The sequence below is a fragment of the Perognathus longimembris genome, chromosome 1 (genome assembly GCF_023159225.1).
Source record: "Perognathus longimembris pacificus isolate PPM17 chromosome 1, ASM2315922v1, whole genome shotgun sequence".
Lineage (NCBI taxonomy): Eukaryota > Metazoa > Chordata > Mammalia > Rodentia > Heteromyidae > Perognathus > Perognathus longimembris.
The window spans coordinates 7,149,644-7,290,718 of NC_063161.1; the positions used below are offsets into that span (position 1 = coordinate 7,149,644).

The 141,075-nt window shown below is 49.6% G+C and overlaps 4 protein-coding genes across 5 annotated transcripts; 3 read left to right on the forward strand and 1 right to left on the reverse strand.

Annotated features, from left to right (window-relative positions):
• Positions 1-6,151: 6,151 nt before the first annotated feature.
• Dmc1 (DNA meiotic recombinase 1) lies at positions 6,152-46,042 on the forward strand. Of its 2 annotated transcripts, XM_048355445.1 has the most exons (13): positions 6,152-6,258; positions 7,255-7,299; positions 9,732-9,878; positions 15,136-15,218; positions 19,182-19,234; positions 28,073-28,114; positions 29,768-29,840; positions 34,097-34,188; positions 34,649-34,722; positions 34,850-34,964; positions 35,666-35,726; positions 43,053-43,169; positions 45,691-46,042. In XM_048355445.1, the coding sequence occupies exons 1-13, from the start codon at positions 6,208-6,210 to the stop codon at positions 45,758-45,760; spliced, it is 1,023 nt and encodes a 340-aa protein (XP_048211402.1). In that variant the 5' UTR covers positions 6,152-6,207; the 3' UTR covers positions 45,761-46,042. The 2 variants fall into 2 exon arrangements, with proteins under 2 accessions (XP_048211402.1, XP_048211406.1); XM_048355449.1 differs by lacking the exons at positions 29,768-29,840; positions 34,097-34,188 and having other exon boundaries at positions 45,691-45,760.
• Positions 46,043-57,945: 11,903 nt separating this feature from the next.
• Positions 57,946-78,778, forward strand: Ddx17 (DEAD-box helicase 17). The gene is made up of 13 exons (XM_048355432.1): positions 57,946-58,496; positions 64,037-64,187; positions 64,925-65,024; positions 65,481-65,614; positions 65,851-65,916; positions 67,573-67,714; positions 67,974-68,134; positions 68,224-68,396; positions 69,824-69,934; positions 70,368-70,429; positions 71,013-71,072; positions 74,982-75,218; positions 76,004-78,778. Exons 1-13 carry the CDS (start codon positions 58,447-58,449, stop codon positions 76,507-76,509), a joined length of 1,953 nt encoding a protein of 650 aa, XP_048211389.1. The 5' UTR covers positions 57,946-58,446; the 3' UTR covers positions 76,510-78,778.
• A 3-nt stretch (positions 78,779-78,781) lies between these two features.
• Kdelr3 (KDEL endoplasmic reticulum protein retention receptor 3) lies at positions 78,782-86,992 on the reverse strand. Its single transcript, XM_048355455.1, has 5 exons — positions 86,831-86,992; positions 82,502-82,602; positions 80,817-80,975; positions 79,686-79,938; positions 78,782-79,340 (listed from the first exon to the last, which is right to left on the reverse strand). Exons 1-5 carry the CDS (start codon positions 86,919-86,921, stop codon positions 79,300-79,302), a joined length of 645 nt encoding a protein of 214 aa, XP_048211412.1. The 5' UTR covers positions 86,922-86,992; the 3' UTR covers positions 78,782-79,299.
• A 27,979-nt stretch (positions 86,993-114,971) lies between these two features.
• Kcnj4 (potassium inwardly rectifying channel subfamily J member 4) lies at positions 114,972-116,306 on the forward strand. The gene has a single exon (XM_048349362.1). The coding sequence runs from the start codon at positions 114,972-114,974 to the stop codon at positions 116,304-116,306; it is 1,335 nt and encodes a 444-aa protein (XP_048205319.1).
• The last annotated feature ends 24,769 nt before the right edge of the window (positions 116,307-141,075 follow it).

The following is a 141,075-nucleotide window of genomic DNA, read 5'->3' on the forward strand; positions in this document are numbered from 1 at the left end:
ACTTTAGATATTTTTGGTTGGGAGGGTTTTGTTGTTGTTGTTCTTGTCAGTCTTGTGGCTTGAACGCAGAGCCTGGGCATTGACCCTGAGCTCTTTTTTTTTGGCCAGCCCTGGGCCTTGGACTCAGGGCCTGAGCACTGTCCCTGGCTTCTTTTTGCTCAAGGCTAGCACTCTGCCACTTGAGCCACAGCGTCCCTTCTGGCCAGTTTCTGTATATGTGGTGCTGGGGTATCGAACCCAGGGCCTCATGTATACAAGGCAAGCTCTCTTGCCACTAGGCCATATCCCCAGCCCCGACCCTGAGCTCTTTTGCTGGTTCTTTTGCTGAAGGCTAGTGCTCTACCACTTTGAGCCAAAGCTCCACTTCCAGTTTTCAGGTAGTTAATTGGAGAGAAGAGTCCCATGGACTTTTCTGCCAGGGCTAGCTTTGAACTGCAATCCTCAGCTCTCAGTCTCCTGAATAGCTAGGATTTACAGATGTGAGCCACCAGCGCCTGGCAGAAAAAATTTTAAATGCTATTAGTTTAGTAAGTTGAACATGAATTTTTTTTTGCCAGTCCTGGGCCTTGGACTCAGGCCTTGAGCACTGTCCCTGGCTTCTTTTTGCTCAAGGCTAGCACTCTGCCACTTGAGTCACAGCGCCACTTCTGGCCGTTTTCTATATATGTGGGGCTGGGGAATCGAACCCAGGGCTTCATGTATACGAGGCAAGTGCTCTTGCCACAGGCTATATCCCCAGCCCCTGAACATGAATTTTTAAAAACCATTTGGCTCACAGTTTTCCTGTATATACTGCTGTGTGAATAGAATTTGCTGTACCTTTCAGCTTTGAGTGACAGATGGAGAGTAAAGAGATGGTAGAAAGAAGGGGTGGGAACCGCAGTCTGTTCTTGCCAATCTCTGTGGAAAGGAGCAGCGTAACCCTTGGAGGGAACCGTCCACGAGCACCAGGCAGCAGCAGAATGACCCATGACCCGTGTCATTATGGTTATGAAGAAGCTTCTTCCTGCAACTTAACTTATAATCTTTAAGCAGTTCTATGAAGGAGTTGCCATTCAACAAAACAAGTTATGACTACAATGTCCAGGGACACTTTTAGGAAGAATGTAAAATACAGTTTCCACTTTCTAAAACCGACTTGTAAAAGTTGTTTTTTTGTTCTCTCTCTCTCTCCCCTCCCTCTCCCTGTGTGTGGTGTGCTCATTCTAGGATTTGCACTCAAGAGCTGGGGCTCTGTCCCTTTTTTTTTTTTTTTTTTTTTGCCAGTGCTGGGCTTGGACTCAGGGCCTGAGCACTGTCCCTGGCTTCTTCCCGCTCAAGGCTAGCACTCTATCACTTGAGCCACAGTGCCCCTTCTGGCTTTTTCTATATATGTGGTGCTGAGGAATCGAACCCAGGGCTTCATGTATACAAGGCAAGCACTCTACCACTAGGCCATATTCCCAGCCACCTGTCCCTTATCTTTTTCACTCAAGGCTGGCACTCTACCCCTTGAGCCTTAGTTCCACTTCTGGCTTTTTGTGGTTAACTGGAGGTAAGAGTCTCCAGGGTGGCTTTAAATCTGCATTTTAAAATCTCAGCCTCCATGAGTAGCTGGCGTTACAGGTGTGAGCCACCGGCTCCCAGTGAAATTATGATGAGTCTTTCTTCGTTTCTCTAGCAAAATATCTCTCAAGTATAAGCTCCTGACCCCCCAAGAATGTACATATCCCCAGGATTTTGAGGAAGACCACTAGCCTTCTGTCACTATATGCCTCTATTTGGCTATAAGCGGGTTGTCCACAGAGTGGCAGTAAAGTGTAATGGTTTAAAATTCTGCTAGATCTTAATGGTGATCTCACAGCCTGGTTTATTTCTTAGGATGTACAAATTTCCAATTTTTATGGGGAAATTATGGAATTCCTGAAGGATTTTCTCAGTTGAGCAGGTTATATTATCTAGTTACTAGCTGACATGAGAACTATGGCTTTCCGTGCTCTGTATCTTGGGTAGGAGAGTAGCATTTTGTTATGCGGGATTTAAAAAAATTGAAGTCTCATATGGTGTCCCAAGTTTTAAGTTGTACTTAATAATTTTTTCTGGGCTCGAAGTCTGGCTCAGTGTTTGAGGGCCTAATAAGTGTGAGACCAAGAGTTCAAACCCCGTACCCCCCCCCCCATACAAACACAGAAGATTTTCTTACAAAATGATAAATTGCTCCATATTTTCTATGAGGACTTTTGTTATTATTTGGATTTTTTGATCCATCTGGAGCATATTTTGGTATAAGGTGTGAAGTATTGTTCCAATTTTACTTTCCTTCCAGATGGCGCCACTGTCATTGCAGCACCACTCACTGAACTCATCGTTTTCTCACCAGTTTGAAATGCTACCTTTGCCATATTCCGATTTTTTTTGTAGGATATGAAAGACTTAATATATATTTTTGCCCTGATTTGACTGGAAAGGTCTTCAAGTGCAAAGTGTTAATTAAATCTTTCAGGGTTGTTAGTTGCTTAAAATAGTTTTAAGCCAGGCGCTGGTGGCTCACGCTTGTAATCCTAGCTACTCACTCAGGAGGCTGAGATTTGATCCCGGTTTGAAGCCATCCTGGGGCAGGAAAGTCTGTGAGACTTTTATTTCTGATTAACCACCAGAAAACCCAAAGTGATGCTAGCAAAAGAGCTCAGGGACAGCACCCAGTCCCCGAGTTCAAGTCCCACCACCGACAAAATTTTAAGGTTCAGCAGGGCATTGATGGCTCATACTGTTGCTGTGATCCTAGCTACTCAGGAGACCAAGATCCTGGTTCAAAGCCAGCCTGAACAAAAAGTCCATGAGACTCTTATCTCCAGTTAAAAAGTGGATCTGGGGCTCAAGTGGTAGAGTGCCAAGCCTTGAGAAAAAAAGGGATAGCACCCAGGCCCCAAGTACAAGACCCAGTACCAGCATACACACACACACACACACATACACACACACACACGCACACTGACAAATACATTGTATATAACCATCAATATACCCCAGCAAAATTTTTATCCTCACTTCATGAATTTGTCATTAACAATCTCATTGCAGTTTCTTTTTCTAAGTGTATTGCACACAACTCTCAAATATTATGAACATTTCTCTCTCCCAGCTGTCACTACAGCAAACTACATATGTTTCATTTCCCTAAATGGGCTTGTTGTACTCTTTGCAGTTCTTCATCTAACAAGTCGTTCAAGTTACTATAATTATTTTAGGTGAGGACTCCTGCTCAAAATGGGCATTAATTTCCATTTAACAAAGCGGACAGGCTATGTTTCTGGAAAATAATTTTGAAGAGTGATGGCGCTTATTTGTGGTCTCTTTAAAAAAAAAAACCCCTTGAGAGGAGAGAATCCTACAAAACACCAGCTGCTCAATTGTACGTTTTTTTTAAATTCCAGCAAAATGATCCAGAAAGGGGGTGGGGGGGAGGACTGCTTTGTACTTTGAACCCAGAGAACTGTTTGCACAGATATATTCATCCAAGATATATGGCAGTCTCCACACTCGACAGATGTTCTTTCAAAGGTTTCCTGACTGTCTTCAACAGTGTGTTTCCATTTCAGGGGACAAGGGTGAAGCTGAAAGAGATGGCCTTGCTAGCACGACCAGCCCACCAAATTCTATTTAAAACGGCACCAAAATATGTTTAGCTGTTGTAGTCTATTTAAAACTACTCGTTAGGAAGAGGGAAAAATGACTCTCCATCATGAATGGCCCTTGGGTAATTCAGTCACAGAAAGCAGACAGGCAAAACGGAGAGAGTCGGAAGGAAATTAGAAACTGTGAGGTATGAAAATCTGTTAGGGATAACTTGGGCAGGGGGAAAAAGGACCCCATATTTGACCTCTTCACCGGGGGTTCTGCTTAGGTCAAGCCATCTATACGACATCTCTCTGGCCAAGGTCAGGAACCTCTGCTCGGCATCCCTCCCTGGGACCCTGGGACCCTGGGACCACCTCAGTGCCCTGCTTTAGGGGCCTCCTTGGCGTGAGCACCCGTGCCCCTCCCTCTCTTCTAGCCTCCACCAATGAGGACCGTCCCTCATTCCAGGGTCCCTCCCAGCAGGATTCTTTTCGACTTTTCTTTTTTGGTACCGGGGATCGAAAGCAGGATGTGGCTCTTGCTAGGCAAGCGTGTCCACTGAGCTTCGTCCATCCTAGGCACCTCGTCCCGGCTCCTCAGGCTCCGCCCCGCCCCGGAGCCCCGCCCCTTCGTCGCCCCGCCCCCGGCGCTCCCCCTCTCGCCCCGCGCACGGCTCTGGCCCCGCCCCCGCCCCTCTTAGCCCCGCCCCTCCTGCGTACGCCTCTAGCCCCGCCCACAGCGTGCTCTAGCGCTCCGCACTCGCCGGTTTGGCGCCAAAACGTTAGGTCTTCGACGCGCGAGTCTCCCGGCGCCGCGTTCTGGGTCGGAGTGGGGAGACACCGGGCCGGCGGAATTCCGAGCGCGGTTGTAAGAGTTTCGCCATCAAGACCCCGACGGGGAGGCCGGGCGCGAGGGCCTTGGGAGAGGCGGAAGGGAAATCAAGGATTGTGTGAGGACCCCAGAGAAGCTCCGGAGCGCCCTCCTGGGCCCTCTGGTGATTGGGGCCCGGCCGCGGCCGTCCCCGCCATGCGCCGGGGGCGGGGGGGGGGAGGGGCCCAGGGAGGGTCCCAGCCTCGTTCAAATGAGTGGGACTCGAGGGCCCCGGCGGCCACGTCAGGAAAACGCCGGGGCAGCGCCCGGGCAGCGCCGGAGCCCCCAGGCCTCTTGACAGGGTCCCTGGGCAGAAGGCTCTTGGGGAAAATGGAGAGCGGTCCTTGTTTTTAATCACGGGAAGGAGAAGCGGATGACGTTCCCCGAGGACAGCCCGTGGAACTGAGGGCGGTCTTAGCTGAGGGACGATGTTCTAGAAGATTCCATTCAAACGGTGCTTCTGTGGTGCCTCCACCCCCCATCCCCCACCCCCACCCCCTTTAGCGATTTTTCCCTTGGAACAGACTGCCAACTTGGGACTTTCATTTTAAATGAGGAAATAGAATAAACCAAGAAAATGAGTTACTTTTTATTAAGTCACCGTATTAAATGAGCGCGATTCATGCCTTCGAGCTTGATTTAAAACAAAAGCGAAATTCCAAACATCCTGTTAGAGCCTATCATTCCCAACCTTTTAATAGGGAGTTTCCACCATATTTTTACAAAATCATAGTAGTATTAAACACTGCATAACAAAATACTCTGTGTGTGTGTGTGTCTCCTGGGGCTTGAACTCAGAGCCTGGGCACTATCCCTGAGCTTTTGTGTACAAGGCCAGCGTTGTACTACTTGAGCCACATCTCCTCTTCGGGCTTTTTGGTAGGTAATTGTCGATATGAGCTTCACATATTTTCCTGCCCAGCTTGAAAGTGTGATCCTCAGAGCTCAGCCCCTTCAGTAGCTAGGATTACAGGTGTGAGCCGCTGGTGCCCAGCTTACCAATATTTTTAAGAAGCGAGTTATCAGAGCCCCCATTCACAGCAAGAAGAAATATATTAGTTGTGAATAAGAAAAATCATATTTTTATTGAGGTCAGACTTAAGTTTGAGGTACCAGGAAAAGGATACAAGGAAGAATGACACAATATCAGTGTTTTAGGGTGTTGTTAAATATGATCTTAAGGGCTGGAAATATGGCCTGGTGGTAGAGTGCTTGCCTCATATACAAGAATCCCTGAGTTCGATTCCGCAGCAGCACATACATAGAAAAAGCCAGAAGTGGCGCTGTGGCCCAAGTGGTAGAGTGCTAGCAAAAGGAAGCCAGGGACAGTGCTCAGGCCCTGAGTCCAAGCCTCAGTACTGGCAAAAAAAAAAAAAAAATATCTTGAAAGGTTAGCTCCCAGGAAACAATAAAATTATTTCCATAGTTATGATTAAGTGTGCAAAAGGAAATCGTGATATAAAAGGTCATCAATATTGAGGTAAGAAAAGAAATTTAAATTGCCCCCATCCTGGTCCCTCCACCAACATATATGAGAAGCATGCCACAAGTTTAACCAAAAAGATAGACCAGGCCAGTGCTTCCAAAAGAAGTAATGTCCTTCCTTCCTGATTGTTGGTGACTTTGAAGTGAAATCAGAGCATCTCAGCAAAGGTTATTTTCCTATATGAAGTACAATTACTTCTTAAATATTTCTTATTTTCCCAGAATTGGTTGTTTTTCTGCTGCTCCCCTTTCAACATGAAGGAGGATCAAGTTGTACAGGAAGAACCGGGATTCCAGGATGAAGAGGTATGACTACAAAGTCTGAGAGAGAGCCATTTAGTCATTCCACAAAAATCAAATTCCTTTATCTGTTATATTTAGAAACTGAAGGTAAAAATCAGACATAGTTATATATTATAAATATGTAACAACTTGTTTTGCAAGGGATGCTAAGATTAGCTACTTAGCAAATGATTTAAATTAATTTTTGTTACTGTTTGTTTTTGTGAAGCAAGGCTAGAACCTGTGGACTGATTCATCTTAGGCAAATGCTCTTTCACAGAGCTACATCCCAGCCTGTATAAATGTATTTTAACAAATTAGTTAGTATGGCTGTACTGGTATCTCTGCAACCTGGTACATAGCAGCAGTCTGGGCCTTAGAAAAAGAAGACCAGGGGCTGGGAATGTGGCCTAGTGGCAAGAGAGCTTGCCTCATCTACATGAAGCCCTGGGTTTGATTCCCCAGCATCACAAAGAAAAAAAAAATATCAAGAACTAGAGAGGAATAAGGTTGAGAAAACATTTAAAATAGGTCAGATGGTGTTCCACTGCTTTGGGTAAAGTTTTTAAAATTTTAGGAAGCTCTGGCAAAAAGAATTGGCCAACCAAACTTAAAATGTTTGTGTTTCTTTTTTTCTTTTTGCCAGTCCTGGGCCTTGAACTCAGGGCCTGAGCACTCTCCCTGGCTTCTTTTTGCTCAAGGCTAGCACTCTGCCAATTGAATCACAGCACCACTTCTGGCCTTTTCTATATATGTGGTGCTGGGGAAACGAACCCAGAGCTTCATGTATATGAGGCAAGCACTCTTGCCACCAGGCCTTATTCTCAGCCCCAATGTCGGTGTTTCTTAAATATGTAGCAATGTATTTGAAAAAAAAAAAGTGCTCCCACCTCAGTTTGCCTACACAAGTAGAATTAGAGGTATTTTGAAGTGACTCAGTACTGAATTAATTCTTTAAAAATGTGAAACATTTGGATATGAGTTAAAAACTCCATTTTTATTCTGTTGTATTTCATTTAGGAATCTTTGTTTCAAGACATTGACCTATTACAGAAACATGGAATTGTAAGTAGTTATTCACCTTAAATTATTCAACTCAGTTTCTCAGCATTAGCCTTTGACATTTAGAACTGGGTAAATCTTTCAGTCCTCCTATGTATACTTCCCACATAGTGGGGCACATGCCACCAGCACAGCTTTGTCTTGATTGAGATGGATCATGCAAACTTTTTGCCTAGGCTGGCCTCAAATCTTGATCCCTCCAATTTCTGCCTCCTGAATAGCTAGTATTACAGGCATGAGAAACTTCTTGGCTTAGAGCCAGTCATGAACAGAGCATAATTTATTAAGAAGATTTACAAGTGTCATTTTTTTTTTGCCAGTCACGGGGCTTGAACTCAGGGCCTGAGCACTGTCCCTGGCTTCTTTTGCTCAAGGCTAGCACTCTGCCACTTGAGCCACAGCACCACTTCTGGCCTTTTCTGTATATGTGGTGCTGAGGAATTGAACCCAGGACTTCATGTATAGGAGGCAAGCACTCTTGCCACTAGGCCACATTCCCAGCCCTGTTAAGAAGATTTAATGACAAAAATGTGGCTCAGTGCAGCAGCATTACTAAGATTTTTTGAGTCACAGTATTGATTAGGACAGGTGTTTTTAATCAACTCAGAATGTATTTGTTTCCCTTAAGCTAATATCAGAGGCATAGGCATATTCCAGGGTCTATTCATAAAGCTCCACATAACATTCTTTTTTTTTTTTCTCAAATTTTTATTATCAAACTGATGTGCAGAGAGGTTACAGTATCTCCACATAACATTCTTAACTATTTGAGCTGGGGATATAGCCTAGTGGCAAGAGTGCCTGCCTCGGATACACGAGGCCCTAGGTTCGATTCCCCAGCACCACATATACAGAAAACGGCCAGAAGCGGCGCTGTGGCTCAAGTGGCAGAGTGCTAGCTAGCCTTGAGCGGGAAGAAGCCAGGGACAGTGCTCAGGCCCGGAGTCCAAGGCCCAGGACTGGCCAAAAAAAAAACAAACAAACAAAAAAACATTCTTAACTATTTGATCTTTATACTGTACTGGGACGCTATCTGGAAAAACAACTAGTGCCACTCTGGGGCAGTCATGGCACTTACAACTCAAGATGGCTGCCATCATGTCAAACTGAGTCCACATTCCTGCCTCTACTCACTTACTATGTAACAATAGCTCACTTCTAGTATAACAACCAAAACTGTCTCTGAAAACTGTCAAGAGCCTCAGGTTCAAAATAGTCCCTGATAGAGAATGACTGATTAAACTGGAAGTTCAGGGGCTGGGGATATGGCCTAGTGACAAGAGTGCTTGCCTCTTATACATGAGGCCCTGGGTTTGATTCCCCAGCACCACATATACAGAAAACGGCCAGAAGTGGCGCTGTGGCTCAAGTGGCAGAGTGCTAGCCTTGAGCAAAAGGAAGCCAGGGACAGTGCTCAGGCCCTGAGTCCAAGGCCCAGGACTGGCCAAAAATGAATAAATAAATAAATAAACTGGAAGTTCAGAATTCTCCGTAGAGCTAATTGCTAGTGTTTTATCTATCAAATCTAACATTATTAGACAGATAAGGCTTCCATTAACAGAAAACTTAGTTTTGCTTGTCAGGTTCTAGAAGCAAATGACGGCAGAAACACCCATTTTGAAAAACAGAGAAGATGGATTTCAATGGCTATCACCTATATTAAAACTCCACTTTTTTTTTTTTTTTTTTTTTTTTGCTGGTTCTAGGACTTGAACTCTGTGCCTGAATGCTGTCCCTGAGCTTCTTTTGTTCAAGGCACTCCGTATCACTGGAGCCACAGTGCCTCTTCTGGCTTTTTTATTTTTCAGTAGTTTATTGGAGATAAGAGTCTCATGGAGTTTCCTTCCCAGCCTGGCTTTGAATCACAATCCTCAGATCTCAGCCTCCTGAGTAGCTAGGATTACAGGTGTGAGCCACCACTTGGCCTGGCCTATGTTATCTTTTGAAGTTCATATTTAATCTCTTTTCATTGGTTTTAAAAAACAGAAGCAAGAGAAACTCCCAGTTTTTTGCTGGTGAAGTTATTTGCATTCTCCAGAATTTGCAGGAGGGGAAAAAAAAAACCCTTCAAAAAATAGAGAGGAACATATTGGTAATGAAGTTTTATAGAAGGAAGGAGCTCAACTGAGGGGGATGAATGTGTGCTAAATTTGTTAGTTTTTCCACCAACAGACTTTTCTTTTGAGTTCCTTGTTACATTGCCATGGTCTCACTAACATTCTTAGGAAATCAGGGCATAGCCAGAACATTTGGCAGCCTGCTGGTTATATTCTACTCAGATATTTCCAGAACATTTGTCTATGTGGTAGGTGGGTCCCACCTGGTTGCCTGTATAAAATTGGCATCATGATGGAAGGATGGACAACAAAGCACATGACATAGTATGAGAGCCTTTCAGACTGGCCTTTAATCAGTCTATGTCCTTTTATTTACAGAATGTAGCTGACATTAAGAAACTAAAGTCAGTAGGAATCTGTACTGTCAAAGGGATACAAATGACAACAAGAAGAGCCCTCTGCAACATCAAAGGGCTCTCAGAAGCCAAAGTGGACAAGATTAAAGAGGCAGCCAACAAACTTATTGTGAGCAAGACACGTTCTTAACTATTCTATTTCAAAAGTGCCTAGTGAGTCTTTGTTTTCTTTCACATTATGAATGTTATCCTTCTATTGTAGGAACTCAGAGTCCCTGTAGATCACAACATAATTCTGTCCATATTAACATTTGATCACTTCATTTCCAAAGGAACAATTGTTTATGAAACTTTGAGGGTTTTATAAAAGAAAGGGATTTAAACACCTAGAATACTAATTAAGGTAATTCTTTTTCCAAAACTTCCTTTGTCTCTATACTTTTTTTTTTTTTTTTTTGGTCAGTTGTGGGGCTTGATCTCTGGGCCTGGGCCCTGTCCCTGAGTTCTTCAGCTCAAGGCTAGTGCTCTACATTTGAGCCACAGTGCCACTTCCTGTTTTCTGGTGGTTAATTGGATATAAAAGTCTCTTGGACTTTTCTGCCCAGGCTGGCTTTGAACCACAATCCTCAGAACTCAACCTCCTGAGTAGCTAGGATTACTGGCATGAGCCACCCGTGACAGGTGTCTTTATACTTTGGCTTTCTGTTCTTCCTTCTCCTCCTCCTCTTTCTTCTTTTCCTCTTCCTCCTCCTTCTTGGTCCTGAGGCTCAATCTCAAGACCTGTCCCTGAGCTTTTTTTGTTCAAGGCTAGTACTCTACCACTTGAGCTACAGCTCCACTTCTGGCTTTTTGATGGTTAATTGGAGATAAGAATTCCATAGACTTTTCTTCCTAGGCTGGCTTCGAACTGAGAGATCCTCATATCTCAGCCTCCTGAGTAGCTAAGATTACAGGCATGAGCCACTGGCACCTGGCTGTCTTCTTTTTACTGAATTTTTCCCTGCCTCTTCCTTAGTTCTGCCTTGTCTTCTCAACCATATCTATGGCTGTGATGAAACACTAGGTATCAAAGAAGTTGGACTCACCTACACTAGAACTTATAGACACAGGTAGGAACTTCCTGAACATAGTCCCAGGGGCACAACAGATAGGGGAGAGACTGGACAAATGGGACTACTACAAAATTAAAGGTTTCTGCACATCTAAAGACATAGCCACTAAACTGGAAAGACAGCCAACCGTATGGGAAAGGATCTTCACCAGCACAGCCATAGACAAAGGCCTAATATCCGTCATCCTCAGAGAACTCAAAAAACTAACTCCCTCCAAACCCAGCAAACCAATTATTAAATGGGCAAAGGAGCTAAAGAGAGACTTCACAGGAGAAGTAATAAAAATGGCAAAGAAACATATGAGGAAATGTTCAACATCCCTGGCAGTAAAGGAAATGCAAATAAAAACAGCCCTGAGATACCACCTCACCCCAGTTAGAATGGCCTATACTCTGAACTCAGGCAACAACAAATGCTGGAGGGGATACAGGGAAAGAGGAACCCTTCTCCACTGTTGGTGGCAGTGCAAATTAGTACAGCCACTTTGGAGAACAGTATGGAGGTTCCTCAAAAAGCTCAGCATAGACCTACCCTATGACCCAGCCATACATACCACTCCTAGGCATCTATCCTGAACAACAGGTCTCAGGATATCAAAAATACATTTGCACATCCATGTTTATTGCTGCACAATTCACAATAGCCAAAATACGGAAACAACCCAGGTGCCCCACTACAGATGAATGGATTAAAAACATGTGGTACCTGTACACAATGGAATACTACATAGTGATTAGAAATGATAAAATATTGTTATTCGCAGGGGAATGGTCAGAACTTGAACAAATAATGTTGAGCGAGACAAGCCTAGAACACAGAGAACAAAGGGGCATGGTTTCCTTGATATATGACTGTTAGGGAGGGAGGAGGACAGTAGAGACCAGGTCTGCAAAACAACCAACTTCTTTTCAAATGGTATTTCCACATGTTTGTGTCAGCGACTTTACATAATGTATCTAAAACCAAACAACTACTAAACATAAAAGAGCTCAACAGCTATGTACACATGACCATATAAGATGAGGATAAGCAAAAACAACTCCAAGAGAAGGACACAGGAGGATTCTACTGTTAACATTATCTTTAAAGTTCTAGGTGAATTTCCTGTGGTGTACCCTACATGATTACTGTATACGATTTTGGTACACAGGATATTGTATAGATGCCTACCTGAACTAGGGAAGGGAAAGAAAAATGAGGGTGTAAGATATCACAAGAAATGTATTCACTGCCTTATGTAACTGTACCCCCTTTGCACAACACCTTGTCAATAAAATTTAATTACAAAAACAACTTCTGGGCTGGGGATATGGCCTAGTGGCAAGAGTGCTTGCTTCGTATACATGAAGCCCTGGGTTCAATTCCCCAGCACCACACATATAGAAAACGGCCAGAAGGGGCGCTGTAGCTCAAGTGGCAGAGTGCTGGCCTTGAGCAAAAAAGAAGCCAGGGACAGTGCTCAGGCCCCGAGTCCAAGGCAAAAACAAAAAACTTCTAGTAAGAAAAAAAAGTTGCACTTTCCTAGTATAGGCCAATTGATAAGAGAGTACTGGATTAGCAAAAGACTAGCATGCTTCTACATGGTATAGTTTGAATAAATATGACCATGAATATGCTCACTGAGGCAGACAAGCTAAAGGGATTCATTCATACCTTCCAGTTGGGGCACTGTGAGCAGCCCATGTAGCTGCTAGCTAAAAGCTGTGGTTGCTTTGAGGGTCCCTAAAGATACCAGTTTTGTAAATAGTAACATGCAAACAAGTAGACACCAAGTCTCCCTTTTTGTAGATCAACCTCCTTTACATTTCTCCATTTCTGGGTTCATAACAGTCAGGCTGGTCCAGCTCTCTTCATGAACAGCCATTTGGCTTTCTTCTTCAGAAGCAGTAGAGCAGGAAGGTATTGCAAGTGGCATTGTGGGCCTGAATTTGGAGAGGACCCTGCTGAGCATCTGAGAACTCAGCCTTGGTGCTCTAGTTTCTGGACCCACTCAGGCACTGACTGCCAGTGGCCATTTCCTCAACTGCTGAAGTGTTGAAGCCCTATAGCAGTACCCAGGGGTTGAGAAATTGCTACTTTATGGCTCATAGACATTAATCTTCATGTTCTTGGAAATGAAATTTCACTATCAAGGAAAAGAAACTCTCTTTCATTCAAATCTTTTTCTGCACCCAGTGTCTGATCTCTTAGCTGAACATGGTCCTGGGTTTGCTCCTCCCTCCCCCAAGTTGAGAACCACTGTAGTAGCCCGAAACAACAAAGCAGGCACACATTTGACTACATGGGAGCCCATTTTCTTTCCTTCTTTTTTTGTTTTGCCAGTCCTGGGCCTTGGACTCAGGGCCTGAGCACTGTCCTTGGCTTCTTTTTGCTCAAGGCTAGCACTCTGCCACATGAGCCACAGCGCCACTTCTGGCTGTTTGCTATATATGTGGTGCTGGGGAATTGAACCCAGCTTGCCACTAGGCCATATTCCTAGCCCCGAGCCCATTTTCATTAATTTCACCATTGTATCAGCTGTAACTCATTTAGTGAATGAGTCGTACATCTACTATGTGAAAAAAAAATTTATGTAACAGTGAAATGAAAATTTCTGTGCTTTTTTAGTTTTTAGATTTTTTTTTTTTTTTTTTTTTTGCCAGTCCTGGGCTTGGACTCAGGGCCTGAGCACTGTCCCTGCTCAAGGCTAGCACTCTGCCACTTGAGCCACAGCGCCACTTCTGGCCATTTTCTATATATGTGGTGCTGGGAAATCGAACTCAGGGCTTCATGTATGCGAGGCAAGCACTCTTGCCACTAGGCCATCTTCCCAGCCCAGTTTTTAGAATTTTTATTAAGAATTTGTACAAAGGGGTTACAATTTAGTAAGTCGGGTTATTAATATACTTCTTCTTGGTCAGTGTCACTTCTTCCTTCATTCTCCCCCATTTCCCCCCTTCTCATCTCTACCCTCAAGTTACACAGTTCATTTTTACGTAATATATATTGAATATAATGACTACATTTGATCACCTTTTCTCCCTCCATTCCTGTGCCCACCTCTTTGCCCACCCCCGCCAAATGTTCTTGCTTTCTGGTATTCACTTTGACAAATAGTACTTTAGTTGTTCAGAATCATGCCTTTGGATTCATCCCTAAGTATACCCCCCTTTAGTTTGTCTGTGAATGCATTGAACCCTGTAGTTTATCAGGCATAGTTGTACTTTTTAGATCTAGCTTCTACATATAAGAGAAAGCATGTACCATTTGTCTGACATACTTCACTTAACATGATTTGTTTTAGATACATCCATTTCTCTGAAACTGACATCTATTATTCTTTCTAATGGATGAGTAAAATTCCATTTTGTGTATGTTCTTCCATTGTAGGGCATATAGGCTCTTTCTATAACGTGGCTATTGAAATAGTGCAGCAGTGAACATGGACATGCAAGTGTCTTTACCATATCTTCACTTGTAATGCTCTGGGTAGATGCCTATTTATTGATTGGATTATTAGTTTGGAGGGAGTAACTTATTGAGCCCTTGTATATTTTGGCCTTTATCTAGTATTTAACTAGTAAAGATCTCCTGGTCTGTTGGCTATCCTTTTAGTTTAGTAACTATGTTATATGTTTTGTAGAAACTTTTTTGCTTGATATAATCCCTTTTGTCAAGTCTCTCTCCTATTTGCTGGGCCACCGGTACTCTTTTCAAAAAGTTCCTGCCTAAGCCTATAAAGTTTCTCCTACTTGGTCTTGTAGTAGTATCAAAGTTTCAAGTCTGACCTTGAAGTCTTTGATACATTTTGAGTTAATATTTGTGCAGTACAACAGACAAGGATCCAATTTTAGTCTTCAATATATGGATGTCCAGCTTTCCCAACATCAATAATTTCTGTGCTTTTTGAAACTTCTGGAGCTGGAAAAAATAATTCTGCTGAATAAAATCAACTGACTCCTTCAATACTGCTTTGTGCCATAAATATGTCTCATTTACTTTTCACAGGTACCCTATAAATAGACATATTGCTATACTTATGCCTAAAATAGAAAACTGAAGTATAGCAAGATTAAGTAGTTTATCCCTTATCGTACAACTAACTATGTAAGTATATACTGCACATTATAATGAGTAGTAAGTATTAGAGCTATAATTTGAACCTACATGGGAAAGATCTGTTAAATGTGTTTTTAGCCATGATCTGGTATTGCCTTTGAAGACAAAGGCACCAAGAGATGATCTTGATCACTGAGCATGTCATTTTTGGCAGCATTTGAAATTGCAACCATCACTTTATGCTCATTTTTAACCTGTCCTATTATCTTTCTGTAGGAACCAGGATTCTTAACTGCATTTGAGTATAGTGAAAAGAGGAAGATGGTTTTCCATATCACCACTGGGAGCCAGGAATTCGAGTGTGTAATTCACATTTTCTTAAACCACTAAGCACACTCTTTGAATACCATGTATCTTTTCCTCTGTATTTGTTTTGTCCAATTATGTCCACTATAATTGCCAGAAGTAGATACCTCTTTTGAGGTAGTTTGTAAGTTTGTTTTTCTGCTTAAAGACAAAGTTCAAATTCTGGACTGCTTTTAAGAAAAGCATTCAATTTCTCCCAAGACATTCAGACCCAAAACATAGATAGTTTCTGGATTAGCTGTATTAATCTACAAACATTTTTTTTTTTTTTACTAGTCCTGGGGCTTGAACTTGGGCTGGGCGTTGTCACTGAGCTTTTGCGTTCTAGGCTAGTGCTCTACCACTTGTGCCACAGTGTCGATTCTGGATTTTTTTTGGTAGTTTATTGGAGATAAGAGTCCTATGAACTTTCCTGCCTGGGCTGGCTTCAAACAATGGTCCTCAGATTTCAGCCTCCTGAGTAGCTAGGATTTCAAGTAGGAGCCACTGGCACCCAGCAACAAATCATTTTTTTTTTAACCACTTTTCATTTCTTTCTCCACTGATGAAGACTTGATTTTATTATGTTGTCTAAGTGTCTTAGTGTTTGAGTTACAGTGGTGATCAAAAACAATTAGAAAAAAAGGAATAGTTCCTCAAAGTATTCATGAAAATTCTGGCTTCATGACATACTACAAGAAAAGGAATTTCAGAGTCAAATCTTGCTCTGTTTGGCTAATTGGGAGCTGAGACTTCACAAGTCTAAAAACCACGCTTCAGATCTCTACCCCAAATCTACTTCTTATGTAGATCCCTCATGTCAGATCTTTTCTTTTTTTTTTTTTTTTTTTGGCCAGTCCTGGGCCTTGGACTCAGGGCCTAAGCACTGTCCCTGGCTTCTTCCCGCTCAAGGCTAGCACTCTGCCACTTGAGCCACAGCGCCGCTTCTGGCCGTTTTCTGTATATGTGGTGCTGGGGAATCGAACCTAGGGCCTCGTGTATCCGAGGCAGGCACTCTTGCCACTAGGCTATATCCCCAGCCCAGATCTTTTCTTTTTGGAGGGGGAAGAGGAGTGTCAGTGCTGTAGTCTGAACTCAGTGCCTTACACTTTCCAGGCAGGAGCTCTTAATATTTGAGACATACTCCTGGCTCCTTTTTCTTGTTTCCTCCTTACCCCTCTCTATACTGGGTATGAACTCAGGGCCTGAGATTTTTTTGCTCAAGGCTGGTACCCTACTACTTGAGCCATAACTCCACCTCCAGCTTTTTGGTTGCTAACTGGAGAAAAGTCACGTGGACTCTTCTGCCCAGGCTGGCCTTGAACCTTGATCATCATATCTTCTGTTCAGATACCTGAATAGCTAGGACTCCAGGCATGAATCATTGCTATTGAATGTATCTGGAAGTATAAAAGTAGTGAAGTTCAGGGTATACAAGCTATGGCAGACCATAGCCAAAGGGTTGGAGGGGGTTCTTTTAAATATGAACAGAAGTCTACATAGGCGGCAGAGGTGGTGGCTCCTTGAATCCTAGCTACTAAGGAGGCTAAAAATGTAAGGTTTGCCATTTGAAGCCAGCCTGGTCAGGAAAGTCCATGAGATTCTTATCTCCAATTAACCACCAAAAAGCTGGAAATGGAGCTGTAGCTCAAGTGGTAGAGTGCTAGTCTTGAGCAAAAACCCAGGGCAGTGAGCAGGCCCTGAGTTCAAGCCACAAAAAGAGAGAAGTCTATGTAAACTTTTCAAACCAAATGTTGAGGCTGGGAATGTGGCTTAGTGGTAGAGTGCTTGCCTAGCATGCATGAAGCCCTGGGTTCAATTCCTCAGTACCACATAAACAGAAAAAGCCAGAAGTGGTGCTGTGGCTTAAAGTGGTAAAGTGCTAGCCTTGAGCCAAAGAAGCTCAGGGACAGTGCCTAGGCCTTGAGTTCAAGCCCCAGGAATGGCAAAACAAAATAAATAAAACCAAATGTTTCAGGAGTATCTTAAGGGAGTTGATGTTAGCTTAGTGGCTAAGACAGCAATTACTAGGCATGTCTCCTGTACAATCACTTTATCTGCACTCCCGTATTCTTTTTTTTTTTTTTTTTTTTTTTTTGCCAGTCCTGGGGCTTGGACTCAGGGCCTGGTCACTGTAGGGCCCAGTCACTGTCCTGAGTTTTTTCTCAAGTGGCAGAGTGCTAGCCTTAAGCAAAAAGAAGCCAGGGACAGTACTCAGGTCCTGAGTTCAAGCCCCAGGACTGGCAACAAAAACAAAAAGAAAGGGAGGTACGGCTCAAGTGATAGAGCACCAACTGACCACTGAGTTCAAACTCCAACACCATAAAATCTCTGAAATCTGTACTCCAAATGGGTTGAACTCTCAAACCATGTCCTTTAGATTCAAATTATGCAGGTCAGTGTCTAGACTTTTCTTAATTGCAATATGCAGCCCATACTAAATTTGTAACTTCCAAAATTGCTTTAATTTACATTTCAATTACTCTTAAATTAGGTAAATATAAATTTGTTCTCTTAAGGTTTTGTCTGATTTGTTATTACATTCCAAAAGACATGCAAATTGAAACTGCAAAGGGTTTTAAAGTACTCCTACCAGGTCTTAGCAGAATTAACACAATGTTTATTACATTTAATGGATGGATGAGTGAAATTATGACTTAAATTTAATTATTTTTATATCAAGAATATTCATTGCACTAAAGGGTTACAGGTGTGGCTCATATAGTAAAGTGTCTGTCTAGCCAGTGCAAGACCCTGAAATCAAATCCTGTACCAGAAAAAAATTAAAATTATTGCACCAGAACATGGGTTATCAATACAATACATACCATCAAACCCTGCCAGTTATTCTTCTGTTAGCATTTTCTTTTCCTTTTTTGTCAGTCATAGGGCTAGAACTCAGGGCCTGGGGCACTGTCCATGAGCTCTTCTGCTCAAGGCTAGTGCTCTAACACTTTGAACCACAGTGCCACTTTAGGTATTTTGAGTGGTTAATTGGAAGCTTCATGCATGCTAGGCAAGCACTCTACTACTAAGCCACATTCCCACCCCTTGGAAATAAGAATCTTACGGGATTTTTCTGCCCTGGCTAGCTTCAAACTATGATCCTCAAATCTCAGCCTCCTGAGTAGTTAGAATTATAGGTGTGAGCCATCAGGTGCAGCTAACACAATCTTATTCTTTCTAATGGATTAGTATAATCCCATTGTATATATGTAGCACAATTTATTAATATACTCATCTGTTGTAGAGCATGTGGGATGTTTACATAACTTAGTAATTGTGACTAGTACAGCAATGAACATGGATATACACGTGTCTTTACCATATACTGGCTTTTAATGCTCTAGGTAGATGCCCTAGAGTGGTATGGCTGGGTCATAAGGAAGTTCTATGTTTAGTTTTTTGAGGAACTTCCAAACCACCTTTCAAAGTGGTTATACTAGTTTACATTCCCACCCCCAGTGCAATAGGATTCCTTTTTCCCCACATCTCAGCCAGAATCTAGTATTTGCTTTTCATATGCTCCTCAGCATTTTAAAAGAAAGAAAAAAGATAAAAAAAGATTGTCTTTGCACAATTTGAAAACCTAATTAATAACTAAGACAACTGAAATGGGGATGTAGCTCAGTGGTAGAGTGCTTTCTTACCATGCACATGGCCCTAGGTTCAATCCCAAATACCACAACAACAACAACAACAAAAATCTCAAGATCATATATTCTGACTCAATTCAAAGCATAGTGGACATAAGGCCTTACTGATTTATTACTAGTATCTGGAAAAAGAACAGAGCATATAAGTTGCTTTGTTGACCTAACTGCCCATACAGAGTAGAGCCTGTGATTTGAACAAGTGTTATTTGTCCATGTAAGAATTCCTGTTTGTATTGTATAGATTGATGCTAGGTTACTAATCATAGAGGTTCTTTCTTCGTATGGCTATCTCTGTTGCTAATGCTTTATATTTATTTCCAGTAAGTTGCTTGGAGGAGGCATTGAAAGCATGGCAATTACAGAAGCCTTTGGAGGTAGGTAGAACCTAAATTCTTTCCTAGGAAGTTATGCACTTATAATTAAACAAGAAGTAATAAACAAGTTGCTATTTTGGAACTCAGGATGAAACCTGTTATTAGAATACAGGATTATTCTGAACTTCAATGAGAATATACACTAACATTAACCAGTAGTTCTTATTGATACTTTTCATCCTCTTATCTCTGACTGGTACAGAAGGGAATAAAAATAGTACTCTTATTCCTTCAGAAGGTAATAATGAGGTTGTTCTTATGTCTAGGCAATGTAATGGAGTCATTAGCATAGAGATTAGATTTTCTCTTCCCTGATTATGTCATATGTATAGTTTAATTTCTGCATAGTTAGATTAGACATTGCATTTGATAGTTCAGTATTTGTTGGGTTTGGGGTGGGTTTTTTTTGGAGGGGTGTTGTTTTTTGCTGGCCCCAGAACTCTTGGCCTGGGAGCTGTCACTGAGCATCTTTGTGCTCAAGACTGGAGCTCGAGAAGCAGTGGAGATATGCAGGAAAACACAAAGGAGTAAAAAAGAAGAGCCGAAAACCTACCCTGGCCCGAACAGGGCCAGGCTGGGAAAGGGGAACCCGGCGATCGGCAGACAGGCTGCCGGGAGCACAGAGTCCAGACAGCGGGATCCCACGGACACTAGGGAGAGTGCGGACCAAGACATACGGCGGCAATGGCGGCGACGAGAAGTTCGGGTCCACACCGGGATCGGACGGACGGCGGCTGGGGAATCCAGCGCGGCAGAAGGGGGGAGCCGGGGATGCCACCACGACACTTCGCCACCCCCTGAAGGACCAACGGCTGCGCGGGACACACACACAATCCAGGACCAGTGAATCCCCCATTACCCCCCTCCCACAACAGGAGACCAGCTATCAGAGACCCAAACCCTACAAAGAAGCTAGATCTCCCTCCCTCCCCCTCCCCACCCTGAGGGAACAAAGAACCCCCAAATCAGGCGGGAAGCTCCCATCAGGCGCTGGGAAGTCTTTAGCAGGGGAAGGGCGGAGCAGCCCCAAGGCCGCACAGGATCCTGAACTGGCCGAATCGGCCCTGCCCCCTTCCCAATAGGAGCCGGGGACGGCTGGCAGTGCAAGCCCCGCCCGAGGCACCTGGACCTCGCGGACTCTTACAACTAAAATCACAGGCGCTGGTGGGCAATACCAGCACAGCAGGGACACCTGGGCCTGATCACGCCCCGCCCCCTTGCAGCGGAGGTGCAGTCTGAGGGCGCTAACCCGCACCTGGACAGTTGATCTCACTGGGCCCCACACATACGGCCCCTCACAATGGACTCTCAGGGGGGCGCAAACACAACCCAACAACCCAGGGCTCACTCTGGGAGGCGTACCCCGCTAAAGTGGACGGGGCCACAGCGCCTGTTGTAGCGGGCACACAGTGCACAGGTGGGCGAGGCCCCCGGCGATAGCGCCCACTCTGGTAGGCGTACCCCGCACAGGTGGGCGGGGCCACAGCAGCAGCATCTGCTCTGGTAGACATGCCTACATAGGAGGGAGGGCAGAGCTACAAACCAAACCTGAGAAGCCATCCACAGATCTCCAGATGCGCAAATCACAAAGAAACATAACACAGTTCATCAAAGAGCAAGCCAACTCACCAGCTCCAAAAAGCAGCACGACTGAAGAGGAGATGGAGAAAAAAAAGCAAATGAGGCCATGTTAACAGGAATGATGGAAAGCGTCAGAAATGAAATCAGAAAACAATTCCAGGAGTTTAGAGCGGAAATCTTGAGGGACACCCAGGAAGCCAAGAAAGAAATGGAAGTAAAAATGGCTACAATGCAAGCCTCCTTTAAAGAAATGGAAGCAAAAATGGACACAATGCAAGCCTCCTTTAAAGAAGACCTTAACATCCTGAGAATTGAAATGCATGAAAAAATAGATTTAAAATACAACTCTTTAAAGGAAGAAATTTCCACGATCAGAGCTGATCTGACAACCATAAATAGCTCTCTGACATACATAAACTCCGCAATCCACAGCACAAAGAATTAACCATATGGAATCCAGAATCTCTCGCCTGGACGATGAAGCAGCCGACAACAACCAGAAAATGACCACAGTCCAAGAAACGGTGAAGCTTCAGGGCAGACTAATCCAGGAACTAATGGACAAAGACAAGAGATACAATCTGCGCATAATTGGAATAGAAGAAGGAGCCGAATACCAGAGCAGAGGGCTTCATCATGTTCTCAATAAAGTTATTGCAGAAAACTTCCCCAGTCTCACAAGGGACCCCATCCAGGTATCTGAAGCCTATAGGACACCTGGCAGGCCAGACCCCAGAAAAGCCACCCCAAGGCACATAATATTCAAGACTTCAGATCTCAAGATTAAAGAGCAAATTCTGAATTCAGCCAAAGTGAAGAAAGAAATTTTCTATAATGGGAAGAGGATTCGAATAACAGCAGTCCTCTCTACACAAACCTACCAAGCACAAAGTGAGTAGAAGAACACCATCCAAGTACTTAAGGCTAACAATATGCAACCTCAGGTCAAATATCCAGCGAAATTGGAGTTCACATTCGAAGGGAAAACCAGATCTTTCCACACCAAAGAGGAGCTAAAGGAGTATGTGAATTCTAAGAGGGGAGCCCCACCCAACAGAGATCGTACAAGACACACAGACAGAAACAGAAAGAAACTACAATAGCCAAAGCCCAACAGAAAGAACAGCTCACTAAAGACAAGAAAAAAAAAGGAAAAAACAGCCCAACAAGAAAATGGAAGGAGAAAAAACACCCTTATTCTTGATCTCTTTAAATATAAATGGTTTAAACTCTCCGATAAAGAGGAGCAGACTGGCAGAATGGATCTGCAAGCAAAAAGTTGACATCTGCTGCCTACAAGAGACCCACCTTATAGCAAGAGACAAAAACAGGCTCCAAATGAAAGGATGGAGCAAGATCTACCAAGCAAACGCACCTACTAAAATGGCAGGTGTAGCCATTCTGATCTCAGACAAGCTGGACTTTTCATTAAAATCAACTCAAAAAGACAAAGAAGGACACTACATATTAATACAAGGAAAAATCCAGAATCAAAACATCACGGTGATAAATGTATACTCACTGAACAAAAGAGGCCCTACATATGTCAAGCAAATTCTCACAGAATTACAGAACAAGATAGACGCAAACACAATCATAATGGGTGACTTTAATACCCCACTCCCTCCAAGAGACAGATCCAACACCCAGAGGATCAGCAAGGGAGCTGAGGACCTAAGTAACACCATATCCCAAATGGATCTGACAGACCTATACAGAATCTTCCACCCTACAGAGACCCAATACACCTTCTTCTCAGCAGCCCATGGATCATATTCCAAAATAGACCACGTCATAGCCCACACAAAGAACCTCAGCAAATACAAAAGTATTGACGTCATCCCATGTATTATATCTGATCACAGTGGATTAAAGGTAACCCTCAATAACAAAGGATTCCACAGAGGCTATACACACTCTTGGAGGCTAAACCCCACACTGCTATCCAACACTTGGGCCACAGACCAAATTAAAGATGAAATCAATGAATTCATAAGCCACAATGACAATGAAAACATCACAAAGAAACCTATGGGACACAGCTAAGGCAGTACTGAGGGGCAAGATCATTGCCCTCAGCACTCACATTAAAAGAATGGAAGCAGAGCAGGTGAATAACCTCATGATGAAACTAAAACAACTGGAGAAATAAGAAATGACAGAATCTAAAATGACTAGGAGGAGAGAGATCACAAAGATTAAAGAAGAGATAAATCTGATTGAAAATAGAAAGACCATTCAACAAATAAATAAGACTAAAAGCTGGTTCTTTGAGAAAATAAATAAAATTGACAGACCCCTCGCAAGACTTACAAAAAAAAGAAGAGAAGAGACTCATATACGTAAAATCAAGGACTCCACTGGAAAAATTACAAGTACACACAATATTCAAACAATCATAAGGAGCTATTTCCAAAACCTCTACTCAGCAAAAAACAATAATTTTACAGAAATGGATCAATTCTTAGAGAAGTACAAACTGCCCAAACTGAACCAAGAAGAAATAAATCAACTAAATAAACCAGTAACTTACAGTGAGATACAGGAGGTAATCAAGAACCTCCCAACAAAGAAAAGCCCAGGCCCAGATGGATTCACCAACGAATTCTACAAAACCTTTAGTGAGGAGCTAATACCAATACTCCTCAAACTCTTCCGCGAAATAGAAACAGAGGGAGAAATCCCAAACTCATTCTACGAAGCTAATATCATACTCATTCCCAAACCAGGCAAAGACCCAACAAAAAAGAACTGCAGACCAATATCACTAATGAACACAGATGCAAAGCTCCTTAATAAAATATTAGCTAAGAGGATCCAGAAACTGATCAAGAAAATCACACATCATGACCAAGTAGGCTTCATCCCACAGTCACAAGGATGGTTCAACATCCGTAAATCAATCAACGTAATTCACCACATAAACAGATCTAAAATTAAGAATTACATTGTTATCTCAGTCGATGCCCAAAAAGCCTTTGACAAAATACAACATCCATACCTATTAAAAGCTTTGGAGAGAACAGGAATAGATGGAACATTCCTCAAAACAATAAAAGCCATATACAACAGACCAACTGCTAGTATCATATTAAATGGAGAGAAACTTAAATCATTCCCCCTAAACTCAGGAACAAGACAAGAATGCTCACTCTCCCCACTTCTTTTCAATATAGTGCTGGAATCCCTAGCCATAGCAATAAGGCAAGAGGAGGACATCAAAGGGATCCACATCGGCAAGGAAGAAATCAAGTTATCCCTATTCGCAGACGACATGATTTTATATCTGAAGGACCCAAAAAACTCAATACCCAAACTCCTACACCTAATAAACCAATTTGGCAAAGTAGCAGGATACAAAATCAATCCACAAAAGTCAGCAGCTTTTCTGTACACCAGCAATATACAAACAGAAAATGAAATTATGGAAAGAATTCCATTTACAGTAGCCAAAGAAAGAATAAAGTACCTAGGGATCAACTTAACCAAGGACGTGACGGACCTATTTAATGAAAACTATAAAAATCTAATAAGGGAAATCAAAGAAGACACAAGGAGATGGAAAGACCTCCCATGCTCATGGGTAGGCAGAATCAATATAGTGAAAATGGCCATATTGCCCAAATTGTTACACAAATTCAATGCAATCCCTATCAAAATCCCAGCCACATTCTTCACTGAAATAAAGAAAACAATCCATAAATTCATATGGAACAGCAAAAAACCTAGAATAGCCAAAGCAATTCTAGGCAAAAAAATCAGTGCAGGAGACCAGACTTCAAGCTTCAATACCAGACTTCAAGCTCTACTACAGGGCCATCATAACAAAAACAGCCTGGTATTGGTATAAAAACAGATCGGAAGACCAATGGATTAGAATTGAAGATCCAGAAATAAAACCTCACTCTTATAGCCAGCTGATATTCGACAAAGGAGCTAAAGACATACAATGGAATAAACATAGCCTCTTCAACTACCTGGGAGAACTGGGCAGCCATATGCAGAAAACTCAAAGTAGACCCAAGCCTATCACCATGCACCAAGATCAACTCAAAATGGATCAAGGACCTCAATATCAGACCTGAATTCTTGAAATTACTGAAGGACAGAGTAGGAAAGACGCTAGAACTTATAGGCACAGGAAGGAACTTCCTGAATATAGTCCTAGGGGCACAACAAATAGGGGAAAGACTCTACAAATGGGACTACTACAAATTAAAAAGTTTCTGCACAGCTAAGGACATAGCCACCAAAATAGAAAGACAGCCAACGATATGGGAAAGGATATTTACCAGCACAGCAACAGACAAAGGCCTGATATCTGTCATCTACAGAGAACTAAAAAAACTAAGCCCCTCCAAGCCCAATAAACCAATTAGGAAATGGGCAAAGGAGCTAAAGAGAGACTTCACAAGAGAAGATATAAAAATGGCAAAGAAACACATGAGGAAATGTTCAACATCCCTGGTAGTAAAGGAAATGCAAATAAAAACAACCCTGAGATACCACCTCACCCCAGTTAGAATGGCCTATACTCTGAACTCAGGCAACAACAAATGCTGGAGGGGGTGCGGGGAAAGAGGAACCCTTCTCCATTGTTGGTGGGAGTGCAAATTAGTACAACCACTTTGGAGAACAGTATGGAGGTTTCTCAAAAAGCTCAATATAGACCTACCCTATGACCCAGCCATACCACTCCTAGGAATCTATCCTAAACAGCAAGCCCCAAGATATCAAAAAGACATTTGTAGGGCTGGGGATATAGCCTAGTGGCAAGAGTGCCTGCCTCGGATACACGAGGCCCTAGGTTCGATTCCCCAGCACCACATATATAGAAAACGGCCAGAAGCGGCGCTGTGGCTCAAGTGGCAGAGTGCTAGCCTTGAGCGGGAAGAAGCCAGGGACAGTGCTCAGGCCCTGAGTCTGGCCCAGGACTGGCCCAAAAAAAAAAAAAAAAAAAAAAGACATTTGTACTTCCATGTTTATCGCAGCACAATTCACAATAGCCATAATATGGAAACAACCCAGATGCCCCTCCACAGATGAATGGATCCAAAAAATATGGTACTTATACACAATGGAATACTACATAGCGATTAGGAATGGCGAAATATTGTTATTCGCAGGAAAATGGTCAGAACTCGAACAAATAATGTTGAGCGAGACAAGCCTAGAACACAGAAAACAAAGGGGCATGATCTCCCTGATATATGACTGTTAACAAAGGGAGATGGAGAGACAGTAGAGACCAAGTCTGTGAAACCAAAAACTGCTTGTCAAATAGTATTCCCCACAGGATTGGGGCAGCGACCCAACAGTATGTAACTAAAACCAAACAATTACTCAACATATAAAGGTCAAAAATTGACCTCTCAGGGGAATACAATAGCTCAAAAGCTATGTATGTACATTCATATAAGACTACTGTCGACATATTGTCTAATATCGACATTACATTTAAAGCCCTAGGCGAACTTTCTTGGGCGTGGCCACATGGCTACTGTATATGTTCTTGATACATTGTATATTGTATATATGTCTTCCTGACCTAGAGAAGGGATAGAAAAAGAGCGTAAGATATCACAAGAAATGTACACACTGCCCTACTATGTAACTGTACCCTTTTTGCACAACACCTTGTCAAAAAAAATTGTGTTCAATTAATAAATAAATTAATAAAAAAAAAGACTGGAGCTCTATCACTTGAGCCATACCACTATGCTTTTTCTGAGTAGTTTATTGAAGATTAGAGTCTCATGGACTTTTCTGTCTGGGCCAGCTTTGAACCACGATCCTCAGTCTCAGCCTCCTGAGTAGCTAGAATTACAGGCATATGAGCCACCAGCGTCCTTAATATTTGTAGTCTTTTTTTTAGTGGGTCGTGGGGCTTGAACTGTGGACCTGGGCACTGTCCCTGAGCACTTCAGCTCAAGGATAGTGCTCTGCCACTTTGAGCCACAGTGCCACTTCCTGTTTTCTGGTGGTTAATTGGAGATAAGAGTCTTACCGACTTTCCCTTTCATGCCCAAGCTGGCTTTGAACCACAATCCTCAGATCTCAGCCTCCTGAGTAGGTAGGATTACTCAGGCATGAGCCATCCACTTGGCTAGTGTGTATAGTCTTTAGGGAACTAATTTGTTTTTATGGATTCTGTTGACTTGAGGAAATGAATCTGTGTTTATCATTTATGTTGACTTACTCTAATAGCTTATTTTCTTGTATATTTACTATTTAGAGTTTTTAATCTATAGGGATTTAATGCATCTAACTTTATGGGTATGGCAGTTTTACTATCAAGAGAATTTGCTTCTGTTGATAACCAGTTTGAGATTACTCCTCTTTAAGAATTCCTGGTTAGGGCTGGGAATGTGGCTTAGTGGTAGAATGCTTGCCTAGCACTCTTGAAGCCCTGGGTTCAATTCCTCAGTACCACATAAACAGAAAAAGCCAGAAGTGGTGCTGTGGCTCAAGTGGTAGTGCTAACCTTGAGCAAAAGAAGCTCAGAGACAGTGCTCAGGCTCTGAGTTCAAGCTCAGGACTGGCAAAAAAAAAAAAAAGAGTACACACACACACACACACACACTTCCAGGCCAGCTGTGCTGGTAGCTCACGCCCTCAATCTTAGCTATTCAGGAGGCTGAGAAGAGGTTTGTGGTTCAAAGCCAACTTGGGCAGAAAGCCCTCATGAGAGTCTTTTTTTTTTTTTTTGGCCAGTCCTGGGGCTTGGACTCAGGGCACTTCTGGCCATTTTCTGTATATGTGGTGCTGGGGAATTGAACCCAGGGCCTCATGTATACGAGGCAAGCACTCTTGCCACTAGGCCATATCCCCAGCCCCCTCATGAGAGTCTTATCTCCAGTTAAACACTAAAAAACCAGAAGTAGAGCTGTGGCTTAAAGTGGTAGAACACTAGCCCTGAACAGAAGATCTCAGGCCATGAGTTCAAGCGCCACAACTGGAAAAAAAAAAATTCCAAGTCACTGGGGAGAGCTCCAGGCTGTTCTTCCTGTGATAAATGTTATAAACTTTATGTGAGATTTTCTATGAAAAGAAATGTTTTAACTTTCCTTTAAAAGACAGTTTTGTGAAGAATAATAAAACAACTTTTTTCCCCATGCTGAATCCATGTGTGATACGAGATGTTCTTTAGGAGTAAGAGTTGACTATTGGAAAAGCAAGCAGTAATTTTGAGGCTATGTTTTTTAGTGAAAGTAAAAACTGTATACATGTTTTTATTACCTTTTTTGTATTTTACAGAATTTCGTACTGGAAAAACTCAGCTATCTCATACTCTCTGTGGTAAGGACACATGACAACATCCAAAACAGTCATGGTCAGGCTTTCACTTGCTCAACATTGCTATATGCCTAACATTTTACATTGGCTCATGTATTCCTAACAAATTTTCTAGGAAACTAAGGGTCAGAGAGATTAAGTAAATTGCCCAGGGTTGTACAGATATCAGAGTTGGTCTTTGAATATGTGATATTTAAGATGCTGTTGTATGTGCTGCACTTTGAACACCTGACTGGAAGTATGGAAAAAGTAAGTAGAGTACATTGATAAGAAAAGGCATCTAGTGTCTCACTTTTTCCCATTCTATCTTTTTTGTATACTTTTTACAAGAATGAAATAAAATCTATTGGCCCTAAGAAAAGACTTCAAAATAATTTTTTTCCAAATCAAAATGAGCAGATATCCTTTTTCACAAAGCATTTCTTTTACCTAAGTAGAAGAAACAGCAAAATGTTTTAAAAGGGCCAAGCACTGTTGGCGCAGGCCTGCAATCCTAGCTACTCAGGAGGCTGAGATCTGAAGAGTGTGCTTCAAAGGCAGCCAAGCAAGAGTCCCTGAGACTCTTATCTCCAATTAACCACTGGAAAACCAGAAGTGGTTCTGTGGCTCCAAGTGATAGTGCTTTAGCTTTGAGCAAAAAGAGCTCAGGGACAGTACCTAGGCCCTGAGTTCAAGCCCCACATCGACATATATACACATATATTTTTAAAATTAATTAATTATTATTATTATTATTATTTTTTTTTTTTTGCCAGTCCTGGGGCTTGGACTCAGGGCCTGAGCACTGTCCCTGGCTTCTTTTTGCTCAAGGCTAGCACTCTACCACTTGAGCCACAGCGCCACCTCTGGCCTTTTCTATATATGTGGTGCTGAGGAATCAAACCCAGGACTTCATGTATAGGAGGCTATAAGAGGCAAGCACTCTTGCCACTAGGCCATATTCCCAGCCCAGTAATTTTTTTAAATCATAAAAGGAGTTTTGTATTCAAAGTACTGTGTCAGCTTTGGCTCTCTCATTAATAGTTATATGGCTTTGGGCAAGTTGTTATCTCCTCTAATTTTCATAAGTGAAATACAAATAACAATACTGCCAACTCTTGAGATTGTTTTGAAAAGTAAATGAAATAATGTATGTACCTCTTCAGTGTCAACTACTACCACATAAAAGTAAATGCATTCTAAGCCAGGCACTGGTGGCTCACACCTATAATCCTAGGTACTTAGGAGTCTGAGATCTAAGGATAGCACATTGAAACCAGCCTGGTCAGGAAAGTTCATGAAACTCTTATTTCCATTTAATCACCAAAAAAGCCCAAAGTAGAGTTGTGGCTCAAGTGATAGAGCATTAGCCTTGAACAAAAATGCTCAGGGACAGCACCCAGGCCCTGAATTTAAGCCCCAGAACCAGCACACACACACACACACACACACACACACACACACACACACACACACACACACACACACACAACTATTCAGGCAGAATACTATTTCATCACTGATTAATCAGATGAAAATGTGGCATGCTGTTTAGAAACTAAATGATCAGATTCTTTGCTGTGTTTATTAAAGAGTTTTAACAAGCATAAGTCCCATGCTTATATAGTCATTTGTATGATGTTTATTCACTAATATTCATTTTTAATTGTTCCCTAGTGACAGCTCAACTTCCAGGAGCTGGTGGCTACTCTGGAGGAAAGATTATCTTCATTGATACAGAAAATACTTTGTAACCTTTTTGTTTAAATGAAATGCTAACATAGTGATATAATAATGTTGCTACAAAAAATTTTGACTGGAGGAATAGTTCAGGTGGTAGTATACCTGCATAGCAAGTATGAGGCCCTGTACCACCAATCCTCAGTACTGCCAAAAAAAATTAATTCATTTGAGACAAAGCATTTTTGTAATAACCCCATATAATAGTAATAAAGGGTAAGAACAGCTAAAAGAAAAAGTTACTGTTTAATTTTCAAATCACTTTTTACATAAGGTTTTATTTGCAATGGGTTTAATACAGAACTGATAAAACAAATACATGAGAGGAAACTGTATCTTCTTCATTTTTAATCTTCTCCAAAGCTTTTGCTTATAGATAGCTCATTGGCTTACTCACCTATGGACTCCAATGCATGAAGAGAGAAGAAGGGCAGAAGCTGTTTGGGTTTCACAAAAATTACAGTGTCAAGGTATTTCAGAATAAAAGGCTAATCAAAGGTGATTTGGGTCTTAGAAGGGTTTTGAAACTAGATGATGTGTCACTTGGATACTTTTGCAAAAGTTGGAGCAAGCTATGGGAACTCTTTTTTTCTGCTGCTACTGGAGTTTGAATTCAGGGCCTCTCATTTCACTGGCACCCAGCCACACTTGCAGCCTATAATTTTGCTGGTTATTTTGGATATAGAGGCTCATGTACTTCTCTGCCCAGGCAGGCTTTGATCTACAGTCCTCTGTCTTTTGAATAGCTAGAATTTACAGGTGTGAGCTACTGGCTCAAAAACAACAATAAAAGAGTCGATTTTGAAAAAGTTCTCTAAGTTGAGGACTGTTGATACAAGTGGGACTTCAATCTAGAGTTTAGCTAGTTTCAGAAATGATTAAGGATGATCCTCTGGGAATGATTGTTCTTATAGGTTAGTAGCCATTGACTGAGTAATTTGGATTTTATTTATTTTATTATTCATTTTTTGCCAGTCCTGGGGCTTGGACTCAGGGCCTGAGCACTGTCCCTGGCTTCTTTTTCTTTTTTTTTTTTTTTTGCTCAAGGCTAGCACTCTGCCACTTGAGCCACAGTGCCACTTCTGGCCATTTTCTGCATATGTGGTGGTGGGGAATTGAACCCAGGGCTTCATGTATGCAAGGCAAGCACTCTTGCCCTAGTAATTTGGATTTTATCAAGACAGAAAGAATGGTTAGGAACTAAGTCCTGAAGGAATGCTCCCATTCCTTCTCTCTCATGTGCTCCTCTTTCTTGATTTTATTCTCCCCAGTGTGCTGGGGATTGAACCCAGGGCCTTGCATATGCAGATAGTCTACTACTGAGTTACTGTGGCTTTTTTCTCTTTTGTTTTTTCTTTCTAAGACAGTCTGTCTAGCAGCCACAGTTAGCCTTGAACTTGTGATTCTCTTGCCTCAGCTTGTCCAAGTGCTAGTATTATAGGCTCATACTGCCACATACAGCTTTTTCTTATGTGTTTATATATTTTGTAGGTTTCTTAAGCTTACCTCAGCCAGACTATCTTACAACTCCTTACACTGTCCATAATGCTTTGTTTTGTTTTGTTTTGGCCAGTCCTGGGCCGTGAACTCAGGGCCTGAGCACTGTCCCTGGCTTCTTTTTGCTCAAGGCTAGCACTCTGCCACTTGAGCCACAGCGCCACTTCTGGCCATTTTCTGTATATGTGGTGCTGAGGAATCAAACCCAGGGCCTCATGTATACGAGGCAAGCACTCTTGCCACTAGGCCATATTCCCAGCCCTGTCCATAATGCTTTGCATTAATAATTGGATAATCTGATATCAGTTAGTAAATGTGTATAGATGAATCTGAACTTCCTTTCAATGTAATCCCAACTTTTACACTTTTATATAGTATCCAAGTTTTATAGAACTGACTTAAAAAAATAGGCTGTTAGTTTAGGGTTTTTTGTGTTAGCCTGGGGCTTGAAATTAGGCCTGGAGGTGTTGTCCCTAAACTGCTTTTGCTCATTGCTAATGCTTTACCACATGAGCCACAGCTCCACTTCTGGCTTTTTGGTGATTAACTGGAGATAAGAGCTTCAGGGACATTCATGATAGGCTGGCTTCTAACTGCCATCCTCAGATCTCAGCCATCTGAATAGCAATAATTGCAGGCATGAGCCACTGGCACCTGGCTTGAAAAATAGGTTGGTTTTTTTTTTTGTCTCTTCCAGTTTCTATTTTCTTGTTTCTATTTTCTATTCACTTGTCCCTCAAAAAGATCTATACTCAAATGGAAGAATTTAATGGCTATGATGGCTTACATGTTGAATACCTGGTACCCAGCTTGTGGCTGTTTTCAGGGAGTGCCCTTGACAATACTTAGTCTGCATTTCTTCCCCTCTCTGCTTCCTGTTTTGGTGAAGCAACAGAATTGTGCCCACCATTCCTACCATGATATTGGCCCAAGCAGACAAAACTCTCTGAAAATGAGTGCCAAACTCTGTTCTTCCAACTTAGTTGTTCCCTCAGGTATTTTGCTCATAGCTACACAAACATAACATAGTGGCTGTCATTGAAGCTCTGAAGACAAGAACATGTATAGTGCATTAGTATATACATGGTTGGGAAATCCTAAACAATTCAACATTGAGCTAGTTGTATGTATCACAAATAATATAATGACTGGGCATCTAACTCACTATAATCACTTGCCCATCATGTATAAGACCCTGGGTTTGATCCCTGGCACTGAAGAAAAAAATTAAGTGTTGGAAGCATAGCTCAAATGGCAGAGTGTCTGCTTAGCAAGCCTGAGATTCTTGAGTTCAAATTTCATTTAGATAGATAGATGTTATAGGTATCCATCTCTTGTTTATAGTAACTCGTAGTTAGTACTATATAAGCAGTATATACAAAAGTATAATGAGACCATAGGCATGGAGTTTACCTCATTATACTTCATACATATTGTTAGGATCATCAAAGGCCCAAGAATAATTTTAATTACCTCTTCATAGTTTATAGATTTTGGTAATAATAGCATCTTTCAGATCACTTTTGCATGTTTACTGAATTTGACTTCATATGAATTTACTAATTTCAGAAATCTAACAACTCCTTTAGAAGAAGGTGGATTTTATTAACGCTATGTAAGACAACTGAGATGATCATTTCCTTCTGGACACATAAGATTACCTTTTTCACACTTACTTCATGTAGTCAAATTTATCATCTGTTTGCAAGTCATGATTAATGATTTATTATTTCATTTTAAACAGATAACTATGAAGAATCACTCATTTTGAAGTGACTTGAATTATAATTCCATGATATTACTGTTCCAGAATAGATCTATTTTTATAGAACTGAGAACAAAAGAGACAAACCTTAGTTTCTAGTTTTTCTATTTCAACTCTTGCTGTATAATCCTGAGTCATTTGTCTAACTTGTCAGTGTCCTCATTTGTAAATATAAAATACAGGCCACAGCATCTAGCCTTAAATTTATTTTATAAATTTTATAATTTAATATTTAAATAATTACTTCACTGTTTTTAACATTATATTTTATTATTTATAAGTAGTTATACAAGGGGTAACCATTTTCTCACGTCTTTTAGTGAGCTGATAGAAGAACTTGAACTCGGGTCCTTATGCTCTTACTTTTTTTTCACATAAGGCTGGCACTCTACCACTTAAACCACAGCTCCACGTCTAGCATTTTGCTGGTTAATTGGAGATAGGAGTCTCTGATTTGTTTGTCCAGGCTAGCTTCTAGCTTTAATCCTTAAAGTAGTTATGATTACAGGCATGATTATGTAGTTATATAGTAGTCTTCACCATTTCTATAACGATTAATATAAATAAGAAGCATTTATAAAAAAAAAATTAAAGTCTGGCTAGGTGCCAATGCTTGTAATTCTAGAATAGTCAGGAAGCTGAGATCTGAGGATTGTGGCTGCAAGCCAGCTTGGGCAGGAAAGTCCATGAGACTGTGACCCACCAGAAACAGTTCTACAGTGCACCACCAGAAAGCTGGAAGTATAGCTGTGGCTCAAGTGGTAGAGTGCCTGCTTTAGTGAAAAAGCTAAGAGATAGTGCCCAGGCCCATAGTTCAGGCTCCAGGACTGGCACACACACACGCAATTAGTTAATTACTATCTGGTACAGACAAAGTGATTATTAGCATCTTCCAGAATACCTGTTTGCCTCTTTGTTACTTTACTTATGTAAGGTATACTTCATAGTTGTTGAAACTCTTTTTGGAGTTGATATATTGGATCCTTAATCCTGGCACATCCCAGCCGTCCAGATCGCCTTCGGGACATTGCTGATCGATTCAATGTAGACCATGATGCAGTACTGGACAACGTACTTTATGCACGTGCATACACCAGTAAGAGCCCCATGCAATTGGATGCTTGGGTGATTGTAAGATTGACAGTATAATGACTATTTGATAGAATAAGAGAGGGGTTGTTTGTTTTAACTTTTTAAAGTGTTTTTCTTTATTTTACTTTCTTTCACTCCACATATTTTGTCATATGTTAAGACTTTAGGCACTGAAATGCTCTCAAATTATTTTTTATCCTTTGTCTTTAAAATGAATAATACTGTTTTTCTTTCCTGTGGTATCAAAAATTGAGCCTAGGTCCTTACACATACTGCTTATGTGCTCTACCACTGAACTATCTCTTTCCCTCCAAGCTATCTTTATGAATAGGGTAGTATTTGCCATATATACTAAGGCAGAATATCTGATCTTATAATCAATAGAAACCAAAGACACTTTTGGGGGGTCTAGTTTTCAAGTACTTCTTCTAGCTTTTATAATTTCTCAGTGCATTTCCCACTAGGTGAACATCAGATGGAGCTACTTGATTATGTAGCAGCAAAGTTCCATGAAGAAGCTGGCATTTTCAAGCTACTGGTACAAGCTTTTGATACTGCTCACTCGCAGAGCTCCTTAGCATATTTTTTTTTCCTGTTGATACTTAAATGGACCTCTATCTTCCATTTCCAAGTACATATTTGTTTTTTATATTGATCCTGTACAGATAATTGATTCAATCATGGCACTTTTTCGAGTGGATTTCAGTGGTCGTGGGGAGTTGGCTGAACGGCAGCAAAAATTGGCTCAGATGTTGTCACGTCTCCAAAAAATCTCAGAAGGTAGATCTCTCAAATAAAATGGCAGTATCCGAATAGTATCTATGACTGTTTGCTAAGTGTGCTTTGCATATTTGCTCAGAATAATGTCATAAGGTATTTGGGGATATAACTTAACTAAAAATACTGATTTTTGATATAAATAATAAGTTTAAATATATTAATTTCCATTCTCAATGCAAAATAGGAATTTGATCATGTTAATAAATTCATGAGGGCTGGGAATATGACCTAGTGGTAAAGTGCTCGCCTCATATACATGAGGCCCTGGGTTCGATTCCTCAGCACCACATATATAGAAAAAAGCCGGAAGTGGCACTGTACCTCAAGAGGTAGAGTGCTAGCCTTGAGCAAAAAGAAGCCAGGGACAGTGCTCAGGCCCTGAGTCCATACCCTAGGACTGGCTTAAAAACAAATAAACAAATAAATTCATGATGCAATATTTCTAAAGAAAGATTCACATCATGATAAAGGATAAAGTTTATGAAATTTTCTTCTCAGTGCACTTAGCCGATGCATTTTTCTGTTCTAACAGCTTATCTTGCCACCTTTTCTTTTGTGTTTCTATTACTCTTTCCATCTCCAGTTACATGAACAAGATTCTTCCCTCACACTTAGTATAGAAAACTAAATTCTGAAATCTAAACAATGAACTTTTATATTTTATTGTCCCCTTACCTTCTTGACTTTTTTTCTTGATGCAGAATATAACGTGGCTGTTTTTGTGACCAATCAAATGACTGCTGATCCGGGAGCAACTATGACGTAAGCCCCAATATTCTGCATCTGTATTTTACAGAAGCTAAAATCAAGAGGATTAGACTGTAGAATAAAATAATTTCAAAATAATCAGCCTTACCAGGCATGGGTGGCGCTCACCTGTAATCCTAGTGCTTAAGAAGGTAGAGGAAGGATAATCAAGAGTTTGAGGCTAGCCTGCTATATATATAGTGAGACCCTATATCAATTAATAATAACATTAATAATAATTAGCCTTGTTGTGGACACAGATATGTCACAAATAACTATTTCACAGTGCATATTTCATGATTGCAAATATTACCCAGAATTCACTTTTAGTTCCTTATTTTAAAAAAAGAAAGCAATAGTTTACCCATTTTGGTTTAAATATTATAGGGATCTTAGAAGAAAATAAGAAATAGATCCTAGAGTTGGCATGGGAATATGGGCTAGTGGGTAGAGTGCTTGCCTCGTATACATGAAGCCCTGGGTTCGATTCCTCAGCATCACATATATAGAAAAAGCCAGAAGTGGCACTGTGGCTCAAGTGGTAGAGTGCTAGCCTTGAGCAAAAAGAAGCCAGGGACAGTGCTCAGGCCCTAAGTTCAAGCCCCAGGACTGGCTAAAAAAAAAGAAGAGATCCTAGAGAAGTTGAAACATATTCCAGATACATGGATGGTTTATATCACACTAATAAGCTGCTAGTCTTAAAACAAAAATTCAGGTTTTCTATAAGATATATGTTAGATACACTTAAAAGAGGTTTAGAGAAAGTCTACTGCTTGAAATTATACAGAATTTCAGTGTACACAAGGCATATTTAGAATTTGTTGAAACATTTGTGTACTACAGTGGTTCTTCTTGAAAGATGGCCAGGAAGTGAACGTCATGCAAAGTTAAAATAGGACAAGAAAAGCAGAAATTTCAAAGGAAGGTCCATTCAAAAATATTGAGCATTATGGAACCAAATAACAAATCAAATAAATCTGAGCTTGTGATAATGGCTTTTCTTGTTGATTGTGGGGCTTGAACTCAGGGCCTGGGCACTGCCCTTGAGGCTGTTTTGCTCAAGGCTAGTGCTCTACCACTTTGCTCAGGCTAGTGCCACCACTTCTGGCTTTTTCTGCATATGTGGTACTGAGGAATCAATCCCAGGGCTTCCTGCATGCTAGGCAAGCAGTCTTCCACTAAGATACACTCCCAGCCTATATTGTACTTTATATGAACCATGTAAGAGTTGTTTTTCTTTCTTTTTTTGACAGTACTTGGGTTTGGACTTAGGTTCTTGCGCTTGCTAGGCAAATGCTGTAAGATTGAACCATGCCTCCAGCCCTTTTTCTCTCTAGTTTATTTTAAGGTAGGATCTTAGTTCCTGCTTGGTCACATGTGTGGATCATGATCTACCTATTTTGGGCTACCTATCATAGCTATGATAACAGGCATAGCCCATTGTACCAGCTCAAAAAAAAAAGGTTGAGATCTGGTGATCACAGTTCAAAGCCAGCCTGAAGGAAAGTCCATGAGACTTTTTTTTTTTTTTTTTGCCAGCCCTGGGCCTTGGATTCAGGGCCTGAGCACTGTCCCTGGCTTCTTTTTGCTCAAGGCTAGCACTCTGCCACTTGAGCCACAGTACCACTTCTGGCCTTTTCAGTTAATGTGGTTCTGAGGAATCGAACCCAGGGCTTCATGTATACGAGGCAAGCACTCTTGCAACTAGGCCATATTCCCATCCCTCCATGAGACTCTTTTTTTTTTTCCAAATTTTTATTATCAAACTGATGTACAGAGCGGTTACAGTTTCATACGTTAGGCAATGGATACATTTCTTGTACTGTTTGTTATCCATGAGACTCTTATCTCCAGTTATTCACCAGAAAATTAGAAGTGGAGCTGTGGCTCAAAGTGGTAGACCACTAACTTTGAGCAAAAAGGGCTCAGGGACAGAGCCCAGGCCCTGAGTTCAAGCCTCAGGACCAACAACAAAAAAGGGAAGTAGAGTGTATTGGTAGATAAACAGTATAGACATATATGCTAGAATAGTGCTAGTATAAATTATTTAAATTGTGATGAATTAAATTTAGGCTCTTCCTTGATTTCCCCTAACAGTACTTCTACATGTTCTGCAGTATGGTATTGCTCACTTTCTGCTGCCTTTTATGAGTATTTTCTATATAATTACCAGAGAATTCAGTGTGAAAAATTATAACTACATAATTGGTATTAAGGAAGTTAGAAACATTGAGCAGGAGGACTGAGGGTATAGTTCAGTATTAAGGTCTGTGCTTACTATGTGTGAGGTCTTGGTTCAGTCTCCATTCAAAAAAAAAAGAGATTGAGTAGAGAATCAGTCATCATTAGTTCAGCAAATATTTCATGAGAATCTACTATGTAATGAGATTTTGGAAATTCACTGAAGAACAAAAGAAACAAAACCTTGCTTCCAAAGGAAGGAATATAAATGGTATCAATTGAACAATTCAACTTAACATTCAAAGTCTTAGTATATCACATATGATCTCTAGTGTAGTCCTTGAGTACTAAGGCAGTCTTCTATCTTATGGGCTGTCTTTCATAGACAGTACATGAAGTACTTCACAGAGAATAATTTTAAACAAGAGAAAATGGAAGATTTTAAGTCTTGCTTTAAAAAGAGAAAATGACTCATTGGCTCAGAGGGAGGAAGTGGGTTGCATTTAAATAAAACAGTACAAGCTAAAGAGCAATGTTCTTTCTTCAGGTGTAGGGAGGGAACATTGAAGAGGCCAAAACTGTCACTCTAGAGTTACAAGGCAAAAGAAATCAGTGAAAATTAGGTCAGACAGGGGTTCTTTTTCTTATATTTGTAGAAAGTTTCAAAGGGTAAAACCATTTTGACTTTTCTCCCGTAAGACAATGAAAGGAGAAATCGAGACATGGCAAAAAGGAAATAATTGCAGAGAGAAAGGGAAAGGGGAGGAGATCTAAGTAGAGAGGGGAAAGGGGAAGAAAACTAAGTAGAGAGCCAGAGAAGGTAACAAAGGCTTGTATTTTTGCTGGGTAAGTCTGCCATGAAACATTTCTTCCACATAGCCAACTTGTAAGGAAACAAGGTTCACTATAATTAGTATGTTCTGAAGTATATTAAATTATAACAGTACAGATTAAATACATGTCTTCATGTAAAGAACAACAATTACCACATCTAAACAGAAAAAGGACAGTTTTAAACTAAAGAATTCTAAATGCTATTAGAAAATCTCCCATAAAGAAAATATCTTTGTGTCTGGGAATGTGGCTTAGCAGTAGAGTGCTTGCCTACCAGGCATGAAGCCCTAGGTTCGATTCCTCTGCACCACATAAACAGAAAAAGCTGCAAGTGGCACTGTGCTCAAGAGGTAGAGTGCTAGCCTTGAGCAAAAGAAGCCAGGGACAGTGCTCAGGCCCTGAGTCCAAGCCCCAGGACTGGGAAAAAAGAGAGAAAAAGAGAGAGAAAGAAAGAGAGGAGAGAGAGAGAAAGAAAGAAAGAGAGAGAGAGAGAAAGAGAGAGAGAGAGAAAAGAAAGGGAAAAAAAGGAAAGAAAAGAAAATGTCTTTGTTTCTCAGTGTTGAGGAACTCCAAGCTGCATCTTGCCTAGGGCCTGTCAGAGAAATATCACTGTAATTGGTATGAGTCCCCAAGAACATTGACAATAATTGAGGCTTATAATCACGTGCATTACACTTGACAGAACATCGTATTAAAAGGGAACAAAATTATAGAGGCGAGGAATTGTCATATGATACAGCAGAGAAGCAGCTCCCAGATGAAGCTACAAATACAGGAAAGATCCAGCTGATGAGGCCTGGAGATAGCAAGTCAAAGAACCAGCCTGACACACACCAGAGCAAACAATGCCATGAGCAGTGAACATGGCCACCATGGCTACATCCGTTGTATATGTTTTCCTAAAACAAAAGTCAGAATATTTGCAGTCTTATAAATGTACAGTCAGTTTATTCTCTAAGGTTGTCACCTACTAATTTCATTAACATAAGTTAAGAGGCAATATATTTAGAGGGGAAAAAAAACCATTAATCCAGTGACCTTGTGCAAGGCATTTAGACTAGTTGAATCACCCAAAATTAATAGCACTCAGATTTATTGATTACTTTCCAGATACCAGATGCTTTTATGCATCATCTTATCTCAGCCTCCTACTGCCTTCCTGTGCTTACTATGAAGCCAATCTCATAAAACCAAAATTCCATCTTCAAATGTTGAAAAAAGAATAGAAGTTGCTGGCGGCTCTTCTGTAATCCTAGCTACTCAAGAGGCTGAGACCTGAGGATCTCAGTTCAAAGCCAGCCCAGGCAGGAAAGTACGTGAGACTCTTGTCTCCAATTGGCCACCAGAAAACTAGAAGTGGCACTGTGGCTCAAAGTGGTAGAGCGCTAGCCTTGAGTGAAAGAGCTCAGGGACAGCGCCCATATTCTGAGTTCAAGCTCCATGATCCCCCCCAAAAAATAGAGGAGTTGGGTATTGTAGGGTTTTTTTGGGGGGGGGGTGGTATTTGTTTGTTTGTTTTTGCTTTTTTTGGAGCAGACAGAATAGTAGTATTACTTAACAAAACTTCTTTTTTTTTTTTTTTTGGCCAGCCCTGGGCCTTGGACTCAGGGCCTGAGCACTGTCCCTGGGTTCCTTTTGCTCAAGGCTAGCACTCTACCACTTGAGCCACAGTGCCACTTCTGGCCATTTTCTGTATATGTGGTGCTGGGGAATCGAACCCAGGGCCTCATGTATACGAGGCAAGCTCTCTTGCCACTAAGCCATATCCCCAGCCCCTTAACAAAACTTATTAAAAAATCTTTAAAATAAATATCTTTTTTCCAGAATTCTCCCTGGCAGTATTCTACTCCCCTTGTCTTCCTAATCTCAGAGCACCCTCCCTCCCTTATTTTAGTTCATTCACTTTTCTCTCAATAGACCCCCTTCTCAAAAAAGACTTACCCCTTACAAGGGAAAAGCACCAGCAGTGCCTGTTGTCCCTCAGACTTGCCCACACCCATGCTCTGGCCCTCAGAGTCTACACTCTGACCAGAACTTGAGCAAGTATTATGAGTATTTCTAATTAACGAAAGTAGAGGGGCTGGGAATATGGCCTAGTGGCAAGAGTGCTTGCCTCATATACATGAAGCCCTGGGTTTGATTCCCCAGCACCACAGAAACAGAAAAAGCCAGAAGTGGCGCTGTGGCTCAAGTGGCAGAGTGCTAGCCTTGAGCAAAAAGAAGCCAGGGACAGTGCTCAGGCCCTGAGTTCAAGCCCCATGACTAGAAAAAAAAAAGTAGAAAGGTTTAGAGTACTTACTGCTTGCCCAGTCATAGAATTAAAAAACAGAGGAGTCAAGATTTAACTCAGGTATCTTTGACTCCAATGTTGGTGCTCCTTTCCTCTAATAACTCATCCATCCTATCCTATCCCATAGCCCTGTATTTCATGACCCCAGCATCCTCATTCAAAGTTGAAAGGCCCAGATGTTCTAGGTCCTACCCTCAATGATAACAATTCCATAACCTGTTCACCTAGAGTGGGAGAAAGGAATAATTCTCTCTTCATTCCTAATATCTATCCCCATTACCTCTTTCCTCCTCTACTCAGTCTCTTGAGAAAGGGAGCAGAGGAAAAGAGAAGGAACATTAATAAAAAAAAAAAAAAAGGAAAATGGAAGAATAGGCTACCGGAAGGATGTGGGTGGCTTTCTGGTGCCGTTTTAACTTGGTCAGAAATAGAAGTAAATTAAAGCCCTCTAAAAGATTTCAGCGTGCTATTATACCTTCTTGTACATCACCTCAATACTTGGTTTTTAACTGCTAGAATACTCAAGAAGTTCAAGGACACTTTAAGAAAAGTTTTTTGGTCTACATCTCACTGAAAGAGTGATTGTTGAATTTGAATCATTTAGTTTAACAATATATTGAGGCTCTCATAGGTATAAAAATATAATCTCCATTATGGAGAAGGACTGAATAATTCTTAGTCATTATATTAGAATATCATGTCACATAATAGAACATTAATATTTCTGATGAATGAATATAAATAAATCCAATCTTTGTATGTTTTGGTGGCGGGGGGGGGGTGTATTCACGCCCATGTGTGTGCATGTGCTCTCTCTCACATGCCTAGGGCTTGAACTCAGGGCCTGGGTGCTGTCCCTGAGTTTTTAGGCTCAAGGATAATGTGAGTCACAGTGCCAATTCCAGATTTTTGTACTTAATTGGAGATAAGAGTCTCATGGAGGGCTGGGAATATGGCCTAGTGGTAAAGTGCTCGCCTCGTATACATGAAGCCCTGGGTTCGATTCCTCAGCACCACATATATAGAAAAAAGCCAGAAGTGGCACTGTAACTCAAGAGGTAGAGTGCTAGCCTTGAGCAAAAAGAAGCCAGGGACAGTGCTCAGGCCCTGAGTCCATGCCCCAGGACTGGTAACAAAAACAAAACAAATAAACAGAGTCTCATGGACTTTCCTGCCTGGGCGGCTTTAAACCAAAATCCTGATCAGATCTCCTGATCTGAGTAGCTAGGATTACAAGCATAAGCCACCCATGCCTGGCTCAGTCTGTATGTTATAAAGAAGAAAATGTCTTGGCCCTACGTTATCCTGAAACGATGAATAATGTTTTATCTGTGCTTTTTAAATAATACTTTTTTTTTTTTTTTTGGTCAGTCATGGGGCTTGAGCTCAGGGCCTGGGTGCTTTCCCTGAGCTCTTTTGCTCAAGGCCAGCACTCTACCACTTTGAGACACAGTGCCACTTCTGGTTTTCTGGTGGTCAATTGGAGGTAAGAATCTCATGGACTTTTGCTTTGGCTGTCTTTGAACCATGATCCTCAGATCTCAGCCTCCTGAATAACTATGATTATAGGTGTGAGCCACCAGCACCCAGCTCATAATTTGTTTTTAAAAAGTCAAAGGCTGGGAATGTGGCTTAGTAGTAGAGTACTTGCCTAGCATGCATGAAGACTTGGGTCCAATTCCTCAGCACCACATGAACAGAAAAAGATGGGAGTGGTGCTGTGGCTCAAGAGGAAAAGAAGAGCAAAAAGAAGCCAGGGACGGTGCTCAGGCCCTGAGTCCCAAGCCCCCAGACTGGCAAAAAAAAAAAAATCAAAACTATTTATTCCAGGAAGCTCAGAAGCCTGAACTAAATGGGAATGGAGTGGTTATATAGTAGCTCCAAACCCATCCCCTCACAGTTTATGGAGAAACTTACCTACTTATATATACCTACTCCATTCCCCACCATCCTCCATAGAAAGGTTGTCTTGACAGTGAAAAATTGCAACATACAGTCCTTATGATGAAACCTGAAAAGGCATTTTACCAATTCAGCTTCCAGGCAGACCCAAAAAAACCCATTGGAGGCCACATTCTGGCTCATGCTTCAACAACAAGAATAAGCTTGCGGAAGGGAAGAGGAGAACTGAGAATTGCTAAGATTTATGACAGGTAAGTCTTTCTTTTTCTTTATTGGATTCTTGTACATATGGTTTTAAACAGAATTGCCTCCTATGAAGCTATAATTATTCCACTGGCAGAAACTCTTTTGGAAGTTCCTTCTCAAAAGCTAAGCAATTGATTGGGATGTTCTTAGTGTGTGCTAGGTACTAGAGGTTCAGGGATTCTGTAGTAACATATTGCTGGTCTCTGTCTTTTCCATACAGTGAAGCTAGATAATTAAATCACATCAGTTCCAACAGAAAGGTATTAGATGCTAAGGAAGTGCAAAGTAAGGGAGTATATTTTCCTTTTCCTCTTTTTCATCTTAATGCTTTTCAGGCTTCAATTTAAACATCATTTCCTTAAACCAGATATGGTAGTGCACACCTGCAATCCTAACACTCCTGAGACAGGATTGCAAGTGAGGCTAACCTAAGCTACATAGTGAGACCCTTTAAATACATCCATACATGCATGTATGCATAAATACAAACACACACATATACACAAATGGATCAAAGAAAAATAATAATAAAACAAAAAACATGTCTTTCTTTGGAAACCTTTGCCTATCCCTTACAATTCAGTCTACATTGAATATGATGCCTTTTATAGCTCATTTTTTTTACATTACTTAAAAAAAAGTTTTGTGTGTGTGTGTGTTTGCCAGTCCTGGGCCTTGGACTCAGGGCCTGAGCACTGTCCCTGGCTTCTTTTTGCTCAAAGCTAGCACTCTGCCACTTGAGCCACAGCGCCACTTTTGGCCATTTTCTATATATGTGGTGCTGGGGAATCGAACCCTGGGCTTCATGAATACAAGGCAAGCACTATTGCCATTAGGCCATATTCCCAGCCCTTTACATTACTTAATCAAGAATGATGAGGGTGCTGTACAACTAAGGCTCATGTCTGTAATCCTAGCTACTCAGGAGGCTGAGATCTGAGGATCACAGTTCAAAGCCAGCTCTGGCAGGAAAGTCTATGAGACTCTTACTCCAATTAACCACCAGAAAACTAGAAGTAGAACTGTGGTCAAAGTAGTAGAGCACTAGCTTCAAGCAAAAGAGTTCAGTGACATAACAGGAGTTCAAGCCCCATGACTGACAAAAAAATAAAATAATTATGAAGGCTAGGAATGTGGCCTAGTGGCAGAGTACTTGCTTAGCATGCATGAAGCCAGGGTTCCTATTCCTCAGCGCCACATTTAAAGAAAAAGCCAGAAGTGGCGCTGTGGCTTAAGTGCTAGCCTTGAGCGAAAGAAGCCATGGACAGTGCTCAGACCCTGAGTTCAAGCCCTAGGTCTGGCAAAAAAAAAAAAAAAGAATTATGAGAGCTGGGGTATTGTTCAGTTTGGTAGAGTCCTGCCTTGCAAGTTTAAGGACTGAAATTCAAACCCCATTGTCATATTTTTTAATATATCACATTAAAAATTACAAAGAATTGGGGCTGGGAATGTGGCTTGGCTTAGTGGTAGAGTGCTTGCCTAGTGCATGAAGCCCTGGATTTGAGTCCTCAGTATCCCATAAAAAGAAAAGGCCAGAAGTGCACTGTGTGGTTCAAGTGGTAGAGCACTAGCCTTGAGCGAAAGCAGCTCAGGGACAGTGCCCAGGCACATCTGTGTGCATACACACACACACACACACCACCACCACCACCACCACCACCACCTCTATTGAATTCAAAGAAAAAAGTTTAAATAACTCCCAGAAAGTGAAAAATCATACTCCTGGTCAAATTTTCTGAAGCAATTACTTCTAAGTCTGTTTTTTAAAATAAGCAAAGATAAAAGCCCTGTTTAACTTTACAAATACTTTGTATGGGTTTCCTCTCTTTCAGTTCCTTAACTATCTCTAGAGAGAGTTTTCATTTTACTTTTTGCCATTTCTAAGTAGCTGGTAGTATCGTTTCCATTAAAGCTACTAAATTATTTCATAATTCCACTTAGATCTACTTACTCACCTCCAGTTTTAGTGTAGCAAGGCCTACTTTACCTATCCTCCGTTGCTATCCTGAGACCCCTCTGCTGTTTCCTAAGAGAATAGTACCCTTATGCACAGGAAGTATGCTGCCTAATCTTTAATCTTCTAACAAAACAACAATAAACAAACAAAAAGAATACTATGAGGAGCAATATGGTTAAGAACATGAACTGTGAGATCAACTATTTTGGTCTGTAATCATGGAAAATGAATCTCTTTTTTCATTACCCTAACAAAATAACTAAGGCTGGGTATTTCTAAAAAAAGAGGTTAATTAACTTGCAGTTCTGGAAGTCCGAGGGCATGACTCTATCCTAAGGGGTAGGTTAAGTTATCCTTCTTGCCTAGTTCCAAGCTTGGGGTAATTTTTCTTGATATCCAGAGCCTTATACATAAAACTTGCAGGCAAATTCTGTAGTCCACATTTAGCTGCACTAAGTCTGCGATGTCCTTGGAGACTCAGACTGATTGAGCATGTTGCCTGTGACATGAATATAGTATTTATAGAAATAGAGCTTTTTATAAACTTCTGTTCCCTTGTATTCTGTTAGCCCTGAGATGCCTGAAAATGAAGCCACCTTCGCAATAACTGCTGGAGGAATTGGGGATGCCAAGGAGTAGGTGGCAAATTGATGCAAATTGCTTCTCAGTGCTTATTAGGAGCTGAAGAAATGGAAAAGCAATCTTGAATTTTACATCTTAAAAAAAAGAGTTTGTTTTTTTCACATGTTATTAATGGAAAGTCAGCAAAAGAGATTTAAATCTTATATTTATCTTAAAAGTTCCTGATATATAACTAGACATTGAATGTCAATTCAAGAATATATATGCATATTCTTGAATTACATACACATTTGCCTATCAGAAATTTGAGGAAGGGGTACTTGATTCCTTTCCTTTTGCTTCTTAAAGTAAGCCACTAAGTGAACAGAATGTCCTGAAGCTTACAAAGGTCCCAGGGTCCTCCAGACTTCCCTTCTAATACCTTGCTGGGCTGCGGCACCACTGCCTTGCAGAGACAGTGATGTTTGAGTAGCGAATATGTAGGACACCAAAAACTCTATGTACACACCCAACTGCATATTCACTCTTAGAGCAACAGACAAGAAATGCCAGATAAAGCCAAAATTTAAGTCATTTGACTTTTTCAAAAATTGAAAGTACATTTGAAGTACATTCTGAGCCAAGCATGGTGGCACAAGCTTATAATCCCAGCACTTGGGAGGCTAAGGAAAGAGAATCTTAAGTTTGGGACCGGCCCAGGCTGTATAGTGAGACCCTGCCTCAAAAGACCAAAAAGAAAAAGAAAAATGCATTTTTGATACATATATGTTCCCTTAGGAAGATTTTCAGCCTGAGGTAAAAAAGGGAATGTGATTTTTATATTTTAAGTTTTAGGTAGAGAATTCAAAATATTTTTTACTAAACACTAATATTAACTTAAATGTAAAATTTCTGAAGAGTAATTTTAGAAATATGTACAAGAAACTTGTTTTATCTGATTGTTAAAAATAAAGTATAATTTTCAAAAGGGATTATGAAAATGTTTAAAAAAATAAAATACTGGGGCTGGGAATATGGCCTAGTGGTAAAGTATGGAAAGTTGGTTTTTTTTTCTATGTATTAATATATTTTGACAACCTCAAAGAAATCTTCTACCTGGGGCCGATGCCCCTCTGGCCCTTCCTGGGCTAGGCAATTCTTAGGGAACCAAAGGCAGATCATTTGAGACCCTGAAGGGCTATAAAAGGCCGATGGGCATGGAGGAGAGACAATTCAGCAAGGCCTGCAGCAAGGGGCATGCCTTCGATATGCAAACTAACCACTCTACAGCCTGACCTCTACCTATTCCTGTATCTTAGACGGCATTACTCATTTGCCATCCCTGGGCACTGGTGCCAGGCAAAAGGAACCAGTCTTCTCATTTAGAGCCCCAAGAAATTATTCCAACTGGCCAATCCTCACCTGGTTACCCTGTCCTATCCTACCTGCCTTGTCTTTCCCTCAGCAATGCCAATAAAGGCCACAGCCCAAGCTGTCCTCTCATTCCAGTCCTCAGCCTCAGGACCACCTTGGTGTTGATCACCCTATGGTTTTCGTGAGCTATTGTGCTCTACCACTTTAGTCACTGCTCCACTTCCAGCTTTTTAGTGGTTAATTGGAGATAAGATTCTCACAGATTTAAACCATGATCCTCAGTTCTCAGCCTTTTGAGTAGCTAGAATTGCAGGTGTGAGCCACTGGCATCCAGCCAGAAAATTTTGAGATTCCATTGCAACAGAGGGAAATGACATGGAGTAATCTGTGCCTGTGACCCCAGCAATGACAGGAAGATAGGATCTAGGTCCAGGTGTGTACCCAGGTAGGAGGCAAGGGTCTATCTCAAAACCTACCAGCAAAAAACAGACCGGAAGGCTTAGTTCAACAGTAAAGAGTCTGCATAGCAAGCACAGAGCCCTAAGTTCAAACCTCAGTACTTAAACAAGTTCAAAGCTAGTTTGGGCTACATAGCAAGATTCTGTCTCTAAAGAAGTAAATAAATAAACACTACAATATTGAACTATGACTCCAAGCACTAAGATACCATGGCAAGTGATAACAGATGGATGCTGAGTAGCTAGCAGGTAGGTAGCATATACAGTGGATCCGCTGGACAGGGGAATGATTACATCTGAGGGGAGGAATGAGCAGAATGGTGCAAGATCTCATTATGCTACTCAGAACATTGCACAATCTAAAACACATAAATTGTTCAGTCCAGCATGGTGATACACATAGTCCCAGCTACTCTGGAGCTGAGGTGGGAGGTTTACTTTGAGCCCACCAGTTTGAGACTAGCCTGGCAACATAACAATTTAATTTTAAACTAAATTAAAAATAGTAAGACTTACGGATTGTTTGTTTCTGGAATTTTCCATTTAACATTTTTAGATTGCATTTGACTGTGGGTAACTAACCTATAGAGCGAGAAATGGCAGATGAATAGAGACTATGGAACTAAGTCCATATAGTTCTAAAGTACAATTGGCTGTAACATAATTATGTAGTCTGTGGTCAGTTTTCCTTTTTACCTGTCTGTTCTTTGGCAGGACATGGTCAGCTTTCCTCTGACACCTTACTCAGTCCTCGTCTGATTGACACCCCCATATCCACCCAGGAAACACAAAGGAATCCATCAAACTCCTAACACTTCCTCAAATTCTAAGGAATTGGTCTTGACTTGACTATATACCTACTCCCTCCTCTCCAGCAAAGGAAGGCAGACTTCCTTTTTCAGTTTACCAAAAGGAAAGCAAGAATGCTTCTATTCCTCTGTTCTTGGTTTTTGTTTTGTCTTTTTGGCTAGTCCTTGGGGTTTGAAAAGAGTGTGTGTGTGTGTGTGTGTGTGTGTGTGTGTGTGTGTGTGTGTGTGTGTATGTGTTCTGGGGTTTAAACTCAGAACCTGGAGGCTGTCCCCTACCTTTTGTGCTAGTGCATAGCTGCACTAGCCAGAAGAGAAGCCAGCCATTTCTCTTGCAGCCATTTCTCTTCTGGCTTCTTAAGCCATAGCTGCACTTCTGACTTTTTTGGTAGCTTATTGAAGAGTTGATAGAACATGACTTAAACTAAAACATTCACCTTTCCCCTTGACAGCCATATCTCAGAACTGCCCTAGCTGCCCTACTCCAAATACACCCTGCAGCTGTAAAAGGGATAAGCCATGAACTGAGGATCACACCCTTTATTGACTCCTCTGCTAAAAACAGTGCTGCTGGGCTTGTGTGGCTCATACCCATAATCCTACCTACTCAAGAGGCTGAGATCTGAGGACGGGTTTCAAGCCCCAGCCTGGGCAGAAAAGTGTGAGAGACTCTTATCTCCAATAAACTACTCAGAAAAAGCCAGAAGTGGTGCCCAAGTAGTAGAGCAGTAGCCTTGAGGACAAAGAGGCACCAAGGACAGTGCCCAGGCCCTGAGTTCAAGACTCAGGACCAGCAAAAAAAAAAAAAAAAAGGCGCTATAAGAAACAAACAGAAAATGCTTCCCTGTAACTCAAGATTACATCTCTGCACAAAGAGCCCCTTTCCCTGTTCCCATCCTGCCCCTCCTTCTGTGACAAACTACCCCAGACCCTTGCCACGAAATAAAAAGAGACCCCCATTGTAAGAGGGCATGCCATTGTTTCTCCAGTCTGGCTGCAAGACTCTGGAGTCCCTTGCAGGCTTTACCCCTAAAATAAAAGTCTGTTGGTCTGCTGAGTTTGCTTTTTGCCCTCTTTATTCTAATACTCTCATGACTCAGTTTACTTACAAGAGTCTCACAGACTTGCCTGCCTGGGCTTGCTTCAAATGTCCATCATTAGATCTCAGCCTCCTGAGAAGCTCCACCAAATAACAGAGCCTAGCAGCTGGTCAGGGCAGTATCCTTCAGGGCCTCTCAGTGCCAGTGTCATAATCACACAGCCTTGGTGGTGTTGTGCCAAGTCGCGAGACCACCACCAAGAAGACCACCGAGACTCAGACATTCCGAAATGCAATAGCAAGGCAAGACTTTATTCAAGCGAGCAGTGGCTCAGGGCCTTGTCCTACCCACCAACACAGTGGGGGTTAGGAGCCAGCCCCCAGCTGCGATTACACAGAGCTGATAAAGGCAAAAGACAAAGTTACAGCAATCAGGTGTTTAAGCAAGCAAGATTATGGGTACAAATCTGATTGGCTCAGGGCTCGAGGCATTCTAGGGGCAGTTAGAGTTCTCCACCGGCTGGGCCCTAATAAGCTTGTCCTGGGTTTGCTCACAGGGCCTGCTTATCTCAGGTTTACGTGGTAAAGTGGGGTTCGCGTGGTAAATTGGGGCCTGACTTCAAAGTCTGGCTCTACATTTCCCCGCTTCAGGTGGGTCCCATCTTTCACCTAGAGCCTCATCCCACACGAAGAGCCTTCCATGAATGGAGCAGATGGCCCCTGATCACAGTGACCCCATAGTTCTCAAGTTAATTTTTTTTTCCCAGTCCTGGGCCTTTAACTCAGGGCCTGAGCACAGTCCCTAGCTTCTTTTTGCTCAAGGCTAGCACTCTGCCACTTGAGCCACAGAGCCACTTCTGGCCATTTTCTATATATGTGGTGCTGAGGAATCGAACCCAGGGCTTCATGTATATGAGGCAAGCACTCTTGCTACTAGGCCATATTCCCAGCCCTCAAGTTAATATTATGACTTCTCTAGGACTGAAAGCTGCCTTTAAAATGGCCTTAGTCACTGCTTTGGTCAGTCTAAGTCTGTGGTCAGGTGTTTCCTTCTAGCAAGCAAGGAGGCACCAGTGAAGTCCCTTGTGGGGGAGCTCCTACAGCCGGACCAGTCTAGAATGTGGCTTGCAGCCTGGGCAACAGGGAGCAAGGGGAGATGGGAAATCAGGGAACAAGGAATCTAAAGAAAAGTTAAACATAAATACAATACCCAGGGTACCAAATTAGTTACAGTCACATCAGGTTTACCAGAACTAGGAAAAGGAAGGGAAACATCAAAATGGAGAGACAAAGGGTAAATGGTGAACTAATGCAACAGCAACACTTAGAAGACAATATGCTATTAACCGACTGTACAACTTGGGGGGGCTGGGGAGGCGTGAAGGTGGGAGAAAAATGAGGGAGGAGGTAACAAGTTTGGTAAAAAAATGTACTCATTGCCTTACATATGAAACTGCAACCCCTCTCTGTTCATTGCTTTGACAATAAATACATTAATCATTTTATTTTTTAATTTTTTGCCAGTCCTGCGCTTTGGACTCAGGGCCTGAGCACTGTCCCTGGCTTCTTTTTGCTCAAGGCTAGCACTCTGCCACTTGAGCCACAGTGCCACTTGTGGCCATCTTCTATATATGTGGTGCTGGGGAATTGAACCCAGGGCTTCATGTATACAAAGCAAGCACTCTTGCCACTAGGCCATATTCCCAGCCCCATTAATTTTTTTTAACTTCAGTTTTCACAGTCAAAAAAAAAAAAGTTAGGGCTGGGGATATAGCCTAGTGGCAAGAGTGCCTGCCTCGGATACACGAGGCCCTAGGTTCGATTCCCCAGCACCACATATACAGAAAACGGCCAGAAGCGGCGCTGTGGCTCAAGTGGCAGAGTGCTAGCCTTGAGCGGGAAGAAGCCAGGGACAGTGCTCAGGCCCTGAGTCCAAGGCCCAGGACTGGCCAAAAAAAAAAAAAAAAAAAAAAAGTTTAAAAAAAAAAAAAAAGTTAGACTCCGATCTTACTATGTGCTAGAATATGTCTCTGTTTTCCCTGTGGACAGAAATGGCTGCCTTGGGCTGAACTTCTGTGTTACTATTTTGAGATGGAACTTGGCACCTTGGAGCATTTTAGAAGCACCTTCCTCTACTATGCACTAGAGGCAGCTATACTGATTTTTTTTTTTTTTTTTTTTTTTGGTAGCAGTTCTGGGGTTTGGGGTCTTGCACTCAGTTAGCTTGCTTGCTTGGCTAGTGCTCTACTACTTGAGCCATACCCGCCTCTTGCTGGTTATTTGGCTATTTGGAGATCTTCCAGATCTCAGCTTCCTGAGTAAACAGGATTACAGGATAAGCCACCAGTGTCCAGCTGTGCTAGCTGAATCATGTTTGTTTGTTTCTTTTGCCAGTCCTGGCACTTGAACTCAGGGCCTGGGCTCTGTCCCTGAGCTTCTCAGTACTCAAGGCTAGTGCTCCACCACTTGGAGCCACAGCACCCCTTCTGTTTTTGTTTTTTTCTGTTAATGTGGTACTGAGGAATGGAACCCAGGGCTTCATGCGTGCTAGGCAAACACTGTACCACTAAGCCACATTCCCAGGCAAGCTGTATCAATTTTTATTAGAGATTAAACCATTGCCTCATTGCCTCTGTCTCCATCTGTCCCTTCTGCAGCCATCTCTCTTCTGGCTTCTTAAAAAACTCCGTCCTCGAAAGTAAACTAAGCAACTGAAGGGTGGTGATGGGAGGGAGGGAAGGAGAGAGAGAGAACAGCTGATATCAAGCAAAAGGAAAGACGTCCTTATCACCTGATCTGTAAGAAATAGTTTTATTGTTAATGTTCGTAGAATTCATAAACTTTGTAGATTAGAATGATGATGCTTATCATTGTGATGGTTAAAATGTGTTTATGACTTTAGTTAAGTATAACTACGCCACAGTACTGTGAAATTTATGTAGTTACTTGATCTCAAGAAATCTTTGGAAAAATAAATAAAATAAAATAACCCATGGTTTGAGTCAGCCCAGACAGGAAAGGCTGTGAGACTCCTAAAGCAGGGGCTGGGAATATGGCCTAGTAGTAAAGTGCTCCTCTTGTATACATGAAGCCCTGGGTTTGGTTCCTCAGCACCACATATATAGAAAAAGCCAGAAGTGGCACTGTGGCTCAAGTTGTAAAGTGCTAGCCTTGAGCAAAAAGAAGCCACAGGCAGTGCTCAGGCCAGGAGTCCCAAGCCCCAGGACTGGCAAGAAAACAAAACAAACAGAAAAAGCTGGAAGTGGCGCTGTGGCTCAAGTGGTAGAGCATTAACCTTGAGCAAAAGGAGCTCAAGGACAGGGCCCAGGCCCAGTAGTTCAAGCCCCAGGACTGGAAAAAGAAAATGAAGGCACGGAGGAAGGAAGAGAAAAGTTTCCTATTATAGATGTTTGGAATTCCTTCATTTGCATTGCCTAAAAGGGGGCTGGTAAATGACTTTCCTGTTAGGTGTAGAGGAATGATTTAATTTTAAACCCACTTTCAATTATGCCAGAATCAGCCTTTAGCCATTCCTACATAATCTCGTTTCACAGATTTTTTTTTAAGTGTGTGTAAATTCTTTATGTTTTTCTTCTGGGGACAAAATAAATCCATTGTAATAAAAACCTTTTCTGATCAGAAAAAAAAATATTGCATCCTCATACCCATCATTTAACACTATCTGTGAATTTATTTTTAACAAACCAGAGAACTTTCATCTACTAAGAACCCCCCCCCCCAACTTAGAAGGTAACTAGACTATTATATTTTGCACAAGAAATAAATTTCCTTTTGCTGCATCCTATTTGGAATTTTTTGCTGCACCCTAATTAGAAAAGTCCATTTGTTGAGGCAAAGGGCAGGGTGGGTGTATTATCCTGTGTGTTCCGAAAGATAAATGCCAAGCATTTGAGTGTGTGTGGGGAATTTGTCACACCTTGTTAATTATAATCCCTTCTTCTGAGTCTTTTAAGACATATTAATACTGTTCTCTAGGCTTGTGAGTCACCCTGTCTCTTTACCCCCAGTGAGCTGTGTAGTCTGCACTTCTTCTCTCTGGGGTTTGTGTGCTATGCTGTGTGTCGAGGGGAGGAATCTGCTTTTCAGGTGGGAAGTGATTACTGCCTGTCAGTGCCAAAGCGCAGATTTCTCTGCTAAGGCTCCAAGAGGCCAGACGTGGGACTTGGTTCAGTGTGTGATGGTGGTGGGGGCTGCTGGGGATTGAACCCAGGGCCCGCCTTGCACATGCACTGAGCTCCACCCCCAGCCCCAAGTCAAATCTATTTTTATGCACAAAAATCACTGAAGTTGGCAAAATTTAAAAGTGTGGGTGAGGAATAGAGAAGGGAGGCAAGCTATTGAAGCAGAGTGGGAAGAGAGGTTGGGGCAAGATTTTAGGAGGGCTGCAATGTCACACTGTGGAGCTAAAGCTAAGTCTCCAGGTCTCTGGGAGTCACTGAAGTTTTTAAAGCAGGAAACTTTCAGACTTGCCAAGCAGGAAAGCACCTGGTGAAGTGAACTTGACCGAAATTGCAGTGGTAAAAACTCAGACTGTATTGCAGAACTTAGGTGGCTTGCAGTATAAATAGTTTAGAAATGAAAGTTAAGAGTGTAAAGTCTGAACAAAAAGGGGGCTGGGAATATGACCTAGTGGTACAGTGCTTGCCTGGGTTCAGTTCCTCAGCACCACATATATAGAAAAAGCCAGAAGTGGCGCTGTGGCTCAAGTGGTAGAGTCCTATCCTTGAGCAAAAAGAAGCCAGGGACAGTGCTCAGGCCCTGAGTTTAAGCCCCAGGACTGGCAAAAAGAAAAATAAAAAAAACTGAACAAAAAGAAAATTCTGTGTTTGCAAGTTGTCTGGGTTTTCAATACAAATTTTACTGCTTTGTAAAACACAGAAGACATGAAAATGGCAAAGGTATTGTTGGCACAGGTAGAGGTCTGCAGAAGACAAACCACAGAAAAACGTGACAGTGGAAAGAACAAATGTGGGAGGTGTCTCCAGAGACATCAGGCAGTAGCTGGAGACATTTTTGTTGTCATGACCTGGGAAAGGAGGGAGATCTCCTGGAGTCTAACAGTAAAGAACAAAGATCTTGTTGGTCATCATTTTACAAAGAGCAGGTCCAGGATAGGAATGTGGCTTAGTGGGACAGTACTTGCCTAGCATGCATGTAGCCCTGGGTTTGATTCCTCAGTACCACATACACAGAAAAAGCTGGAAGTGGCTCAAATGGTAGAGTGCTAGCCTTGAGCAAAAAGCAGCTCAGGGACAGAGCCCAAAAGGTCCAGTGACATGTTCAGATGGTAGGGGATAGTATAATGTCCAGTACTGTTATTTTTTTGATGTCTACCATTTTTACTCAGCACCAGCCACTTACCACAGTCCTTTTAGTGTACTAGGATGGCAGGCATGTACCACTAGGGTCTTTGAGATAGGACTTCCCCCAGGGGAAAAAAAATGGCCTTGCACTATCATTCTCACTTGTGTTTCCAGAATAGCTAGAATTACTATGAAGTTACTATGCTGTACTGTGAGAAAACAGAGAAACCACATTTTGTCTCTTTCTCTCTCTCTGCATATATTTTTATTTATTTATTTGCCAGTCCTGAGCCTTAGACTCAGGGCCTTAGCACTGTCCCTGGCTTCTTTTTGCTCAAGGATAGGACTCTACCACTTAGCCACAGTGCCACTTCTGGCTTTTTTCTATATATGTGGTGCTGGGGAATTGAACCGAGAGCTTCACGACTGCAAGGCAGGCACTCTATCACTAGGCCATATTCCCAGCCCTAGGAACTACATTTTGAAAGGTCAAACTGGGAGTCTTAATTGGAAAGCTGGCGAATGTCGGTGGACTTTTGTCGCAAAGACCTGCACCCCCAACGAATATACTTAATACTGCCAGAAAACCGAACCATGACATAAAGCCAAAATGACCCCATCTTGAGGCAGCAGCCATTTGGTTGTTTATATTAAAATATGAATGACCCAGAGCGCACATAAAATCCACGAACTGACTTATTTGTGCTGAAACTGTTGAGCTGCAAATTCCTTAGCAACCCTGAAGTCAGACTCACTCCCCTCAGTGCTTGTAAAGTCCTTGGATAAAGCAACCCTAAAGTCAGACTCCCCTCTACACTTGTAAATCCCTTGAACAAAGCTATCTTGAAGTTGGGCTCCACTCTGTGCTGTGCCTGGCCATGGGAAGTGACTATGCTAATGTAGGATGAAAGGGCATTGTAAACAGACCCAGACTGCCAATCACTCCATTTGGCAGGACAGCTTGTGAAAACCCAGCCAGCCGGGAAACTCCCTTGATAACCTTTGCCCGCCCTAGAATGCCCCTAGTTCAGAGCCAATCAGCCTTCTGTCTGTACCCTAATTCTGCTCAAACACCTGGTTGCTGCAAATTTTGTAGTTTTCACCTTTTCACCTTTATATAAGTCCTGTAAAAATCCGGCTGGGGGGACCTTCCTCCCTATCTCCCCTGCGTCCGTGGTGTAAGGGACAAGGCCCTAGCCACGGCCCGCCTGAATAAAGCCTTGCTTTTGCATTTCGGAACATCTGGCTCTCGGTGGTCTTCTTGGTGGTCTTCTCGCGACTTGGGCATTACAATGAGAGCCTGAGAGGAACGAAAAAGCGGAAAAAACAATACCAACAAGCCAGATCAGTTGCAATGGAGAGCTGAAGTGGGATGCCATGGTGACTGAAGAGACAGGACATAAGGCATGGCTTAACGGCATCTGAGCTAGTCTGGACTTAAATAGGGTCAGGTCAGGGGGTAGGATCACCGGGAGTTTGAGAGTTCACAACCCAAGACTGGCAGGTCAAGTCATCTATTTGCAAGCCCCACCTGAGTCTAGAAGTTCAGGCACAGCCATAACCTGGGAGGTGGGGCTTGCCTGCCTCCACCATGAAGACAAGATAGTGCCAGTCAAACCCAATACCCTATCCACCACGTGGCCAAGATGGCTCCGGTTATCTAGCCCCCATTTTTTTTTTTCTGCCTGTCCTGGGGCCTGAACTTGGAACCTGGGTGTTATTCCTGAGCTTCTTTCACTCAAGGCTAGCGCTCTACTGCTCGAGCCACAGGTCCACTTCCAGTTTGACTTTTGCTAGTTTATTGAAGAGTCTCAAGGACTTTGCTGCCTGGGCTGGCTTCCAACTGCGATCCTCAGATCTCAGCATCCTGAGCAGTAAGGATTACAGGCCATGAGCCACCAGCACCTGGCTCTGTTTTTCCTTAAAAGGGGGGAAAAAAAACAACAAAAAACTAAAACGAGCTTAAGTCTGGTGCTCTATCACTTGAGCCATAGCTGCTCTACTGGCTTTTTTGCTGACTAACTGGAATCCAGTCTTTCCAGCCCAGGCCCTTCCTGCCCCAACTGGCTTTGCACCACGATTCTCTGATAAGCTTCCTGAGTAGGATTATAAACCCAATCTACAGGTGCCTGGCTGGCAATATCTTCCTATTATCTTGGAGAAAACAGTCAACAGCTAAACCACCCACTAGGCCTCCAGAGACTGGGTTAACGGTCAACCTGGTCACCTTCCTCCCTTTTAGCTATTCATACAGTTCTCACCCTCGGGCCCCCAATTCGGGCCAACTTCCTCTCTCGTGACCCTAAAGTCAGCTGAAGGCCCACCGCAGCCATGTAATTCATCTCCTTTTGCTGCCCTTAACCGGGTTTCATCATGGGGTCTGGTGGTCATACCTAGCATGGGGCTGCTGGGCTGTGGCCCTGCGGGTCTGAAAACCGACTTGAGAAGCCCAGGAAGTGTTTGCACGCCACGGTGCCCCTTCAACGTCCACACCGGTTCAAAGACCGATCGGATGGTCACCTCCCAAGCCTAACTTTCTGCCTGGCAAACCAGAGATGGCACCCCTCTCCTCCCACCGTCTGCGGAAACCAAGCCTGGGGAAGCGCAGGATTCCAGGGGGCAGGGAGGACCCGATCCCGGGGCGCGGGGCGGCCAGGCCAGCAGGCTTTCAAATGCATCTGGAGGGGGAGAGGCACCGCACAGCGTGGGCAGCCGGCCTGGGCGCGGGGCGCAGGGCGCAGGGCGCAGGGCCCGCACAGCCCCACCGGGGAGACGGCGGGCAGCCACCACGGCCCCAGGCGGCGCCGCTTAATGGCGGCGGCGGAGGAAGCGCGGGGCATCCATCATGGCTGCCGGCGTCGGCGTGGCGAAGGGCAAACGGTAGAAAGGGCTCCCAGGCGCGAGGCCGGTCTCGGCGGCCGGAGGGGCCAGGCCACCACGGCTCTCGGCCTAAGAGGGGCCGGGCCAAGGCCTGAAGACACTCAAGTTTAACGACCGCGACGGGAGCGCAGACACGGTCCCCGCAAAGCAATCCGTCCACTCCTTATCCGCCCCCCTCCACCCCCGCCCGGCTTCAAGTTGCGTCCCGCGGTCGGAATCCGGCCAAATCCTCTCTGCTCCAAACAGAATGCGCTGCGCACACAGCGCAGCTCCGCCATAGTGGGCCGACTCACGCCGCCGAGAAGGTTACGTCGCGCGGGGGCGGGGGCGGGGCCGGCCCCTCGCCCCACCCCCCGCGTTCCACTTCAGGCGGCGCGAGGCGGCTACGCCCGTTACGTACTTTGTTTTTCTGACGCCGGCAGCAGCGCGCACCCGTCTCCGACGTCGACGTAAGCCCTTTCTGAGAATTCCCCTAGCGCCCGGCGGCGCGCACGGGCTATTCCGAGACGCTGTTTACGTACGGTCCCCGCCGTGCGTCGTGTTCATTTGGAGCCGTCTCCGCGGCGGCCGCCATTTTGTGCAGTCGCTGGGAAGGAAGGAGACGCCTAGACCGAGGCCCTGCCTGGGTTGAGCGTACCCAAACCTACCCACCGTCTTTATTACCCCGATTCTCTGTGTGTTGCTCCCGTCTCCGACGAGAGAGGCGGCGACGGTGGCGTCTGCGACGGGAGACAGCGCGTCGGAGCGAGAAAGCGCCGCGCCTGCCGCCGCCCCAACAGCGGAGGCGCCGCCGCCGCCATCGGTCGTCACCCGGCCGGAACCGCAGGCCCTCCCGAGCCCGGCCATCCGTGCCCCGCTTCCCGACCTCTATCCATTTGGGACCATGCGCGGAGGCGGCTTCGGGGACCGGGACCGAGACCGGGATCGTGGCGGGTAAGACGGCGGGGGGGGGGAGAGCGGGAGCGGGGGTGGGGGTGGGGGTGGGGTGCCGCGCGGGCCGCGGGCTCAGGCGGCACAATGGCGGCCGGCGGCGCGGGCCCGGGTCGGGGGGCCCTGCCCGGGGAGCGGGCGAGCCGCCGGGCGGGCCTCCGCCTTCGCCGGGACGGGACGCCGCCGGCGGGCCTGGGGCTTTGGGGCGTAGGTTCCCCCCCCCCCGCCCCTCCCGACGGGCCGCGGACTCCCGGTGGCACGCAGAGCGGTGGGACGGCCGGCGGCGCGCCCGGTGCGCTGGTCTGGGGACGCGGGGGGGGGGGGGTCAGGGCTGGCACCTGAAGGTTCGGCTCGGTCCCTTCTCCTCCTCCCCGCCGCCAACTTGCTGCAACACTTAACTTCTCGCTTTAGCGAGGAAGCTTTTTATCTTTTAACGGAATGCCCGGTGAACCACGGCGGGCTTGGATGATTCCGAGAGGGAAGACGGAGTTATTACACACCAGCAGGCCTCTCAGAAACCGAGATTCCGGTCTTTGCTTTGTTTGTTTTTCTTGCTCGAACTCAAGGCCTAGGCGCCATCTCAGCTTTTTCTCCACTCAAGGCTAGTGCTCTGCCACTTGAACAAGAATCTCCCAGGCCTTCCTACCTGGGCTGGCTTTGAACTGCAATCCTCAGGTCTTAAGCCTCCTGAGAAGTTAGGGGTTACGGGCGTGAGCCACCCGCTCCCCCAGCTCAAGGTTCAGATCTTAATATATATACATAACACATTAGGCAAGATCTTTTAGTTTTCCTAAAAGTGCCCATCTGAAGGAGCAAGAAATTTGCCTTACTGCGCTGGGTTCTCAGGAATTAAAGGTGTAGTAACTGTTACACAGGTACTCTTCCAGGCGATATTCTTTTATTGGCTTCTCCAGACTTTGTGGTTGAAATACAAATCTTACGAAGTTGGAATTATTTTAGAAGGAAATTATTAGTAAATAACTTGTTATGATTGCTGTAGGGAAGAAAGTTGTAATCCTTAAGTCTCAAGTTTGTTGTTTCCCAGTCTTAGCAAAGTTATGAAATGAATAGCAATGTAACTACTTAGCATGTAAAGTTGACAGTAATCCCCGTGGTGCTCTTAAACCATACACCCTAGCTTGCTAAGATGTAGAGAAATCCCATATTTGTCCCAGATCCTATCAAGAAAAATACATCAGCCTTGTTCCTGAAAACAGGACATTGGACACAACCCAGATGTCTAAATTGTGGGGAGGATTTGGATCCACTTGGGTGACTCTAAAATTTGCTTTTTAAGAAAGTTGTCTAGGATGAAATATTTAAGGGTACTTCCTAGTTGTCCACTAAGGTGTTGCATTTCTATAATCCCAGCTCTGGAGAGGCAGGGCGATTATAAGATTGAAGCAAGACTCTGTCTCCAAAAAGAAACTGAGCTAGGCATTTGTGGTTCATGCCTGTAATCCCAGCTACTCTGGATGCTGAGACCTGAGAGGATCCAGATTCGAAGCCAAGTCAGAAAGAAAAAAATCTATGAAACTTTTATCTCCAAGTAACCACAAAAAACAGGAAGTAGGGTTTATGGCCCAAGGGGTAGCCTAAGGAACTGCACCCAGGCCATCCTGAGCTAAAGCCCCAGGATTGGTTGAGACACAACAAACACCATTTTACAATGTTTCCAAGTGCTAGGCAAAAGAAGCATTTTTACAAAAACTCAAAAGGCATTCTTTCTTGTAAAATCTGCCCTGACCACCTTCATCTGAATTTTCCCTTGGGTCTGAATTACTATTGTTTCAGTCCTCACAGCAGTACAGTGCTAAATATTAGCGTAAAAAGAGAAAATGCTGCATATGGAATTTACAAACTAGGACAATTTTGCATGCTAATATGTAAGTCTTTTAAGTCTTCAAAGTCAGGTTTGTTCATAGCCTGATTTTTACTCACACTCGTGGATATAAGCTGTGAACAGACAGCACTGGGTATTATCTCCTTGTGTAAAGTAGTATGTATAGTATGCCTTGAGAAGGAGGAAAGGAAAACTTTACATGGGAATTACCAGTTTAGAATAAGCCTTAACAGGAATCTTAATTTTACAAGGTTTCACCTATGTTGTTACTTTCAGGTCTAAGTTATACTGGAATACAGCAGAAGCAATAGAAATAATACTTAGGAACCACATACATTTTTTAATGTAAGCTAGAACAAACTAAAGATGAGATTTGGAGGCTTTCATTTGCTTGTTTACAAGACTGAAAAAGACTGGTTCATTTACAAGTGAGGTAGAGTGGCCAACTCTAGTGGCCCTTGTTCTGTGCAGCCACTGACATGCACCACGTACAAGATAACGGCACATATACCCTCTGCTAAGAGCTTATGTGTGTACTGTGTTTTCATTTCTCTTTCTTCGTCAGCCATAGTATACCTGTGAGTGATCCCAATAAAACAACACTTTGTATGCTTGTATTTAAAGAAATAACTAGCTGGTCTAGAGGTTCTAATATTTTAAATCATAAGAAATTGAAACTTTAAAATAACTGGTGCTAAAATTTCTACAAGATGATGAAAGAAAGATAGGAAAATCAAATTTGATACAGTTAGGAAATTGAATGAAAAAGGTCCTTATAATTTACCAAGCAAGTCCCCACACTTTACAGGTAGACTAAGGAAATGAAGAACATCTTTAGATTCTTTTAGGAAAAAATAGCTCTAATCTCTTTAACTTTCAGGTTCAACAAATTAGTATTCTTGGTAGCTTACCTGTCTGCACTAAAAGGTATATAAAGAGAAAAAAATAGCCAGGTGCCAGTGGCTGGTGCCTGTAATCCTAGCTACTCAGGAGGCTGAGATCTGAGGATCACAGTTCAAAGGCAACCCCAGGCAGGAAAGTCCCTGCGAGATTCTTATCTCCAGTTAAAACCAGCAGACAGCTGGCAGTGGATCTGTGGCTTAAGTGGTAGAGCCCTATCCTTGAGCTCAAGCACTCAGGGACAGCACCCAAGCCCAGAGAGATGATTTTAAAGAATCTGTTGGTGCGGTCTGTTAATGGATACTTCTATAAATCAGTGCTGTTGGCCTCAGAACAAATTATTGCAGGCCACCCTGCTTAAAAAGTGAACAAGACTCCCCCACTTCCCATCTCAACAGTTGAGCTAGACGTGTTGGTATACATCTCTAGTCCCACCTGTTTAAGAATTCCCCTCCCTACAAGCATATGTATGTGGTCCTGGGCAAAAGTGAGACCCTATTTGAAACGAAGGAAACAGCTAGTCCATGCGAAAATACTTGGTCCTATTTGTAAAATGCAGTCAATATGGTTAATGTGGCTCAGTAGTAGAGCACCTGCCTAGCAAGAACAAGACCTTGAATTCAAATCGTAGTACTGTGCCCCAAGTAGGAAACAAGTTTAAGAAATTAAAAAAGATTATGGCAGTGCAGCAAGTGGTAGAGGAAAACAAACCTTATCTGCATCCAAAGTCTGATATAATCCCCCTGATCCTTTAAGTACAAAAATTATTTCTCCTACTGTAACAAGACTTCTCTGTACCATCAAGTCTGTGCAAAATGGTCCTTTGTGGGTGGGGCCTGGTCCTAGGAGTCCATCCTTCTCATGTTTTTTGGCACACAGTTCATCGTTTGAAAATAACTGATGGAACTGGACGAGGTATTTTAAGTTTGTGGTCCTACCTACCTGGGAGGCAGAGATGGGGAAGCCAGGTTCAAGCGACCCAGGGCATAAAAGTTCTTGAGACTCTTGTCGCAAACAATGGCTGGGCACGATGGTATTCACCCGTCATCTGAGCGACAGATGGATTATGGTCCAGGGCTGGGAATATGGCCTAATGGTAAAGTGCTTGCCTCATGTACATGAAGCCCTGGATTCGATTCCTCAGTGCCACATATAGAGAAAAAGGTGGAAGTGGCGCTGTGGCTCAATGGCAGAGTGCTAGCCTTGAGCACTCTTGAGAAGCCAGGGACAGTGCTCAGGCCCTGAGTCCATGCCCTGGGACTGGCAAAAAAAAAAACAAAAAAAGATTATGGTCCAGGCTGGCCAGGGCATAAAGCCAGATGCTTTTTCAAAAATGTAAGTTGGAGCTGGACACCTGTTCCTTGTAATCCTAGCTACTCAGGAGGCTGAGATCTGAGGTTCAAAGTTTAAAACCCGCCTGGGCAGGCTCCAGTTAACCACGAGAAAACGGGATGTGCCACTGGGGCTCAAGTAGTAGAGCGCAAGCCTTGAGCATCAGAGCTTAGCCACTGCACCCAGAGCCAGTGGTTGATGCCTGTAATCCTAGCTACTCAGAAGGCTGAGATCCGAGGATTGCAGTTCCAAGCCAGCCTTGCCAGGGAAGTCCATGAGACTGATCTCCAGTTCACCCCCAGAAAACTGGAGTGGTGCTATAGCTCAAAGTGGTAACCTTGAGCATATGAGCTCAGGGACAGCACTCAGGTCCTGAGTTGAAGCCCCAGGACTGGCAATGAAATAACCAGTGTATTCTGGTGCCACACGTGCAGTTGTAGCTACTCAGGAGGCTGAGATGTAAGGACTTGGTGTTGGGATCTGGACGATCCCTTTCTCCCCCCACGGGGAGAATGGTAACCACAAACTCTATGAAAGAGCACTCAGCCTGGCCCTCCGCCAGCGGAAGGCCAAAGGCGTGCTCACATGGACCTGTGCTAAGTTGAGGAAGGGTTGCTGATGCTTCCCCTCCCCCCAGTCTCCCCCACATGTTACCAAGGGCGGAGGCGAAAAGGAAGGCATCAGGGACACGCTGCGGTGGTGGGAAGCGTCTCAAAGACTTTAATATGGAAAGGCACTTATATAGAAGTAATGGCGGGAAAGAAAGGGGGCTGGCCAAAGGGCCAGTCATAGGCTAGGGGTCACGTTCATCAAGTGACATCACGAAACTTCCCTTTGTGGGCGGGACAACCCCATCATGGTGGCACGCACGTGTTCACCTCCCAAGGGGTGGAGGCCAGAAGGTGGGAGGGACTTCCATTGTCCCAAGGCTGGTGGAAGGGCAGCCTTTCCCAGGCCATAATAATCCCCAACACTTGGACTGAAGCTAACCTGGGTGGGAAAGTCCATGAGATTCATCTCCAGTTACCAAGAAGCTGGAAGTGAAGCTGAGGCTCCAGTGGCAGAATATTTTCTTTGAGCGAAAAAACTAAGGGACAGCATCTAGACCTTGAGCTCACATCCCAGTATTGGCAAACATACACAAAGTAATGTAGCCAAGTGTTGAAGGCTCACGCCTGTAATCTTAGCAACTTAGGAGGCTAAGATCCAGAGGATCTCTGAAGCCCATCTGTGAAGCTGTCTTCAAAAAAGCCAGTAGCTAGCTGGGCTGGAGTGATGGCTCCAGTGGTAGTCAGCCCACCAAGCAAGCCTCTGGGCCTGTGTTCCAGCCCTGGGATCGTTACAAAAATAACTAGTGCAGAAAGGGACTAGCAGAGTCACTCAAGTGGTGGAGCACCTGCTGTGCCCGGAGTTCACCCCTAACCTCAAAACCCCAAAAACTAATTCACTGAATATTTTTTATATCTAGATTTGGAGCAAGAGGTGGTGGTGGCCTCCCCCCGAAGAAATTCGGTAACCCTGGGGAACGCTTACGTAAGAAGAAGTGGGATCTGAGTGAGCTTCCCAAGTTTGAGAAGAACTTCTATGTAGAACACCCTGAAGTGGCAAGGCTCACTCCGGTAAGTGTGTGTGTCTGCATGCACGTGCACATGCACATATGTATGCACAGATTAATGGCCTGAGATGATTGTATACTGCCTTCCCATCTTAAGTAAAAGTGAAAGAATAAATTGATACATGTTTTAACACCATTTTGAGGGCAGGAATTGTACTCAAGAAATATTTGCTTGTTTAGAAAAATAATGTTGGGTCTGGGAATGTGGCCTAGTGGTAGTGCTTGCATAGCATGCATGAAGCCCTGGGTTTGGTTCTCAGCACCATATACAGAAAAGACTGGAAGTGGTGCTGTGGCTCAAGTGGCAGAGTGCTAGCCTTGATCAAAAAGAAGCCAGGGACAGAGCTCAGGCCCTGAGTTCCAAGTCCCAGGACTGACAAGAAAAAAATAATATAATTGTAATAGTAACTTGCACTCAAGCTCCACATTTTCTCCCTCTTCTGGTTCTGATATTACAAGTGATTTACTTACTTTTTTCCTCCTGTAGAAGATGGAACCCTTAATCATCTACATCATTAAATCATTCACAGATTTACCATTGTTAATACAGGTAGTGTGGTAGGTGTTCAGCTGACTTGAAACATGAAGTGTGTGGTTAGGGTACTAGGTTTTAAATTTAGGGCCTCATGTTTGGTAGCAGATGCTCTATTGTTTGAGCCTCATTATGCCTGGAAACCAAGTTTTGAATATTTACCAAGACCCCTGTACTAACTTAGCTTACTTCATTTTTTTTTTCTTTAGTATGAAGTTGATGAGCTACGACGAAAGAAAGAGATTACAGTGAGAGGGGGAGATGTCTGCCCTAAACCTGTCTTTGCCTTTCATCATGCTAATTTCCCACGTAAGTATCTTTCAGTCTGGAAGAGTTGTTTGGCAGTTAAATTTAGTTGAATAGTAAACATGAGTGATGGTTTGTCTCAGGGTTTTGACAGGCTCCAGATTTTGTTGAAAAGGCAAATAAGAGACCTTTCATTTAAAGAGAGTAATTTATGAAATGGTTTTAGTTATTTTTAAACTAAAGACCTGGGGGCTGGGAATGTGGCTTAGCGGTAGAGTGCTTGCCTTGCATGCATGAAGCCCTGAGTTAGATTCCTCAGCACCACGTAAACAGAAAAAGCCAGAAGTGGCATGGGAGGAATAGGCTGGAGAATCCAAGAGTTTGAGGCTAGCCTATGCAAAACTCTGTCTTGAAAACAAAAAGAATGGGGGGCTTGTCCCAAGTAGCAGAGCACATGTTGAACCTTAGGTTCGATCCCTGGAAGGCAGGGGGGGAAGTAACATGTTTCTTCTCTGGCAGAATATGTGATGGATGTGTTGATGGATCAGCACTTCACAGAACCTACTCCGATCCAGTGCCAGGGATTCCCATTGGCTCTCAGTGGCCGGGATATGGTGGGCATTGCCCAGACGGGCTCTGGCAAGACATTGGCGGTAGGTATTAGCAGCTGATAATCTTTGACAATGCAGTAGCATACTATCACTTAGATTCCCAGTTCTTAAAAGTATAATTCAAGTGGTATGGGTATTTTAACGATCAAATATATTGGAGCACTTAAAGTTTAAATTTACATTGCATATCAGCAGTAGTCTGTCTTCATATTATTGCTGGTCTAAGAATTTATCAAGACTGGTGTGGTTTGATAAAGATTATTTTTCTTCCTCTCCAGTATTTGCTCCCTGCAATTGTTCATATTAACCACCAGCCATACTTGGAAAGAGGAGATGGCCCAATTGTAAGTGTTTTGGTATTGCATGGGTGGCAGCTTGCACACGCGCGCCCGCTCTCTCTCTCTCTCTCTCTCTCTATATGTGTGTGTGTGTGTGTGTGTGTGTGTGTGTGTGTGTGTGTGTGTGTATGCATGTAGACTTCATTCTTAAGCCCATCTTCCATAGGTGGAAGTGGTGTTACCCCATTACAACTGAGCTTGTGTTAGAACCAGTCTTTATCTATGTTGTATGCTAGACAAACATTTACCACCAAGCTAAACCCAGCTACGCCTATGGGCTCTCAGATGGTTAGTGGTGCTGTGAGGGAATGCAGAGGTGTGAGCTGGGATTCCTGCTCTGTGGAGCGAGCAGGCACGCCTGCAGGCTGTATATTCTTTGTGGTGATTGGAGCTTCTTCTGAGCTGGGTGCCAGTGGTGTACACTATAATCCTGGCTATTCTAAAGGCTGAGGTCTTAATTTTCCATCCCAGGCAGGAAAGTCCATAAAACTCTTACTTCCAGTTAGCCATCAAAAACCCAGAAGTGGAGCTGTGGCTCAAGTGGAAGAGCACTAGCTTTGAGTATAAAACTCAGAGGCAGGGCCCAGGTCCTGAGTTTCAAGCCCAAGGACTGGCACCAAAAAAATACCTTCTACAAAGGTTTGTAAGACAGTATAACCTTTGGGCTGTTCTCCATCACTTAATGCTGCTTACTTTTTATTTTCTTTCAGTCCTGGGGTTTGAATTCAAGGCCTGGGGACTGTCCCTCAGCTTCTTTTGCTCAAAGCTAGTACTCTATCACTTGAGCTGCAGCGCCACTTCTGGCTTCTTCTCTGTATGTGATACTGAGGAATTGAACACAAGGCTTCATGCATGCTAGGCAAGCACTCTACCACCAAGCCACATTCTCGGCCCACTCTAAGATTTGGATGGTGTCCATTTTGAATGTGCACTCATAAATAACTTCATTTGCTGGTACATAATAGATCACTACATAGCAAAAAGATATGTTTCAAGTTGGGTATTGAGGATCACGGTTTAAAGCCAGCTTGAGCAGGAAAGTCCAAGCAACTTTTAACTTTCCAATTAACTTCTAAAAAGCCAAAAGTGGAGCTGTGGCTTAAGTGGTAGAGCACCAGCCTTGAGCAAAAATGCTCTGGGACAGCATCCAGGCCCTGAGCACTGTTTCAGAGTCTGGCTTTTGTGTGTTTTGGCCAGTTTTTGCACAGTCCTGTCAAATTAGATAATACATTTGCTTGTGCCTAATGTATCTAAGCAAAGAAACTTCAAGGAACACCAATTCTGCTCTGCCTGTTCATTTGCATTTCTTGCTAATAAGTTATCCATAGTTATGGTGTAGGAGTATTTCAAAGTCATTTATTTTGTGAAAGTTGTGTAAACGTAGGTAATTGAGTATAAATCAACTTGTGATACATATAAACTGCAGTGAGTTACAAAGCTTTTGAAGTAAGCCAAGTAGTGAGGGCGCCGGTATCATTCCACATGCTGAACAGTGAATTCTGTTGTTTTCTCCCACACTCCCTGCTCTTCCAGCGCCCTCTCCATCACTGCTTTGCAAAATACTAGACTAGACAACAGGCGAAGATTATCCAAGTGTTTTTGTGGATTATGTTTTATTTGGGTCTTAAGTGATTTTTGCTCTTTCTTTTTTGTCTGCTTTAGTGTCTGGTGCTGGCTCCCACCCGAGAGCTCGCTCAGCAAGTGCAGCAGGTAGCTGATGACTATGGCAAGTGCTCCAGGTTGAAGAGTACGTGCATTTATGGAGGTGCTCCTAAAGGTCCCCAGATTCGCGATCTGGAAAGAGGTAAGAAAAACGAATGTCCTGAGTGGTGAGTGTGTGTGCCTTACCAATTCCCGTGAAGGAAACTGAACAAAGGAGTAGGTTCTCATGTGGACAGCATTTTCAGGGGCTTAGAGGTGCTCAGGAGATTGTCTTGTCCCCATTTTAGGGGAGGAAGCTCATAGTTGGGAGGTTCCGTAGGACCTGACGGTTAAGTTCAGCTGCTGCTCTGTATGTAGCATTGACTGACGGCCAGGGCTAGATCTTTGATTTTCCTTCGTAGGTGTGGAGATCTGCATAGCTACTCCTGGAAGACTGATAGATTTTCTGGAGTCAGGAAAGACAAACCTTCGCCGATGTACTTACCTTGTGCTGGATGAGGCTGACAGGATGCTTGATATGGGCTTTGAACCCCAGATCCGCAAAATTGTTGATCAAATCAGGGTATGGAAGACTAATACTTAATTGCCTTTATGCCCTTGGACTGTCCCACAGACCCTTAGCCTAAAAGATCCCCTTTCTTTTTATGATAGCCCGATCGGCAGACACTGATGTGGAGTGCAACGTGGCCAAAGGAAGTGCGACAGCTTGCAGAGGACTTCCTCCGCGACTACACCCAGATCAACGTTGGCAACCTGGAGCTGAGCGCCAACCACAACATCCTTCAGATTGTGGATGTCTGCATGGAGAGTGAGAAAGACCACAAGTATGGAAGACATTTCACTCCTTTGATTATCTTCCTAGTAACACTCAGAAATTGAGCTTTTTTTTTTTTTCCTTCAGAAAGGCTGGCCTTGAATTTGTGGTCTTCCTGCCACAGCCTCACCTGGCTTGGGTGACCAATATCTTTTTTGAGACTTAAAAACACTGCTGGAGCTGGGCACCCGTGGCTTAAGCCTGTCACCTTAGCTACTTAGGAGGTAGACATCAGGGATTACAGTCTACCTTGGACATAATTAGTGCACAAGACACCACCTCACTCAATAATGAAGTGCATGCAGAAGGAGCACAGCCCAGGCTGGCCTGGGCATAAAGTTGAAAATCAGCTGAAGCCAGTGGTGGCGTGATCACGCCTGTAAATTCCTAGCCACTCAGGAGGGTGAGATCTGAGGAGCACAGAAGCCAGCCTGGAAAGTTCCGGGCTCCTACCTCCAATTAACAACCAGGAAACCCGGAAGTGGAGCTGTGGCTCAAAGTGGCAGAGTATTAGCCTTGAGCAAGAAGAGTTCAGAGACAGCACCCAGCCCGAGTTCAAGCCCTAAAACCAGAAGTGGGCCTGTGGCTTTAGTGGTAGAGCACCAGCCACCAGCCTTGAGCGAATCTAATGAGAACACACAGGGCCTGAGTTCAGGCTCCGCTCCAGGACTGGCACAGAGTATGAATGGGGGCAGGGAGGCCTGGAGAGAAGCAATAAAGTTGTAGAGCATCTGTAGCAAGTACACAGTCTTGGTTTTTCTTCTCAGTGCCTCTGTTTCGTCTGTGAAATAGAGGTAATACTACATATGTTAGACTTGTTTGTGAGGGTAGCATGAACATACTTTAAACATACTTTAGGAAGGTTTCATTTGTGTTTTAAGATCACAGTCAGCATTGCCTACTGCTCTGTCTTCCTTTTTTTTTTTTTTTTGGTCAGTTTTGGGGCTTGATTGAACCCTTGGCCTGGGCACTGTTCCGGAGCTCTTGAGTTCAAGGTTAGGGTTGTATTACTTGAGTCACAGATCCACTTCCAGTTTTCTGGTAATGAATTGGAGATAAGTTTCTCACAGACTTTCCTGCACGGGCTTGCTTTGAAGCTCGCTCCTCAGATCTCAGCCTCCTGAGTAGCTAAGATTCTAGATGGGAGCCACTGGTGCCCAGCTTGTGTCTTTGGTTGTACGGGGGCGGGGGGGGGGTCAGTCATGGGACTGTCCCTGAAATCTTGAGCTCAAAGCTAGTGCTGTACCACTTGAGCCACAGAGCCATTTCCTTTTTTTTTTTTTCCAAAATGTTAAGGCATTATGTATTTATTGTACTGGAATTATAGGCATGTGCCGTTATAGGAAGCATGTATGTTTGGGAGTTACGGTAGTGATCTTCTGCACAATATCCAGAGAGATCTTTTCTCTCTGGTGACTGCATTGTTCTTGTTTTCAGGCTGATTCAACTGATGGAGGAAATAATGGCTGAAAAGGAAAACAAGACAATAATCTTCGTGGAGACAAAGAGACGCTGTGATGACCTTACTCGCAGGATGCGCAGGGATGGGTGAGTATCGAGGCTGAATAGGTGTTTAGCCTGTGGGTTCTGCCCAATGAGGGCTACTAACTTACTTATTCATTTGTTTTCTTTTGTTTGCTAGTCCTGGGGCTTGAACTCGGGCCTGGGCACTGTCCCTGAGCTGCTTTTTGCTCAAGGCTAGCGCTCTACCACTTGGACCACAGCACCACTTGCAGCATTTCTGTTTATGTGGTACTGAGGAATCGAACCCAGGGCTTCATGCATGCTTAGCCGAGCTCTTTATCACTGAGCCACATTCCCATCCCTTTTCAGTTGTTGGTGGTGCTGGACTTTGAGCTCTAGGCTTTTTTCTTTGTAAACAGATGTTCCACCACTTGAGCCATACCTCCAGTTATGAAGCTTCTTTTGTAGCTTAGTTGTCCTTTCTTGCAAGCGTTCTAAATTCGTTTTCTTTTGACAGTTGGCCTGCTATGTGTATCCATGGAGACAAGAGCCAGCCAGAAAGAGACTGGGTCCTTAATGGTGAGTTTTATTAGAAGAAGCATTTTCAATGAATTTTCTCCCCAAAATGTCAGTTAAAGTCCAGATGGTAAATATTTTGGCTTTGCAGACCAAATAGTGACTGAGTTCTACTAGGGCTAGCCAAAGACAGAACATGAAAATGTAGCCAGGCTGTATGCTTGGAAAGCTTTATTTGCAAAAGTAAAATAGTGATGCTGTACCCGAGTTGACCTCAAGGGTCAGAGTTTGCCTGTCCTGCCTTCCCTTTGTGCTTAGGCTCATTGAATAGGGTGCACTTTGGGTTGTCACCAGGTTCCTTCATGTCTTAAGTTTTTTTCCATCATAAATTTTCTCTCGTAGGGAAAGTTTGAGTTAAAAATATCTTTGAGGTCCTGTCTCAGCATATTTCCTTATAGTCCTGTTGGGCCTTTCCTGTTACCTAAGGAAAGCCCATTGTGTGAAATAGGAGAATACATACTTTAGAAATAAAACATTGACCTGAAGAAGAGGGAATAAACTGTTTTTCTCCAGCATAAGTCTTCCTCTTCCCCTTGATTGCGGAACTTGGCTTTTATGGTGCGTTTTTCTGTTTGGTTTTTTGCAGAGTTTCGTTCTGGAAAGGCTCCCATTCTCATTGCCACAGATGTAGCCTCCCGTGGGCTAGGTTTGTATAGACAGGCGCCTCTTGTCCTGGCTTATGTATCTTTTTGGTTTAAAGGTTTGTTTGCCATTTCAGATTTGGAGTTGTACATACATGTGTTTAGTAAAAGAAACGCAATTGTGATATCTCCCCGCTCCCCCTTTTTTTTTCTTTTTTCTTTTTTTTTCTTTTTATAATTCTTGGGTGAGTTTTTGGGTTTGGATTTTTGTTTCGGTTTTCTTTTTATTTTCAGTCTTCTGCTCCTAACAAACAGGCTTTAGTCTGCAGCAAGGCCTAGGCATGACTGCTGAGTTAGAGGGAGAGGAGACATTGAGTTGAACAGTGTAACTTTTCCTGGCTGGCTTCACTCTTACTTCCTGGCTATGTGGAAGAAGCCTAAGAGAACCTAGCTGTCGTAAGCTAGCTTCTTCAGTTATTATTTTCCCATTACAATCGGTTTGTAGAGGGTTGGTTCTATGAATGCTTATTAAATGGGCTTTAATAAATTTGTAATGTACTATCTAGATTGATTGCCCAACATTACTGAATGAGCAGTTATCCCCTTCTTTCACCCATACATTTTTCCATAGATGAAATAACCAATGCTTAATTTGAAGATCTGAAGTTTTCAGCTCTTAATGATGTAGAAATACCCTCTGGTACTTTTATCCCTTATTTTGAACCTAAAGTATGACTCACAACTTAAGTATTTCAAGAGATTTTAGCTGGGGTATGGTGGTACAATCCTACAATCCCAGTACTCATGAGGCTGAGGCAGGAGGATTATGAATTTGAGGCCAGTTTGGACTTTCAAGACCCTGTGTTGGAGTGGAGGGTGTATTTCTTTGACAAATCTAGAAGGGTATTGATAGGTGTTTAATTTCCTGCCAAGTAAGGTAAAAAGTGCCATATTCCCTTATACGAAGAGAATAGGAAGTGACGGGAACCGTGATCCATTAGGCTTCTCATTCCCTCCTTCAGAGGTGGTGACCGCAGCCAGGACGGGAAGTTGTCTCTGCCCTCCGAGGTCATGTCTTGGTCTGCTTAGATCTTGGGCCTGTTGGGAGAGGAGGCAGAGTTCTGAAAGCACTTTCCATCATAGCTTTCAGTAATGGTGTTTTTTTTTAAACAGGCTTGCTATGTGCTGGTAGCTTCTTTGTGCATCTTGCCTAGACAATTACAAATATTTGTTCCATGTCCCCTGCATTTTAAACATCAATTGGCTACCATTAGAATAATTTAGACTCTTCATTCCACCTCCCCTGTCAGCAGAGGGGACAGGAAAGGAACCCGAGTCTGTTTCTTGTTACGCAACCTCAGCTTGTGTTGGGCCCCTTTGTTTGCTGCCTTGTAAAAATCAAAAGGAGGGAGAAAACCCACCAAAATGGCAGAATTCTGACCAAGGTCCTACAAGATCCTGGAAAGTGAAGGCTTCTACCTCACAGACAAGGGTGCGATTTCCAGCTGAGTCACCAGGCCTTTTTCCCCTCCCCGCCGAGTGACGGTCTCTTAGGTATTCCCTCAGGTAAGTTCCCCGAGTCCCGTGATTTTCTCATAGTCATCTTCAGCCGACCACTGCTCCCTGTCCACTGGGATTTTTTTTAATTTCTCCTTTTTTTTTTTTGTTGGAACTACACACTGTTGAACTAAAAGCATTGAATTGATTTTGTTTTGTTTTTTAACAGAAGCTTTGCTATCAGCTGCAGATCACTCAGTACATGGCCAAGGCAAATCTCCACTGGCCCGAAGCCGCTCTAGATGAGCCTGTTGGCTGGCTAGTCGTAGACCCTCTCCTAGTTAGCCATCGAGATGCGGGCCTTGCCATAGGGCTGCCTGGACCCAAAGTCCTCGTCCTAGGCAGCTGGCCAAAACATTAACGTACGTTTCCATCTCTTACCCTGCTACAGCATCTTCTCTAAAGACAGCAAGATTATAATTGTGGCCGTGCACAAATAACAGCAGGGCGGGCTTGCCTGGAGAAGCCACATTCTGCGCCTGCTCTTTTGTGCCCTCAGCCAGCTATGTGCACAGGACATTTCTAATCGGAAGAACTTGCACCCTGTCTGCCCCTTTAGGCCCCTCCACAAGGGAACTGTTGGCCGTGGCCACACTGCTTGCTGCTTCTGTGTGCCCAGGGCAGTAATTCTGGCTCTGCCTGCCCCGCTCACACTCGGTAACTCAGTGTGAACGCTCAGGAGCGAGCTTCGGGCCCTGAAGATGTCATGGAGCTCGCACGCATCGCCCCCTCCCCTACTTCCATCCACTCCTGCCCTCTTTAAGGTTTTTTTCTTTATGACATCACCGACTCTAGCTGGAGACTCACGCTGCCCCCTGTGATAAGTGCCTTCTCGTCTTTCTGGTGTGATTCAGGACTTTAAGGGTCAGTAACGACCGAGGAGCCTTTACTGTAATAAGAAACAGACCTAACGCCCCCTCACGAGCCCTTAACAGCCGAATTGTTTTTTTCTAATCATCTCCCTGTTCCCCTGAAATTAATCCAGTCTGGGCAATAGATGCAGTCTGACCCTTTGGATGTAACTTTTTTTTTAATAATTACTTTTTTCTACAATCACCCCAATTATCCTTGGGGGAGGCGTTGGAGGACCTGAAATTTTTACCCGAACCCAGGTTCTCCGGCGCTTGGCAACCAAATGGGGCTACAGAGAAGCATCTAAGCCAGTTCACAGAGCGAGCGTGTGGGGACCCTCACTGCCACGGACCCTTGATGCATGCTCCCCGCGCTCCAGTGGTCCCGTGTCAGGAGGCGGAGTTTTCGAAAGGAGGCCGCCAAAAATAAAAGGCAAAGAGACGGGATCGGCTGCAGCGGTTTCCCAAAGGAGGAGGGAGTGTGCATCGGTCTGGTAACAAACAGAGAATGTTTTTTAATTATTTATATCACAAAAAAATCTGTGTTTTATCTAGGATATTTTCTGAATATTCTTTGTAAAATGCAGATTTTTTTCCCACCAAACATTAGGATTCTGTTATATTCTTGAACTTGTTGGTTGAAGTAGGTTAAGAAATCCACGTCGTGAATGCATTACACTAACATTTACATGCTTCCCAGTAGGTTGCTCAGCCCAAACCCCAGCAGCAGACAGCACTAAATGTGTCTCAAGGTTTCACAGGTTTTCCCATTGTCTTTGGCAATCCATTTAATTTCCCACTTCACGTGGGCAATCTTTGATTGTGGAAATAACTGAGTTTGAAATAACCTTGAGTGGAGGGGAAAAAGACTTCAGAAGCTGGGCTTGGTAGTATAGTGAAATTTTAGTGTAATGTGCTCTTGTGGCAACTAAAGGGGGAAAAGTAATCCTGGGTATTCTTCAGAGGAAAAGAGGTGTGTGCTTTGGTGCTGGTCAGTTTCGTAAATTTTAGAGCAAAAAAAAGAATTAGTCTGAATGTTGTAAGTTACCTTGGGAATGTAGTAAGTAGTGAGGTACTGAAGCTCCTTTTGTCGTGTCGCTCTGTGACTGGTGCAAGGTAAGTTTATTGTGTTGTTGGTAGATTTTTGCCAGGCTTCTCCCAACAGAGTAGAAGTGATTTGGCCCTGCATCTTTTCTTTCTCTGCTCTTTGTACATCCTGGCTCTAAGGAGGCTGTGTGTGAGTGCGCAGGTCTGGAGACCACGGTGCAGCTCCTGCAGTAGATTGCTTACCACAGAAGTGGCAGGAGTTTGGATGGTCCAATGGGATTGCCTCAGGATTTACACCAAAGATGGCAAGTCCCACAGCGGCCCAAGAATCTCAGTAATCCTCTTCTGCTCTGTTGGGATGAGTCTTTTCCTTTTAGTTCCTGTTTGAGTGGTTACTAATTTGGTCTTCTTTCCTCTTGCTGTCGTCTGCATTCGTGCTTCCCTCCTGCTGTTGGCATGTCCTTTGCCTTCTCTCTCTGCATCATCGACCCACATACTGACTTGTCATCGATGCCGAAGATGTGGAAGATGTCAAGTTTGTCATCAACTATGACTATCCTAACAGTTCAGAAGATTACGTGCACCGGATTGGCCGAACAGCCCGGAGCACCAACAAGGGCACTGCCTATACTTTCTTCACCCCAGGGAACCTAAAGCAGGCCCGAGAGCTGATCAAAGTGCTCGAAGAGGCCAATCAGGCCATCAACCCAAAGCTGATGCAGCTGGTGGACCACAGAGGTGGTGGCGGCGGAGGGGGTAAGGGCAAGTCCTGGAGTTTTCCAGGTACTGCCAAGATGTCTTTTCTATTCATTTGCCTTTCTTTTTGAATCCTGTGAAGCACGTTGCTAGGTAACATGGGGAAATGCTTAGGATTCTTCAGAACTTTTTCTGAAAGTCTTACCACATGATTGTGCTACTTGCACAGTCTAGCATTTTTATGTAGGTTACAGTCTTAAGCTGATGTTTTGACTTGGAAGTGCTTGGCCTGTTTACAGTTAAGCTAAACTAGCCAGATGCCTGTAATGCACATGTCTGTAACTCCAGCACTCCAGAGGCTGGAGTGTTTAAAAACCATTGTAATAAAGTAGGCTTCATGACTCTCAGCTTTTTGTTGTTGGTTTTTTTGTTTGTTTTGGGCCGGTTGTGGGGCTTGAACTTAGGGACTAGGCATTGTCTCTGAGGTTTTTCACTCAAGTGTAGTGCTCTGTCACTTTAAGCCACGGCACTACATCTGGTTTTGGAGATAAGAGGCTCATGGGAATATTTTTGCCCCAGCTGGCTTTGAACTGTGATCCTCAGATCTCAGTTTCCTAAGTAGATAGCGCCCAGCAACTCCCAACTTTAATACAGTAAGATTAAGATTGCAGATTTTAAGTCTTCAAGAAAAGCCTAAAACATGAAAAGCTGAGTAAAATACTGGCTTAGAAGCTGGCCTTGCTACAAGGTGAAGGAAATGAATTATATACTTTTTCCCCATTTAACTTTATATTACGGTTGGATCACATACCTGCCATTAAAAAATACCTGTACCCTCCCACCAGGAGGCCGATCTCGATACCGGACTACTTCTTCCGCCAACAACCCCAACCTGATGTACCAGGATGAATGTGACCGGAGGCTTCGAGGCGTCAAAGATGGTGGACGGAGAGACTCGGCGAGCTATCGGGATCGCAGTGAAACCGATAGAGCCAGCTATGCTAATGGCAGTGGCTATGGAAGTCCAAATTCTGCCTTTGGAGCCCAAGCAGGCCAATACACCTACAGTCAAGGCACCTATGGGGCGGCTGCCTATGGCACCAGTGGCTATACAGCCCAGGAATATGGTGCCGGCACGTACGGAGCGAGTAGCACCACCTCCGCTGGGAGAAGTTCTCAGAGCTCTAGCCAGCAGTTTAGTGCCATAGGCCGGTCTGGGCAGCAGCCACAGCCTCTGATGTCACAACAGTTTGCACAGCCTCCAGGAGCTACCAACATGATAGGTTACATGGGGCAGACAGCCTACCAGTACCCTCCCCCTCCCCCACCCCCTCCTCCCTCCCGGAAATGAGCCATCTGGGCTGAATACTCCCACAAGCTAATAACATCTAAAGGAATGCTGTCTTTTCTTTTTTCTTTATCTCTGCTCTTCCATACTTTTTGTTTTTCTATTTTTTTCCCCCTCCCAACCATGGTGATGGTCTTGTCATGCAGATTAGTTAGAATTCACTGCCAGGTTTCTTCTGCCCACCAAAAGAGTGATCCAGTCTTCAGTAACAGATTTTGTAAAAAGAATATATATATGTCTGACTGGAAGAGATTAATTCCCCCAACTTGCATGTTGAGGATATTTGAGTTACTTTTCATCCTAAAACGTACACTTAATGGCCCTTTTGGGGGAGCCCTGAGTTAGGGAGGGGGAAGGGCTGACTTGGGCAGGAGCAGAAGGATGGCATCTGTGCTCTAAATTGCTCTCAGAACAGAGTTAGGAAGCCAAGAGGGATTTCCCACAATGGGTTTACTGTTACTCAAGTTTGATCGGGGGTCCTCAGGCCCATATGACTTAAGACACTGCCTCGTTATTGCCATTTTGGCTGATGGCTTAAGTACATTTGACAGCTAAACATTTTTAATTTGTCTCCCACTGTCTTTTCTCCCTTCTCAGTTACTAAAAAAATAACCAATTTAATGTCAGGTTAGAAATTGAATTTGCTTTGTAAGTAGATGTTTTTAATTTAAAACCACCAGTTTATGGTATTGGTTTGGCATCTGGGCAAAAAGCTGCCTGTTTTTCTTCCCCATGCAACCAGGGACCATCTATGAGATTCACTTTCTAGCCAGGCTGCTGTGAGCAAATGAATATACGCACATGCTCACAGACATGCATTCACCTGCAGTATAAAAAGCACCTTTCATTACAAACAATACTCAAAGTGGGCAGATGTCTTGTAAACTCAGTATTTGTAGAAGTAGAATGAGAGCACCTGCCGGCCGCTCTGCCCATTTGACCACGTTCCCCTGAGCAAGATTCCCGGCGCGGGGCTCCGCTGGCCTGCAGTACGCTCTGCACAGGTACGTCGTGCCTAGGACACGTCCTGGGGGTCTTTTTTTGCCTCCATGCAAAGGTAGGTGAGTTCACCCCCTGCTAGAGGTACTGCCTTGCCCGCTGCCAGCAGCAGCCGATGGTCCTGGAGAGCGGTCTCTGCTCCTGTGTTCATCCTGCCGGGGCAGGGCCACAGCCAGTCGGCTCCAGAGCCTCCGCCCTGGCCGTGCAGCCGCAGCGCTGCATCTCAGTGCAGTTAGGAGGGCACACCAGCCGCCTTCCTGGGCTGTAGCTTTAGAGTGCTTGCTGGTTTGTAACACCGGACTACTAAGATGCTCTCTTGAGGATTTTGTTTTTGTTTTCCCTTTTTAAAAAAATCCTTCAGGGAGAGAAGGGATGGTTTCTGAGGGGTTCTCAAAGTATGATTCAATGTGCAACAGATACAGGTAGGTTGTCAGCATAAGCTGAAATTGTGCATGTAAAAACTTGGGCAACCTTTTTAATTTTCCAATTCCCTTTTTTCTTTGTTCCCCATCTTGTATAGAAGCTGAGGCCCGGTGGGGAGGACAGTAGGCATAGAAGAAACGTTAAACTGCTCTGTGCTTGCAACCAAAGTGCGGTTTCTCTGCTCCCAAAACAAACATGTCTAAGCACTGGCCATGCTGTTGTGGCCATCTCTGCAGCTGCATTCAGGTTTTTTCCTGCTCAGTAGATTAGGTCCTACTCTATGCTCTTAGACGCATTCGTTTCCAGGGACAGGTTTCGCGAGCGGTGGTATAGTATCGGGATCGCTTGCCCTCCCTCTTCACTGAGGGTGTCGTGAACGGAAAGCAGCAGTATAGTGGCCATTGCAAGAGCTCTTGGTGGCCTGAGCATAGCTGAAGGGTAGCTGAGTTGTCACTGTTCCAGGGTGGCTTTGTCTGCTTCCATGTCTGTCATTGAGGTTGTGCGCTTGGGTTGAGAACAGGAGGGGTGAGTCCTGGTTGGCTGGTGGTTAGTGGAAAGGGCTTCAGTATTAAGCCAGGGGCTGCTGCTCCCCATCCCTCCCCAACAGTTTCTCGTGCAGACCTCTCTCAACTCAAAGGTTGGTGGCTTTTGCTTGGGATCAGTGCTCTCTCCTCATGTCCTTGCTGGTCTCTGAACACATTCCTGTCGCATTAAGACTTGAAAGATTTGTAGGCGTGTGATGTTGAGGCACAGGAGGCTAAGAGCAATGTTACTATTCTTAGTTTGTAAATTGTCCTTTTGATACCATCTTGTTTCCTTTTGTAGGTATAAATAAAACACTTGACAATAAGGTGGTGTGAGCTTTTTATTCTCTAAAGTTTCTCAATAGTTGCTTGTCATCCTCTTAACAATACTTGCTTCGAGTCAGAAGTGAGTGGACAGTCCAATTAGCACCTGCTGAGACCCTCAGCCTTAAGTAAATGGTCCCAATGTAGTGAGGAAGGGTACCTGATGGGTGAGCACCTGGAGTCCAGCCCTGCAGTATTTGGCTAAAGGGGAGGCACAAAATGTAGCTTGCTTATGACTGAAGGGTGATAAGGAAGTGAATTGTAGGCGATTGCCTGCAATTGGCTTATCTCAAGTTTCGTGTCCCCCCACCCCCACCCGAGAGTGGCAGCTGCCCTGAGAATGTGTCCCTGGTGCCCCAGCTGGTGGCTTGATGTGGCTGTTCCTTGGCACTGGGGTGTGGGCAGGGTTGTGCTTCAAGGAGGGACTGGCCAGCTCTGGAGAGGTGAACAGTGCTGCGCTCATCCAGTCCCAAAGCCTAGAACTGCCCGTGTCCTCATTACGGCATCGGTCACCTTGGGGTCCTCAAATTGGCATTGGAAGACTTAGCTTCTTTCCCTTAAGGACTGGAAAACAATAGAAATAATTAGAATCTTGACTGATTAAAAGACTGCTTTCTGACGAGAGTAGCTCACAGTAGGTGTAAGAAGTCTCAAGGATTCCAGGACTGGCTTTGAGTTCTCCAGGTCTCAGCCTCCTGAGTAGCTTATGATCACAAGTGTAATCAATAGCTTGGGTTTTAAGCCCTGACAAGAGGGTGCCAGCCACCCTTTCCCTCTGGCTCATGTGGCTCTGGGAAACGGCCTCCTGGGGCTGAGTCTTGTGGATGCCTGAGTTCTCTGGATTCTCCTGCTTCCCCAGTGTGTCTGGAGCAGATGCATGCCCACAGGGCGCCTGCTCACAGCACCTACCTTTGGTCACATACAAGTAGAAGAAGTCACAGTAGAAGATGGTCTGCACTACTCCTGACACCACTGCGATCTGGTCATAGAAATTCTCTGTCTGGTACCGTCTAATCCAGTTGGCCAGGTAGAGCAGGCGGTAGAGCCCCAGGAAGAACAGGTAATGGGTGGTGATGGTCTCAGCCTCTCCTGTTTTGCTGATCATGAAGAGCTGAGGCAGGATGGCTACCGACTCAAGGTAGATTGAAAAAGTCCACAGGATCTGTGCCCAAGAGAAGCAGAGGCTGAGGGTCTAGGCCGGACTGAGGCCTTGGAGGACTGCATGCTGACAAGCCAGGTGTGCTTTTTGTTTTGTTTGTGGTCAGGGGGCTTGAACTCAAGGTCTGGGCACTGTCCCTGAGCTCTTCTGCTCAAGGCTAGCGCTACCGGTTTTCTGGTGGTTAAAGGCAAGCATCTCAGATTTTCCTGCTCGGGCTGGCAGAGACCATTGGCCATAACCAAACTTGAATGCTGCCACTCTACTGTTAGGTCTATATAAACAGGAGATTTGGTGTGGGTATGTGTGTACCAGTACTGGGGTTAGAGCAGAAGGCCTGGGCACTGTCAGCTTCACTGCTTGAGCCACAGCTCCATTTCTGACTTTGCTGGCTGGAAATAACCTCATGAGTTTGTCTGCCCAGGCTGGCTTCAAACTGATTCTCAGATCTGTCTCTTGAAAAGGACTTCAAGTGTGAGCCACCAACCTCTGGTTAGAATTTCAACGGGGGGGGGGGGGGGGTCCTGGGGCTTGATGCTCTACCTGAGCTTTTTGTTACTCAAGGCTGGTACTCTACCACTTGAGCCATAGCTCTCCTTTGAGTAGGATTACAGGTGTGGGCCAACCAGCTTGGAATGTAATTCTCTTAAGGTTGCAAAGTAGTAAACCTACGTCAGGATCTCCAGAGAAGCTGAGGCCACCACCCAGGCTCAGCCTGGACTGCTCCAGACAAAGTGTGATGACTTCCAGGCCAGCCCCTCCCGCGGGGACCTCAGTGACCAGTTCTTGGGCAATGAGCACAGCTTCAATGGCCTAGATGCCCCCACAGGCTGAAGGGGAGGCAGAGGATGCCCTGCCTCCGGGGCTAGGGCCTGGCACCTCACCTCCAGGGGTGTGAAGCTGTAGTTCTCCAGGAAGGAGAGGCCAATGACTGGCACCAGGAGAAACTCTAGGCGGAATGTGTCATTCTCCGCGTCAAATGTCTTCCGAAATTTCCCATAGATCATGTACACTGTGACATAGGCACAGAGGAGAAAAACCACCTAGAGAGAGAGATGGGAGCCCAGTCATTTCCCAGCCTCAGGCAGATCTGTGTCACCAGTAGACGGACTCCCTCCCCCGCCCTGTCAGTTCTACTGTAAAACAGCCCAGACTGCTCTCCAACTCAAGATGCCATCTCGCCTTCCCGAGTTCTGGGGTTACAGGTATACACCACTGCACCTGCCTTAATGACCCTTCGGAGAAGTAGCTGCTGTTTCGTAAATGGCACCCCAAAGGGCCAAAGGTGGAGCAGTGCGTGGCAGACATGTCCTGGCGCTTGGGAGGTGGAGGCTAGAGGACCAAGGTCCAAGGCCAGCCTGGCCAGGAATCAAAGGTGTCAGACAAGCAGGGCGAGGATGAGTCCTTTTTAAGGGGTTCAGCCATGGCAGCTCGGCCACCTGGAAGCCCACGGCTTTGGTGGTTTCCTGGCTGGCGAGCGATCTGCCACAGGACCCCCGTCCTTCAGTGAGTGACACTGACGAGCACACACTGGCTTCATTCACACGTGGCCCCTGACCACCTCGAGGCCACAGTGAACACGCCACACTCCCAAGGACCAGCACCATCCAGGGGTCCGGTCCTCAATGCAAAGCTGGACTGCCTGCCCCCTCCCACCTCTGCCGGCCTCACACCCGCCTCAGGCCCCTCCTTACGAGCACCCACCGCATGGGCCTTCTGCCTGTTCTCTGAAGACACCAGCTCTCTCCTGTCCCTCACGGCCTTCACCCCAGCAATGCCTTTGACATACGATGCCCTTCCTGATGGCCACAGGCTGATTCCTTGTCATTCGGACCTTAGACAACACCCCACGTCCATGGCTGGATTTGAATTATCTGCATAGCCCTGTTCCTAATCAGTGGCCGGCTTGTGCGTCTCTAAGATCGAAGTCCCATGAGAATAGGCGCTGCCCTCGGCCTCACAAGCCCAGCATGTGCAGGAAATGGGTGACTGGGAGAGCTTTCTGAAAGCACAAGGCACCCATTTGATTGGTTTATTAACATCTGAGCATATAGTGGCAGAATTTTTTTGAATGCATTGACATGAATTACCTTGCTTATTTATTTGGTTCTAGCACTGGGGCTTGAACTCAGGGCCTTGTGTTCTCCCTTAACTTTTTGCTCAACACTTAGCGCTCTACTACTTGAACCACAACTCCACGTCTGGCTTTTTCCTGGCTAACTGGAGAAAAGTCTCATGAACTTTGCTGCCCCGGCCGGCTTTGAACCAAGATCCTTGGATCTCAGCCTTCTGAGGAGCTAGGATTACAGGCGTGAGCCACCAATGCCCAGCTAACCTTAACTGTCTCCCATGCAACCCCTCTAAGCGGAATCCAAGTACAACCCTCCCCACTGCACAGGGGGGGTCACAAGTGCAGGGAGGCTGGGGGCCTGCCTTGACCGTGCCCTAACCATGCAGCAAACCAGGGGTACCCAGCAGTACCCAGATTGACCTGCTTCTACCCCTAGCTTGCAGCAGTTCCCCCCCCCCACCCCCCATCATCCCCATGGCCTCTGGCCGGCGCCCTCACCTTCATCACTGAGTTGTAGATGGATATGAAGTTGGTAAAGAGGTCCAGGTACCTGGTGGTGAAGACGAGTGCAAAAAGGATCTGGCTCTTGCCAGAGATGCCTGTGCCAGAAAAGAGAAAGGAGATGCTGAGGACAGGGACGAGCCCCGCCTACGGCCGCCGGGCTCCGCCCCCCTCCCTGCAGCACGCCGGGAGCCTCTCATTTCCCCAGTACTCTGGGGAGGATGTCGGGGTGATGCGAGTTGGGCTGTGCAGAGGGGTGTCGTGATGTCTCTGCACTCCACCCCCAGAGCTCCGTCTTGGGGAACAACTCCCCAGGGAGACAGACCAGAGCGGGAGGAAGAAGGTGCAGACAGCCCAGCACTCAAGCTGATTTTCCAAACTGCAGATTTCGAAAGCCCTTTCCCTACTTAGCACAATTACACTAATTCTCACTTTTTTTTTTTTTTTTTTTGGCCAGTCCTGGGATTTGAACTCTGGTTCCGGGCACTGTCCCTGGGCACCTTCGGCTCAAGGCTAGTGCTCTACCACTTGAGCACCACTTCCAGCTTTTTCTAGGTAGTTTATTGCAGCTAAGCGTCTCGCAGACTTTCCTTCTCAAGCTGGCTTCAAACCACGATTCTGAGATTTCAGCCTCCTGAGTAGCTAGGATGACATGAGCCACCGCGCCCTCCCGGTGTATATCGTTCATTGTGGGGCACTTAGCTAGCGTGAGAAAGGCCCGGGGTTCCAGCCTTAGCGTGAGAAGATGAATCAATAAAATCAGACAAGATATGAAAATGCAAAAGAAGAAGAAGAAAAAAAAACACCTTGCTGTTTACAGACATGCACCACCACACTAGGCCTCATTTTCTTTTTTGTGCTGGTAAAGGGGTTTGAACTCAGGGCTTGAGTGCTGTCCTTTAGCCTTTTAGTTCAAACCTGGTGCTCTACCATTTGAGCCACACTCCAACTTTGTTTTTTGGTGATTCATAGTCTCATCGACTGTCCTGCTCAAGCTGACTTAAAAATCAGTCCTCAGATCTCAGCCTCCTGAGGAGCTAGGATTACAGGCGGGAGCCAGCCGCGTCCAGTTCCTCCCAATACTACTTAGCTCCACTCCCTATTCCATTGCCCCTCTGCTCAGCTACCCTCTTCCGATGGTCCCTCAGTGGCCTCACCGACCCCTTTCTTGCTGTTCCCTCACTCCAACTCCATTTTCCGTCCAACACCCAAAAGGCTACTTTCAAAATTCTGCTTCCAGTTCTTGGCAGTAGTGAGATTGAAACTCTGGGCCTCACACTGCTAAACAGGCACTCTGCCACTTGAGCCACGCTCCAGCCCTGTTGGCTTTGGTTAGCTTTGAGAGAGGCTCTCTGGGCTGGGAATATGGCCCAGTGCTAGAGTGCTCACCTCGCATACATGAAGCCCTGCGTTCAATTCCTCAGCACCACATACATAGAACACGGCCAGAAATGGCGCTGTGGCTCAAGTGGCAGAGTACTGGCCTTTAAGCAAAAAGAAGCCAGGGACAGTGCTCAGTCCCAGAGTTCAAGCCCCAGGACGAGAGAGAGAGGCTTTCACTTTATGCTCAGTCTGGCCTGGACTCATTTCTCCAGATTTGTACCACAAATCACAAGTATCACAAGTGTGAACCACCACACCCGTGTCTCATTGGGAGGGAGCCTAACGTTTTTCGCAGGGCTGTCCTTGAACCCAGATCCTCCAGATCTCTGCCTCCTGACTAGCTTGAGTGGCAGGCCTGAGCTACTATGCCTGGTCTTCAAGCTCTTCTATGCTTCAAGCTCTAAGGTGGCATCCAAATGCCTCTGGAACAAAGAGCCATGCGTTATCCCAGCTCAGGAGCTCCTTCCTACCTGGGCTGTTTCCTCTCCAGCCCCTGCTCTCCTAACAGGGCAAGGCCTCTGCGTTTTATTCCAGATGGACAGGAATGTCTACATGTGGGCTAAGAACAGTGTAGCCTGACCATACACCTACTCGGCTTTACTAACCCACCCTCCAGGGCCGGATGCTGTTGTAATGGAGCCGTTTATTTTTATTTTTTAATTTAATTTTTGTTGGCCATGAGGGTTGAACTTGGGGCCTGGGCGCTGTCCCTGAGCTCTCTTGCTCAAGGCTAGCGCTCTACCACTTTGAGCCACAGCGCCACTTCCGGTTTTCTGAATAGTTCATTGGAGATAAGAGTCTCACGGACTTTCCTGCCAGGCTGGCTTTGGACCTCAATCCTCAGATCTCAGCCTCCTGAGAAGCTAGGGTTACAGGCGTGAGCTGGTGAGTGCCCAGCTTGGGGGCCATTTTGAATGACTGAGGGGGAAACACTGCTAAAGCCGCTGCTGTCATGGCAGACACGGGGCCAGCATCGCACAAGCCTAGGTCTTCGTTCCTCACCAAGCATCCTCTCACACGTGGTAGGTTGGATGTGAGGAATAATGAGGACCCAAATAGAATACTGGCGGGCTTATGCACCTTGGGGATAGGGATAGAGGAGCCTTGTAGGGTGGCGATGGTGCAGCCAGCCAGCTCCAAGCTGGGCAGGACACAAGGCCACCTCTGAGGGCAGACATGCATCGGAGAGGACCTGACTAGGGCAGTCCAGGAGGCAGCCCTGTGGGGGGACCTGGGGGCATCTCCGTGGTCCACTGGTGGGGGCCCTGGGCTTCACGCCCATTCCCCTGGAAGCCCCGGTCATCTTGAGCACACTGCTCTCACCCCGTGTGTGTCTCTGTGTGCTCCAAGCCCTCAGGCTCTTGTTTAGCTTTTTGTGCTCAAGGCTGGCGCTCAACCACTTGAGCCACACCTCCACTTCTGGCTTGTTGCTGGTTAACTGGATAGAAGAGTCTCATGGGCTTTCCAGCCCAAGCTGGTTTCAAATCACAATCCTCAGATCTCAGCCTCCTGCACAGCTAGGATTGTAGGTGTGCGCCACTAGCATTGGCTGTGCTTTCATACTTTTGAATTTCAAAAGCCATCAATGGTTTCCACTAAGACAGGACATGCATGGAGACCAAACAGAGCAAAAAACAACAACACATGAGCCCAAGCCTGGCCAGTCCCCAAGGGGACCCCGGAGCCCATGTGGGCATCGATGGCCCTCCCATTGGGCCGGCGGGACAAAGGAGGCCCAGGGTCACACGGTGAGTCAGTGGCGGGGTGGAGCCCTGCCCCTCGGTGCTGAGGGGCTGTGACCCGCCCTGCCATCAAGCTGCTGCCCAGCCCCGGCACCGAGGTCCCTTGGAAGCCATACCATTTGCTCAGTGCTGTCTGGGTTGCCACTAGCACAACACCTAGCACCATGCCTGGCAGAGCTGGCTGGTAACAGCTCCCCCTCCTGGAGCTCCCGTTCCCCATGGCCCCTCAGCTTCCTGGCCCACTTCGCTGAAGCCAGACCCTGAAAGCGCTTTGAGGGCAGATCTCTCCGCCTCCGAAGGGCGCCCCCCACCCGCGGGGCAGCCTCCACCCTGTTCTCTGCATCCCCCCCATCCCAGAAAGATGGGTTCCCCTTCCCAACTCCTCCTGGCCCCCACACCTCCCCTGGCTGCTTCCCCAAGAAGCTGGCTCCCAGGAGCCGTCTCCCTAGCCTGACACAAAAGGCCTTTCACCCCTGGACGGCTCCCCCTCCCGGCCCGGCCATCCTCTGGGATCTTTCCACGGATGGCCACGCCTGGGCTGGGAGGCCTCGGCCTTTGCACCCCCAGGGGTCTCAACACCGGGCCCCTCCCCGGGCCAACACCCTGCCTGTCCTCCAGGGCCAGCCCCGAGCTGCCACCGCCACGCGGCCACCCCACCGGAGCGCACCCCACAGTCCCCTCCCCACCGGGGACAAAGACGGCCCCGGAGCCCGGGCAGCTTCCCCTGGCACCGGCTGGGTTTGGAGACCACCGGTCCAGCCTGGAAATGTCTCCCTCCCCCGAGCGGGGCAGGCCAGGCTGCCAGGCCGGCCCTGGACCCCCTCGGGTCCGCCCTGGACCTGGGCCCCGGGCGGGGGGCAGCTCCACGCTCACCGCGTCACCCCAAGGTGGGGGAAGAGACTTTGCTGGGGTAAGGGGGGGCTGCAAGTGGGGGCCCTCGCTGAGTGCCACCCTCCGTGCTCCCCAGTGGGGTGGGGGGCAGGGCACGAGCCCCCTCCCTGCGTCCCCGCTCCTCACTTCGGGGGGGGGGGGAAGAGGCGCTCTTTCCAAGTGAGTTCTTTTGGGGTTTCAAGAGCCTCCCAGGCCCGGGTCCCGGCCTGAAGCAGCCCCGGGTGGGGCGGCCCGGGGTCTGGCCGGGCTCCCCCGGATTTGATCCCCCACCCCCATCCGGGGAGGGTTCCCCCCCCCTCGCGCCCCTCACCCGCGCAGCTCTTGGACCTCCAGATCTTCCCCAGGAGCAGAATCATGGCCAGGAGGTGGCTCAGGTCGCCGAGGATTCGGAACACGTTCATGGTCGCGCCCGCCGCTCCCGCGCCGCGGCCAGCAAACTTGCAGGCAACTTTCTCCTCCGGCGCGCGCGTGCGCGTGCGCGCGGGGCGCTGCCACGTCCCGGGCCGCGGAGTCGCGGTGCCCCAGGGCCGGCCCCGCCCCCCCGCGAGAGGCCCCGCCCCCCGCGAGAGGCCCCGCCCCCCGCGCCGCACACCCGGGGCCGGGCGGTGACGTGGCCGGGTAGGCCGGGCGCGGGTACCGAGCCAGGAAGCGGTCGCGCCGGCGGGGAGAGCCCGCCCCTGCCGTCCCGGAGGGGCGCCGGGCGGGGCGGGGCCGGGGGCGGGGCCGGGGGCGGGGCCGGGGGCGGGGCCTCGAGGGAGGGAGGGAGGGAGAGGGGGCTTCCGCGGCGCCCCTGCCCAGAACCTGGGATCCCCCGGGGCGGTGGGGGGTGGGGGCCGCCGCCCTCCGAGGCCGCCGCCCGGTTCCCTCCTGCCGAGCCCCGCAGGGAAGCCCCTTGGGTGTGGGTGGGATCCTGGGGTGTACCTCGACCATCGGCCAGGACCCGCTCAGGTGTGCAGGGGCGGCCGCCCTCCGTTCCGCGCTCCCTGAGCTGGGCCCTTTCCCTCTCTTGGTCTTGATAGGGTTTTTGGGGTGTTTTTTTTTCCCCATCTGTAAAATGGGGTTGTGAATTTGTTATCCGAAGCAACTAACTGTGGGGCGCACAGCTGGTCAGGTTCCAGGTAGGACTGCAGAAAGGAGGAGGGGAGGGGAGAGCAGAGGAGAGGAGAGAAGAGAGTGAGGGGGGAGAGGGAGAGGGAGAGGGAGGGAGAATGTTAGGAATCATGGAGGAGAAACCAGAAAAGTTTATTATGATCCACGAAAAAGGCAGAAAGACAAATACACTCCCCACACTCAGGTGTGGGCACACCCGCTAACAGGAGCAGTGAGTTTTTGACACCCCCTTACTTAGGGTGAAACATGGGGTGGGGAGCTTGGCTCAAATTCACCTCAGGAGGAGTGCTCTCCTGGATCATTCTCTTCATTCTTGCTGTGTGTTACACTTTTTTAAATCAATTTTGGGCTGAGATTTCATAGGTTTCCATTCATTATGGCATAGCTGTGTGAGCTTCCCTTTGTTTTTAATTTTTTGTCAGTCATGGAGCTTGAACTCAGGGCTTGGGCGCTGTCCCTGAGCCTTTGGCCTCAAGGCTAGTTGAGCATCCCTTTAGACGAAGGAAGACTTCTGCCACGTGCTCCCTTCAAGACAAGTGTAACATTTCATGCTTAGGAAGCCATTTTCCCAGGAGTTCTTTCCAGGATAAGTGTCTTTAAGACAAGATCTTTAGCTGGGCACCGGTGGCTCATGCCTGTAATCCTAGCGACTTAGGAGGCAGAGATCTGAGGATTGTGGTTCAAAGCCAGCCCAGGCAGGAAAGTCCATGAGACTCTTATCTTCAGTGAACCACCAGAAAACTGGAAGTGGCGCTGTGGCTCAAAGTGGTAGAGCACTAGCCTCAGAGCTCAGAGACAGTGTCCAGGCCCTGAGTTCAAGCCATGTAACCAACAACAACAACAAAATAAAGATGCTAAGGTTCGTGGGCACTTGAAAGTCGTGTGAGCTAAGCCACTCGCCAGCTAGGCCTGCTACCCTCATGCTGCAGGCAGAGCCACGCTCTCCAGGAAGCCAACTGACAAGTTCCTTGAGCCGCCCAGGTGCGGGGTGTGGTCAGCTCGCCTCCCAGCTTCCCCCAACCCCTGTGATGGAGCCTGAGGCCAGGGGAGACTAGACCCCCCCCCTGGGAAAAGGGGGCTGCGTTAATCCCCTGCCCAGATGCCTCCCCTCCAGCTGGCCACACAGAAGGCGGTGGCTATTTAAATCTCTCAGGTGCGGCTGCGGGTATGGGTACTCTGTGCCCAGCCAGCTGGCATCTCCTTCTCAGCACCCACCTCCTCCCCAAGCTGGGGAGGCACGTGCCTTTGCCGTTTGGTAAAACATCTGTCCTTCTGGGAAGCAGCCTGACTATCCACAGGGGGCTGGCCCAGGGTGGAGGCCTCCCCTTCCCCTCCTTTCTCCCCAACAGCCTTGGGCCTGGTCAAGGCCAGAGGTCAAGGAGAAAAGAACTCAGGTTGGGTGGCCCCGGGAACTGAACCTGGTCCCTGACCTGACATTGTGGCCTTGAGCCTGCTGTGTCCCCCTCTCGGCCTCCCATGTGCTACGTAGGGACAATGCCCTTGGCATCTAGTTTTCCAGTCAGCTCACAAAAAAGGATATTATATAAGTGCTCATCTTACAGATGAGGAAACCGAGGCCCAAAGTTGTTTTTCTTTTCTTCTTTGATTGGCTGGTGCAGTACTGGGGCTTGAACTGGGGCAGTATCCCTTAGCTTTTTTTCACTTGAGCCACACCTCCACGTTTGGCCTTTTGCTGGGTAATTGCAGATAAGAGGGGCCTGGGCACTGTCCTTGAGCTCATTTGCTTAAGGCTAGAATCTCATGGGGACTTTTCTGCCTGGGCTGGCTTTGAACCTTGATCCTCAGATCTTGGCCTCAAGAGTAGCCAGGACTATAGGTGTGAACCACCAATGCTCAGCCTGTCTCCAGCCTATCTCCAGTTAACCACCAGAAAACTGGAAGTAGAGCTCTGGCTCAGGGACAGTGCCCAGGCCCAGGGTTCAAGCCCTGTGATGGAAAGGAAGGAAGGAAGGAAGGAAGGAAGGAAGGAAGGAAGAGAGAAGGAGAGAGAGAGAGGAAGAAAAAAGAAAGAAAGGAGTGTGTACTGTAGGAAACATGTAAGAGGCAAGGGTTTTCTTATTAACAAGGCAGCTTGTGTTTTAAGGTCAACATTATGGGAGAATGAATAGGGGAGTTGGCCAATTATAGAAAAAGTATATATGATCTTTTTTTCCCTTGAAAGTCCCAGCCCTTTGTTTTAGTTCACCATTGTATTGAATATCCTGCAAACGGCTTCATAGTCTCAGTGACAGGAAATGGAGGAAGTGAAGTGAATCCAAGGACACACACCTCACCACCAATCAAGCAGAAGTGGGGATGTGGGGCCCAGGTTGCCCCCACTTCCCAGGGGTCCCCAGAGGCCACAGAGGCGTGGCTGGACCTGAAGTCAGGGTGCTCCTGGGTGGAGGAATGGACTTCCCGGGCCATCCAGGCGGGAAGAGGCTATGATAAGTCATGGCCTAAGCCAGCTGCAGGGAGGGGGGGGGGTCCTACTGCCTTTGTCTCCCTACAGCCAGCTCCCTCCTAGGGGCTCCCAGCTTTGTGTCTTAAGTGATGTGGCACAGGTCTGTGGCAGCCCTGCCCACAGAGCAGGAAGCCGGGGTTGTAGAACTTCCCTTCCGCTTTCAATTCTGACCACAAGTGAAGAAGACCAGCTGCTTGGACGCCTTGAGGGCCGAATATGGAGGCCTCCAGGAGCTTTTCTGGAGCCACGAGAGATGGGGGCCTGTGCGCAGACTGGATAGGACAGAGGGGAAAGTTGAAGGGAGGAGTAGGGCTGTGTGTGTGTGTGTGTGTGTGTATACACGCACACGCACACACACGCTGGTCTTGGGGCTTGAACTCAGCGTCTGGATGCTGCCCCTGAGCTTTTCCCGCTCAGGGCTGGTGTTCTATGACGTGAGCCACACCTTCACTTCTGGCTTTTTTGGGGGGGAGGGGGCGGTTCATTGGAGATAGGAGTCTCAGGGATTTTTCTGTCTGGGCTGGCCTTGTCCAGAGATCCTCAGATCGCGGCCACCGGCGCAGCCGGGGTTACAGGTGTGAGCCGCCCTGGTGGCCTTTGAAGGGTGACAGCTTTATCCCCAGCACGCGTCCCGGAGGAAGAGAGTTCTAAGTGGAAGGGACTCAGTGCTCCAAGAAGCAGGGCGACCTCTCCATCTCCATCTCCCTTTCTCCTCGTGGAGGAAGGTGAGAAGGATGGGCGTTCAGGTTCCGAGCCGCCGCCGAGACCCACAGCGCGAGTGGAAGACGGTCCAAGTCCAGACAGCGTGGCCGACAAGGGCAGGAAGCAGACACTGCCCTCGTGGGTTCGCTCCCCTTTGTACGAAACCGGGGAGGGGGGGGGGGCCGAGGCAGCTCCCGGAGGCCTCCCAGACCGAGTCGTGTTCCAAACCCACGGCACCCACGCGGCCTCGGGAAGCGGCCCCGTGGCTCCCCGGCTTCTTGGAGGGGAGGAGGGGGTGTCCGCTGGGCGCGTCCTGCGTCGCGATCGAGGTCCCCTAAAGGAACGCGCGACTGCTGGCAAGACCACGACCTCCTCGCCCTCGCCGCTGGCGACAGACGTCTTCCCGGGGACCCGGAGCAGGAGCTCGGCGTGCGCCCGGCGCCCGCGGACTGGCACCGCGTCCCGGACCCGGCGCGGTTCCCGTGGCAACCGCGCGCCGCGTCTCCCGAGTGATGGATGGGGCGCGCGCGAGCCAAGACCCGGATCGCGGATCTGTGCACCGGAGCCCCAGGGCGAGGTTGGGGAAGGGATCGCGACGACCGGCCGCGGGAAGAGGGGAGCCCGAGCGCATCTGAAAGACTCCCCTCCCCAGCCCGCCCATGGCCCCCAGCCCTCTGCTCCCTACACCTCGGCTTTCCAGGTGGGGAGGGGGAGGGCTTGGCTGATCCCCCCCAACCAACATCACCGGGAGAAGCCGGGCCCGGGCCAGGCCTCGCCCTGGGTGGCCGCGTCCCTGCCCACCCCAGCGGTGCAGCCCCGTGGAGGGCGCACCGGCCTGGGCGCTCCTGATGCCAGCTCCGCTAGTAACTTGCCGTGACCTCGAAGCCCCTCTCCTCTTTGGGTCTCAGAGATGGCCCGCAACTACCCATACCTTCCCAAGTGTGCAAAACCATCCCGGACTGCCAAAGCAGCGTGTAAACTGTGAGGCACACTCAAGAACCACCACCGTTGCCTCTACGGCCAGTCTTGTCCTTCTCAGCACCCTAGGCCCCCAGGGAGCCTCGGGGATACCCGGCAGCACAGCACAGCTGGGGCTCAGCACCCTGCGTGAAGTCTGCAGGTGAGTCCACTCCACGTACATCTCCCCGTGAGATGGAGCCAGGGCAGCGCTTCCGAGACTTAGAGGAATGGAGGGGGCACGATCCCCCCACCCCAGCCCACCTGTCCAGGCCCTCTTGCTCCTCTGCCTGGGGCTAGATTGTAGAAGTGCCTCCTCTAACATCAGAAAGCTTCCAGACCTGGTCCCTGCACACGGACCGTTGGGTAACCAAATGCCCTTTGAACGCCATGTGCCAGGCCTGTGTTGGAGAGCTGTGTGTATCTGCAAGTGTGTGTGTCCACGTGCAGAGAAGGCACGCACGCGCACACACACACACACACACACACACACCACCGGTGCATGTGTCCAAGTGCCTGGTGTGCCTGCCCTGGTGTCTGTATGGACTCGGGATGTGGGTTTGAGTTTGTGTATGTAAGTGTGTAGATTTAGGGCTGCGTGGAAGGTGTGTGCAGGTGTGTATGTTGTGCGTTTATGGCATATGTGTTTACCCAGGCATCTATTTGTGTCTCTGCTGGTGTGTGTGCAAATCGATGTGGGCCTGGACTTGTGGGGTCCGCGAGCAGCTGTCTGTACCTGGTGGTGTGTGGGAGTGTGGGGGGGTGGGGGGTCCGGGGTGTAGGGGCTTCTTCTCTCCCTGCTCTGCTCACCTGGTGACCTTCTCCCAGCCGGGAACGGTGTTGAGGTCACAGGCATGTGCAGGTTGGCTCCGCCCCCTCCACAGACCTGTGGCTGCCCAGGTCTTTGGCTTGGGGTGACCCCTAGGGGCCAAGGTGGGTGGGTGAGCCTGGGACCAGGGCTCATGTGACACCCCTCACTGCCGGGCCTCCTCCCCTCCCCACAGCAGGAGCAGCAGCAGGAAAGGTTGGCGGAGGGGGGCTATTTTGGGAGCGTCTCCTTAGCAACAGCTGCCACGGCCGTCTGTGGCGGTTTTTCTATAGGTGCTAAATTATTCCACCCTGGTGACTACTGAGAGCTGGGGGGGGGGGGGTGAGGGTGGGGGTGGATGGCAGGAGAGACCCCGACAGTCCCCCTTCCCAGGGCACAGCCTGCTGGGATGGGTCCTGCTGGCTCTCTGGACCCCAAATCTCCCTTCCTTTCTGCACCTCTGGCACTGAGTCATCTGCAGTTGCCGGGACTGCAGCCTCTCGGCGGGCCAGCTGTGTCCCAAGTGGCTTGCTTTCTTATCCAAGCAGCGGAGTCGCTCAGTTTACCTCTTCTGCACAATGGGCTGGCTGTGTTTTAAGGAACTCTTTAGACCAAAAGAAAATCCCCCTCTGGAGCCTGTGGTGTTGGCATTTCCAGGCGGACCTTTCCCTCTCCTCCCCAGCAGCCCCCCTCCACCGCCCAGCTCCTCCCCCCCCCCCCCCCCGCCCCGCGTCCCCACGGTCAAAGCTGTCAGGGCCCCTGTGGGACCCAGAAGCCTGTGCACGTTCTCAGTGTGCAACAGCTAGTGATTGGTGTGCTGGCCTGGAATGACTCTTGTCTCTGATCTAGGAGTTAAACCTGGTTCGAGTCCTGGCTCAGACCCCCGCTTCCTCCCTGGCTAGCTGTGGGAAGCCCTTCTCCTGTTGTGTGTCAGGTCAGTCTCTGCCTCTGGGGAGGGCCATGGGGGATGAGGCCTGGGCAGGGAGGGAGCCATGGGGTAACGGGCAGGTGGGCGAGGACTGAGCGCCACTGCTTATCAGACATCAGCCTGGCTCTCCCATGCCAAGGCCAGGCACCCACGCCTGCAGACCGGAATCTGAGGGGGCCAGAGCCTCTGAGAGGGTCCAGAGTCACGATGGGCTGGGGGTGTGAGCGCCAGGGGACCTGTTCTCCTGGCCCCACCCAGGCCACGCTTCTCCATGGGATCATGACAAAACCAACCCGCTTGCCCTTTAGGGACCCAACGCAGGCTGTCACATGATGGATGAGACCTCTGAGATCCAGAGAGGACAAGCAACTTGCCCATAGTCACACAGGGTTTGACACCCCAACCTTGTTTTCCCCCTCCAGGTTTGCTCTCCCCTCCCCTCCCCTGCCCTGCCCCACTCCATCAGGCCTCTGTGTACCAGTCCCGCATCCTTGCTCCAGGGCCTCTCTTTCCTGGCAGTATCCAACTACTTCCTGCCTGCCACTTCCCTTCCGGCCGCCCTCTGCTCTTCCCAGTCCAGGCTTCTTGTGGGGGCACAAGCTGCCCCGGGGATGAAACCCAGACACAAAGTGACCTCACCCCTGTGGCATGGGGGTGCTGGACCCACGAGAAGAGCTGCTCTGGGTAGACACAGAGGCACACCGGTGCCCGTGTCCCTCCTGCTTTCTCTCTCCTTCCTCGGCCACCAGGCCCAGCCTCTGGGTCAGAGAAGAGCTAGCAGGTCCTTCACCTTCACCTGCGCCCTGCCAATGGCTGCCCATTAAAAGGTCAAATAGAAAGCCAAGTGCAGGGGGCTCACACCTATAATCTCAGCTACTCAGGAGGCTGAGACCTGAGGTTTGTCGTTTGAAGCCAGCTCAGGCAGGAAAGTCTGTGAGACTCTCAGCTCCGGTGAACGCGCGAAAAAGCAAGAAGTTGAGCCACAGAGCCACTTCCAGCTTGCTTTTCCTGTGTGTGCGGTACTGAGGAATCGAACCCAGGGCTTCATGCATGCTAGGCAAGCACTGTACCACTAAGCCACATTCCCAGCCCAATAACCCACATTTTGTAGGCAAAAAAAAAAAAAAAAAAGAAGAAGAAAAAAATAACTCGAGGGCCTGTAGCTCTTGAGTGCTTTTTGAGCCCAAGTGGCTCTGACTCCCAGCTTCATTAAGCAGGAGCCATACTTGTGCCCGGCCCAAGGGCTGGCACTGGACCCCCACCGCTGCCAGGGCATTGGGAAGCCCTCTGGGAGGAGAGGCTCGGAGGCCGGGCCTGGAGCACTGTAGGAAGGCTCTGGGGGAAGAAGGTGTTGGGGGCATTTTAGGCAGGGGGAACAGAGCAAGCGCGCAGAGAGGTGGGGGCACCTGGTATGTTCTGGAATCTGCGGGAATGGGGGCCTTATGTAGGTGCACGGTGGGCCTGGCCGGGCGTCATGCTGAGAGATACTTTTAGACAGATGGAGCCGCGGGAAAGGGAGAGAACGCTAGGGAGGTAGGAGCCTGGAGGAGAGCTCAGAGTCAGCCCTATCTTGGGGTGCTGGTCTCCCCTTCTCTGAACTGGAGGCAGACTTCCAGGAAGTTCCTCCGGCGGTCTACCTCATGTGTAGGAGAAGAAGAGCTGTGGTTCCCCCCTTGTGACAGCCACCAGGGCCAGGGTGCCGGGGATGGCGGGGAGCAGGCCCGCACCTCCGCGTGACCTTGGGCGAGCCCCATGCTCTTGCACTCAGTCTCGCGGGCTGGGAAATGGGGAGGCGCTGAGTGGGGGTTGTGGGGCCCCCTCCCAGGCGGCCGGGGTCTCCGGGGAGCGGGGTGCTCAGGGCCCCTCCTCCCCTGGTGGCCCTGGGGTGGGGTGGGGTGGGGGGGACCGTCCAGGCGCAGGCTGGGAGCCCCAGGACCCCCCAGGCCGACCCGCTGCTCCCACCCACCCGCTCCATTCCCACCGACACCCCCCCCCCACCCTCCACCTGCCCCGGGCACCTGGCAAGCCCGGCGGCGGACGCTCGGAACGGGTTCTGGGAGGAGCGCTCGGGCGAGGCGGAAAACCAGGGCCGGATCGCGGCCGGAGCGGGGCCGCCGCCCCCGGCCCGGGCCCCCGCCCCACGCCGCGGGGCCCCGCGGGCGCGGGCTCCAGGCGAGCGCGGGTGGCCCGAGGAGACCCGGCCAGGCCGGGCCCCGGTGCCGTGCGGGGCTCCCGCGCCGGCTTGCGCCCCCCTCCCCACCCCACCCCCCCCCAGCCTCCGCGGTGGGGCGCGGGTCACGTGTGAGGAGGGGCGAAAGTCTCGCAAAGCAGGCGGCGGGCGGCGAGTTGGGAGTTCTCGGAGCGCCGCGGGCGGCGGGAGCTCGGGCTCCCGGGCGGGGCGGGCGGGCCGGGCCGGGGCCGGGCCGGGCGGAGGCGGGGGCCAGGGTCCCAGACCGAGGCGGCGGAGGGCGGGGGGGACCGGGCCACGCGCGGGGCACGCGGGGCCGAGGCCGGGGCGGCGAGGCCGGGAGCGAGCCGGAGCCCCGGGCCGGAGGACGGGCTGCGATCCCCGGAGCGCGGGAGCGCCGCGGAGCGGACCCCGGCCGGCCAGGGCGCGCGGGCCACCCCGGGGTCCCCGGGTCCCCCCTGGAGCCTAGCGCGGCGCAGCGCGGGGCGGGGGGCGGGTGTGGGGGGGCGGCAGGGGGGGGCGGCGGGGCGCCCCGGGCCCCCGGAGCCCGCGCTCTGAGCCCGGCCCCGGCCCCGGCGGCGATGCTGACACCCAGGCGGCGGCCCGGCGCGGGGCAGCGCTGAAAGTTGGACAGGGAGCGGCGCGGGACGGCGGGACCCACCCCCCCCCCCCACCCCGCGACCCCGACCTCTGCGCCCGGGCCCGACTGGCCGCGGGAGATCGCGGGAGGCGGCGCCTGGATCCCCTCGCGCCTCCCGGGACGACGCGTGCGGGGCTGCGCCGCCGGTGATGTAGCGCCGCGCCGGCTCCCTCCTCGCGGACACCCGCTCACCGGACCCTCGTCCCGCGGTAAGCCTGGAGCGCGCCCTCGGGCGCCGTCCGTCCGTCCGTCCGTCCGTCCGTCCGTCCCGCCGCGCGGCGTCGGTGCGTCCCGGGGTCTGGCCCCGCTCCTCCCGGTCCGGGTCCTGGCTGCCCCGAGCGAGCGCGTTTGGCGCGGTCCCGTGACTCCCGCCCGGCGCGCGCTCGGCCCGTCCGTCCTCCGTCCTCGGGCTCGCCTGGTCCTCGGACTAGAGGGGCTCGGGTCCGGGTTTCAGCCCCCACCCCCCCCACCCCCCCCCGGGGAGGCGGGGAGGAGGATCTTGACCTCCTGCCCCGGCCTTGACCCTCTCCCGCCTCCCCCACGCAGCTGCCTGGTGCGGAGCTTCGCCCGCCCGCCCGCCCGCCCGCCCGCAGGTGCGTGGGGCAGCGGGTGGAGGGGAATCTCTCCCACCTGGTCGCCAGTTGCCCCAGGGTTTCACAAGAATCCCACTTCTGCTCGGCATTGCCACTCTGTGCCAGACCCTGAGGTGGGTGGGTGGGTGGGCAGCGGATCTGGTAAAGGAAACATTTCCAACCCAGGAAACTGAGGCTGGGGAGAGAGTGGGGGGGACGAGGGGAAAGAAAGGCATTTGATGAAACCCAGGGAACTTCCCTTGACACCTGCAGAATGTCCCCACATCCAGGCGGGCCCAGGGCCAGCGGGAGGGGGACAGGACGCAGGGACGCGGCAGGCAGGAGAGGTAGGGGGGCCAGGCCGCTGGCAGACCCGGCCCGGGATCCGAGCCCAGCCGAGTGCCACACATCCGCTTCTCCTCCAATCCAGTCCCAGGACCTCCGACACTTTGGGGAGCCGTGGTCCTGCCTTGCCCTCTGGTGAGAGGGAGGAATGGAGGAAAAGGACAATTGGGATAAGGGTCAGGGCTGCTGGCCACTGAGCTGAGCCCTATCGGGTTGGAGCCTGGAGGCTCAAGTCTAGAACATTCCACTCCATTCTCCATTGGAAGGAGGGACTCTCTCTGGCACTCTCCACACTGGGCATCAAGCTTCATCGATGCTCTATCCACACTCTCAGAAATAAGCTCAGCTTGCTGAGAGACACGAGAACCCCAGACGGCTCGCCTGTCTCGCTTGAACCTCAACATCCACACCTGTGGAATGTGGATGTCACCTCCTGACCCCCGCTGACTTCTTCATAGCCCCCTCCCCCTCAGGCTGGGCGGAGTGCTGGGCAAGTGGGGGGGGTCTGGGTAGCTAGCGGGCCCAGGGGTGAGGAGTAAAGGGGAGGAATCTAGCTGGAAATGGGGGGGGGGCCGACTACAGACAGGACTCTCCGGGGAGTTGCAAGGGGACACCTGGGGCTTGGGAGAGAAGCTCTGTGACTCCCTGTTGTCACCCTTGAAAAGCCATCTCCTTTTGAGGCGACTGGCCAGACAGAACTGGCCATGGGTTTCTGCTGGGGTGACCTTGGACGGCTGACTTGACTTCTCTGAGCCTGGGTTTGTTCGGCTGGAGCGCGGGGCTGGTGTCGGGTTCCTGAGGTGTGGGGCCGGGTGGGCTCTCGGCGGGCGGGCGTGTGTAGAGGGTGAAGTGGCTGTTGGTGCCTGGAAGGCTCCCTCCGGAGCCTGGCATCCGAGGGAACAGGGAGGAGAGGGAACGAACGGTGTAGGCTTCCAGGGCGGGCTGGTTCTTAATGTGGATCCGGGGGAGGCGGGGGCGAGTGCTAAGGGGGGTGTGAGGAGGAGGGGCCCCTCTGCAGGGACCACTGAGTCACGAGGACATGGGAGCGACATGACAACCGGCAGCCTGGTAACCAGGAAACTAGCGACGGTGGGAACGGAGCTGAGCAGTGTGTTGGGTTTGGGGGGGGGGCAGGGCTGGTGGCACGGGGGACGCTGGAGGGTCTGGGGAACCTGCCGGAGTGATCTTGCAGAGGGAGGGGGTGGGCCGGGCAGGCTGAGGAAGAGTAGGGGACCCTGAGGGGAGGGAGGGGGGCACCCCTGAGGTCTGCTGGGCCGGGGGGCTTCTCCCGCACGCCCCCCAAATCTCCCGTCTTCTCCTCCCTATCTCTACTTTTCATGCCTCTCCCCCTAGGATGCCAAATTTGGCTCACGCAATCTGTCGTCTCTCTTCTGAGATTGGCACCAGGACGAAAGCCGAGCGCATTACATCACCACGGCTCCCCCTGCACCGGGGACGGGAGGGGAAGGGACGGGGGCCTGGCTGGGGCTGGGGCTGGGGCTGGGGGGGGGGCAACTTTCTTCTGTCTGTCTTCTGCCTGCTCTTCCCGCCTGAGTCGTAGTGGGGGGAGGCGTTCTGGGAGCTGACATGCGGGGCTTAGGGATAGGACCTGCACCCCAATCCCAGGCAGATTTCAGGACGAGGACTGGGGCGGGAAGGCAGGCTCGCACTGTCCCCTAGTTCATTACCCTGATTTGTTACTGTCTTGCTGTGTGACCTTGGACAGGTCCTCCCCCCCCCCCACCCCACCCCCATGCAGCGTCCACAGCTGTCTAGAGAGCAGCTGGCCCCTCAAGGTCCTGGAGGCTCTCCTGAATCAAGGTGCTCCAGAGGGCTTGGCTGGAAAGGGAGCCTGCACTTGGAATGGTGCCCTGTGACCTTGAGCGGAAGGCCTCCATCTCCTTACCTGCTGTGATGGAGCCCTCAAGCCCACCTCCAAGGGACCAGATGTGAGGAGGGGAACAGAGAGGAGGGGTGGGCCTGGCCTGAAGATGGGGGTCCTCGGGCTCCCAGCATGGCGGCCGAGGTTGGGGGCCGCCAGCCTAGCCTCTGTGGAAGGGAGCCCGAGGCCAAAGATGGCTTCATTCAGACAGAAGCTGGGAGCTCACAAAAGTGGAAACTGAGGCTCAGAGAGGGTAGTAGCCCTCGGGGTGTAGTGGTGGCTTAGGGGTGCAGACCGACAGGGCGAGCACTGTAACTGTGGGAGGCCACAGCTCAGCAGCAACTTTGGGGGCTCAGCTTGGACTTTGGTCCCCTTCCCTTAGAACCCAGATCATGGCTTCATTCCTTCTTGGGTCTATTTGAGTTATTCCTTCCAGGCTCCCTTGAAAGTCGGCCATAGATAGGGACACAGGCTGGGCTTGGAATTAAGCTGGAAGGTTCTGGTTCGTTCTTGAAGATTCCCAGAGCTGGAGGTGAGGAGAGATGGAGAGTAGGTGTAGATGTTGAAGGAGGCAGTGAGCTCCTCATTCTGAGATCTACTGAAATAGAACGAAGCATACTGCCTGGTGACTCTTGCTTAATGGGTGAGAGCAAATGACATCCCTACCTCCAAAATCCCAGGGAGACGCTGGGTGGTGGAGCCACCACTAGCCACTTCCCAGCCTGGAGGTGATCTTCGACAAGTACCGGGCCAGGCACCCCATTTCAGCCCCCGACCACTGTACACTATAGATTGACTGTCCCCATGTGAAGGTGAAGGAGCCATAGCCCAGAGAGTCTACGTTATCTGCCAAGGTCACACAGCAGGGAAGGGTAGAAAAGCCCAGGTTTGAGTTTAGACTGTCTCTGGGGCTTCCCTAGGAAAAGAGTGGGTGACATTCCTCCCCTGAGCTGGGACTTGGCAAGAGTTGGTCTCGTCACCCCCACAACGTAACACACACCCCCCCCCCCTTGGGGACCTCAGAGACAGATCCGCTCACAAACCCAAGGGAGAGCGCGTTGTGTGGATGAAAGGACTAAGATCGGAGCCAGAAGACCCTCCCAAAGGCGTTCACGAGGCTGATGTCCCCGGCTGCCTGTGGCCCCGGGGGCCTGGGGGCTGATGGGGGCCTGAAATGATGTCTCCAGATAGGAGATGCAGGCAGAGGAGCAGGGAGAGCGCCCAGAAGATTCCAGCGCTGTCCTTGGTGCCAGCTCCTGGGACCACCCACGGACTTGAGTGTCACGGGGCCTGGAGTAGTGCGTGGAGAGGGAGGAAGTCAAGGACGGGTCCTGCCTGGAGAGGGGAGGTCTCGGAGACAGTGGCCTCGGGTGTGGCTCGGGGTGTGTGTGTGTGTGTGTGTGTGTGTGTGTGTGTGTGTGTGTGTGACCGACCTTCCCCACCCATCACCCTCTCTGATTAGTCCACCCATCCGTGGGACAAAGAACCCCGGTGGAACGAGAACGATCGTGGTCCGTGAAGTAGCGGCCACCGGACTGTCCTGTTAAGCTGCTCCCCCACCTTCGGGAGCCCCGGCGATAGGGGGGGGGGCCGGCAGGGGCTCTGGGGCTGGGCGTCACCGTCGTGGGGGGGGGGCGGCCCCCCTCAGCCCTCTCTCTCTTGGGGCGGGGGGGGGTGTAAGGGATCTCCAGGCTCAGCCCTTCTCTTCTCCTTTTCCTTTTTATTTTTCTCTTGCTCCCTCTTCTCGGAGCTACGTGGGCTGATCGCTGCTTAAACTTTTAATTCAGATGGTAATTGAAATAATAATATGGGCTGAGGCCCCTGTGTGACGCTGCAGCTGGCGGAGCTCGGCTATGAATAGCGCTTGAGTCACACACGCGCGCTCCCGCTGCTCCCACGGGCGGGCGGGCGCGCTCCCGCGCTGACTGGCAGGGTGGTGGGCGGGGTGCGGCTCGGGGGCAGGGGGCTCTGGAGCTCAGTTCCTCCCCGCCCCCCCCCCCGCCCGCTGGCTCTGACCCCTACTCCCTAGGGCCTGGTGAGCTGGGGGGGGGAGACTCTGGGTACAGCCCCACCACGTCCTCTCAGAGGGAGAAACTGAGGCTCAGCAAGAGGGGCCTGCTGCTGGAAACAGGTGCCAACTCCCTGGGACTACATTTGAATGGGAGGGGTGTGCCGGATTCTATGTCAGAAATGAGTGTAGGAGAAGGGGGTGCCGGGGTTGGGCTCTTTACCCTAAGCCCTCACCCCTCCTGCTGCCACAGCCCCCCCTCTTCCCCACGCAGCCCAGGGGCAGCTGCACACACGGGGGCTGCTCCGACCGACGGTACCGTTGCCACTCCTGCCTGGCAACCCCGTGACAGAGGGTCTTCCTTGGGGCCACGGCTGCCGGACTGTGCCAAGCCCTGTGCATAATGAATTCACAGGAATCCTTCCCACCGCCCGTGAGATGATCACCCTCCCTGTGCAGATGAGGAAACTGAGGCACGGGGAGAATTGCCCTGACATGTAGACAGACCTGTCTGGCCTCCCCTTTATCCCTCTCTCCCTGCAACAATGTACCTGCTCCCCCCCATCCCACCCCCTGTGGCTAGCTGGCCAGTTTCTGGGCCAGCCTGGGGTCCACAGTGCAAACACTGACCTCGGCGGGAGGCGGGAGGGAGTCCTGATCCTGGTGGACACCACCGGGTCAAGGACAGGGGCCCATGGAGGCACCAGGAAAGTTGGTCCTCTGTGCTCGCCACCCCCAGCGGGAGCTGTGCCGAGGGAGGCAGCGTTGTCATGGCGACCTTGCACTGGGAGCGTGGGTCTAGGCCTGCCCAGGGGGGCCCGCGGGGGCCTCTGGCAGGGCAGAGGTGGGCATTGGCGATGAGCGGTGGGCAGGGGAGCTCTCTGGCTGGAGGAGAAGCTCTCTCCAGCTTTGCCCGGCAACCCCACTCAGCCCCAGTCTTCACCGATGTCTGACTTCTCTGCACTTCTCCTGGGAGGAGCTCAGAGATCACAGGGCTTTGCTGGCAGAGCTGGGGCTGGGGCTGACTCCTGTGGCCCCTGGCAGCCCCCAGGATTGTGACTCCTCTCTCTCTCTCTCTCTCTCTCTCCTCTCTCTCTCTCTCTCTCTCTCTCTCTCTCTCTCTCTCTCTCTCTCTCTCTCTCTCTCCTGATGTCTGCAGTATCTTTGGGGTACAGAGGAGGTGAGCAGTCTGCATCCCTCCAAGCCCTTTCTCCTGGGAAGAATCCCCCCATACACACTGTAGAGGGGGCGGGGCAGCCGTGGCTCCGCCCCTCCCGACCCCGCATGACCTTGACGAGGGCCCTGCCCTTCCGTCCTCTGTAAAGCAGGACCCTCCTGTGGGACAGTGAGGATGGGCCTGGCTTTTCCTTGCCCTGTCCAGCCCAGCTCCACTGCTCCAAGGATGGGAAGGGGTCCCCAGCAGAGCAGGGAAGAGGGGCGTTCACGGGAGCTGGTCCCCTCTTCCTGGTGGAAGATTCATCACCTTGAGGCGATGGCAGAATTAGCACCAGGCCTGTCTGACTGTCCTCTGGGTCCTTGGTGGAGGGACAGATAGGATGGGGGTGAGTAATTAAAGGGCCCCAGGGCATGCGATGGGCACAGGCAGAAGATGGAGGTCTCTCTTGCCCCCCCGCCAGCAGGCATGACCTTTGGATACCTTGTCTCTGGAGGCCAGGGGTCTGCACCGTTCCTCACGCCCCTAGTTCCCAGGCCCGCTGGGTGGGGGTTAGGGCGCGGAGCTGGCTTGCTCGCTGGGGCACCAGGCCCCACAGCTGCAGCTGGCAAAGCCACCTGACCCTGGAAGAGCCTCCTGATGGCTGACTGCCAGGGCTGGCCCCCGACATCAGGCAGTGGCTGGGCAGCAGAGAGGAGAGAGGGTCAGGTCACAGGCCCACACGGGGACGGTGGGGGGGGGGGGGTCGGGGCAGGGGAGCAACGGCCAGCGGAGGACAGGTCCCCCCCACCCCCACTCCCTGGACTAGCCAGCAGAGCCGCAGTGAAGCGGCTGCTGAGAAGGGGTGAGCTCCTGTCCTGGGGGGCAGTGGAGGGCACCAGACTGCACACCTGTAGCCCAGGATTGGACCCAGGACCCAGGGGGCCGCGTGGAGGTCGCTGAGGCCTAGGGCTTGAGCAGCTCAGCCTCCCAGAGCCCATGGGGTCACTTTGCACTTCCATTTATTTGCTTGTTTTTATTTTTTGTGCCGATACTGGGGCTTGAACTCTGGGCTTCAAGCTCTCCTTTGACTTTTTCATGGAAGGCTGGTGCTCTACCACTTGGACCACACTTCCACTTCTGACTTTTTGCTGGTTAATTGGAGATAAGGGTTGTAAAGATTTGTCACCCTGCTGGCCAGCGCTTTCAAAGTCACCCATCCACACCCGTAGGGTCCGGCCTGTTAGCGGAGCTGTGGATCTGACATGGTGAGTTGTACTACTTATTTATTTTTTGCCAGTCCCGGGTCTTGAACTTGGGGCCTGAGCACTGCCCCTGAGCTTCTTTTGCTCAAGGCTAGCTAGCACTCTACCACTTGAGCCACAGCGCCACTTCCGGCTTTATCTGTTTTGGTGATACTGACGCATTGAACCCAGGGCTTCATGCATGCGAGGCAAGCACTCTACCACTAAGCCACATTCCCAGCCCCTATACTGCTTATTTTTTTTAACTTAGTAATAAAAAGAACATTTCAAAACTATGCGTGCAGGGGGCTGGGAATGTGGTCTAGTGGTAGAGTGTCTGCCTAGCATACATGAAGCCCTGGGTTCGAGTCCACAGTACCACACATATATATATAGATAGATATAGAAAAAGTCAGAAGTGGCGCTGTGGCTCAAGAGGTAGAGTGCTAGCCTTGAGCAAAAAGAAGCCAGGGACAGTGCTCAGGCCCTGAGTCCCAAACCCCAGGACTGGCAAAACAAAAAACACCTCAAACTATGCATACAGAGAGAGGGTCAATCTCATTTTATCTGATCTTGATTCTGCAGTACTGTAGTGTTCCGTTCCAGTAACAAGGAGCAGTTGGCTCACTCTGGGACGTCCTCCCAGGGCTGGGAAGCCTCTGCCCTGCAGCTCTGGGAGCAGCTCAGATGCACCAGTGGTGCCTTTCCTCCGGGAAGTTCAGTTCCTAAAGATCTGAGATCCAAGAACTCCAGGAAGCGATTGCTCAGTCCTGAAGCAGCTTTCTTTCCCCCACCCCAGGGCCCCTAGTGATTGGTCCTGCTTGGGCCCCAGTCCCACTCTGTCCAGCCCTGCTTCTTCTGTTCTCTGCTGTCCACACATCCTCCTCAGGTTTTCTCTACATCCCTGGCTGTGCCAACCCCTGGGTCATGTCCTGGCGCAGGACCTGGCACTGATCTCAGCCAAGCAGGCCTATGTCTTACGTCTCTTCTGTGGTACATAGTAGGTGCTCAGTATGTGCTCATGCACAGACCAGTTATTTTCAGTGCATGCTCTGGGTTCCAGTTCTAAGCTGGGTTGGACAAACACATCAGACAGGAAGGCAGGTGTGATGCCAGCACTGGGTGATGGGTGGATGGATGGGTGGATGGGTGGATGGATGCGTGGATGGGTATATAGATGGGTGGGTGGATGGGTGGGTGGATGGGTGGGTGGGTGGATGGGTGGATGGGTGGATGGGTGGGTGGGTGGCTAGACGGGTGGGTGGATGGGTGAGTGGGTGGGTGGATGGGTGGGCGGGTGGATGGATGGGTGGATGGATGGGTGGATGGGTGGATGGGTGGGCGGGTGGATGGATGGGTGGGCGGGTGGATGGATGGGTGGATGGGTGGATGGATGGATGGGTGGATGGGTGGATGGGTGGATGGGTGGAGGGATGGATGGGTGGGTGGATGGGTGAGTGGGTGGGTGGATGGGTGGGCGGGTGGATGGATGGGTGGATGGATGGGTGGATGGGTGGATGGGTGGGCGGGTGGATGGATGGGTGGGCGGGTGGATGGATGGGTGGATGGATGGGTGGGTAGATGGGTGGGTGGATGGGTGAGTGGGTGGGTGGATGGGTGGGCGGGTGGATGGATGGGTGGGTGGATGGGTGAGTGGGTGGGTGGATGGGTGGGCGGGTGGATGGATGGGTGGGCGGGTGGATGGATGGGTGGATGGATGGGTGGATGGATGGGTGGGTAGATGGGTGGGTGGATGGGTGAGTGGGTGGGTGGATGGGTGGGCGGGTGGATGGATGGGTGGGTGGATGGGTGAGTGGGTGGGTGGATGGGTGGGCGGGTGGATGGATGGGTGGGCGGGTGGATGGATGGGTGGATGGATGGGTGGGTAGATGGGTGGGTGGATGGGTGAGTGGGTGGGTGGATGGGTGGGTGGGCGGGTGGATGGGTGGGTGGGTAGGTGGATGGGTAGGTGGGTGGGTGGATGGGTGGGTGGGTGGATGAGGGGTGGCTAGAGTGGGAGAGACTCTGGTCTTGAGAGCTAGCAGAGCTGGTGGTGCTTGCAGCGAGCCCCAGCACTTAGCCAGCACACTGGGCATTCTGAGTGGCTGTCAGTGGCTCTAGCCATGCTGGAGTGGTGGGGGGAGCCAGGGCTGGCCATTCCTACCACCCTCTCTGACCCTCCCCATCCAGGTCCTGACCCCTGACCCCGGGGCTCCTCCACAAGCCCAAGACCGTGGGTCCAGGGTGTGTATCCCCCGACTCCCACGCCAGGACACCCGGGAGGAAGCCAGCACCCCACAGAGGGGGAGGCTCCAGGTGCCCCGCCACCCCCTCCCTTCGGCCCAAGGCCACCACGCGGTGTCCAGTGGCGCAAAGGTCTCTGCTCCGGGCCACCTCTGCTGAGAGGTGCTCCCTGATTACTGCAACAAAAATAGCTTCTCCTTGCTCACCGTCTGTGACATCGCCCTGCGCAGGCCCTTCACAGAAATTATGACAGCCGCAAGTGTGCTGTGTCCTTGTCGCATGTCACATGTTCTCAAGTGTCTACTGGCCCTGCACTTGAGGACGCCGCAGACGCGACCAGTCAGCTCTGAGAGGGCGTGGGGATGAGAGCAGGGAGCGGACAGCCTTTAACTCAGGACCCCGGTCATCGGCGGGCACCGGTGGCTCACGCCTGTCATCCCGGCTACTCAGGAGGCTGAGATCGGAGGATCCTAGTTCAAAGTCAGCCAAGGCAGAAAGTCCTCGAGACCCCTCTCTCCAGTGAACCACCACAAAGCCAGGAATAGAGCTGGAGCTCAAGGGGTGGGGTGTCAGCCTTCAGTAAAAAATAAACAGGAACAGTGCCCAGGGCCTGAGTTCAAGCCTTGGCAGTAGCGTGCGTGCGTGCGTGCGTGCACATGCCCCAGTGATGGGGAGATGTGAGCCTCGGGGCCTTGGAGAAGGAACAGTCAGTGTCGACGTCCAGAAGTAGGAATACACCCGGGGTGTTGAAGGCACAGGAAGAAAGGCCATGTCCTTTGTGGCCGGGTTGGGCGCAGGCATGGGGGGCGGGGGGAGTCAGGACGGGACCCCACTGGGGCCGGGTGCTCACCCTGAGCACTGTGGGAGCCACGCTTGAGGATCGAGTTGGGGAGAGCGGAGTGGTGGAGGGAATGCTGGGTGATCGGAGGGCGGTGAGCGCTGTGTACAGTTCCTCATCAAGCCACTATCGAGGGTCCTGGGTTCGAGGATCGGCTGCCCCCGGGGGGTGGGGCCTGAGCGGCACGGGGCCTAGGGCTGAGCTCTCTCTCTCTGCCGTCGATGCCGGGCTCCAGATGCAGGGGCAGAGGGGACTGGGGCCCCTGCTGGCGGGCGCCGTGGTTGGGTGTGGCGCCGTCGTAAGCCACAGGACTGGATAAGGTCACAGGGGGACGGCAGGCAGAGGGCAGAGGGCAGAGGGCGAGCCGGGGGCGGGGGGGGGGAGGTGTCAGGAGGAAGGCAGGGCAGACACACATGAGAAGTGTGCCAGGGACTTGTGGGCACAGAGCCCTCACCGAGGACCTCGTAAACACTGCGACCCTTCACACACACACACACACACACACACACACATATGCACACCCTAATTTTAAAACTTTTCATGGCTATTTTTCCCCCCCTAGGTAATACATTCATAGGGTTCTAAAATTATAAAAAGACACCAACGAGAAAACAGTGAGAATTTCTCCACCCACCCCGTCCCCGGCCACCTGCTTCTCCCTCCCTGGAAGCGGCAATGTCACCCGTTTCCCGGGTCTCCATCCAGAGACGAGCAGATATGTGTAGCTATAAATTCATTCTCTCGCCTTTTTATACACAAGCGGCAGCTACTCTACGCGCCGCCGTTCATCGCGGTGGCCTTCTCCACTTAAAATACATCCCCGGACCCACACGGTCCCGAAAGAGCTCCCTCCTCCTCCTCGCGGTTCAGGGCTGCCGCGGGCGGGCTGTGCCGTTCATTAGTCCATGTGCCGTTGGGCCGTTTCCAAGCCGTGCCAGCCAGCCAGCCAGCCAGGCGGCCTGGCTCCCCAACCGAACCGGCTGGCGTCCCGGGACCAGGCAGGTGAGGGTCCCCCCCCCCACAACCCCCGTGACCCCTGCAGGATGACCCTGGAAGGAAAGGGGAGTCCTCACTCATATCCCTCCTCCCTCACTGGGATACTGGCAGACAGCAGTGCCCCCCCCCCCCACTTTCCTCCACCACCAGCACCCCCAGCCCCTGGAGGTGCTGCTTGCTGAGTTCCAAGGACTGGACCCCATGGTGGGTAGTGAGCCCCTCAATCTCCCTGGTTCTCCCCCTCCCGCCCCTTCCTGCCTGGGAGGAGCTTTCTCACCGAAGCCTGGCGCTCCCCGACTTGAGCCACGGCTCCACTGCTGGCTTTGTGGTGATTTCCTTAGGGATAAGATTCTCGTGGATTTGTCTGCCTGGGCTGGCTTTGAACCTCCATCCATCCTCAGCCATCAGTCTTCGGATTATTTTTGGTTTTTGTTGCCAGTCCTGGGGCGTGGACTCAGGGCCTGAGCACTGTCCCTGGCTTCTTTTTGCTCAAGGCCAGCACTCTGCCACCTGAGCCACAGCGTCACTTCTGGCCGTTTTCTATATATGTGGTGCTGAGGAATCGAACCCAGGGCCTCATGTTTACGAGGCGAGCACTCTACCACTAGGCCATGTTCCCAGCCCCGTCAGTCTTCTGAGTAACTGAGATTACAGGCGTGAGCCGCCGGTGCCGGGCATGTTGTAGTTGTTCTTGTTTCTACTTCAAGATTTTTGTATGGAAGTCTGAAAGACTGCGGTGCTGAGCGTGAGGGCCACGGCCCCGCCCCCTCCTGCCCACGATGGCACGGCCGCAGCCAGCTCTGGTGTAGAGTCCCAACACACCCCCATTTCTTCTAGAATGTTCTACACCTCATCTTTTTTTTTTTTTTTTTGTTCCCCACAAGGATGCACGGGGCTCCTCATTCCCACTCAGAGCTCAGCTCCCCTTTGGAGATTTCACCAAACTGGCGCCTCCTTGTCTTCTCTCGTTCCACGCCAAGCCTTGCTTTCCAGCCCGTGTAGCTGGATTTCAGAGGGCCCTGGTGTGCAAGGGTTTCAGCTGACCCCGTAGAGTTGAGCGAGTTCCAGACCACACCTGACCCCAGGAACCGCGTCAACAATACTGAGGGCGGGAGACGGGAAGGGCAGGCCCCGACCTGTGTGGAGACTCCTTTTCCTCCTCTTTTCCCAGGAAGACCGACTTGCTTGCAGGACTCACGGAGTTGATCAAGCAGAAGCCAGGGACGGGAACAGGGTCTCTTGGAGGCAAGACTGCCCGCCTTGCAGGGTGCTACCCCTTAGGAGCGGTGTGGCCTCGGGCAACTTGCTGCTTTGCGCTGTGCCCCGGTTTTATTTCTAAAATAGGCCCGGTAACCGTACCTTTCTCTGAGGTCGCGGGGAAGATGGCAGGGCGCATCGATCCATCTGCCAGCGTAAAGCACTCAGAACTGCCCCGGCTGCCCAGAGTAAATGGGACATAAATGCTCAGCCGCTGGGCCTGAGGTCTGCGATGTCACGTGGTTGGTTGGCCGGTGGGGGAGGGGCCGGGGGTGCGGTGCGGTGTCAGGGGCCAGAGGAAGGGGTGGGGAGAGCGGCTGCTGTTTGTCCTGGGCCTCGGTGGCAGTCACCCCTGGTCGGGACCCGCCGTGCAGGTAGGCGTGGCCTTGGTCCTGCAGTGGAACCTGCCACCGCCCAGCGCCTCCTGACCCCTGGGGGTGGGAGGCCGGGGGCGTGTGGGCGGGAGGGTATGGATGGGGTCAGGTGGGTCCTGGGACACTGCGTCTGAGATTCTGGGGAGGAAACGGACAGCGGGACTGCTAGCCTGGGGAAATTACATCCTACCACCACGCCTTGGCCCTGTATGCGCACCGGCTCCCGTGTATTCTGTTTGCGGTCTTAGGCAGTGAGCTTGGTAATTAGCTTTACCTGTAGGTGAGGTGTGTGGGGACCAGAGAGGTTAAGTCACCAGCCTAAGGTCACACAGGCATTGGTGGATAGAGACTCCAGAGTTAAAGCTCTGAGCTTCAGGTACTGGAGGGGGTCTCCCAGGGCCTAAGGGGCAGGACAAGTCTCCTTAGAGGGCCAGGGACCAATGGACACAATGTCCTTTGTGGATAGTTCCTTTATATTTTTTAATTAAATTAATACGTGTGTGTGTGTGTGTATGCACAGGCACAGTAGTACTGAGACTTGAACTTAGCCTGGGTGCTGTCCCTTAGCTTTTTCACTCAAGGCTAGCACTCTACCACTTGAGCCACAATTCAACTTCCAGCTTTTTGGTGGTTAATTTGGACACGAGTCTCACCTTTCCTGCCTGAACTGGCTTCAAACCTCCATCCTCAGATGTCAGCCTCCTGAGTACCTAGGATGACAGTTAGGAGCCACGGTACCCAGCTCTTCTTTATTTCTGGTCAATCCTGGGGCTTGAACTCAGGGCCTGGATGCTGTTCCTCCGTTCTTCTGCTTAAGGTTAGCACCCTGCCACTTTGAGCCAATGCACCACTTCTAGGTTTCTAGCGGTCAATTGGAGCTGGGAGTGTGACAGACTTTGCTACCTAGGCTGGCTTTGAACTGGGATCCTCAGATTCCAGCCTTCTGTGTAGCTAGGATTACAAGTGTGAGCCACCAGCACCTGGCTATTTTATTTTTATTTTTGGTACTGGTCCAAGAGCTTGAACTCAGGACCTGGGTGCTGTCCCTAAACTATTTGGCTCAAGGCTAGCACTGTACCACTTTGAGACATAGCCTCACTTCCAGTTTTTACGTGGTTAATTGGAGAGAAGAGTCTCCTGGACTTTCCTACCTGGGCTGGCTTCAAACTGCAATCCTCAGATCCCAGCCCGCCGAGTAGCTGAGTAGCAGGCCAGGGCGAGGAGGGAGGATTTCTGGGTCTGGTCAGGCAAAGCTCCTCCCCCACCTGCTTCATTCTTGCTCCGTGGTAGGTTCCGCCTCTCTTGCCCGGAGTAACTATGGTGACCTCTTTGGCAGAGAGAGGGAGCCCCTGGCCAGAGCACCTTCATGGTGGAGCCAGGTCTGGAAGGGGTTTCCTAGCTCTGTATCGGGGTGTCCTTGAGCCGATGTTCCCGTGATCATTTTCATCATCACTGTCAATGTGTCAGCTGGAGTTTTGTGTGGACACCCCACTGACCCATCCCACCGCCCCGAGCATGGAGGCCTCCTGCTCGCCCTACGGTGGCCTGGTGGGGTCAGTCCTGACGGTGCCATCTCCATGTGCAGGAAGGGAAACCACGGCCCAGAGCTGCTGTTTCAGCCCAGGCTGAGGGCCAGGTCCAGCCACCCGCGAACGCGCGCACACACACACACACACACACACACACACACACACACACACATACCACGCAACCTCACACTGCAGCGTTGTGTGGGGAACCCCAGGCCTCCGAGCGGGCAGAGCAGAAGCAGGGATCAGACTCCAGGGCCTAAGGGGCACCAGGCTAGACGGAGCCCAAGAGCCTGTGAAGGAGGCCAGGGGCCAGGGACCGGGTGAACCGGGGATCTGGGGCCAGCTAGACCCGAGTGCGAGTCCCGCGTTGTCACCTCTGTCCTATCCCCTGCCCATGCTTGTCACCCCAGTTTTGCAGCCTGCGCTCGCGAGACGAGCAAGAAAAGTGGCGCCTCTGGTGCTTAGTAAGCACTTGTTAGATTCCAGATGTGTGGGGGGAGATGGACAGGCGGCGTCCGGTGTGGACACCCCGAGTCCCTTCTGTGGACAGGCTTCAGAGACAGGGGTGCGGCTGAGCTGTGTGACCCCCCCCCTTGTCCCACCAATCGCAGATCTCTGAGGCTGGGGGGGTGGGCTATGCTGGTTCTGGCTCCCCCCCTCTCCCCCCCCCACCCTGTGTCCTCTTGCTGAAGGGCTGAGTTCTGACGGGCTGGGTTGCTGCTGGGGTGGGCCAGCCAGGGGGGTGCACACACTCCCCTCCCCCTCCCCCCCCAGCTCAGCAATGCCTGGACCCTGCCTCCAGCTGTCCAGTGAGGTCTGAGCCAGAGGATCCCAGGGGTGACATGTCCACAGCATAGGAAAAGGGAAACGGAGAAAGGTAGCTGACGTAGCATGGTCAAGTCTTCATGTTGCCAAGATTGAGAAGAGGGCAGGCTCATGCCTGTCATTCTAGCTACTCAGGGGGCTGGGATCTGAGGATTGAGGTTCAAAGCCAACCTGGCAGAAAAGCCTGTGAAACTTTTTTTTTTTTTTGCCAGTCCTGAAGCTTGAACTCTGGGCCCAGGCTCTGAGGCGCCACTTCCGGCTTTTTCTGTGGTACTGAGGAATGGAGCCTCCTGCAGGCTAGGCAAGCCCTCTGCCCCTAAGCCACCTTCCCAGCCTGCCAGGGTTCTTTTTTGGTTGGAGATAATCCTCCACCTGGGATTACAGGCGTGCACCACCACGCCGTTCTAAATTCATGCTGAGTGTCCTGTCCCTTCCGGCCCCCCTTCTGAACTGTCCCTCGGGCCTGTGTCCCATCGCCAGGAAGCCCTGGCCATGTCCCAGTGGTGGTCACAGGGAAACGACACTGAGCCGGCTGAGTGAGGTGCTGAGCGCTTGGTGGGGGGGGGGGCGTTGGTGCACCAGGGCATGCTGGGAGCTCTACTGGACCTAGAACCAAATGTCTGGATCTAGATAAGGGAACAGGCCCAGAGCAGTCAGTGCCTTCACCAAGTCACACAGCATATCGGGAACTTCAACTTAGAATTGGGGGAACCGGGGAGCCCTTTGGCGGGGCAAGACAGAGAGAAGAAATGGGGGGGGGGTTGGAGGGGCGACTGCGGGGGAGGCGGGGGGAGGGCCGGGAGCGGGAGTATCTCTGGGGAAGAGGCAGGCTGAAAGCTGTTGATCTCTAAATTATAGCATTGGCGAGCACCGGTTGCTGCGGCAACGGAGTTGTCCTGAACCAGGGTAGTGTATAAACATTGCCACAGATGCACAATTAGATCAGGAAGAAGAATAGAACAGAAAATAGAAACTTCCAGCCTTATATAATTCTGGGCCAAAATGTTATCAGGAACTCAGGCCAGGTTGCCAGCCCTGTGGGGCCCAAGCTCTCTGCTCCAAGTCCTCCATAGCGAGGAAGGGCCAGAGACAAGGTCTGCCCTCTGGGGGCCTCATGGGTCAGCCTGCGCACCCGAGGGTGACTGAAACAACTTAGCAAGGCTGACAGCCAGGCCTGCCTCTCACCAGCTCCCGGGAAGTGGGGAGGGGGAAGCCAGCAAGCAGGAGAGCAGCTGCTTTTTTATCTTCTTAGGTCTTGTGAGGTAGAGATTGTGTGTGTGTGTGTGTGTGTGTGTGTGTGTGTGTGTGTATGTGTGTGCTGGTACTGGGGCTTAATCTCAGGACTGTCGCTGAGTTTTTGTGCTTAAGGCTAGTGCTCTACCACTTTGAACCGCAGCTCCATTTCCAGCCTTTTTGGGTAACGAATTGGAGATAAGAGTCTCATGGACTTGCTTGCCCGTGCTGCCTTTGAATTATGATCACAGATCTCAGCTTCCTAAGATTACAGGTGTGATTCACAATGCCTGGCTCGGGTAGAAAGGTAGGAAACTGAGGCTCAGGAGTGATGTAGCTAAGCCCGTCTCTCCCACCTCCCAGTCTCTGCACCATGCGCTCATCGAAGTCGACAACTTTTCCCCCTCCCTTCCGTTTGGATGAGTGACTTCCGGCTGTGTGGTCTTGGGCAGGGCCGCTTTCCCGCTCCTGAGCCTCCTGTGAAAGAGAAGCCTCCCCTCTGACCTGACCAACACACAGAGTTCTTCCCAACCCCTGCTCCTGGGGACAGGACGGGAATCTGGGGCTCAGTGGCTCAGCAACCCTGGCAAAGAAGAATCCAAGAGTTGAGCTCAGACTAAGAGAGAGCTGTGGGACCCAGCCGTGTCCATGAGACTCCCCTCCAGTCCCTGCCTGTGTGGTAGCCATTAGCTCAGGGGGGTACCAGGCATCAACATGTTAGTGCAAATGAACTGAAACTGGAATTCTGTTTATTCATTTTTTAAAAAAATGTGTTGGTTGTGGGGCTTGAACTCAGGGCCTGGGTGCTGTCCCTGAGCTCTTCAGCTCAACGCTAGTGCCCTACCTACCACTTGAGCCACAGTGCTACTTCTAGTTTCTAGGTGATTATTGGAGCTAAGAGTCTCAGGACTTTCCTGCCCGGGCTGGCTTTGAACTGTGATCCTTGGATCTCAGCCTCCTGAGTAGCTAGGATTACAGGCATGAGCCACCAGTGCCTGGCTATTCTTTTTTTTCTCTCTCTCTGCTGATCCTGGGGCTTGAACTCAGGGGCTGGGTATTGCCCCTGAGCTCTGCGTGTTCAAGGCTAGCATATTCTATCATTTGAGCCACAGAATCACTTCCAGTTTTTTTTTTTTTTGAGTAGTTTATTGGAGATAAGCGTCTCATGGGATTTTTTTCTGCCCAGGCTGGCTTCAAACCACGATTCTCAGATCTCAGCCTCCTCAGTGGCTAGGATTACAGGTGTGAGCCAATGACGCCCAGCTAAATTTGTTTTAATTTTAATCAACTATATAAAAAAAAGCCACGGAGGGGTGTGTGTGGGAATATGGCCTAGTGGTAGAATGCTCGCCTCGTATACATGAAGCCCCGGGTTCAATTCCCCAGCACCACATATATAGAAAAAGCCAGAAGTGCCACTGGGGCTCAAGAGGTAGAGTGCTAGCCTTGAGCAAAAAGAAGCCAAGGACAGTGCTCAGACCCTGAGTTCAAGCCCCAGGACTGGCAAAAAAAAAAAGCCATGGGGAAGCTGGATGCTGGTGGCTCACATCTATAATCCCAGCTACTCAGGAGGCTGAGATCTGAGGACTGAAGTTTCGAGCCAGCCTGAGCAGGAAAGACTATCTCCACTGAACCATCCAAAAAGCCGGAAGTAGAGCTGTGGTTCAATTGGTACAGCACCAGGCTTGAGCTTCTTAAGAAACTGACATCAGCCAGGCCCTGAGTCAAACCCCAGGACTGCCACAGAGTGGTTACTGAATTGGACACCACAGGAGAATGTGCAGACTCTGAGATGCCCAGAAGTGCAGAGGCTGAACCCAGAGACACGAGTGGCGCCAGCCTTCCAGGCAAGCAAGACACAGGGTGGAGTAGAGTCAGGATGGGTGTCAGGAATGTTCCAGGAGAGCAACCAAGCTTGAGGAGTTAGAACTAAGAGCAAGATCCCGGTGGCCTTCGCTTCCCAGTGACACCGATCTCAGGCCAGGGCTGGGGACATCGGGCTGGCCTTACCCATGGGCAGGGGCAGAGAAAGTCGGGGTGTGGCGCGGATTCCTCCAGGGGAGTCCCCTCCCCGCTGTTCCCAGCCCCTCACCTGTCCACTCTGTCCCGCAGGCCCTGCATCTTCCCAGGTGACCACGCCGGCCTCAGGACATGCCCGGGCACAGCCGCAACGGGCAGGCCCACGTGCCCCGGCGGAAACGCCGGAACCGCTTCGTCAAGAAGAACGGCCAATGCAACGTGTACTTCGCCAACCTGAGCAACAAGTCCCAGCGCTACATGGCGGACATCTTCACCACGTGCGTGGACACGCGCTGGCGGTACATGCTCATGATCTTCTCCGCGGCCTTCCTCGTCTCCTGGCTCTTCTTCGGCCTCCTCTTCTGGTGCATCGCCTTCTTCCACGGTGACCTGGAGGCCGGCCCCTCGGTGCCCGCCGCGGCTGGCGGCTCCCTGGGCCCAGGCCCGGCCCCCAAGCCTTGCATCATGCATGTGAACGGCTTTCTGGGCGCCTTCCTGTTCTCCGTGGAGACGCAGACCACCATCGGCTACGGGTTCCGGTGCGTGACGGAGGAGTGTCCCCTGGCCGTCATCGCCGTGGTGGTCCAGTCCATCGTGGGCTGCGTCATCGACTCCTTCATGATCGGCACCATCATGGCCAAGATGGCGCGGCCCAAGAAGCGGGCGCAGACGCTGCTGTTCAGCCACCACGCGGTGATCTCGGTGCGGGATGGCAAACTCTGCCTCATGTGGCGCGTGGGGAACCTGCGCAAGAGCCACATCGTGGAGGCCCACGTGCGGGCCCAGCTCATCAAGCCCTACATGACGCAGGAGGGGGAGTACCTGCCGCTGGACCAGCGGGACCTCAATGTGGGCTATGACATCGGGCTGGACCGCATCTTCCTGGTGTCACCCATCATCATCGTGCACGAGATCGACGAGGACAGCCCCCTCTACGGCATGGGCAAGGAGGAGCTGGAGTCGGAGGACTTCGAGATAGTGGTCATCCTGGAGGGCATGGTGGAAGCCACGGCCATGACCACCCAGGCCCGCAGCTCCTACCTGGCCAGCGAGATCCTGTGGGGCCACCGCTTCGAGCCCGTGGTCTTCGAGGAGAAGAGCCACTACAAGGTAGACTATTCCCGCTTCCACAAGACCTACGAGGTGGCAGGCACGCCTTGCTGCTCGGCCCGGGAGCTGCAAGAGAGCAAGATCACCGTGCTGCCTGCGCCGCCGCCGCCGCCCAGTGCCTTCTGCTATGAGAACGAGCTGGCCCTCATGAGCCAGGAGGAGGAGGAGATGGAGGAGGAGGCGGCGGCGGCGGCCGCGGCCGCGGCGGTGGCTGCGGGCCTGGGCCTGGAGGCGGGCTCCAAGGAGGAGGCGGGCATCATCCGGATGCTCGAGTTTGGCAGCCACCTAGACCTGGATCGCATGCAAGCCACGCTCCCGCTGGACAATATCTCCTACCGCAGGGAGTCGGCCATCTGACCTCCAGGCCTCCTCCTCCTCCTCCTCCTCCTCCTCCTCCTGGTTTCCTGCCCCAGCCTCTGCCCCTGTGGGATGCCAGGACTTCCCTCCCACACTCACCTTCTGGAGGAAGGTGGTGAGCCCTCCAAGACTAGGGGCGGGGGGGACTCCTTCTTGTTAGACTACAGAGCCCGGGACTGAGAAGGGCCCAGGAACTCTAGCCCCGACCTGAGCTCCCCACACTTCCCAACAGGCGGCTCTGGGCCCCCAGGCCTTCCACCCTCTTCCCACTGACCCTTCAAGGACATGCCCCCTCTGCTCTCAGAACCTTGGGGACGGCGGCTGGACTGCTGGGGGGTGGCTATCACGGGGTTCTGGGTGGGCAGGGCGGGCCTGGGGGAGGGGGACGGGCGCGTTCCTTTTTTTTTTTTTTTTTTGCATGACTGTGGTCTGTGCTCATGACTTCCTTTTGTAAATATCTATAAATGGAGCGAAACAGAGGCACCCAGTCCACCTCTGCCAGTTTCACCCGTAGGACAAGGAGATGGCATTCTTCTCTGTGTCCCCCCCCCACCCCACCCCCACCCCCTCAGCCCAGCCCTGACCTTATCCAGCTGGCTGGCCTTCTGAGATGTTCAAAGCCGGCCATCTTGGTTCCTGAATGGTGCTGGGTTTGGGAGCAGAGGCGGGACCCAGAGAAGCAGGGCGAGGACCGTCCTTCCCCCTCTCCTTGCGGCCTCTTCAGTCCCCCAGGATGCTAATGGAGTTTGTAACTATCTATTTTTAATAAAGGATGTGGTCCAGTAGGGGTAGGCTGGTGGAGATGGAGAGAGCACACAGGCTCCATTCTGAGACGCCAACCCTCTCACAGTCACCCTGAGTGAATGTCAGAGCACTTGGTCCTGAACCCAGAGCTCTGGCTTAAGCTCAGAGGTGTCGGGAAGGGTCCACTGGATTTGCCACACAGACACACACGGCCCCACAACTCAGGCAGCAATGGTTTATTCTTTCTCCAGGTCCTGTGAGCGGGCTGGGGGAATCCCAGTCTCCATTCTCTTGGGCGCCCTCCAGCAGCTGTACCCCGGTGGGTGCCACGGGTCAGCCGTGCCCAAGGGGCCTCACCCACATGGTAGCCGGTGGGCTGGTGGTGGGGCTTCCATTCTCCTCTGGGGGCCTCTCCTTCAATAAGCCCCATCAAATGCCTTCGTGGCGTGTCAGGGAAGCAACTTGTGAAGGGAAGAAGCTGCAGTGTATGGTGTGTCTTCCAGTGCATCCCATTGGCCCAACTAAGTGACGAGGCCAGACGCAAACGGCGGGATTAAACCACTCTGCCTTGTGGGACAGTGGAAGTCCTTGGCGAGGCCATGCCCAGCACAAGGGAACAGTGTGCCTGCTGGCTCATCTGCCTGCCACCCCTGTCATCCTAGTTACTCAGTAGGCTGTCTGAGGATCTTGGTTCGAGCCTGGGCAGACAAACTGAGCAGCAGAAAACAGAATGGATCTGTGGCTCAAGTGGTAGGATGCTAGCTTGGAGTGGAAAAGGTCAAGCAAGAGTACAATTTGGGCCCCATATTGGCGTGCACACACACACACACACACGCATGCACGCGTGTGCACACCACAGATTTCTTTTTCTACTCCACATTCCCAGCATCTGGGCTGTAGGAAAGCAGAAAGCACGTTCCCTGATCTCAAGAATCTCCCATGCCCAGGTGCCAGCTACCCCAGGATGCCCAGAGCTAGCAGGTAAACTCACTTACTTTGAAGTATAGTGAGTGCTCTGTAAATGACCACATTCCAAGGCCCTTAGGTAAATAATGTGCATCCTATATGCTTCAACTGTTGAACAAGAACTCCCGGGCTGGGAAGATGGTCTAGTGGCAAGAGTGCTTGCCTCAGGGCTGGGAATATGGCCCAGTGGCGAGAGTGTTTGCCTCGTATACATGAAGCCCTGGGTTCGATTCCCCAGCACCACATAAATAGAAAACGGCCAGAGGTGGCGCTGTGGCCCAAGTGGCAGAGTGCTAGCCTTGAGCAAAAGGAAGCCACAGGGACAGTGCTCAGGCCCTGAGTTCAAGGCCCAGGACTGGCAAAAAAAAAAACAAACCCAAACAAACAAAAAAAACTCCCTCATGGAAAAAGCAGCTCCTTTGCGCAGGCAGGCAGAACAAGGACTGTGATCTCCTCTATGGTCCTGATAGTCTAGACAGATGAGGAAACGCAGGCCCAGAGAACTAAAACCTCCACCAAGGGGAAGAGGGTCAGAGGCACAGAGGCCTGCCTCCCCAGGCAGGGACTAAGGGAGGGGGCAAGGCCACCACCTGCTTTCCTCCCTGTCTACCCGGTGCCCTGCCAGCGAGCGAAAGCACCCTGAGGTCTCAGCCCCGGCCTAGTAGCTCACTAGGGATGTTGGTCTTTGCAGCCCTGCAGGAGAAGACCTGGCCTGTGCCCAGCTCTCCTGCCTGCTTTGCCTCCAGTAAAGCTCTGGCGTCAGGCAAGAAGCAGAGACCTGAAGGCTGCGCTTGGTGCTGCCACCTCACCTGGAACTGGCGGTGGGGTAGAGAAGGGGTGCACAGAGGAGCTGCCTTAGGAGGAGAAATGTGGGGGGGGGGGGTGTCATTTCAGGGCTCCTCCCTCTGTCAGGGGGGGAGGGTGGGAGGAGGTGGGTACTGAAGCTTGAACTCAGGGTCTCAAGTGCCCTAGTGTTCTCCCCAAGGCTGTCACTTAACCACTAGAGCCATACTTCCATTTTTTGGCTTCTTGCTGGTTACTTGGAAATAAGCCTCCCACAGACTTTCCTGCAGGGGCTGGCTTTGAACTGCCATCCTCAAATCTCAGCCTCCCGAGTAGCTGGATTTCTTCTGAGATGACTGACTTCCCAGGCCCGCCACCACATGCTAGGTGACCCGTGGGATACAAGAGGAGCACCTTTGACCCTGGGCCGGAGCCAGGCCTTTCTGGGCTGCTACGGGCGGGCGGGGCCGGGAGGAGTGGGGGTTGGGGGGGGGCGGGGTGTCTCCCGGGGATGGGGCTCTGCACAGCTGCAGGGTAGCTCCACCCGGGGTGCAGGGCCGTGCTGCAGAGCTCCTGCGAGCTGGCTCAGCTCTGCGAGGGCTGACTCACCTTCTCCCACCTGTTCCCGCTCGCTGCTCGCAGCCCTCCCACCTGCCTCCCCTCCGCGTGCCGCGCCTCGCCCTTCCTTCCTGCCTGCCTTCCTTCCTTCCTCTCGGGTGCCAAGGGGGTAGGGAGCGTGGAACCCGGACCCGGCTTCAGGCCGGCTGCGGAGGTCCTTCCTCACCCCAGGACACCCTGCCAGCTGAGCCGGGAAGGGAGGGGTCCCCGACCGACCGACCGACCGGGCAAAGTCATGGCCCCGGGAGGGGGGGGGGGGGCCGAGCGCAGGTGGGAGACAGCAGCGAGGTCACGGAGAGGCCGCGAGGGGAAGGGGTGTGGCCTGCCGGGGCTCCGCCCACACACCTGTCGGGGCGGGGGGGGGGGGCTGAAACCCACCATTCAGGGCTTGGAGGGAAGGGGTGCGGCCTGCCGGGGCTCCGCCCACACACCTGTCGGGGCGGGGGGGGGGCTGAAACCCACCATTCAGGGCTGGGAGAGGAAGGGGTGTGGCCTGCCGGGGCTCCGCCCACACACCTGTCGGGGCGGGGGGGGGGGGCTGAAACCCACCATTCAGGGCTTGGAGGGAAGGGGTGCGGCCTGCCGGGGCTCCGCCCACACACCTGTCGGGGCGGGGGGGGGGGCTGAAACCCACCATTCAGGGCTGGGAGAGGAAGGGGTGTGGCCTGCCCGGGCTCCGCCCACACTCCTGGGGGGGCGGGGCGGAACTGTAAACTCACTCTTCAGGGAGGTTTGGGGGTGGGAGCTGAAAACCCATCATTCAAGCTCCAACCTGGAAGACTCCAATCTTTCCCTCCTTAAACAGCTTACAGACTTCCAGAGAAGAAGCTGGTGGCACCCGGCTCAGCTGTGTCTCTCGGTTCTTTCTAAATCATCCTGCAGATCTCAGCCTCCTGCGGAGCTGGGATTTACAGGCGTGAGCCACTGCACCCCGCCAAGAGCTGGGTTTTTGCCTCATCGTGTGTTAATCACGTCACTAGGTCTCATTTCTGCAGAGATCTTTGAATCTAGGGGGTTCAATCTCATGCCCCCCCCCCCCCCCGTTCCTGATGTGTGACTATTCCAGTGTCTTTCGAAAGATGGAAGGAGGTCCGGGGAGAGGGTGTGATGGAGCTGAACCAGTACTTGGCAGTATCACAGAAGACAGAAGAAGTGAAATGCTGGTTGCTCTTGAGCACCTTCGCCAGTCTGTGAGGGGCTCAGCTCACCCCCATTTTATAGATGGGGAGATTCAGAGCAGTGCTGTGCTTTGCCCTAAAGCTGTCTCCTTTTTGTGTGTACGCCAGTACTGGGGCTTGAACTCAGAACTTCACCATCTCCCTTAGCTTTTCCCACTCAAAGATGGCCCTCTACTGCTTGAGCCAGAACTCCACTTCTGCCTTTTGCTGATTAATTGGAGATAAGCGTCTCATGGGCCTTCCTGCTCAGGCTGTCTTTGAACTATGAGCCTCAGATCTCAGCCTCGTAAGTAGCTAAGATGGCAGGCGTAAGCCCATGGAGCCTGGCCGCCTGGCTTTTATATCCATGACCCTTCAGCCCTGGCCACAGCACTTGGTGTGTGGTGTAGCGGGTCAGGCAGTACTGGATAGCTGGGCCAGCTGAGCAAGGGAGGACATCAGATGGACGATCCAGAGGCTTTTCCTGCTGAGGGTGGGGCTAGTGACAGAGGTTCTGAGAGGGCTGGAGTGGGCTTGGGGCATCTGAGCTGCTGACCATGCTTGCCGGGCAGCAGCCTGGAGAGCCCCCCTCACTGCCTTGCAGCTTTGGTCAATCTCTGGGTTTCTGGCTCCCGAAGAAAGCTGGAGGGGACAGCAGGAATGTGGGGGGCAACTCTGGGCTCAGGAGAGACAGACAGGTCCTGGGGTGGCCGGGAGGGTGGAGGGATGGAGTGGCACCGGGCCTCTCGTGACAGGTGACAGGAAGGAGGAAACATACGGGCAATTGAGCACCAGGAGGAAGGATGGGCTATTTATGGCCCAGTCTCTGCAGGGAGGAAGGAAGGGAGGAAGGGACCACGGATGGCCTTGGCACCCCCCTGCCCGGGTAGCCAGGAGAGCGGGCTCCAGCCACGAGCGTCCTGGCTGCTTTGATGTGCTACCAGGTGGCAGCAGAAGGCTCAGCAGGATCAGCAGCTCTGGCAAGGACCACAGTGCCCCTTCCTCTCTGGGGAGTCCTGGGCAAGTTGTTCCCCCCCCCATCCCGGCCTTCCTCAAAGACCACCTGGGGAAACTGAGGCCCAAGGTGGGAAAGTGACTCCCGGTCAGCAGCAACTCAGAAGCCCGCTGAAGGTCTGCGATGTGCACCCAGGGGTGTCAGATGTCCTCTGCGAGCCAGGCCACCTCCCTCCACATGGGAAAGCACCACTTCCGTCCTGGGGGACAAGGGGACCGGAAGGCCACACGATGGGGTCCTTATCTGGGGTCCTAGATCTCGTGAGGGGGCTCTTCGGGCCTTCAGGGCATGATGTGAGTAGTCATCACAGCAGTAGTATTTATTGCTGATTCTGGGGCTTAAATTCGGGACTTTGTGCATCTGCTGAGCTTTTACACTCATGGCTAGGCCTCCACCACTTGAGCCACACCTCCATTCCAGCATTGTGCTTGACATTTGGAGCCGGAGTCTCACAGGTGTGTCTGCCTGAACTGGCTTCCAACGGCAATCCTCCAGGACTCAGACTCCGGAGTAGCTGGGATTATAGGCCTGAGCCGCACCAGGTGCAGCTTTTATTTCTATCATCCTTCCAACCCGGCCTCTGAATTGAGCTGCATAGGGTAACCCTGGCAGGCCTCCGGGGACACGGCAAGGGCCCTTTCTAGCCAGAGTCTGCCATAACCAGCACCTGTCCCCGGAGCTGCTGCGGTCCCCCATGCCAAGGAGGAAACAGGCCCAGCCAGGGCGGCTGCCCTAGGCCCCTTAGCTGGCCAAAGCCAGACCCTCACCCGGAACTTGACTGAAGACTGTTCCTACACTGCAGCAGCTGGAGAGAGAGGGGAGAGGGCTGCACTTCTTTGCCTCAGTTTCCCCTCTGCGGCAGAGGGCATCAGAATGATCTTACTTTCTCTGCCCAGAGTGCGGTTACCATTCATCCTGGCCCGGCCCTAGGGTCCCTAGCCCTATGCTGTTCCCGCCACTGCCCCACAGCGCCCCCAGTGGTGGCTGCGGGGACTGCCGGCTGCAGAAAGCTATCGGGCCTGGCCCCTGGCCCAGCCTGACACCCCAGCCCCTTGACCAGCTTGGTGCCCCAGGCCCCAGAGCCCAGCAGGCCCCTCCCCGCCCCCCCCCCCCGCCACACCTGCTGCATTTGCTGCAAGATGCCCGCCTGCAAGAAGGCATCCTTATGTCCATTCCACAGGCCAAAAGCCAGATTCTCAACGCGAGGAGCCTTCCCAGGTAACACACGGTCCACCGGCAGAGCCAGGGCTGCTGGGAGACAGGAGTTGGAGGAGGGGATTTGGGGGCCTGGCTATGACTTGGTCCCCAAGTGTGTTTCCTAGACCCTCATCAGCTCCACAATGACCCAGCGTGCCCCCCCCCCCCCCCCCCGCCAAGGACATCAGCCTGGACTTGCCAAGCTCTGGACCTGGAGCCAGAGTGACTGAAAGGAGGTGTTCGTGGAAAATACCCACAGATTTCAAAGGCAAGTCTATAAATGCAAATAAGTTATTAATATCTTTTTTTAAAAATAAAAAATGGTGGTACTGGGATTGGAACTCAAGGTTCTGGGCTTAGGTAGCCAGCGGCTGTACCTCAGAGCCACACTCCCAGGCCCTCCCTATAGAATCGAGCTATGTGGCCCAGGCTGGCCTCAAACTTGGAATCCTCCTACCTCAGCCTCCTCAGAGCTATACCCAGTATATTTACTATACCCAGTATATTTATATGGGTATATATACTATACCCAGTATATTTATTATACTGCAAATCTTGATCCTCTCCTATCTCCATCTCCAGAGTAATTGGAATTACAGGTGTGGGCCCCTGTGGCCTGTCCTAAGAAACTCTAGTAAGGGAATCTGCAGACCACCCAAATCTGATTTGAAGCTCCAGGCACATACCTAGCTTGATGCATTTCTCCATAAATGGTGTAGGCTTACACATTATAGGGAATTACCTTTCCAATACTTGCTCTGGGCCACTGGAAGGAATAAGATATTGCTAAAACTAATAACTCTAAGCTGGGAGCCAGTGTAATCCTAGCAACTCAGAAGGCTGAGATTTGAGGATCATGGTTCAAAGCCAGCCCAGGTAGGAAAGTCTGTGAAACTCTTATCTCCAATGAGCCACCAGAAAACTGGAAGTGGAGCTGTAGCTCAAGTGGTGGAGTTCCAACCTTGAGCAAAAAATCCTAAGGGACAGCTCCCAGGGCCTAAGTTCCTAGTACAGGGACACACACACACACACACACACACACACACACACACACACACACACACCCCAGTTATTAGCCAGTCATCAAAATGTGTCAATACATCTGAACTTCCTCCTCCTGTGTAAGAAGCACTTAGTCCTGCTTCCCAGAGTGTGAACGGCTAACACAGGAGGCCAGCCTGGGCTTCAGAGGGAAACGTCTCAAAAAAAACAACCAACCACAACAAAACAGCCACTCAGGAAGCAGAGAAAGGAGAGTCTCAGCCAGAGGCTGGTCTCAACCAAAGCTCAAGAAAGTTTTTTTTTCTTTTTTTGGCCAGTCCTGGGCCTTGGACTCAGGGCCTGAGCACTGTCCCTGGCTTCTTCCCGCTCAAGGCTAGCACTCTGCCACTTGAGCCACAGCGCCGCTTCTGGCCGTTTTCTGTATATGTGGTGCTGGGGAATCGAACCTAGGGCCTCGTGTATCCGAGGCAGGCACTCTTGCCACTAGGCTATATCCCCAGCCCTCAAGAAAGTATTTGAAAAAATAAGCAGACGCAAGACAACTGGGAAGGAACGTGGCTCAGACCATGGAGCCCTTTCTGGAGTTCCTGAATTCCATCCTCCGGGCTGTGAAAAATCAAATGTATAAAGAGGCAGAGGAAGAACTTACAGATGCAGCGAGATTTTGCAGTGAGATTTCACCAGCGGGTTTACATTTTGGACTCAAACGAAACAAACTGGAAAATATCATTATGATGCTAGTAGGTAATTAGTGACATGGGATGGTAGAATTTGGGGTGTCATTTTAAAGAGTCTTTTTCTTTCCGTCTTGGCAGTACTGGGATTTGAACTCAGGGCCTTGTGCTTGCTAGGCAGGCACTCCACCATGGAGGCAAAGGTCTAGGTTGTATGTGTGTATGTGTGTGTGCTACTTTTTGAATAGAGCCTAGCATGTTTGACTAGGTTAGCTTTGACCATAGTCCTCATTTTTATGCCTTCTACATAGCAGAGACGAAAGGCGTGCTCCATGATAGCTAGTGATTGAGATGTGGATCCCACTAATTTCTTTTTAAACATTTTTTTTATTTTTCTTTAAATAGTTGTACAAAGAAGGTTTCAACTCAACGTGTCATTTATGAGTAAAATGCATCTTGATCGGCGTCATCCCTTCTATCATTCTTCTCATATTCCAACCTCACCCACCCCCTCAAGTTCCATTTTCAGGTATGTACATTGAGTCTTATGACTGTATCTGCCCTTGCTCCCGCTTCTCATTCATCGGCTCCTTTCTCCTTGAGTCTCACTTCTTACCCAGGCTGGCCTCAAATCATGATCCTCCCAATTTAGTGTCTTGAGATTGCAGGCATGAGCTGCCATGCCTGACTAAAGTCCTTCTCTTTCAGAAGACAGGCACTCCAGTATTTAGATGAGACTTGCTTTAAGTTAATACAAGAAGGGAGGTAGCGATGATCAGAATGTTGCTTTAATATGTCTAAGATGGCGGGTGAATATTAGGGGGTACGTTTTATACTGGCCTGTCCTTTTGTATATGTTTGAAAGTTTTTATAATAAAAATATTGTTAAAATAAGAATTTGAGTCACCTCTTACTAAGGCTAACTGGCAATTTGGAAGTGATTTGACTCATATAAGAAGAGGGGGAGGCAAAACATTTTCCTCCTTTGGAAAAAGATCAAAAATCAAAAGATTTGTCATGATATTAATGGCAGATAAAGTAGGCTTCAAGGCAAAAAGAAGCATTATTGGAAACAAAGAAGTAACAGTTCCAGGAAGATGAAACAATTCTAAATTCTTATATACCTGGTAACATTACCTCGCAACATAGAAGGCAAAGCAAGGAGAAAGGAGTAATGCCATTGTCATCGTTACAAATGAGTCTCGATTTTTCAGTGACCATCAATCACCAAGGTGATAAAAGGGTTACTAAGGGACTGGGAATGTGGCTCAGTGGTAGAGTGCTTGCCTAGCATGCATGAAGCCCTGGGTTCGATTCCTCAGTATCACATACACAGAAAAGGCCGGAAGTGGCGCTTTGGCTCAAGTAGTAGAGTACTAGCCTTGAGCAAAAAGAAGCTCACAGACAGTGCCGGGGGTGTGGAGTAATACCCCTAAGTAATACTCCTAAGGATATACAAGATGTAAATAAGACAGATACTCAGCGTCATTAATAATCAGGGAAAAGCAGATTAGAGCCACATGCGTTGGGGTTTTACTCCCAATAGTTTGGCAGGAAGGACGAAGTTCAGCTGTGGTCGATCTGGCGCGGAGTTGATCCGTGGGGACTCTCTCCACTTTGGGTGGGAGTGGAAACTGGTTCATTCTCCCTGAAAAAATAGTTCAGCCTTGCCTAATAACGATACACATGCGGCACAAATGATAATTCAGCAATTCTTGCCTTACCTTTATATTGCTTAAGGAAACATATTATGTGGCCAATCTGTAGGAAAACTAAGAGGGAGGGAGCGTTGCTGTAGAGAGGCCCGTGGCTGTGCTTCTAGATTGTGGCACTATTTTTCCACATGCGGAGATGACTGGAGTCATTTAAAAAAAGAAACAACCCACAACGGACATTGTCTTAGATGAGTGAACCCCAGATGGATGTTCCAGGGGGCATGTTGATGAACAAAGAGCTCTTTTTCTGAAGGGGGTTATGGACCCTCCCTAAATTTCAGTCTTCTCATCCGTAAAATGGGCCCAAGGGAGCCAGGCTCTAGCAGCTCACACCTATAATCCTAGCTACACAGGAGGCTGAGGTCTGAGGATTGCAGTTTGAGGCTAGCCATCAATAAATCCTGGAGATTCTTATGGCCAGTTAACCAGCAGAAGGGCCAGGAGAGCAGGTGTGGCTCAAGTGGTAGAGCGCCAGCCTCAGGCAAAAACAAAACACAACGAAACAAGCCACACAAGAGTGTGGGGCTCGGGTATACATGAGACCCTGGGTTCAATTCCCCAGCACCACATATAGAGAAAACGGCCAGAAGTGGCACTGTGGCTCAAGTGGCAGAGTGCTAGCCTTGAGCAAAAGGAAGCCAGGGACAGTGCTCAGGCCCTGAGTTCAAGCCCCAGGACTGGCCAAAAAAAAAAAAAAAAGAAAAGAAAAGAAAAGAAAGAAGAGTGTGGGGCTCAGGCTGGGAATGTGACCTAGTGGTAGAGTGCTTAGGCCCTGAGTTCAAGGCCCAGGACTGGCAAAAAAAAAAAAAAAGATGGGAGGCGGGGGGGGGGTATAGTTATGTGTGTTTGAGGCCAAGCAGGTGGCAGGAATCCTGCTTTGAACACAGGATGGATAGGGTGACATATTCCCCTGAGGGCTAGGGGATGGAGAGGGAGGGCTAACTCCACCAGCCAGATCTGGAAGGTGGGGAGCACGGAAAACAAATGAGGATAGGGGGCAGGGGGGCATATCCGTGAGAACTAGGGACCTCATGCAAATACATGCAGAAACAACGCAAATGAGGCCAGCTGAGTGGCCTGTGGAACACCTGTGACTGTGACAGAATCTCCTGAGGAGATCCTCGAGTACCTGCTACCCCTTAATCCTGCTGCTGGAGGTTCCTCAGAATATGGCCTAGTGGCAAGAGTGCTTGCCTCGTATACATGAAGCCCTGGGTTCGATTCCCCAGGTACCACATATACAGAAAACAACTAGAAGTGGTACTGTGGCTCAAGTGGCAGAGTGCTAGCCTTGAGCAAAAAGAAGCCAGGGACAGTGCTCAGGCCCTGAGTCCAAGGCCCAGGACTGGCAAAAAAAAAAAAAAAAAATAGCTCAGCATAGACCTACCCTATGACCCAGCCATACCACTCCTAGGCATCTATCCTGAACAACAGGTCTCAGGATATCAAAAACACATCTGCACATCCATGTTTATTGCTGCACAATTCACAATAGCCAAAATATGGAAACAATCCAGCTGCCCCTCCACAGATGAATGGATCCAAAAAATGTGGTACCTATACACAATGGAATACTGCATAGCGATTAAAAATGATGAAATATTGATATTCGCAGGGAAATGGTGAGAACTTGAACAAATAATGTTGAGCGAGACAAGCCTAGAACACTGAGAACAAAGGGGCATGATCTCCCTGATACATGACTGTTGCAGGGGGGGAGGGGGGGCGTGGACAGTAGAGACCAGGTCTGCAAAACCAAAAGCTTCTTGTCAAATGGTATTTCCACAGGTTCGGGTCAGCGACCTTACATTATGTATCTAAAACCAAACAACTACTAAACATAAAAAGGTCTAAAATAGACCTCACAGCGGATCACAATAGCTCAACATGTATGTATATATGATATACATATGTATATATGATCATATAAGACAAGGATAAGCAAACTCTATTGTTCACGTTATATTTTTTTGTTTTGTTTTGTTTTTTTGGCCAGTCCTGGGCCTTGGACTCAGGGCCTGAGCACTGTCCCTGGCTTCTTCCCGCTCAAGGCTAGCACTCTGCCACTTGAGCCACAGCGCCGCTTCTGGCCGTTTTCTGTATATGTGGTTCTGGGGAATCAAACCTAGGGCCTCGTGTATCCGAGGCAGGCACTCTTGCCACTAGGCTATATCCCCAGCCCCTGTTCACGTTATATTTAAAGTTCTAGGTGAATTTCCTTTGGCGTAGGCCACGTGGTTACTGTATATGATTTTGGTACACTGGGCATTGTATATATGCCTACCTGATCTAGGGAAGGGAAAGAAAAACGAAGGTGTAAGATATCACAAGAAATGTACTCACTGCCCTATTATGTAACTGTACCCCTTTTGCACGACACCTTGTCAACAAAATTTAATTAATAAAAAAAAAAGAAGCTGTCCAGGGGGATTATTCATTTACTCTGGCATTTATTTATTGATCTTGAACAGTGGGAATGCATTATCATTATCACACATCATAATCTACGCACATGCTGATGCATGTAACATAAACAATCCAACAGAATGCTAAGTCTCCTCCCTCTACACTCCCTACCCCAATCCCTAGAGGCAGATCCAGTACCCCTGTCTCCTGTCCCAGAAGCTGCGGGCTCCCAGGTGAGCCACGGTCCCATTCTTCAGATCCCCAGGATTTACAGTCTTAGAGTGATTGTATCTGGGTCACTCAGAAGCCATACTGTCCCTAATCAACTAGTGAAGTTGGGTGGCCATCGCTCACACCTGTCATTCCAGCTACCCAGGAGGCTGAGATGTGGGCATTGCTGTTTGGAGTCAGCCCATGCAGGAAAGACCTCCAACTAACCACCGGAAAACCACAAATGGAGCTGTGGCCCATCTTCAGCAGACAGTCCCCCTGCCCCGGGTCACGTGGGGCTGACTCCGCCCCCCCACAGAGCCGAGCACTCTCTCCTTGAAGAGTCTTCCTGAAGACAAAGGCTTAGGAGCAGAGGTGAGGGGATAAGAGGGGATCTGGGGACATGGACAGGAGGGAGGGGGTTACCCATCACCCGCAGGGCTTACCAGACACCTGCTGCTGGGTCTGGCACATCCATGCTTTAAAAAGTCCAATTTTCTCAGTCCAGATGCTGGCAGATGCGGTTCAGTGGTAAAGCAATTGCCTACGTAGGGCACAAGGCCCTGGGCTCCACTGCGGGCCCTGCAGTGTGGACGTAAGCCTGCAGGCGTCTGTGGAGAGACAGTTCCTAGCAATTCACATCTGATGCAGTCAGCGCTCACTGGTGGGCCAGGAACTCCAGAGCCGCCACAGGCTCAGTCTCCAATTTTATGTGCTTTTTTTCTCATCGTTATTATAAAGGTGATGTACAGAGGGGTTACAGTGACATAAATCATGTAAAGAGGGTCTGGGACTGTGTCTTAGTACTGGCCTAGCATGCATGAAGCCCTGGGTTCAATTCCTCAGCCAGATGCCGCGCTGTGGCTCAAGTGGCAGAGTGCTAGCCTTGAGCAAAAAGAAGCTCAGGAACAGTGCCCAGGCTCTGAGTTCAAGCCCCAGGACTGGCAAAAAAAAAAAAAATCAGGTAAAGAGTACATTTCTTTTTGGAAAGCTCATCCTTTCCCTTGCTCTCTCTCTCCAATTTTATTTTTTTTTCCCCTTTAGTTTTTATTTAACTTTGTTTTATTTTGGTGCCAGGACTGGGGCTCAAGTTCAGGGACTGGGTGCTGCCTCTGAGATTTTTCACGCCAGGTGAGTGCTCTACTACTTGAGCCACTGCTCCATTTCCAGCTTTTTGGTGATTAGTTGGAGATAAGAGTCTCATGGGCTTTCCTGCCTAGGCTGGCTTTGAACCTTGAGCCTCAGATCTCAGCCTCCTGAGCAGCTAGGATGACGGGTGAACTTCAGGCACTTGGTCTAGTCTCCATTGCTGTGGGTCTCCTGTCCTAGGGCCTGAGCCTCCCCAGGGACAACAGGATCTCTCCTGTGGGCATGGAAATTTGCCCCTGGGTGACTCTAGGTGGCTTGGCCTGCCCTCCCCTTCTAGACTCTAATGGGGGGGGTCTGGACCCCCTCCATCTCAGCACACACCCCCTGCACCTCTCCAGCTCAGAGCTCCCTGCCCGCCCTGCAGCACCCCTCTTCCCAGGTACTTTCCAATCCCAAAGCCTCTGTGTTCTGGCCAGGGGTCACCTTTTCCTGGAGTCCATATGCAGCCTCTAAGTCCAGTGGCCTCTGGCTCCCAACAGCGGGCCTCAGCGGGCCCCTGTCCCTACAGGGCTTGGGACTTTCCATGCCAGCCTGCTGGTCCGGCTCAGAACATGCCAACTGCAGAACAGCAAGTGCTAACCCTCCTTCTGGGCACTGCCTGAGATTCGATGGGGGGGGGGGTCTCAGAAAGTCACTGATATGGGGCCTCCTATCCCCACCATCCACCCCCAGTAACTTCCTCTTAACATTCATGCAGAATCGGCGCATGTCCTGCTAACACAAACCCTGCCTCCACTGGGCTTGTCTTCCCACCGAAGAGGATAAGCGCAGGGGGTGAAGCTCCCGCATATAGTCAGGTTTAGAAAACACCTGCCACTGGCTGGGAATATGGCCTAGTGGCAAGAGTGCTCGCCTAGCATGCATGAAGCCCTGGGTTCGATTCCTCAGCACCACATATATAGAAAATGGCCAAAGGTGGCGCTGTGGCTCAAGTGGCAGAGTGCTTGGCCTTGAGCAAAAAGAAGCCAGGGACAGTGCTCAGGCCCTCAGTTCAAACCCCAGGACTGGCAAAAACAAGCAAACAAAAAACACCTGCCAGATGGAACCCGTGTGCTCTCTATCCTGGCCTACGTCACATGAAGTTGCCCCAGCTCCCCACCTGCAGTGTCTGTGTCTGCCACACGAGGGCAGCAGCTGAGCGCAGCCCGTGTGCTCCAACCTGGTCTGGCCAGGAGGGGAGCTCAGCAAAGAGTCAAAGAAGGGACTCAGTTTCCCCATCTGCAGGCTGTCTACAGAGCGAGCCTCTCTCCCTTCCTCACCCCGATCCCCCAAGGCACACTATTTGCCTCGGGCTGGCTTTGGACTGTCAGCCCTCCTGGGTCAGCCTCTTAGGGCTGAGGCTGCAGGTAGGTGGCACCCTATCCTTGACAAATGGAAGGTCTCAGGGTCCCTGCTCACAAAGTCTCCTAAAAGCCCCTTGCATCCCGGTGGAGTCGAGGGTCTGAGATGGGGGGGAGCAGTTCTTAGGGTCACGTGACTCCCCAGCCCACCTGTGCCCATGGAAATCCCAGAGGACAGATGGGGAAATGGATTCAGGCTCCAGTGGCTCACACCTGTAATCCTAGCTACTCAGGAGATTTGAGATCTGAGCATCAAAGTTCAAAGCCAGCCCAGGCAGAAAAGTCTAACCAGCAAAACACCAGAAGTTGAGCTGTGGCCCGAGCAGTGGATTACCAGCCTTGTATGAAAAAAGCTAAGCAAGAACGCAAGGCCTCGAGTTCAAGCCCCACAAATAGTGCAAAAATTTGAAGGAAAAAAAAAAAAAGACGAGGAAACTGAGACTCCAAAGTGAAGGTTTACCCACGTCTCGCACTGAGGGCTTGGCGGGGCTGACCCTGGCGCTGCCCCACCTCAGCACACCCAGGGTCTGCCTCAGTGGGCCCGAGCCTCCTGCCCTTCCCCCTGGCAAAATCTTAGCATTGGACTCTACTTTGATCCCCCCAGGGGAGTGTTGGGAGCCAAGTGGCAGTTAAATTCTTCCTGACCTCTGGCTGTGTTTTCAAGGACATGCAAGGACATGGCTTAATGGAAAATCGGAAATGCTTTACTAAGTCTGCCAGAGTCCATTCTTATGTTAACCAGCCTCATCCTGTCTTAGCTACCGTCGGATATTGCTAACTCCAAGCCTTTTTGTGTTCTGGACTGATCCGTACTGGAGGTTTCTTACTTCGTACGGGTTTCTTACTTCTTACCTCCTTTTATTCTTCGATAATAAGTATGTGTGAGAGAGTTGCGACCAATTTTAAATTTTTGGGGTCCCAGGCTTCTACCAAATTTACAGCCATTTAAAAACATGCTCCACGAACAGCTAAAAGAGAATGAGGCTCCGCAGGTTCTTGGATTAAGTCCTTGGCATGTACAGGTAGGATTTTCGTTGAGGGTACATCGTCAGTCTGTCGGGTGACCATTGTACGACATTAGACTGCGAGTAATCTCCGTGTACAAATTGTCAGCTACCCGCCAAGGGACGTCTTCCCGTAGCATGATGACCACCACTGTCACTGCTGTTTGACAATAGTGACCTGGGCGTTCCCGGACCAAACAAAGAACTTTTTCTTCCTTACTGCTTCTTCTTATAACCCACTTAGCGACTGGACACCCCTGAGAACTCTTAACTTCTTTGCCTGTGTACACTACTTTTTCTAGCCTTATTGCCTTTCCTTGTCGGCCATACCTAGTCTCCAGGAGTGTCCCGATAGCAGCAACATCAGGTCCTGCCCCCAGATGTGTGTAATGTGGCCCCTTGTCCTTTTGTTTCCCTTGACAGTTGCAATCTGGCCCTTCATCCCCCCCCCCCCCCCGGCAAAATCTTAGCATTGGACTCTACTTTGATCCCCCCTGGGGAGGAAGGGTCAAAGCTGGGGGGGAGGGGGCCTTGCACAGGCGGATGGACACCGAGGCTCAGAGGGGCTCCAAGGCTGGGCCAGGAATGGGCCGGCCATCTCTCCAAGCCGGCCTCGAACCACTGTGCTGTGCTCTTCACCCCAGAGCAGGAAAGGAAGGCAGGGGACACACTGGCTGAACCCCGCCCCAGGCTGGTCCAGCCCAAGGTACCTCACTCCAACTCACGCCATCCAGGGACCCCATTATGCCCCCCAGCTACAGATGAGAAGTCGCCCTCGCCTCCTGGATGGATGGGGGAGCTGGCCCATCTCTTGTTAGTCAGTTGCCTGTACTGGGGCTTGAACTCAGAGCCTCGAGCTCTCACTCGTCTTTTCACTCAAGGCTGGTGATCTACGACTTGAACCGTACCTCCACTTCCAGCCTTTCTGCTAGTTAATTGGAGACACAGATGGGTCTGCCAGGGCTGACTTTGAACTGCAGCCCTCAGTTCTCAGCTTGCTGAGTGACTTGGATTGTAGGCGTGAGTCACCCGTGCCCAGCGTGGGCTGCTTTCCATGTAACCACAGAGCCCTGGGCGTGGCAAGGCAAGTGAGTGTCCGGATCATCAAGACACCTCTCCATGCCTTTCCACTCACAGGACAAATAGAGCAGCAGAAGAGGGCTCTTCCAGCTCGCCCAGATCACAAGTCCCAGCCCGGGTCTGGGGAGACCCTGGGCCCTGCCTCCGGCAGCGGCCTCTGCCATTCACCAAGGCGGGGATGCCGTTCAGATGCCGGACCCAGGGCCACACGAGCAGGGAGCCAGCGTGCATGCCAGCCAGCCTGCCAGGGACCCTCAGGATGGGAGAGAAGGCAGGGCCCAGGCAGGGCCCACCAGAGCCACCGGGACCGGCCTCAGAGCCTCGGGCTGGGGAGCAGGGTACTGCATGACGACATGGCCCCTCCCATCACCCTCATTCCAGCACAGACTGCTCAGCCTTGGTGGAGGCGGGGAAGACAGGATGCTGGCCCGGAGATGCAGGGCCAGAGGAAGATGTCAGCTCAGCCAGAGAGCCTGAGATTCTTCCTGCCCACCATCACCGCCTCCATCATCCCCTCCATCGCCGCCTCCATCATCCCCTCCATCACCCCTCCACCATTGCCTCCACCATCCCCTCCATCACACACCTCCACCATCGCCTCCATCATCCCCTCTATCATCCCCTCCATCACACACCCTCCATCACCGCCTCCACCATCCCCTCCATCATCCCTCCATCACTGCCTCCATACCCCTCCACCATCGCCTCCATCATCACATCCACCACACACCTCCATCATCGCCTCCATCATCCCCTCTATCATCCCCTCCATCACACACCCTCCATCACCGCCTCCACCATCCCCTCCACCATCGCCTCCATCATCCCTCTCTATCGCCTCCATCATCACATCCACCACACACCTCCATCATCGCCTCCATCATCCCCTCTATCATCCCCTCCATTATCACCTCCATCACTGTCACCTGCATCCCAAGCTTCAGAGGAATGCCGGCCATTTCCACACATGGCCATAGTACAGACTGTGGAAGCAGCAGGCTGGTAGAAGCCTTCTGGAAGCTTCCATCAGGTCTGAGTTCTGGGCTGGGCTAGGTGAGTAGGTGAGGCTTAAAGCTTATTTCTGATCCCCTGCTCAACTAAATGCTAGATAGGAATGTCCCTCCCCCCCCCGCCCCCCTCCCCCGGCTGCCTGGCATACCGGATTCCAGTCTAGGCCATGGCTTGTCTCTTGGCTTTCTATGCAGCCCTAGAGCCTGGAGAGTGTCAAGGAGTGAGTTTCTACACAAATCAAGACATGGCTCCATGCCTTGGTTTCCCCAGCCCTCCCCACTCAGAGCACAAAAGAGGAAGTGCCTACCCTAGGGCTTCTTTTATTTTTTGCCTGCCCTGAGGCCTGAGCTCTGTCCTTGAGCCTCTCTGTGCTCAAGGCATGCTCTACCATTGGAGCCACAGGGCCACGTCTGGTTTTTTCTGCTTATGTGCTACTGAGGAACCAAACCCAGGGCTTCATGCAGGCTAGGCAAGCGCTCTACCGCTAAGCCACCTTCCCAGCCTCCTGGAGCTTTATGAAAGGGCCAGGTTGTGTGGTACCGGAGTGGAGAGACAGTCCATGAGCCGGGGGAGCCCGTGGTGGATGGGTGTAGAGTCTGGGGTGTGGAGTTTCAGTTTTGGGGTGGTGTGTGCAAAGCAGTACAAATGTTGGATGTCACCAAGCCTTAGAAATGCTTATGCCGAAGTGCAAGAGCCTCACCCCTGCAATCCTAGCTACTCAGGAGACTGAGATCTGAGCACCGCCACTCAAAGTCGGCTGGGGCAGGCAAGCCCAAGAATCTTATCTTTGATTAACTACCAAGAGCCAGAAGTAGAGATGTGGCTCAGGTGGTAGAGTGCTAGTCTTGAGCAAAAAAGCTAAGGGTCAGCACGCAGGCTCTTGAGTTCAAGCCCCAGAAATGGCTCCAGAAAACAAACAAGCAAGCCAGGAAAACCAGACACTACCCTGCTGACCTTACCCATCACTCCTTTAGGGTCCCCGGCCAGTACCCTGTGCCGGACCCTGAACTAGCCCTGTGTGTACCTGTGCCTGTCCTCAAGCACTTCTTTGGCAGGACCCCCCGCAGTAGCCTACCTGAGCTCCCCAGCCTTTGTGCTCCCCAATTCCGGCAATGCCCTTCCCAGCCTCCCTCTTCAGAGTGCTCCTGCGTGGGCCTTGACTAGGGTCCAGGCCGCCCAGGGTCCTGGGTTTCTTCCCGGTTCCATACTTGTTGTCTTGTGACCTGGCTAGGTGTCTTCCTCTCTGGCTCTGGTTACAACCTTCTAGGAAATGGGGCGGGGCTCTCAGAGCCTGGGGGGGGGGGCGGGGAGGAGGCAGAGGGAGTTGTTCAGGGCCAGGCCCTGGGGGTGGAGGCGCTGGGCACTGGTCACAGCCGCACCCACAGCCCGGCTGAGCTGCGGCCAGCGGGAATGTCAGGGCGGGCGGGCCCAGCCTCGTCACGGTCACCCCTCATGGTCTCATCCCTGCCTCAATCGGGCAGTCATCATCGCCAGCATCCGCCCTGGGTCAGCAAGAACTTCAAACTACTTCCTTCTCTGGAGGGCGCCTCTGGCCAGCCCCGAAATACCTTTTCCCCACTCACCCCTGACCTCACCGGGGTGGGAGGGGGAGGGGCCCGCCTGGGCCAGGCACTGGGCTTGACCGCCACCAGCCTCATCCCATTCTTCTTCTTCTCCTCCTCCTCCTCCTCCTCCTCCTTCAAGCCCCATTCCTAGGGCTTGAACTCAGGGCCTGGGCACTGTCAAGGCTAGCGCTCTACCACTTTGAATCACAGCTCCGCTTCTGGTTTTCTGGTGGTTCATTGGAGATAAGTGTCTCATGGACTTTGTTACCCAGGTTGGCTTTGAACCCTGATCCTTGCATCTCAGCCTCTTCAGTAGCTAGGATTACAGGCATGAGCCACTGCCTCCCAGCCCCTCCCTGTTCTTCAAGAAAATCCAATCTGAGTTTCCCTGCTAGGCCGGAGCTGCAGCTGTGTGGTGTGGCTATGGAATCCTAGGCTCGGGGCCAATGCTGTTAAATTCAGCCCTATGCTGGTCAGAGCCCCTCCACGCGGGACCAGGGGCTCTGCCGGGCACTGGGACCCTGGGGAAGCGCACAGCCCCAGTCCCTGTGCTCAAAAAGCTGAGAGCCTGGGAGAGAGGAGAAAGCCACGTTCCAGCCCCGAAAGTGAAGGGTCTCGATAGACCCCAGAAGGTCCGGGGAAGAGCTAGAACAACTTCAGAGAGAAGAAAAAGGAAGTGTGGAAAGAAGCTGCCATAATCCAACCTGAAAATAAAGCCCATGCTGGGCACTGGTGGCTCAGTCTGTAATCCTAGCTACTCAGGAGGATGCGATCTAAGGAGAGCCAGTCCCATAAAGTCCATGAGACGTGTGTGTGTGTGTGTGTGTGTGTGTGTGTGTGTGTGTGTGCCGGTCCTAGGGCTAGAACTCAGGGCCTGGGCACTGTCCCTGACCCTTTTTGTGCTCAAGGCTAGTTCTCTACCGCTTGAGCCCCAGCGCCACTTCGGCTGTGAGACTCATCTCCAATGAACCACCAGAAAACTGGAAGTAGCACTTCCAGTGGCTCAAGCGGTAGAGAGCTAGCCTTGAAAAAGAAGCTCAGAGACAGCGCCCAGGCCCTGAGTTCAAATCCCACACCAAAAAAAAAAGTCATGGGATCCATTGTGTCTTGAGTCTACAATGATCCTCCCCGCTCCCGTGAGTGAACCCGCTGACCCACCCCGGATAAATCCAGAACCAGCCATTGCAGGCTTGTGAGTGACCCCATCTCATCCACTTACACTTGGCTTTCTTTGAAGAAGGTATAATTTAGGCAAACAACGGTCCACCTGGGCCACGTGGCCAGAAGGTTTATAGACTGCAGAAAACAGGCACCAGTGAAATGAGAAATTGGCCACGCTTGCCTGTCCCCCAGCCGGGAGTGGCATGGTGTGAATGGGGGCACGGGAGTGGGGACAGGTTCTTAGTGCCCCCCAGGCTGGGGAGCCCGAGGTGTCTTTCCCCCAACTGAGCGTTTCCATCAGGGATGCCGCCCTGCGTGGTGACTGGGTAAGTAGGGCAGGCACCTGTACCTGGGTTCCTAGGGCCAGGGAGACAGGACCTCATCAATTCAGAAGGAACAAAGTGAGACCAATCAGTGCTCTTCAGTGCGCAGAGCCAGGCACGGTGGCTCACGCCTGTAATCCCAGCTACTCCAGAGGCTGAGAGCCGAGGGGCTTCATTTGAACTCGGCCTGAGCAAACAAATCCAAGATTCTCTTATACCAATTAACCAGCCGAAAGGCAGGAGTAGAGCTGTGGCTCAAATGGTAGAGTGCACACCGTGAGTGAAAAAGCTAAGAGATGGTGCCCAGACCCTGAGTGCAAGCCCCAGGACTGGAAGCCTCCCCCCCCCAAAACTTTGCACCCCAAGTCCCCCAACAAAGCCTTCATATTTTACGTCTTGTGAACCATCTGCAAATATTTGAAGTCAGATTTGTGCCAGACTGTTGGCATTTTTCTTGTTGATTTTCTGGGTACTCTTTATATACTTAAGAAAGCATGATTGTGAAGATGATCCTTCTGGAACCTTCACAGCCATAGGGTGCACACGGAAACAAGCACATAGATGTCACATGGGAACACCGGACTGGAAATGCTAGGCTCCTTTCAACTCAATATGGAGTCCTGGCTCCGAATCTTGGAGCTGAAGTTGAGGAAAGGGGTTGGGGGGAGGGGGTGTTTCTACTTTCTACAGTAGGAACTACTGACCCCTCTCCCCCCAGGTCTGTCTAGCACAGGCTGCCCCCAAAAGCTGCCACCCAAGGGCTGGGATTACAGGCATGTGTCACCATGCCTGGCTTCATAAGCTTCTGAGGGCTGGGACCACGCCTGAGCTCAGCACGTCCAACGTGAATGTTCAGTGGCTTGTGCCTGCCACACTCTGTTGGGACACCGGCACCCTCTCCCTCTCCCTCCAGCCCAGGGGCAGGCATTCTAAGATGCTGTTCCTGGTGAGGCATGGAGTCCCTGGCCACTGCCCAAATCACACCTCAGGCCTTCCTCAGATGGTGGATCCATTCCTCTGCCTTGACTCGCTGTGGCAAACTCCTACACGTACTCAGAGGCCCAGCTGTAGTGTTATTCCTCTGGGAAGGCTTCCACCGCTCCCATCTCCTCTCTTAGGGCTCTGATGACTTTGTCTACACCTACATTTACCAAGCAAACACTACGTTTCCCTGTCTCTCTGTTGGCGGAATCTGCTGACACGACTTATCAGTGACTCATCCAAGGCACGGCTCTTCATAATTGGAGCCTTAGTTACCTCACTGAAACAGGACCATCACGCCTGTAATCCTAGCTACTCAGGAGGCTGAGGTCTGAGGACCGTGGTCTGAGGACCACGGTTCAAAGTCAACCTGTGCAGGGAAGTCTGTGAGACTCTTAGCTCCAATAAACTACTCAGAAAAAGCCACCAGTGGCTCAAAGTGGTAAAGCACTAGCCTTGAGCACAAAGAGGCTCAGGGACAGCGTCCAGGCTTTGAGTACAGGCCCTAGGACCTGCAACAAAACAAACAAAAACCAAAAAGGACTCCAGACTGGAGGTGCAGGTGAATGGCGGAGCGTCTGCTAGGAAGCGCAAGGCCCTGGATTCAAGGAGGAAAGCAAAAACCCAAACAGAAGGAAATTGAATTAAGCCACCAGGTCTGCATCTAATTTCCGGTTTGTGGAGGGGAGGGGGTGGCAGAGCATGGGACCAGACCCTACCAGGAGCCGCCGGTCGGCGGAATCCAGGCTCTGGGAGAGCCTGCGGAATCCTATGCAGCTATGAAGAGAAGTGAAGTAGACACAGCTTGCAATGAATGTGGCTGACTGCAAAAGCCTCGCACTGAGGGAAAGAAGCAGACACGAAACAGCTCAGCTCAGGGCTGGGAATGTGGCCTAGTGGTAGATTGCTTGCCTAGCATGCATGAAGCCCTGGGTTCGATTCCTCAGCACCACATGTACAGAAAAAGCCACAAGTGGCTCCAGTGGTAGAGCGCTAGCCTTGAGCAAATAGAAGCTTAGGAACAGTGCTCAGGCCCTGAGTTCAAGCCCTAGGAGTGGAAAACAAACAAACAACAACAAAACCAGCTGGGCTCATTTGAAGAGGCAAAACTCAGAGACAAAAATGAGAGACTGGTGGTGATAAGGAACTGCAGAAGCAGAATGTGCTGGTTGCCCGGCACTGGTTGCTCATACCTGTAATCCTAGCTACGGGGGAGGCCAGTTCAAAACCAACCCAGGCAGGAAAGTCTGTGAGACTCTTATCTCCAATAAACCAGATCTCAGGGGGCTGAGATCTGAGGATTGTGATTCAAAGTCAGCCAGGGCAGGAAGGTCAGTGAGACTCTTATCGCCAAGGAACCACCAGAAAACCAGAAGTGAGGCTGGGACTCAAAGTGAGAGAGCTAGCAAGCCTTGAGCAAAAAAAGCCCAGGGACAGCTCTCAGGCTGGGAGTTCAAGCCTCATGATGATGAAGAAGAAGAAGAAAGAAGAAGAAAGAAGAAGAAGAAGAAGAAGAAGAAGAAGAAGAAGAAGAAGAAGAAGAAGAAGAAGAAGAAGAAGAGTGTATTGGTGGTTGCTAGGATGCGCTTTCCTCTTGTGGTGCGCATATTCAAGAAAGCCTATAATCCTCACAAAGCTGAGATCCAGAGGACTGAGGTTCAAAGCCAGGTGGGAAAGTTTGCTAGACCTCCATCTCCAAAATAACCTAGCAAAAAGCAGGACTGGAGACGTGGCTCAGGTAGTATAGCACCAGCCATGTAAGCAAGCTGAACAAGTTTTTCCTGAATTCAAACCCCAGTACCACTACCAATAATAATGATGATGATGAAAAAAATTAAATAATGGTGTGGTTATCAAACTTGGTAAATATACTAAGAGCCTACCTAAGCCTCAGGTCTGGTCCTTGGCATTACCACTCATGGTGAATTTGTTTGTTTTTGTTTTTGCCTTTTTTTTTTTTTGGTTGTGCAGCTTGAACTCAGGGCTTGGGCTCTGTCCCTGCACTTTTCTGCTCAACGCTAGCACTCCACCATTTTGAGCCACAGCTCCACTTCTAGTTTTCTGGTGGTTCCTTGGCGATAAGAATCTCACTGACCTTCCTGCCCCGGCTGACTTTGAATCACAGTCCTCAGATCTCAGCCTCCTGAGTAGCTAGGATGACAGCCCTGAGCCACCACGCCTGGCTTTAATTGTTTTTTTTATATCATCAACATTCCTTGTACCCTGTGTACACGTATCCAAGCGGCCTCCCCCCCTCCCTCCCTCCAGCTGACTTTTCTACCTTTCCACCATTAACACCCCTGCCTTTATAGTCAGAGAAACCTATAAAAAGCTGTGGAGCAGCGGAGGGACAGAGCGGCTGGACTTCTGCCCCGTGGACTGGCTTCTGTGCATTCTGTCCCCTGCAGGGCAACAGGTCAAGGTCAAGCAGGGCAGCAGGTCAAGGTCAAAGTGTCTCAAGGAGGGAGTCGTCTTCGTAGAGAGGACAGGCTGTCCGCTCAGGGCAGGGCAGGGGTCACATTATCCTAGATTGTAGCTCAAGAAATGGAATGTTTTTGTGGCTCAGGGGTAGACCACCGGCTCAGCGAGGCTCTGGATTTCATCCTCAGCACCTTTTGAAAACAAAAATGAAACTCTGTTGGGCGCCAGTGGCTCACGCCTGTAATCC

What these genes read in the sequence shown, in the direction of transcription:
- Ddx17 (XM_048355432.1), top strand. Translation starts at nt 58,447, where the DNA reads ATGCGCGGAGGCGGCTTCGGGGACCGGGACCGAGACCGGGATCGTGGC. An exon ending in CGAGACCGGGATCGTGGCGG is followed by an intron (nt 58,497 to 64,036) that starts GTAAGACGGCGG and finishes TTTTATATCTAG; the next exon opens with ATTTGGAGCAAGAGGTGGTG. An exon ending in TCATCATGCTAATTTCCCAC is followed by an intron (nt 65,025 to 65,480) that starts GTAAGTATCTTT and finishes CTTCTCTGGCAG; the next exon opens with AATATGTGATGGATGTGTTG.
- Kcnj4 (XM_048349362.1), top strand. Translation starts at nt 114,972, where the DNA reads ATGCCCGGGCACAGCCGCAACGGGCAGGCCCACGTGCCCCGGCGGAAA.
- Kdelr3 (XM_048355455.1), bottom strand. Translation starts at nt 86,921, where the DNA reads ATGAACGTGTTCCGAATCCTCGGCGACCTGAGCCACCTCCTGGCCATG. An exon ending in GAGGTCCAAGAGCTGCGCGG is followed by an intron (nt 82,603 to 86,830) that starts GTGAGGGGCGCG and finishes TTTCTGGCACAG; the next exon opens with GCATCTCTGGCAAGAGCCAG. An exon ending in ACAGCTTCACACCCCTGGAG is followed by an intron (nt 79,939 to 80,816) that starts GTGAGGTGCCAG and finishes TCTTGGGCACAG; the next exon opens with ATCCTGTGGACTTTTTCAAT.
- Dmc1 (XM_048355445.1), top strand. Translation starts at nt 6,208, where the DNA reads ATGAAGGAGGATCAAGTTGTACAGGAAGAACCGGGATTCCAGGATGAA. An exon ending in CGGGATTCCAGGATGAAGAG is followed by an intron (nt 6,259 to 7,254) that starts GTATGACTACAA and finishes TATTTCATTTAG; the next exon opens with GAATCTTTGTTTCAAGACAT. An exon ending in GCTATCTCATACTCTCTGTG is followed by an intron (nt 28,115 to 29,767) that starts GTAAGGACACAT and finishes ATTGTTCCCTAG; the next exon opens with TGACAGCTCAACTTCCAGGA.